This window comes from Convolutriloba macropyga, chromosome 1, assembly GCF_964194025.1.
Source record: "Convolutriloba macropyga chromosome 1, txConMacr16.3, whole genome shotgun sequence".
NCBI classification, from domain to species: Eukaryota; Metazoa; Xenacoelomorpha; order Acoela; family Convolutidae; genus Convolutriloba; species Convolutriloba macropyga.
In genome coordinates this window covers 56,021,512-56,165,690 of record NC_134468.1, presented here as the reverse complement: position 1 = coordinate 56,165,690, position 144,179 = coordinate 56,021,512, and the positions used below count along the sequence as shown (strand labels likewise).

Sequence of the window (144,179 nt, the reverse complement as noted above, 5' to 3'; positions counted from 1 at the left end):
TTATTAGACAATATTTAAAATTATACTTAGATCAAAACCAAAACCAAAACGAAGGCCAAAACCAAAACCAAGACCAAGATCAAGCTAAAAGTATGATCATAGTGTGTAAAGATGATAGAGATTGGATAGATCTTGGGACTGGTGAGTTTCACATTGGGTTTAATACATGCTATATAAATATGATAACATCAAAAAATAAGTCTAAATTCAAAGATAGTGTAATTGTTCTTGATGATATGGGTGATAAGTTAAATAAGGATATAGCTTATTATTTCACAGAAGGAAGACATTATAATATTCAAATGATTGTAATGTGTCATAAGTCAGCTCAAATAATTAATACAGCAAGAATGAGTTGTGATCTTATTTATTTAACAACTTATAATGGAGCTGATCTATTTAAAAATTCTAATGAAATATATAAATGTAAACATAACTTCAATAAAGTAATCAGTGAATTAAATAGTAACTATTGTAATTGTACAGATGGAATGTGACATGAACTTCGTTATGGTATAATTAAATATAATAGGAAAGAGAATACCTTTATTATTATTGATATGATTAGAACTATGATATATGACTCGAGAGTTGGTTTCCTTGATTCAACAGCTCTTAGTTTAAAAGATAAAAAAGAAAGTGAAGATAAAAATAATTTTATAGCATATATGAAACCACTCACGATAAATGCTACAGATAGAAATACTATTAATTAGGATAATTATCAGTTCTATTTTAATAAATTTCTTACATTAAAAGGTATTAAAATACAGAATGATGTTTTAACACAAGAAATGGTTAACGCTGATGGTTTTAGGTTAGCATCAACTATTTTAAGATTTTTAGGTACATGTTTTATGATATATAATTATATGAGTTCTGATAAAACAGTAAAAACTGCTGGACATGTGGCAACGAGTGCAAGTAATATATTGAATAGAGCAAGTACATTGGTTAACTTTGTGTGCGGAGAAGAAGAGCAAAGAAAACAGTTCATCAAAAAGCTACCAAGAGAATATATAAAAAAACAGACTGGCATTTTAAATAAAGAGGGACGAAGGGATTTAAACACACTATATGGAAATAATGAAGAATTTAGAGATGAACTTAAAATTTTTGTTAGAGATAAAACGGAATTAGACCTTGAAGTGATTTTAGATAGAAGATATAAAACTAATACACTCAATACGACGGGGAAGAAATATTAAACAGAGTGTGTCGTGTCTAAAGATAATACTAAAGATTTAATTGAGATATTGGCTAAATATGTTGAGTATAAGTGAAATTTGGCCAATTATAAATGGTTATAAAATGTTTAGAGCGTAGTCATAAATGTGGACTCCCTTTTAATTTAGCTTTTCATTAATCAATCTATCATGAAGATAAAATTAGTAAATGTGCATGTGGTGATAAAACATTAAGGGTTTTCGTATGAAAACTGATTGTTCTTTTAAAGATGAATCTGGATATAACTCTAGCTCTAGTATTAACTCTAACTCTAACTCTAACTCTAACTCTAGCTCTAGCTCTAACTCTAACTCTAGCTCTAACTCCAGCATTAACTCTATCTCTAACTCTGGCTCTAACTCTAATTTTAACTCTAGCTCTAACTCTAACTCAACTCTAGCTCTAACTATAACTCTAGCATTAGCTCTATCTCTAACTCTAGCATTAACTATAACTCCAACTCTAGCATTAACTCTAACTCTAACTCTAACTTTAGCACTAAAGTCTTAACTAGAAGTTGTAATAAATGTAATTCTGTAAAGCCACTAACTGATTTTGATGAGAGTAAGTATATTTGTAGAAATTGTACTTCAGCTAAAGTTAATTGTCTATATTGTTCTTCCGTTGTGAGATATGATGGGATAAGAGCTCATCTAAAGAAACAACATCCAGATGTGGACTTAACTAGAGGATTTAGTAGAAATTTAAATCCGCGAAGCGGCTGCACCGATGAGAGAAGATCTTTTACCCAAACTGGGGAAAGTTGTTCGTGTAAATATTATAATTTTGTATCTTTTCTTATTAATAATGGAATAAATATAGAAAAAGTAAAAGAGAATAAAAATTTATTGAAGAGTATAGATAATTTAAATAAAAAAATACAGAAAAATAAAAAAAAACTTTATTAAAAAATTTAGATAATTTTAAAATTCGTTTAAAAAAGAGGGAAATCACTCTTTAAGCGCGATAAATAGTGATTTTGTACTGGGGTATCACTCCGATAGGGGCGATTTCGCTCTTAAAGAGTGATTCGCTCTTAAAAGAGGGATTTCGCTCTTATTTTGAAATTTGCTTTATTTTTTTAAATAAATTATTAAACTTTGCTATTACTTTGGGTTTTAGCTTAATTAACAAAGATCTTAATATTATATAGATATTATCAAAATTTAAAATTTATAAAAGAGGTAAGCTGATTTTTTATTAAAGTTACTCTGCAAAACACTGATCACTGTGTTTCCACCGATCTCAGTGTTTTTGACTGTGATCTTTTTGTTAAAGTTATCCACGAAGTGGTTACACAGATCCACGAAGTGGTTACACCAATTTTCGCAATTTAGTTTTACGTGCTTGTTACACGGTCTCACTAGTTATACTGAAAAACACTGATCACCGTGTTTCCACCGATCTCAGTGTTTTTGACTGTATACCCATCACATTGTGTCGCATATACAGTCTCACAGCAGGGATCATCCTTTTTAAGAACTGTGAATTTGGTTTTTTTTATCTCACTTAGTTGTATAGCAATTAATCAAATCGGGGGACGTTCACTGGAGTCAGTGAGGAAGGAACCTTAAACCTTCCGTTTGCTAAAGCAACTTAACTAGACTCGATGATTTAACGCAAGTTGGTTTTACGTGCTCGTTACACGGTCTCACTAGTTTTATACTAGTATCTGGGGACTTCCACTGGATTCAGTGGGGATAGAACCCAAACTATCCGTCTGATAACGGTTAATTACCAGCTTAACTCGACACTAGTGGTTTGCACTAAGTGAGACAAGAAATGATAGATTTTGAGTGAATGTAAAGGTAATATGTAGTAGTGGAAAAAAACAGGGATAGCAACAAGCAGTAAAATTTGGCCCGATTCGACATGCGCGATTAGCGTTAGGAGAAAGGTTCAAATTTTACTGCTGGTTGGTATCCCTGTTTTATCCACTACTTTTCCACTTTATTTTCAAAATGCCATTTTTTACAGAATATGTTAGATTTACCGAATATGGAGCGCAAACTTTTAAACATCCCTTTAAAACTGAACTTTAAGCTGCTTCAAAACGTTGTAAGTGAACATTCTCATTGGCAAGCGTTTCTCTTGGAAAAAAGCCTGAGCTGCCTTAGCTTTTGACACAAACTAGCACAAAAACAAAAGCAAACATAAACAATTGCAAGCTACTATGTGAAAAGCTTGATTGTCATACTATAAAATTGCTTTCACTGCATTTTTACCAAACCAACAAAACTCTGGGTCAGAAAAAATATTAGAAACTTGAAAAATAAACAAACTATTAGTAACAAAATTTTAACAGGTTGGAAAAACAGGGAAGTAACAATAAATTGTTAAAAGCTTTGGTGTCAAGGCTTTCAAAACACGTAAACATTTAAATTCCCAATTAGCTGAGAATACTTAGTATGGAAGCCAATACAAACGTACTTTAAGAGTTCATAAAGAGTGTTAGAACAGGAAAATGTTAAGTAAAATAGAAAAACTAAATTTTAAAACTAATTACTTCATTTATGGCTCTAATATTGATATTGCGAACTTTGTATGAAACCATATTAGAAAATATTAGCAAGAAAAGAAGGACAGCTTGGCAAAATTATGGGTCGAAAACTCCAAAAATATTAAGGGTAGAAAACTCACCAACACACCAAATAGATCAACAATATTTCAAAAGATAGCAAAATTTAGTAATGACTGTGTAAGACTCCTGGTTGATTAGGACATCAAAATAATTGGTTTTCAAAAAACAGAAAGATAAAAATAAAGCGAATTGAGAAAAATTGACAGAATGTTCAAACTGCAACGGGGAAAAAATCTAAAGTAAAAATGTAGTGAAAAAAATATTAAACTGATGCATATCTAGAAAATTTTTGGTGTTAACCAATATGAGCAATGTTAAGGCTCCAGAGGGATAACCTCTAGTTTGGGAATCTGAGAGTTTTCGAAAAAATTTACTACAAAGATTTAAATGTAAACAGAAATTAAAGAGAAAAACCTAACTTCTCAAAATCGAGCAAAATTGTTTCCTCATTTGTGATAGAATATCTTGAAAACTAAAAAAAATTCAATAAACACATTTATGAGATCTTTTTCTCCAGTTACAACGAGAAACAGTGCTCAAACAAAAACAAACAGAACTTTCCAAGAAATTGAAAAATAGAAAACTTAATACTAAAGTTTTGCGGAAATTTGGGTGCGATCTTCATTAAATCGCAAGGCTCCCTCTGCAAATTTATCAAAATGACAAAATAAAAAACCTATATAAATTTTGGCTAGACCCATCAAATTCAAACAGAAATAAAAAAAGGGTACAAATTTCAAAAGCTTTAAAAAAGAGGGGAATGTATTACTAATTTGTTCAAAAAGCTTGATGTCAAGGCATTCAATTCAAGCCTGTTCGGCCAAAAAGCTGAAGAAAGCAAATGAACTGAGATAGGGAAACTTTTACAGACTGCTCAAACTCAGACAGTGATAATAGTTTTTTGGGGAAAAAAAGAAATAAAACAACTTATAATTGTTACCAATTTCTGGTTGTTTTGTTTAATTTTAATGTTTTGTTTAAACAAAAGATTTCGTTTAATTGTCTTTCAACTAATTTTTCTTAGACAGAAGCAATAATACAAAAGTAAACTTGCAGGCTAAGTGAGATATTCTTGTGCTGTTTTTAATCCCAGTAGACAAAAACACAAACGCGTCAAAGAGACAAAACAAGTATTTTTTTAAATGCCGATTTACAATTTTTTTTGCTGAAGTCTCCATGAAAGCGTCTCACAGGAAACTTGCTGCCTAAGAGGTGCATTTTTAAAATTGAGACTTCTTTGTCAATGTAATTAGCAGAAAACCACGCTAAGTTGGTCCTACATAACCGTCCTCTAGGAGACCATAGGGTCCTCTACAAAACTCTTGAGAATTAAAATTTTCGAAACGCTGGAATAAATTTAAGAGTGGCTTCATTAAAATCAGAGTTTCGAAAGTTTTTATACGGTACCACTCATTTTTCTAGCATGCGTATAAAATTTTCCGATTTGGCCGATAGAAGAAAAGCAAGTCTTGCATAAACATTTGGCCTTTTCTGAAGAAATGCTGGAACAATAGTGTTTAAGAAAACAAAAATTGTAAAACGCTCCAAATAATTTATTCTATATTGGAGCACAGAAAAGAACTTAGAAAATATCTCAGAGCTTAGAAACTTAACTTTTGTCGATAAACTCAGAAAGAAAAGAAACTTACCAGATTTATAACGACAATTGCAGCTCACAATTTAGAAAATGAATGTAAATCAGTTTAGTTCTGTATGTTTGTCAAATATTGATATTTATCTACTAATATTGAATAGGAAATGCAACTTTGTGAACCATCTCAAGTGAAGTAAATTTTGCATATAATAATGAAATGACGTCCACTCGTAGCCCACTCATACGCCCCAAAATCTCCTAAAATTAATTCTTATTCTCTCAAATATCTTTTGAGCTTTAACAGCTTCAATCTCTAACGTGCCAAAACTCTTCCCGCCTCATCGGGGTTGTTGCGCTACAGTGTTCGTAATACTGCTAACAAGTTATGGGCCCAGCCATCAGACCGTTGATACGCTAATAGGGTTTTGGTTGAGATTGTAGTGTCAGTGTTGACAGTTTTAGCTCTTCTAGATTGACGAGAGTTTTAAGATAAAAGATTTGAGATTTCCCTCGTAAACAAAAGCTAAATTAGAAATTATGAAAGAAAAGTTGTAGTTTAAACTTCATAATGGAACCATCAAACAATAGTTTGAAGTGGATGACGTTTAGTGGGTTGGATGAGGATTACCCAACATGGAGCACCCGTTTCTCTGCCTTCGCACAAACCGAGGGCCTCTTCGAAATGCTCACTGACACAGTTGAGCTACCTGACAGGCCTCCACCACTGAGGGAAGATGCCAATGATGCGCAAACGCGAGAACAAAAGGCACAGACTCAAGCTAGAGCTACAGCTGTACAGGAAGATGAGAGCCGCAAAAATCAGATTTTGTGCTACCTCGCAATGACGCTAGATGCCAGCAGCCTCATGCTCATCCGACATGACTGTGTGAACAGCAAGGGTCTCGGAGATGGCCAGAAAGCGTGGCAACTTCTCCAGCAACGCTTCAGAAGCGACGAGACAACCACAGTCATCAGTCTGATGAGGCAGTTGGCCAGACTACAACTTCAAGAAGACAAAGCCATCCACCAGTACTTCATCAGAGCGCAAGAACTGGTCACCGATTGCATCATGCTGGCGAGGAGTTTTCTGAGACGCTGTTTAATGCAATGGTATTGAACGGACTTCCACAACGATACGAGCATTTTGTGGTGGAGGAGAGCTTCAATCCTGCAGAGAACTTTGTGGAATTGAGGAAGCGTCTCACCAACTTTGAGGAGAGCCGCAGACAGAGAGATGATGTGGAGGAGGATCAGCACGTTGCCATGTCAGCAAAGAATGCTTCTCATCAAATTGGTATAAACTCTTCATTCAAATCACATCCTAGGAAGACTTTTTCTAAGCCTAGTAATTCCAAATTCCCTAGATTGTGTATTGTATGTAACAAACCTGGACATTTAGCAGCTAGTTGTTACAAAGGGACAACGCTGTATGTAGTAGATGCAAGGCTAAAGGCCACCTATCAAGTGCATATAAACATCAACAAAAAGTCCTCATAAAGGCTTAGCATCTAGTTTAAGCGCTGACAGCTCATTTGAAGTTTCAAAAACTGATTTAGTAGTAGATTCAGGCAGTACTGATCACATGATGATTGATAGAACTTGGTTTAAAAATTACCAAAAACTAGAAACCACAGTTAACAATCCAGATGGAGGGAAAACAAAAGTTGAAGGAATAGGAGATGTAGATGTGGAAGCACAAGACACTAAAGGTGTGCTACATAAGTTGACTTTTGAAAAAGTTCTGCATGTACCAGAGTACAAAAAAAACTTAATTTCAGTTTCAAGTTTGGTTCAAAAGCAACACGAATTATTTCACACAAAAGCTAAGTCAATTCTAAAACTCAGAAGCAAAGAAAGCTTCAGACTGATAAGAAGAGGCAAATTGTTCTTCTTACCATACAGAAAAGAAAATAAGCACCACTTTTCAAACTTAAGTCTTTGGCACAAAAGACTTGGACATTTGAACTTTAGAGATGTAGCAAATACAACAGACAAAGCTTCCCAAGCTTCAGATTTTAGTAAAACTTGTACTTTGGGAAAAGTTTCGAAGAAGCCTGTTCCAAAAATGAGCGATAACAAAGCAACTCAAAAACTAGAAGGAGTTTACTCTGACGTTATTGGACCAGTTAGTCCATCACGTATAGGTGGCAACAGATATGCAATTAGTTTCATAGACGAATTCAGTGGCTAGTAAAATTTATGAAATACAAAACGCAGGCATTGCAAATTTTCAAAGAGTATGTTGCACAATATGGTCGACCAAAAATTTTGAGAACTGATAATGGAACCGAATACAAAAACAAAGACTTTAAAAAATTTTGCATAAGCAAAGAAATAGCTCGTGAATATACAGTACCTGAAACACCCGAGAAAAATGGGGTTGCAGAACGTTTTAATAGAACCGTAGTAGAGGCTGCAAGATGCCTTCTAATAGATTCAAAATTGCCAAAAAACTTTTGGTTCGAGCAGTAGAAACAGCATGTTATGCTAGAAATTTAGTTGTCAAAGCCAAATTACAACATCAGCCTTTGAAAAACTTTTTGACAGAAAACCGAGAAGCGAACATCTAAATGTATTTGGTTGTGTAGCCTATTCAAAAAATCGTGATGCCAGTAAGAAATCAAAGTTTGAACCAAAAGCAACAAAGTGCCTGTTCATTGGTTACTCTGATAACACAACAGCTTATTTGTTGCAAAACTTGAAAACTAGGCCAATTTTCACTTCTAGAAACGTTAGGTTCAATGAAAACAATCTACCAGGTTTTCATAATGAAACCGAAGATATAGAAGAAAGCTTTCTATATCTAGACTTAGACGAAGTAAGAGAAGAACTTCAGGGTACAAGCACCTCAAGTGAGTTAAGTTCAGAGGTTGAATTAACTGAAACAGAGAGCGTTCAAGAAAGTGAAACCAATACAGAAACTGAAGTTGATCATGAAATTAAAGAAGAAAAACTCAGTCCTAGCGTCAAACCAAAATCCAAAATTAATGTACAGTTTAATCCAAATGTCGCAGTGAAAAACAGAGAAAGAACGCCTTCAAAAATTCCAGTACCTGTCAAAAATTTGCAACAGAAAAAAGTAAAACCACCCACAAGACTGCAAATGATAGGTAAGCTAGGTCCAATAGCAATTCCTTCAGTAGACCAAAAGACCTTCCAATTTTGCTCAAAGTACGATGAAATGAAAAGATTGAGAAAAGAAGTAGCACAAGATAGAGAACTTATGCGAAGTAATAGGTCTAGAGCGCCTCCGGAACGTTTTGGTAAAAGCTAATCTCATGCTGTGCAAAGCACATTAACAAAAAGTTTCATCGAGCATGAAAACTTTGAAAACGCTATTGATTCTGAACAAAAAGACAAATGGCTTGAAGCAATGAAAACAGAGATCAAAAGTTTAAATGAAACACAAACTTGGGACTTATTTCCAAAAGAAAAAGGACAAAATATTATTCCTGGCCGATGGGTGTACAAAATTAAACATGATTCAAATGGAAATATCGATAAGTTTGAAGCTCGTTATGTAGCAAAATGTTTTAAACAAATTGAGGGAATTGAATATTCGGACACCTTTGCTCCCACAAGCAGACCTGAAACCTTTAAAATTGTACTAGCTTTATCAGCTATCGAAAACTTCTTTTTAAAACAAATGGATGTAAAAGCAGGTTATTTGCATCATAAAATAGAGGAAGAAGTCTATCTAGAGCAACCAAAAGGTTTTGAAAAGATAGACAGCAATGGCAACAAGTTAGTTTGTAAGCGTAAAAAATCAATATATGGACTGAAGCAAGCAGCCAAAAATTGGTATCAGGAGCTTTCAAATCTTCCTAATTCAGCAAGGTTTTGAAAGAAGTAAACACGATTACTGTCTTTTTCTAAAAAAACAAAGAAGATGACAAACTTTATGTTCTACTTTGGGTTGATGACTTAGTCATAGCAGGAAACAGTCAAACCGAGATCAACAAATTTAAAAGTTCACTAGAATCAAAGTTTAAAGTGGACGACAGAGGAGATCTTGAATGGTTTCTCGGAATGAGAATTCTGAAAACAGAAAAAGCAATAACTTTAGATCAAGAAAAGTACACTCAAAACATTTTAGAACAGTTCAATATGCAAGACTGCTAACCAAGCAAAACGCCAGCAGAAAATAACCTAAAACTTGAAGTAGCTCAGGAAGATTTACATGTAAGAGTAGATTCACATGAGTTTAGAAGTCTAGTAGGTTCATTACTTTACCTAGCTAAGCAAACTAGACCAGATATCACGTGGATCACAAATGTCTTATCACGCTTCATGAATGACCCAACTGTTGAGCATTTCGATGCTGGCAAACGTGTGTTGAGATACCTACAACATACTAAATCTCTAAGACTCTATTTCCCATCAACCTGCCACAGCACTCTAGTTGGCGAAACAGATGCTGACTGGAGTGGAGACCTGAATGATAGACGATTGACAACAGGATACTATTTCATGCTGGGAGACAGTGGGGGATCTGTCAGTTGGCAGGTCAAGAAGCAACCGACAGAGTTACTCTCATCTTGTGAAGCAGAATACCAGGGTTTAGCTGCCGCGGTGCACGAAGCCATCTTCTTGAGTGGTCTTAGAGAACTGGGGTACGAACTGTGTGAGCCCACAATCATAGGAGAGGACAACCAGAGTTGCATAAAGCTTGCAACTAACCCGGTGATTCACAAATGATCAAAGCACATCGACACGAAATATCATTTCGTCCGAGAACGAGTTGATGACAACTCAATCAAATTGATCTACACGCCAACAGATGAAATGACAGCAGATCTTCTGACAAAATCTTTGCCACAGCAGAAAGTAGAACAACATCGAGAACAACTATTGGGCAAGTCCAGATTCTTACCTAGCGGCAACAATCTGAGTGGGGGTATTGGAGCACAGAAAAGAACTTAGAAAATATTTTAGAGCTTAGAAACTTAACTTATGTTGATAAACTCAGAAAGAAAACAAACTTACCAGATTTATAACGACAATTGCAGCTCACAATTTAGAAAATGAATGTAAATCAGTTTAGTTCTGTATGTTTGTCAAATATTGATATTTATCTACTAATATTGAATAGGAAATGCAACTTTGTGAACCATCTCAAGTGAAGTAATTTTTGCATGTAATAATGAAATGACGCCCACTCATAGCCGACTCACTTGCCCCAAAATCGCCTGATTTTTGATACATTAACCTTTTAACAAATGTACACTGTAAATGTTATGTTTATCTTTTAGACTATATATACGACTGATTTTTGCTAAAATCTTCACAATTTTCTTCTATTTTGAATCTCCTAATATTAATTCTTATTCTCTCAAATATCTTTTGAGCTTTAACAGCTTCAATATCTAACGTGCCAAAACTCGTCCCGCCTCATCGGGGTTGTTGCGCTACAGTGTTCGTAATCCTGCTTACATTCTACGTTTGAAGGGCTGCATAATGGAAGAAGTGACAAATCTGTATTTGAATATAACGATCCGCGTATTGACGAGCCAATAAATTATTTCCCTCAATTGGGGATCTGGACATAAATTAATTCTCCTCGTGATTATTTCAAATTATTCAACTAGTGTTTTTGTTGGCAAAATTGAGCCAGGAATTACCTGCTTTAAGAACGTGGTTAAATTTTAGTTATACTAACTATAAGAATCAGTATTGTCCCCGAATCAATATGCCATGTCCAGGGTCGTTATCGAAACATCGCAATTAATTTTAGCTTCTTATTAAAAACTGAAACCGCTTGAGGTGAGCGCACTTTGATAGGGTAAAAAATTAATTATAATTAAAAAATTAAAATTGATTCAACCAGGGACGGCGATTTCAGTTCTTGGTGCATATAGTTATGTGGGAAAATACACTTATTGTAACGAAAAAAAGAGGCAGGATAAGAAACATGATTAAACCTGAGTAAAAAAATTAAACTTTTAAGATTAGGTTATTTATACAACAACATCGGAAGATTAACTTCTTTCTTTCTATAAGATTCCAGGAAGATCCTGCTATGTTTTTGACCATAGGGAACGTGCGGTTTCTTTTAACTGCGCTACTTTCCATGATAAACTTACTTGCACAAAATTGGATGAATGATCTGCCCCATCATCTGCTCAATGAAGATTGACATCATCACCATCAAGTAGATCACATCAGCTGTTGCCAAGTGCAATAGAAGGTGGCTGACTATGTGTCTCTTTATTTTGATCCATTGTCGTTTCATAATCACCAGTCCCGTGATGTTGGCTACAAATCCGACCAAAAATAAAACTGGCAAGAATACTTTGAGAAATGTCATTCTGATCACTGAGGAATGAATGGTGGCTTAAATGATTACGTCATAAAACTTGTGAACGGTTACAAAATATGAAATATGTAAAGGATACAAATATCAAAAATGAACAATGATAGGACAAAATGAAGTAATGACAAAATAATGAAGTATATGACAACTTTTTTCAAGGAAATGCTTGTTTTTTTTAATAATGAGAAGAAATGGGGATTTTGATATGGATTTCTGAAAACCCACAAAGATGATAACGTTAAAGACAAAGTTGTTCAGTGCATTTACAACAAAATAGGAAACTGTAGGTATTGTAATCTTCTCGGGTACTTCCCGGCTACTTCCATGCGGAGCGATGAATACAGGACTACGCATTAATTGTAGGCACAATTAAACGTGGAGTGGTTATTCAGACAACAGCAGATACGGTTTTACATGTAAATTTAACGGTAAATTAGGTAAAGAAAGCGCTTGTGGGCTTTTTTCCTCTTTTTTGTCAATTAGTGTCAAATAAATGGTTTAATGAGACCAACCTTCTGCAATCACCTCTTCAATCAAGATAGCTCACCTTATCATTATTTCCTTTGCAATTTGTGTGTACTGTCTTTCTTATAATTCAATTGGAATACTTTCATATGAGTCGTTGGACTCCTGTGATGTCCAAGATGGTATTACATATGTTCATTTGGTGTCCCGCTTTTAACACCAATTTTTAAAAAAAATTTTACCCCTCCATCATTTCACTCCTCCACCATTTAACACCTCGATTATTTCACCCCGACTTTAATTATTTATATTATTGGCTTATTAACATAGTAAAAATAATAACGTAGCTATGCCTCAGCGACCCGTGGGACTTGATATGAAACTATCATAACCGAACATTTATTCATTTATCTGCTTAATTATGCGAAAACTTGCTTTCAATTTCGATTGCTAATTTCCGGGATGAAATGATAGAGGGATCAAATGATGTGGGGTTTAGTTATGCGAGAATTTATTCTCTCAAATAACTGTTTGTAACAATATAATACCATATCTGAGTTCAAATTATTACTTTTTATCAGCTATAGATGAAAGAGTCAAAATACCTAATGTCCAAAAACCCAAGGTTATAATGCCCCAATAATTCCCTTCGACCTTTCCTTTCAAAAATCCGACTATTAATAAGCACTTGATAATACCAACATCTTTTATCCCACTTATGGGATTATTTTTTTAATCTAGTTTCGGCTGTGACAATTTCATATTAGTTCCAATGGGCCGTTGAGGCATGGTCATGGCCCCCAAGGCAACGCAAAATGAACTTGTCTTAAAATTGAAACTTGTTTCGAAAACTTGGTAAATTACATTTTGAACTTTTGCACCTAGGCATTGAGCTGAATAGTCTTTATGAGAGTTATTCAATGCTCGTAAAACCTTGGAAAAATTATGGATTTCGATTTCAGCTTTGGATACCTTCTCCTAACATCAGCTTAAATTATTGCTTGGCATCATCAAAAGGCTGAGAAAATCAAAGACATGAAAGCCAACTGATGTTTTCAACGTGCTTTAAAACGGCATATTTGAAGACAGATGATGTTTACTATGTCAAATATTTTGCTTGAGCATACTCGACACATGAAATGATTGTAGCCCAACTTAAATTGAGTAATGAGAAGTGCGAATTCGACCATATTTGACCATTAAAAGACTATGAAAAAATTCACTTATAGATTAATGTAATTTTTATGTAGTTATAAATGTAATAGCAATAAATGCAAACTAATATTAACTTCTGGCCTGTGAGTTACCAGTAGCCTTAACGTTTTAAAACTGACTAAACATTAATATTTAATGAAAAGGAATTCAGGTTTGCTCAAATTAAGTAGATTATCTACTATTTATTCAAATAAATAATAAATATGTTTCTATGTAACCGCAGCAGAGCAGCATTAGGCTTTCACTCTGCAGTGTATTAACAGTAGCCTGTTCTCAGCTGTCCTTTTTCAACTATTCCCCACAACTAAGACTGTTCATTTGTTGAGCACGAATGCTCTTTTTTGGTGACTATGGCCACTTTTTTGCGTCTGAGACTTTCACTTTCATCTTTATGGATTAACACAAAGTGGGTTGTTTTCAAAACAAACACCAGGGAAATTAAAAAAACAAACCATATTTTGATTATATGAAGTATCCAAAGAAAATTTCAAAGACAATTTTGGAAAATTTTTAGTTGTCTACATTTTTTTAATTGTTCCCCATCCCCTGAAATATAAAATGCTTTTTAAATCATTTTCTCTGATTAAATTCAAAATTTGTATATTGAATTTTCATCGTTTGATACATATAGCAAACCTCAGTAAACAGAGCCCAAAAATTATCGGATTGATTGTGCTTGCGTCAAAACTTTTCTATGTGATTGATTTTGTGAACAAAAAAATGTGTTGTATTCTTTTTTTGACAAGTAGTTCGCATCGAGCCTACTTGGCGAGGGTTTTAGATTTATTAATTTTTTAAATCATTTAATTTAAATTCAGGGCACCCTAATTTTTGGCCCTGTTTAACAACGTACAGTCTTTTACGAAAGCAAAGTTCACTCTAAAAAAATAAGCTGTCGATGCACGCCCCCATTTACTTTCTCTCTTTTCATTTCTCTAAGCCCTTTGATTTTCTGTGAAAAAATTCCAACGTGTGCAATTGTGATTTTTTGATCTTACTTTTTTTGATTAGATTGATCTCCCCGCTCATGAGATGATGCAAAACAAACAAAAAAGATGTAGCCGGAAAGTCTTAGGTTTATCTTGAACTGCTACAAATTAATTATTTTTTCAGACTAATTGGTTAGTCTGATTGATCCTGAAAAACTTTTGCCACTAATTTTACCATTATAGCCGTTTTTGACTTTTAATAACTACTAAACGTGAACGAATAAGCATGAAGTTATTATATTATTTATTCTTCAATTATAGTTTTCAAAGATTTCATGAAACTTGTTTTCGTTGCTGAAGTTCATGCTTCTAGGCAATGAGTTTCGAGTACTCAAAATGTGAATATGCTTTTCAGATGATAATAAAGATTAGATGACGTTGGGTTCGGAGGCACCACTGTGTAACCAAGTAGTGATCAAATTTTTTTTGTTATAATAATTGTTAGGAAACTTTTGTGCTCAAATAAGATTTAAGGATACCGAAATTCAACAAATCATATACTCAAAGATTGGCAGAACCCGCACCAACTGCTTTGGTTTCTCTCCACTAGTTTTTCAAACTAGTAGATGTATTTATGTTGTCTTGTCAAAGAATTAGTAAGCAAGATAGAAGATTTTGTTACTTATGTGGATCCTTTTATGGTGGAAATTAATCTGTTTCAGAAATAAAAAATGCTCCACAAAATTGTCTAAAAATTTATTATGATCGTTAATAGTATTTCTTAGACAGAGCCCGAACACAAAGATCATTTCTAATTTGGACAAACAGGGTTTAAAGAGTGTTCGCATATTGAACAGTAAAAAATGCTTATAAAATACTAAAGCAATATTTTTCATGAAAGTTGGGATAGAAAAGACGCCATTTTGTTGACACTTGCTCATACGCAGGCCAGTGTCCGAATTTACTTCTGATCAGTCCATCGTCTATGCATGGTGCGCTCAATTTAAATAGTCGGCAAAACACTTCTAGTGGACTTTAGACTAGACAATGGTCTGGCATTATCTGATCAGAGGATCCTCCAATCTGAAAGAGCCTGATGAGAGGTGCACACTAGTTTGATCAAAAAATTTTTCCAGGGCAATTGGTTCTGAACAGAAACGATTTCGAATGTACTTTTTTCGAAATCAGAGACTTGTTGGCTCTGCCAAGAAGCGGCAATAAAGCAGCGTTCCGATCATAGACTCTTCTAAAGTCTGCTGGTGCCGATCTGTTGAGTCAGATAAGTGAACCAGAGGCATACTAAACCAATTGTTTTTTCAACCCATGGGTTTTCTTTTCATTGGCAATATTCTTAGAAATGGTTTCTATTTGGTTGAATATTTTGCTGAAAACAACATTTTTTAATGAAATGAGTGTATTATAGCTATAGTGGTATTAAAGATTTGTTCATAATTAAAACCAATTTCTGATCAGCTAATTTCGAGCGCATTAAAGTCTAATCAGAGGCAATTTTGACCGCACTTGAGTCTGATCAGAGGAAATTTTGAGCGCACACTGCCCTGATCAGTTGTGACTTTCAAGTGCAAGATAGAAATGCTTCGCCGAACCACATTAGGAGAACAATTAGCAGAAACATTTTAAAACGGCCATAAAAAATTTTTTCAATGAGTTTTTAAACCTAATTTTAAAGTTGTGTAACTTAGTAAAGGCTTAGAGGACTTCAGAATTAATGAGAGACTCAATATATATGGCTTGATGTGATTTCGATTATTTTTGACACTTGACACTAATTCAGGCTATTCATCGTACACTATGTAAATTTTTATGTTCTCATTGAGTCTACTATGGTTTGTGGGCCTGAATGTAATAATCTGTGAACCGTGAATTATCTTAATGTCAATAAAGTTTCGCAAATATCAAATTACTGTTGGGTTGAAGACCAGTTTGTATAACTATAGTAACGCTGCAGCGATCTGTTCGAGCTCATTTTGGAAATTTTATTGACAAGTCCATTATAAAATCATTGACAATCCTTTTATGTCTACCAGCTTTTTGAAGTGATTATTTGCAAAGAACTGAAGTTTACGTCATTTTATTTGCAAAATGTAATATAAAACAAGGTAGGTAATAACGGATACCTCGACTATTAACCATACACTAACTGCTATAAATTGTTTCGGTCTTACTTAGTTCAACATGTGGTAGATCAGGTACTAGACAATCAAATTGAAAAATAAGTAATGATTTAGAAACCTTTGTAAAGAACCACGGTGGAGTATAAAATGAGGGAAATGTTTAAAATGTATAATTTAGAAGCTTCATCTTTGTGACGATAGAGATACCGCTGGTCTGATTCGAGAAACCAAAAGTAGTTTTTATCAACTAACAATCAATAGCTTGAAAGGACGAGTTGAATTGCCAATTCTAGGCAGAGGAAAAAAGCGCTATTCAACTTCTAATTCAATAAACAATAGGGAAAGATATATCAAAGTAAAATAAATGGAGCATGTCATTTGGTGGGGTAAAATGGAGAATGGAACCTGCTTCGACAGCTCAAGTGCTCTCCACGCATGTAAAGCATTATTCACATCATAAAATTGACACTAATTTTGTCTGTCCCTCAGCTTTTGTCTGAATCCCGTAGTTCTGCAGGAATTTTAATTCACCTTTAATGCCGAATGGAAAAAATAATAGAAATTATAGACCACGAATTCAGCTGAACTAGGAATTAGCATATTTGAGATAATTTGTAAGATAACCAAATCATTCATAATCGAAGGGGTATCTTGGAAGATGTCTCCAGTCGATTTAATATCTTCCATAATTTCCCTCAAAATCTTGCAACTTTTTCTGGCGGAAAGTGAATTTTACAGTTAGAAAGTTGCAGCCTTTCTAAAGAATTTCGTGCATTGAAACTGTTCTTATGACGTTCTCTCGGAAAAATGAAGATAGCAATTTTATGAAAATGTTCAAATTGATAATTGCACATGTTCAAACACCATGATCCGACCCCTCTCGATACGTTGCAACATTCTCAGCAATGTTCTGTTCTAAAACGGAGTCTATAAAATAAGGATTGTAATTTTACTGAGTTCATAAAATAAAGAGATGTGAATTTGATCTTGCATAATCTTCAGACAAAAGATGGAAACCCTAATTTCAATTCAATGATAAACAGTTTCTTTTAAGGGTAGTAAGAATGACATTAATAGTATGGAAGGCCATTTTGAAGTGGGCAAACCTTTCATTGATGGGGTTCTAAGAAAATGGTGGATTTATTCTAACATAGAGCATATCTAGGAGCTGTTTAAAAGCACCGCTGGCATAATCTTTCATGAAATAATCTTCAGACGACGTTCAAAGAATGCCAATCCAGTCAAAGCTTGTCTATATGGATATCTGTTTGCTAACTCAGCTATTTTCAGCATTGAAATCAGACGACAATGAAATGACTGCCGATCACCCAAAAGACAGAAGATTGACGTGAAAGCAAAGCACGGACTCTGGGACGTAAAAGTAGAAAATCAAAATGGAAGATGTTTTATGGGGTATTTACTTGAGTACAAAAGCACAGTTGATTGTAAATGAACACTCCGTTGTGTAAAAGTAATTTAAGTTGCCTTTTGAGTTTAAGGTTCAATGGTAGTCCTGAGGTCTGGCTTTTAATTATTTCTACTGAAAAGGGTTAGACCATGGAGAAAACCTAACAAGGTTAGACCTCACAGGAGAAAAGAGAACTCCATATATATTTGCGTATAACAGCTGCAGCGAGTTTTACAAAGCGTCTTGAGTGCAAAAGCTTTTGTTCACGACCCTAGTTTCAAAAAAATCGTCCGTTTCATTGTAAGAAAACCGCCGGTATGTTTGTTTTCAGTTAAAGAAAAACGACGAAAGCCTTTATGTTTTTTTGGTTTTGAAAGCCATATATTCGGGTTTGGATGATAAGGAATCTTTGGTATGTTCGGTCTTAGACCCAAGGAATCGTCGGTTTATCGGGAAAAATGAAACGAAATTAACTGGCATGTCAAAATTCTTATATTTTGCAGCAGCACAAAACAAGGTGAAAAAACAGGGCTCGGTAATGTGCGTTTGAGCCTCTCCTCTCTAAACTTCAATCAATTTCCCCCAAACAGCACAAAGGGCAATGTTTTGAAATTCCTAATCGAAACTTCATTTTCTATTGAAAATAAATTTGTTTTTTTTTTCATTTCCCAATGAGAAGAATTAATCAAAAAGACTCCCAAGGAAACTCTTTACATGAGCTACAAAAATGTATCGGAAAAGTAATAGAGAAAACTAAATGTTCAGTAATGGAGTGGCTTATCCCTAAGATCCCGGATTACACAAAGGGCAATAAACTGTTTCGGTCTTACTCCGTAGAAATTTTGAGAGATCAATTACCCAGTGAATTAAGCTGAAAATAAAATTTTGATTCAGGAACCGTTGTAAAAAATCACAGTGGAGTATAAAGTGGGGGACGTTTACAATGTGCAATTTAGACGCGTGATCTTTGTAACGATAGAGATATTGCTGGTCTGATTGGAGGAATCAAAAGCAGTTTTTATCAACTGACAATCCATAGCTTGAAAGGACGAGTTGAATTGCGAGAGGAAAAAAGCGCTATTCAACTTCTAATTCAATTAACAATAGGGAAAGAAATATCAAAGTAAAATAAATGGTGCATGTAATTTGGTGAGCTAAAATGGAGATTGCAACCTGCTTCGAATACTCAAGTGCTCGCCACACATGTAAAGCACTATGCACATTATAAAATTGACAGTAATTTCGTCCGTCACTCAGCTTTTGTCTGAATCCCGTAATTCTGCAGGAATTTTAATACCCCTTTAATGCAAAAAATAGAAATTTCAGCTGATCTTGAAATCAAACGACAATGAAATGACTGCGGACTCAAAAGCCATGATATCCGACAATCTTAACTTTTGTGGTGGACTTTTGTAATGGATCCAGAACTTAAGGTTCAATAGTTTTCCTAAGAGTTCTGGTTTTACTTTTCTGAAAAGGGTGCGACCAATGGGAACACCTACCAACGTTAGACCATCTAGGAGAAACGAGGACTCTGTTTAAAAAATTTAAAAGCTGCAATGAGTTTTAAAACTCATTGCGTTTTGAGAACAAGAAATTTAGTTCACGGCCTTAGTTCAAAAATCGTCCGTTTTAAAGAAAGAAAACCGCCGGTATGTTTGTTTTTAGTTAGACAAAAACGAAGAAGGCCTTTACGTTTTTCCTCGGCATCGCCGTATATTCAGTGTAGAAGGTAAGAAATCATTGGTATAATTGGTTTTAAACGTAAGGAATCTTCGGTTTGTTCAGTACACAATGTCTTATGACTGCAAAAGGGAAACAGCACAAAACAAGGAGGCTAGGTAATGTCTGTTTAAGCTTCTCTTCTCCAAACTTCGCTCAAATTTTCCCTATACACTGCAGAGGGCACTAACTGCTAAGGGGAACTTCATTTTTAATGAAAATAAACTTTTTTTTTAAAAAAAAATCCCGATGAGAAGAATCAAGCCTTCCTCAGGAATCTGTTTACATGAGCTCCTAAATCTGCTTTAAAAATAGTTATAGAATAATAAGCAGAAACGCAAGAGAAACAAAAGAAACAGCCGACGAAAATACTTTCAGTTTACTATAGTATTAAAACATTAAAATCAAATCTTACAGCGCACAAATTTGTTGAACTGACTGATTGTTGCGTCAACTGCCAGTGTAACTGTTTAATTGAGCATGTTTTTTCTTAATTTTTTTGTAAAAATGGGCCACTAAACTCCGGTAAACAGCAATTCAACTTTAATCTCTGTCCATAATTGGGCAGTATTTTATTTAAAAGGAACCATTCAATAAAAATTCTTGGGTTTTCGGCCTAATCGATTAGACAATAGCTTTGGAAAAAGGCATCAGTTCTCTAAGTCTGCAAGATAAAAATATTTTAGCAAATTCCGTTACCTATTTGATAATTTTTTAACGTCGTCAAAAATTGGTCAGAAAGTCTGAATATATTCAAAGTTTTGCAAAGTTTTGCATAGTTCTGTCATTGAATCCAGACTACATATGTTATTCTCGATTTTGATCTCGGAATTATAGGAGTTGATAATTCAGTGGAAAAATTGTGAGTAGAAGTAGTGAATGTTAATCTGCGAAAAAATGGCAATTACAGAATAGTGAAAACTAATATGAAAAAAGCGCTGCTTTCTTTTGCTTAAAGTGGCATCATAGTTAAAAGTGAATTTTTCCCGTGCTAATTTACATTTATTGCTTGTTCTTACGATCAATTCCATCTCATATACACTATGGTATCAAAAAACTACGTTCAGCACAAATTGGGCTCTATAGGCGTTGTTCTTGCCCAAAACGTTTCTTGCCCAAAACTTTCTAACGCGTAGAAAAAGGCCCGAAAATTTGAAGATTTAAACTAGTTTTCTTTCTCATTTTCCCAGTTTAAGCAGAAAAGAAGGTTAAGCTTCTTTTTTTCTACTTTCCTCCATGCTGTGGCAAATTGTAGTGAACAATATTCATGTTCAAAACACAATTTAAAACTGAGATCTATCTCGCGGCATACATACAACCGTCTCAAAAAAATAACAGGCTGACGGCATCTTGAACAATTGAATTGTACAAGTTCTTCGACGAAATGGAACAATACTTTTTGACAAAAAAGCACAAGAGTATTGAGTTCACTTAAACAGTCATATATATTGGGTTTCAATTACGAAGAAAAATTGAATTGTCAAGACCTCATAATTCAACAAGATAAAACTCCTAAGCACAAATTGGGAAGCAATGGCGATGGTAATCGAACGGCCAGCCAACAGACTATATATTTAAAAAAATTTAAGACGTAATGAATTGTTAAAGAGAAATGATTTGAACTCAAACTGTAGTATTGTTTCATATACTCGGCGTTTTTGAAAAATTCTCGAGTTGTACGTAGCTTTTTGGTACCAAAGTGTACAAAAGCGCAACAAATGTGATTTGTCATGGTAAATTATCTGTCTTAGAAGACATTTTATTGGTTTTTGTCGTTTCTTGTTACTTTTTTTATTAATCGACGCTCAGTCATCAGAACATTATAAAATCTGAGCTTCGATTTAAAATGACAGGCTTTTTTATAGTGGACAGAGGTGGGTCAATTTTTCGTAAGCAGCAACATGTTAAGTCCCACGGGAAGTCTGTTCAACATGTTCATAAAATTATTGAGGATACGATGCTAAATCTTGCTTAAAATTATCGAGGCATGAGCAAGTTGAACAAGTTGCACGTGGAACTGAACACACTGCTGCTCATTTAAAAATGACCGATTTCAATCTGGATTTTCTTGGAAACCAAGCTTGGCGGTTCATCTGAATTTCGATCTAATAAACTTTTGATAGTTTTGCTTGGATTGATATGAAATTATATGGAAACGCCTAAAATGATTTTAACTATAATTGGCATCAAAAATAGGCAGTATACTTTGTATGATCGCTTTTTCTTCGTTAATTTTTGTCAATGAAGGTGTTTATCCGAAAGAGATCAAATCTTAAATTCGATCGAATGGTTTTTAATATGTATTTTTTTCTTCGCGAAATTATTTAAAGGTGAATTTTTTCTAATGCATTTGGTAATAGATTCAGTTTTTGTCTGTTTTATACTATTTTGTTGTGTCTTAAAGTAACAATTCTGCTAAAAGCTTTTAATATTGGATCATTTATATAAACCAAGTTTCTAACATGCACTTAAAATTTTTAGCTCTTTTTCTGTGCTAAATTAGATATTGTTATTTAGTTTCTGGAAGATTTTGAACAGAGAAAATAAACAGTTTATTGAATAGCTGACCTGAAAACAGAGTAACAAACTGAGTAAGTTTTTCTATCTGAAGTTTTTTGTTAGATCTAAAGATCTTTCCAAAAACTCAGCATATTATAGTGTAACAATTTTAAGTGACTGTGGTTATACGAGGCAGTTATATTTTTTTGCTAAAATCTGTATCATATAGCTGTTAATTTTGCTTTGCAGTTTAAGTTCTTTTAATAGCGATACCTGCCAATTATCGGAAATCCCAGCGTCGTAGGGAGACGCACTAATTTATTTAATCGTAATAATTATCGTTATCGTAGTAATTGTTTTTCTTGCCAAGGATGTTTTTATTGGACATGCTATGTACAGATCTTGGTAATTTCTTTTCAAGATGTATTTTAAGATTCGGTTAAGTTGGTAATAATTGAATTGCTGTACCTTTTACCGCAGAATTCACAAGATTCTCTGCTTTCAGAGCGCTCCTAAATAGTTTGCAGAAATTAGAATTGTTAAAAGAGTCAAATGTTCAAACAATGTTTTAAAGTATTCCCTTAATCATCTTTTTGAAATAAATCTAAACATACAAACGCTTTGTGCTTCAAAATAAAAGAAATTAAAAAAAAAACAATAGTTCTTGAAAGATTTGAATATAAGAACTAGTTCTCGTGGTCACTAATGAAAAATAGATCAGGATATTTTTCTCTCTAACAAAATGAACAGAGACAATTGAGCTAAAACATGTACCGAAGAGAGGGCTGTTCAAATATTTTCGGTAATATTTAACTTAGAGTGATGCACACTGTATGTGTTTTGTTATAGAACAAATATAATGGCTTCGAAAAGGAAAAATGAAAATGGAAGACTAGCAAACCCAAATTTAAATAAATCGAATTACACGCTTCAGAATATTGATGTCTCCAAGAAGCAATTTAGATAAATCCGTATAAACTTTCTCTCGTATCAAAGTGGGTTTTACGTTACTCTTTGAAGCGCACTTTAAGTTATGAGACCAATCATAATTACTAACCAGAGAACAAAGGAATACTGAACATAAAAATTTACATGAAATTTTTCTCTTGTGCCAGTAAGCATGAGTAGGTACGCAATGTTTCAATTCCTTTTATGGAAAATAAACTCTGAGGGTAGAAGGTGACGCTCTGGCAGGTGGAAAAAGTGCTACAAGTCACCCAGTCAATCTTCTATTGTCCTACCCGGGTCGAGGTGTCACCGCTAAAAATCGCTAAAAGATGTAAGATTTGCGGTGAATTTGAGTGAAAGTGTAAGATTTGCGTTCAATGGTGAGAGGTTCGAACCCCGGTACGGCAGTTTAGTTTCTGTAAGAAATCCGGTGAATGCGGTGAAAAAAATTTTTTCACCGCTAAGAACCGCAAAAATTCACCGCATTCAACGCTAAAAGATGCGGGCGCTTTGCGGTGAAAAAAGTTTCTTTCACCGCTATTCACCACCAATTTACATTATTTTTATTTATATGCCCGATTAAAATTTCTCAGGAAGCGTAAATTGTAAACTTTTCCGTGGTTTTGTGCACTGCTTTACAACTAATTTTGATTTAAAATAAAAAAGTTACGGAAATTAGCTGATTTTTCTCTGATTGTAAATATCGACCAATGTATAAAAGGGAAAGGAAAACCCTGAATCACTAGCGAGAAGCAGGTCAGGTTTTCAAAGGTTTTTTTGGCTAAACAGGAAACAAAAAGAACTTTAAAATTTTTGTTACGGTAGAATTGTTGCTTTGTCAGGAAGATTCCTAATCAAATTTGATATAAGCAACAATGTTGAAAACAAATTCCCAATGATCACAACTTAAGTTTTTCGGAATCGACAGAGAAGCGGATTGGCAGCACAAAACTTTTGCACCCATAAATTCTCTTAGGTTAGGCTAGTTTGAGCCAGCAGCGTGGTTTTTGCAATACAATATGAATTTTTTTGAGAAAATCCTTATGAGATAATCTTACTTTGCAGTGTTGAATCAATGGTTTCGGACTCGATTGCGCAAAGTATCGCTCAAGAATATTATTGATTATTTCTTCAATTATTTTACGCAGCAAACAAACACAGAAGCATGGATAGCAAGCCAATAGATATAAGTTTGCAAAGCAAAACCATCTTGGTACCTGTACGCACACGCACGCATGCAGACACGCACGTACTCAAACAAACAAACAAACAAACAAACATAAATACAGCCACACAAAATTAATATGTCTTCTCCAGGAGCAGAGAAAACTTGAAAAACTCAGAAACCAATTCACAGGCCAATTTCCTTATGTAGAAGGCAATCCTCATTTTTTTACTTTTCTCAGAATTCAATGATAAATTTAAAAAAAAAACAAATGACAGAAACCAGCTAAACCTGTGACAATTACATCTAATGTGACAGTGAGTAGAGGCTATCAAAACTGGTGCGTGCAAGGAGCGCCATTTCGTTCTAAGCAGATCAAAATACAAGGTTCAAACTGGCCGAAAGTAGTATAACAAGTTGGTCTTTGCTTGGACCGATTGCGTGGCATCTTAAAAAGATGCTCTACTTCATTCTCACAGATCAAAGGCAAAACTTTCGATTGTTTGTTCTTCCCATATTTATGTAAGTGGATCCAAAACTTGAACGACATCAAGTTTGTCTTTGAAGAGATTCTAGAGCATCATGAGTTCCGAAGCGGACAATCTAAATGTTTTTAATTTCTAAGGAAACTGCGTTAGAAAATGGTAAAAACTACAACAAAAAGAAAATAACATGAATTTTGGTCTAGTGTGGTCTGATAACGCTCGTGGCTTGTTAAGAAAGACAGAGGCGTGCCCGAATCTAAAGGCAGTTTAGAAAATTGGAACAATTAAATCTTGTGTTTGAATCAAAACTATTTCATTCCTCAGAGAGGGAGAAGCCGGAACTCGCGTCTGCAATTTGAACAAGCCTAGTTATTGAGGACATTTATCGTGCATGATATTGCAAGAATATTGCAAGATTCATGCAACGCTTTGCATTATCCTGCAAGATTCTTGGAAGATTCTTGCAAGATCTTGCAAAATAACCGTCCGAAATGCAAGAGTCTTGTAAGAAACCTTATTGAAGGTGAAGTTGATATAAAACTTTCTATTTAGGACCGAGAGAAAAACTGTTTCAAGGCAAACAAATTTTCGACCCCGATATTGTTCTTTCAGCAGTGTATAAACTTCAGTAGGAGCGCTGTTCTGCTACAGGATAGAATTGGAGTGGTTTGGAAGGTTGACAAAAGTGGCCATTTATGGTTTTCGTCAGGTACAAATTTAATCAATGGTACTTGCTACCTAATAAAAACTCAAAATCAAGGAAGTCATAGAAAAGTCTCTTTCAAGTAATAAAAAATCGAATAAAACATTTTATGTCACAAGCAGGAAGATACTCGAGGTCATCAATGACCTTTTTGGTGCTTACTGACTATTCATACTTTTTATGTACAGAATCAACCATCGAAACCATCATTAAACAAATTTTATGGAAATGAGTTTTCCAAATACGATATTGAAAGCTGAAATGATATGAAAGTTTGTGTTTTGAACGGACATCTCCATTCAAAGAACTGAACTCATAATTGAATATGATCTTTGGGTTAATCGGTCTTTAAAATTGCATTTTTTAAAACAATTTTTGACATCTATCTTACAAGATAGTGGGGGTTCCTGCAAGATAGGCTTCCGGATCTTGCATCTCGCGAGATAAGCGTCATTTGCCAGAATGTTGAAGGATCTTGCAATACAAGCCTCATTTGCAAGAATTTTAAATAGGAGTCTTTTTTATCACCAAAAGTCGAAGAAAATAAATTTAGAATGTTGCGTTGTTTTGCTAGCGTTTGTCCATTTAATTGCGTAAAAACATCCTATATCGAATCAAATAGAGGAGATTCTTATAACTAAAGTGTCTCTTCTAACTCTGTCTTTATTTGGTGGGTTCGTCCCAGACATTAGAAAAAGTTTTGGGAATTTCGTAACGACAACTTTAATGTGACATTTTTGTGTATATTATTTACACCCACAACGCTAGATTTTTGTTCTTAGTTTTTCAATAATCTCTGAATAGCGTGACAAATAATAGGTCCAAACGAATACCAGTTTGTTACATAACTTTCGACTTGTTTGCACCTTTATTTCGAGAAAATTAAAAAAGGTCTCGTCACGAATTCGTTTAGCTAGCCTATTCTCATTTTCACATTAGATTTAGTTACCACAGATATCAGTGGTTATTGTTTTTTTTATTGATTATAGAGTTTTTGAGAAAATGATATACTTTTTCCCGTTCCAGTAGTTTCTAAGATTTTGCGCGCGCGTTTGTTTGTTTGTCCGTGTGTGTGAGTGAGTGAGTGTGTATGCATGCGTGAGTGCGTATGCGTGTGTGGTACCGCTTTGCAAAAGCGGACATTGATATGCATGTGCACGTGCATTAGTCCATGCTTACTGGCATCTGTGCAATTATATCTATTGGTTGATCTGTTCTGCATTCTTTGTGTTTGTTTTGCTACATTAAGTGCTCGAACATTAAAGTCAGGAAAAAACTTGTGCTATACTTTGCGCAATCGAGTCCAAGTCCATGGACTCAACGAAAGAAAATAGCTTTTTCTCAATTTTTGCAATAGAGTTCTAAAATCACACAACTGGCTCAAAAGTTAGAAACTTTGGATGCAATAAATGACTCTGTCAATTCCTTTTTAAGTGAATTCCAAATTTCCGTTTACAATTGGATCTGTTTTTCTCTCATGATTTGATGAGCGTCCGTTCTTTTATTCTGAGATTCATTGGTCATTTTTTTATTTTTAGGAAAATCAGTAATCCCTAAAAAATTCACAATCTCAATCGAAATTTTAGATGGCTGTGCACAAACATTCGAAGCGAAAACTATCGATAGAATACAGTACCTCAGAAAAAATTTGGCGTCCATTTAAATTCAAAGCTTGGATTTGATGACACAAAAGAGGTCATCTCAGAGAAAAAATAAATGTTGTCCACTGAAATCACACATCAGTTGTTAAAACCACCCTGATGACTCAATGTAGCTTGTGATAAATGATTGGTGGAACAAGTTAATACCTAAAATTTTTTTTCTGTGGAACCATAAAAATGAGAAAAGTTATCATGACTTTTTGTTCGACAAAGTTGTAATTTCGGGTTGTGCACCCTTAGTTTTTTCAAAAAAAGTTGATTTAAGTCAAGAATCTTTAAAGTAGCGCAGAACAACCTGAGGGTAACATGTAAATTAAAGTATCTTTTCGGCAATATTTACCTAAGTTTTATTTAATGTGTTTACGCGAAGGTCCTTTTTAATGCTTAGTCACAGTATGGCAATCCATGAGTAATTGAGCATGTAGTTCCCAGATTTGTATAGCTTTTCAATCATTTTCGCCTGGTACCAACCTAATCAGTAAAAAACGTTATTTTGACTATTTTTTGCAGGAGTTCTTTCTCTCAGTTGATTGTTAACAGTTGGTTCTTTGGAACTTGCTACCTAATAAAAACTTAAAATCTCATTTAACGAACAAATTATCGAATTTTATATCACAAGCTGGAGGATACTCGAGGTCCTCAATGACCTTTTTAGTGCTTAGTGAATGTTCACACTTGGTATATACAGAATCAACCCTTGAAACCATCATTAAACAAATTTATGGATTCTTTTATTATATGGAATTATATGAAAGTTTCATTCTTTTAAAATCGCAAGATAAGCGGCATTTGCAAGAATGTTGCAAGATCTTGCAAAATAAGCGTCATTTGCAAGAATTTTGCAAGATCTTGCAGGATAAGCGTCGGAGTTCGTCACGGGAAAAAAATTAGAAATTAAAATAGGAGTCTTTTCATCAGCAAAAGTCGAATTGAAATGATTTAGGATGTGGCGCTGTTTACTAGCGCTTGTCCATTTAATTGTGTACAAACATGCCATTTCGAATCAAATGGAGGAGATTTTTATAACTAAAGTTGTCACACACTCTGTCTTTATTTTGTGTATTCGTCCCCAACATTAGGACAGATTTTGGGAAATTCGTAACGACAACTTTAATGTGACATTTTTGTGTATATTGTTTACACCCACAACGCTAGATTTTTGTTCTTAGTTTTTCAATAATTTTTTACTAGCGTGGCAAATATTCGGTCCAAACGAATACCACTTTGTTACATAGTTTTCGACTTGTTTGCACCTGTTATTTTGATTTGCTTAAAAAATGCTCTCCTCTGACGCAGTAGTTTAGCTAGCCTCTACTTATTGTCACATCAGATGTAATTGCCACAGATATCAGTGCTTTTTGTTTTTGGTTGATTACTGAGTTTTTTGAGAAAATGATAAAATATTTCACGTCCCGGAAGTTTATAAGATTGTGTGCGCACGCGCGTGTGTGTGTGTGTTTGTGCGTGTGTGTGTGTGTGTGTGTGACTGCGTATACGTGACTGGATGTGGTACTGCTTTGCAAAATATTTGGACTTAAATGTGCATGTGCATGAGCATGAGTGCGTGCTTACTGGCATGTGCGCGATTATATCTATTGGTTGACCTGTTCTACAGTCTTCCGTGTTTGATTTGTTACGTCAAGTGCTCGGAGATAAAAATCAAGAAAAAAATTTTGCTACACCGTGCGCAATCGAGTCCAAATTCACGGACTCAACGAAGCAAAATATCTTTTCTCAAGGAGTTTTCTCGCTATAAAGTTCCAAAATCAGGCCGTTGGCTCAGACTTAGAAAATTTGTATGCATCAAACTACTCTGTCAATTCCGTTTTAATTTCATTCCAAAATTTTGCTCAAAATTTGATCTGTTTCTCTCTAATGATTTGATGAGCGTCCGTTTTTTATTCTGAGATTCATTTGTCAATTGTTTTATATTTAGAAAAATCAGTTATCTCAGAAAATTTGATAATCTCAATCAAAACTTTTTTATGTGACAGTGCACAAACATTGGAAGGGAAAACCCTCAATAGAATGCTGTACCTCAGAAACAAATGGGGGTCATATTATTTTCTAGAGCTTGAGTTCAATGACAAAAAGAAGTTATCTCAAAGAAAAAAATAAATGTTGTCCAGTGAAATCACGCAACAGTTGTTAAAACCACGCTGATGACTCAAACTATCTTGACTTGTGATAAATTATTGATAGAACAAGTAACTACCCAAACTCATTTTTCCGTGGAATCTTAAAAATGAGAAAGGTTATCATGAAGTTTCGTACGACAAAGTTTGAATTTCGAGTTGTGCACCCTTAGCTTTTTCAGAAAAAGCTGATTTAAGTCAACAAACTTTAAAGTAGCGCAAAACAACCTGAGGGTTACATGTAAATTAAAGTATCTTTTCGGCTGCTATATTTACCTAATTTTTATTTAATGTGTTTACGCGAAGGTGCTTTTTAATGCTTAGTCACAGTATGGAAATCCACGAGTAACTGAGTGTTTAGTAACCCAGACTTGTATGGCTTCTCAAAGAGCTTTCTGGTAATAGAGTTCCAAAGTCACGCCGCGGGTGCAAACAAGATTGAATGGCATTTTCGGATGCATTATATTACTCTGCCAATTCCCTTTTAATTGGATTCCGAAATTTCGTTTAAAAACGGATCTGTTTCTCTCTAATGGTTTGAAAAGCGTCCGTTCTTTTATTCTAATATTCGATGGTCATTTTTTTGCATTTAGAAAATTCAGTAATCTCAGAAATTTCAAAAATCTCAATCTAAACTTTTTGTATGACAGAGCACAAACATTCGAAGGGAGTATCCTCCACTGACCACTGTACTGCAGAGAAAATTGTGTATCCAATTATTTTCAAATGATTGGATTCATCAAGCAAAAGAGCTCATCTCAGAGAAAAAAAATAGTCAATGAAATCCCACGAGAGTTGTGAAAACTACGCTGATGACTCAAGCTAGCCTGACTTCTGATAACTTATTGGTGGAACAAATTACTACCCAAAATGTCCTTTCCGTGGATTCTTGAAAACGAGAAACAATATCCAGAACGTTATCAAGAAAAACGAAAAACTTGGGCATATACAGCCGAAAAGATACATTAATTGACCTGTAATTCTCAAGTCGTTTTGCGTTACCTTTAAGAATCTTGACTTTAATCAGAGTTATCTGAAAAAGCTAAGGGTGCACTACCTGAACTTTCAACTTCGTACGACAAAGTTTACAGTTCATACGACAAAGTTTAAAGTTCGGTTAGTGCACCCTTAGCATTTTCAGATAGTTCTGATGAAGCTCAAGGTTGTCTAAGGTAACGCAAAATGACCTGAAGGTTACAGGTTATCTAAAGTATCTTTTCGGCTATATTTACCCAAATTTTATTTAATGTGTTTAACCGAAGGTGTTTTTTAATGCTTAGTCACACTATGGCAATCCACGAATAACTGAGTGTTTAGTGACTCAGACTTGTATAGCTAAAACCTAAAGACTTTGCTTTGCACCCCCCTGCAAATGTAATTGGTCCTCGATACAGCGTCAGTATAATAATAATAGATTAGTTCTCGAGTTTATTCCTTTGCTTGCCTTTTTAAAATTACAAACAGCAAAACAAAACCCGAAAGGACATCAAAAGATTAGTAGACCTGTCAAGTGACGCTTTTTACTTCTTCTCAATTTCTAGTTATTTGATAATTCAAACCCTCTTAAATTACATTTTATACTGCTTAAACCCGTTTTTAATAAACCTTTAGAAAATATCTATAAGAAGATCACTTTTACAAAAAATTGCATCTCGGTGAGCATTCAAGTGAAAGCATTAGCCCTAGAACGTTTTTCCTTGCCAAAAAAGTTTTAAAAAAATTTGTTATCTATAATAAATGAGTTTCTAAAACAAGGTGAGAGGTCTGTTAAATCCGGTGCATTAAATGAGCCGAGTTTTTTGAACAATACTTCCATCCATTTTAGTTAAAACATTATTTATACGTCTTATTCTATGTATGAGTGACTTGTTTCTTTGCTTCGTTCGCAAAAATTGTCTTTTGACAAGACGAGTTCTTTTTTTTACTTGGATATTCTTCTCAATTAATTCAGAAAAAGAGTTTTTTAATAATTTGCTTGGATGTTATTGACGCAGAACTCTGGACAGTAATTTTATTGGTTCATATATTTGAAACTCTTTCACATAAAAAAATTTATGTTTACATCGCAGTTTGTCAATGCTTTGCAATCTCGTAGCTGAAAATAAGAAAAAAAATTCTGCTTTGCCGCCACTCTAATTTTTAAATCAGATCAATCGCTTTTATTGGCCAATCCATACAATAAAACTCCGAACTGTAATGCTGGTTGAACGTAAATTTTGTATAATTGGACTAGTTTGTGTCTTTTGAAATAGTTTTTATACTGATAGATGGCCGCTGTTAACGAAATAATCCGATTATCTATTTTCTCAATGTGTGATATGAACCTCAGTTTACTATACATGTATACACCCAAATATTTAATGTTATCAGTTAATTCGATGTTTTAACCATGAATTTTTATTTCAAGTGTCTCATTAGTACCACCAAAAATTATAGCCGTGCATTTATCTTCATTTATTGCTTACTTATTTGATTCCATCGAAACTGACAATTTTTCTATTGTGTCATTAATTCCATCATCCACTTTTTTGTAAATATGAGTATCGTCAGCAAACATAGTTACATTACAGTTTGCACAAAAATCAGTCAAATCGTTTATATATATCGAAAACAGAAGTGGCTTTAAAACAGAACCCTGCGGTACACCGCAAAAATGCTTTCAAAGGATTATGGCTGCTTGCTAACTGAAACACATTGTTGCCTGTTGGTCAAATGTGAATTAAGAATGTCATAAACGTTTCCCCTCAAACCACACGCAAAACATTTTTGGAGCAAATTTTAATGACTCACAGCACAATAAAAACACATAGTAATTTTCTTTCGAGCACAATGAAATTCTTATTGTTTTAACAACCTGCGACACAGCATCAAATGTTTTTCTTTGCCCGATATTCAAACTGCGCCTCGTTTAATACTGAGTGCTTGGACAATAAAATCAGCAAATTTTTGTAGACATTTCTCAACAACTTTTGAAATAACTGGGCGCAGTGATATTGGTCTATAATTACCGAATTCATTTTTGTTGCCAGTTTTGTACAGTGGTATAACATTGGCCATTTTTAGAGTTTTAGGGAAACGGCCCTCATCAAAGCAACCATTATTGATTTTTACCAATATTTCACACACGCTTGGATTATTGAACTTAATCAGTTGATTTGAAAAAGTTTCCAGATCATAGGAATTTGTTTCGGGCTTTTGCTTGATAATGTCGAAAACTTCTTTGGCTGAGACGTTAGTTAAGAACATGGAGTTTGCCAACCTTCTGACCCTGCTGATTTCTGACGGCAAATTACGACTTTCCGATACTTTCTTTCCTATATCAACAAAAAACTTATTGATTTCATCAGCATTCAGTTCATCAATGTTCTTTTTCTTTTTGCGCCCTTAATATCGTCTAATATTAAAATTAAACTTTTATTTTTGTTTGCTTTTTCTTCAATTTTTTGGTCATAAAATTCTGTTTTCGCTTCTAATGTTAGGTTTTTTAAACGGTTACGCAGTTTATTATATTTTTCTCTATTTTCAGCAGACTATTCGTTCTTCAATTTTTGGTAGGCTTCAAGCTTTCAAAAACTGAGATTTTTAATCTGGTTATCCAACCAAGGCTTTTAAAATAATTTGGATTTTTCGTTAGTGTGCTTTTTGAACTCATGCAATGGAACATGACGATCCAAATTCTCGTTTATCACCACCGTTAGATCCATAAAACTGAAATCTAAATCGGATGACAAACATAGCTTATTTCCCGTTCCCAGTTTTTTGCAATACTGTAATTTAAATCTAGCCTGATTTCCTTATTTTGAAACTTTTTCAAGGGCCTAATTAAAATTTTTCCGATCAATTCTTGTTTCCTTGCTGCTTAATCCTACTTCATTGTGCCCAGAGATCATTGTATCCTTCACATTTACGGAGGCTTCAAAATTCGCGAAAAAAATATCAATGCATGTTGCCGTACAAGAAGTGACTCTTGTCGGTTCTGATCTTTTCGTTATTTGCAGTACTGTACAAGAAAAAATCCAAAACCTTATCCTGTTTGTTTGTATGATCAATGACTTTTATTTGAGATCACCACAAAAAACTTGCAGACTCATCTATACAATAATTCGGAGTTTAATAATCAACAGTTAGCACTTTTTCATTTTGATATACTAGCAAAGCCACTGTTAAAAATTGTACGTGTTCATTGCTTGTTATTGCTTTGATTTGAAATTTGATATCATTCCTGATAAAAAATCCTACACCTCTACCTCTTTTCCTCTTTTTTTTCCCTGTCACTCTTCAACAACTGGCCATATCCATTCAATTGGTAAGCATTTTGGAAAATATACTGATTGCACCAGGTTTCTGTTAATGAAATTACATCAAATTTTGACTTTTCTTGGTTTATAAAATGATCTAGCTCACTAAAATTTCTAAGAATTCATTTTAAATTTTGAATCAAGATTCTAAAAGTCATATATGTCCAAGAAGTATTCTGACCAAATTGCAGCCATAAACCCATTTTTTTCTCCGTTTTTTCTGTCTGTTTTTGATTCGGTTTTTCTTGCTGCCGCGAAATCGGAGTGCAGAACAGAAAACCTCAAGCATTTATTGCGTCAAGTGTTTTGTTGCTGAAAAAAAGATAAACAAGTTTAGAGGATTATAGGAGGACTTACAAGAGACTGAAGCCGTATGGAAACGAACATGTGAATTATGGTATTATTTGAGGATTAAAAGAGGACTTACAAGAGACTGAAGCCGTATGGTAACGAACATGTGAATTATGATATGACTGTGTAACGAACATGTGTAACGAACTGTTTAATGTCATATTGTCCCGTACAAAATCTTCATCAAATGGTAGTTGATCACACATGTTTTACTTTCCTTCTCTCTTTGAATTTTTTGTTCATAATCAACATCAATTTGCAATACCATATTTTGGTTATCTTCCTATAATTCAATCGTTCTCTCTAGCCTCCGTCGAGACGCTATTTGTCTACCTGGCAAACGTGTAGCCTTTGCACCCACTGTGTTCCCTGGTGTTGCCTGGACAACAAGCACATATCAGAATCACAATTGCGGAATGTATTTTTGATGTCTAACATGGTCACCGCTGGAAAATCTCGCTCTATGCTCAACGTCCGCTCTTCAAATGCAATACTCACAATCTCGAAAACCACATGGCGCGGTCAGCAACCCAAAGTACGAGAACTATTGGGAATAAAACCGTTTTGGGACAAACCCACACTGGAACTTCCTTGTGAACGACGGAGAATCAGCAGCATAGTATTAAGAAATCTTTCGATTGAGATTTTTTAAAGATATACAAAACAGATTTGAAAAATTGAACGGCACAAATATAATGAGGTTGTAGAATCACAATTGAGCACACTAACCTGGAAACAACTGAAAGGTGAACTTTTCTGAAAAATTTATGGAGACCTCAGGGAATAGTCTCTTAATTGCGATCTGGGATGTCATGAATATTCATCATTTTGCGATGCTTTCATTGCCAGTATGTTAGATAGAGGTATACAACGAGATCGATTTAAGTACTGAAATACGCCTAAACTAGCGTTAGAGCTCCCAATAAATATTGTGGCGGGTATGCATTAAAGAGTGCCTGATAGAAAAAAAACCAACTAATTGTCTCCAATTGGACACCGGATCACGGAATCTTTTGCCCAAACAAACAAACAGTGCAATAAATGTATTGTCAAAAACCATTTCGCAAAATGTAGGAAATGAGAGGGAATTAAATTGGGACGAATTTGGTGAACAGCTGCAGAATTTGGTGAACAAGTAAACCAAAGTTGAATATCAGACGATAGATCACATTATTTGAAATTCAAAATATGACGACTAAAATTATGGCGAGACAATAATAATTGTGTTGCTTTAGATTAACAAAAATCAAGTGCAAGAACTGTCGATCTATTTAATCTGATCAATCGTTCTGAAAAAGTCGATTCCAAACTATTGCCGGATTCAGGCATCGTTTGTAACCTTATAAATTAAGGCATTTAACTTATGGGGAACATTAATTGAAGAATTGCCTGCATTAACTAGAAATAGAACTCAAGGTTGAAGACCGAATTTCAGTCGGAAGAGATCACTTCACAAAATTAGCTTTATCTGTTATTCAATCAGGTCCTCTAATGAAAAAAAACATAGCAGGACAAGTCCTGACGTACAATTCAAAGAATTTTCATTGATAAATAAACAACTAGACCTAGAATGGTCTATGAGTGAATTGGGAAAACCATTTCTAAAAAATAAGATAAAAAATCTAAAACAAAAGAGAAAATCAATGTCAAAATGCCGCATGTGATGAAAAAACCGTAGCGAGAAAAAGAAATATGATACAGAAAAATAGGCGTAGAATGAACTGTAGATTGATTGGGAAAACCGTTTAGAAAAAAATCCGTTCCCAAAAAGGAAAAAAACAGTAAAAATCAAAAGTGAAATTGCCGCATGTGAACAAAAAACATCCAGCGAGAAGGCAATCTTTTGTTCAAACACCGTTTTATCTCTCTCCTTTAAATTTAGAGCAAAAAATTACGCCGCAAAACCACTTAATTTTTTGCTCTACTACCTGCTTTGGCGTGACCAAAATCACTACTCGAAGTTGACTTCAAAAATTATGAAAACGTGTGAACAGATCCTCAAAAAAGGACAGCACCCCAATACAACTCAAATTCTTTGAATTGTAAAGAAACAGACGTCCAGTAAAAGAGCACGTCTTCAGTGATTTTTGAGCATTTATTTCTCAAATTGGTATATCTCAGAGCACATTTAGTCAATTTAACATTTCATTAAAACAAACTCCTTCTTATCAAATAGGACAAAGAGTCCTAATAAACTTTCAAAAATTTTCGAAGTAAGAACTTAAAAAACTGACTAGCGACGCATTCTGAAATTAGATTTAAGTTATGACAATTTTGATAAATTTTGTGTTGCTTTAGTATCACAAACTTCAAGTTTCAGAACTGTCGAACAATTAAATCTGATCATTCGTATTAAAAATGTCGACTCCAAAGTATTGGGGGATGCGGGCATCTTTTTCACCCCCATGATTTAATGTATTTAAGTTACTAGAACTTTAACTGAAAAATTGCATGCAATAACTGAAAATGAGAACATAATAGTGGTCAGGGTGGTGACCGACATTCGTTCGGAAGAGATTACTTTACAAAATTGGTTCTATCCGTTATTCAATCAAGTCCTCTAATGAGAAATATGGCCATTGACAGCCCAAACAGACCATAAATTGCTATTAACCAGACGGAAGGCGCGACCAAATTTTTTTCAGACAATTGAATTGGGTCGCTCTTGAGCCCTCTGTCGGCGACCAAAGTTGGTCTGGCAAATACCTGTCTTGGGTCACTGACCTCATCCTGGGGATATTTTCCTCACTGCACTAACAGACGAGAGGCTCGGAGAACAAGACACCGCAAAAAGTCCCATTCAGGCGCTATTACTGAGGTACTTGCACTTCAAGCAATGACCCCGCGAACACAAAAAGTATAAACTCTGCGTGAAAGAAACAGTGCTCCTCAAGCAGTTGGCATTCATTTTTTTGGACTGGATTTGTGACTTGATAGCATCATTGAAGAGTGCACGAGAAGAAGGCGACGGAATTACGCCAAAATATTCCAATCAGGGTTAAAAAAGACTTCATGAAGAAATGCTTTACTTATTTTTAAGAGAAAAGCTGGAAAATTTCAACAAATATCAGTGCAACATTTTTTGGGTGCTGAAATTGCTAAAAGAAAAGGTTTCATGTGAAATCATTTTTAGTTCTTTTGGCGTTTCAATGTGTGCATGTTACTATACTCAGTCAAGAAGACTTACCAGTTACCTTTAACGCTGTTTAACGCTTTAGGGCAGTAATGAAACAAACTTATACTGAATATAAATGAATTGAATTGAAATAATTTTTCTGATATTACGTGCAAACCATAAAAGAAATATGAATGAAAAGCAGACGAAGGGACTGTGACAGAGAACCCCGGATAGCTAACTAAATGTTTTCACATCTAGTTTTGCGAAAATGAAAATGGATTTTTAACTGAAAATGAAAACAATATCAAATAGAATTTATTTTGTTGGGTTCCTTCTAGTTCGCTGTATGAGGCTTAACTGCGCTGTTAGTTTTTGTGCTTAAATATTAAATCAAATACCATTTAGCCTCTTGCCTTACCACAAGAGGAAACAGGTCGAAAGTTGGAGTTAAACGACAATGTTAAATGACTAAGTTACAACACAATTTGGTAATTTTGGATGAGTGAAACGTGTGAGATTTTCAAAAAGACGCAACTCAACAATGTGAAGCTTACCATCAAACGTAAGACATTTTAATTTATACCTTTTTTATTCTCTGACGCCATTTCAAGTAATAATCTGAAAACTCTTTTTTTGTTTGTTTCTATACACTCATAAAACAGAGGCCATTAAATTGATGAGCACACTCTTTTAATTCAAAAACTTTTTTCACGGTTTCGTGATCAATTACGACTATGAAGAAAAATAATTGACTGTAATTGGTAATTGACTTGGGAAAGAAAGCCACGCTTTCAGAATTTATTTTTCTGGGATTGCCGGGAATATTTAATTACTGTCTGTTATCAGAAATCCTCGGGGATCATGTAATTGCGAAGAAAGAAGTGAATGGGTTTTAAATTTTAGTTGCACTCACCGTAAATTGGTTTTCGAAACAGACGGTTTGTTACTTAAAATTTATTGAGATTGCTGACATACATAGAAGAGAGTCAGTTTTGATGTCTTTTTGCTGACGTAGAGAATTGTAAACGTCATAGATGAGCCCTCCCTATTGATGGGTCGATTCAATTCTTACAAGAATCTTGCAAGATTGTAATTAAAGCAAAAAAATAAATTAGGTTACCATTGTTGTAGAAACCGCCTTTGAAGCAAATATTCACCCGGGTCGAGGTTTTTGAGTAAATTTTTGTAAGAAATGCGGTGAATGCAGTGAAGTTTTGTAGGAAATGCGGTGATTGCGGTGAATGCGCTGAAAATAAATTTTTCACCGCATAATTCACCGCATTTCTTACCAAAATTCACCGCCTTTGCTTTCTAACGTTTTCTCAATCTGATTTAAAATCACATGAAATAACAAAGGAGAAAGTGACAGTCGGCAAAGTGGAATAAGCAGTTGAAGTCATGCAGGAGGTCAGAGGTTCGAACCCGTGTAGGGACGACTCTATTTTGTAAGAATACTGATAACGCGGTGAAAATAAATAATTCACCGCGATTCACCGCAAAAAGATGTAAGAAATACGCGGTGAAATTTTTTTTTCAACGCTTGTCACCGTATTTCTTACGAATATTCACCGCCAAACCTCGACCCGGGTATTTGTTGCACAAGTTACGAAACAAAATCCATGGAAAAATTTTTTGTTCGGATTCAAACTCTTGCAATAATCTTGCAAGAATCTAGCAGGTTTTTAAATTTTTTAACTTTTTTCGAAGCTAAAACTAACTGAAAATCAAATGAAATAATAAATAGTTTTCACAAGAATTTCGATCGGCAGAACTGATTTTAATGGACTTTTTTTCCAAAATACCATTTGTATGTGAAATCTTGCAAGTATCTTGCAAGGTTTTGAATTCAAATATGATTTTCCGACAAAAAGTAGAAACATCTCGAGACATCCAGATCCTTCTTTTTTTTTAAACTTCAATTTACCTAATTAACGACAAAAACAACCACTTTCATCTCTCATTTTTAAAAATCAATCGAATTGTGTATAGGGATCTCAACAGTCGGATTTTTTTATTACCGATATTATCGGTAATTGAGGAACATTTGCAGTCGTAAAATTTATTCCGATCAATGTTAGGTCTAATTGTCCTGCTAGCTAATTCTCTTATAGCACTTTTATGTAAGTCTGCCACTGCCGGTCCCCATTAAAAAAGGATGAGGGTGACACAACCAGAACGTACTGGAAAATCTCAAAAGTAGGTTTTTTAACTAGACTGAAGAAAATTTTCAACAATGTCAGCTATATAAGTTTTATCCTTCATTTTTCAGCGCGACCAGTGGCCCCCTGTAGCCAGGTAATGGAATTAAAAAACTTGAATGTTTCTTGCAAATGAATTAAAAAGCTTGCAAGAATCTTGCAAGTAAATTGAAAAACTTGCAAGAATCATGCAAGATGGAAGCTGTATGCATTCTCTTGCAGGAACTTGCGAGAAAACTTGCAAGATTCATACAAGTTGTTCCATTTATTGGTCAAAAGGGCTGGTTCAACTCCGACTGTTATCCTACAAGTTCTGGAAAGATTTTTGTTATAATTAGGGTTATCTTTAGAGATCATGGGAGAATTTCTACTTTGCAAGAAGATGTATATTAAGTTGTATATTAACGGAGTTATCTTGTGAGGGACATACACAAAAGTTGTTTGTTATTTGATTATGAACACTCTTGCAAGACTCGTGCAAAAATTTGGCAAGATTGCAGAGATTAAGGGATTATAAGCTTTAAGGGTTTTGGCCGAAGCGTTAGAAAGAGGATTGTGACCATCAAATCACGGAGGATTGGTAAAAGGTGCGTTTGATCATATTATTTTAACGCCAACTATTTTTTTTAAAAATTAGAGGACGTGAAAAACGTTAAACTGGATGCTTGTCGTAATAGATTTAATATCTGTTCATTCTTTGTTCAAACCCCACTTAGCTGACGAGGGGGACGATATGTTCCATCAAAATTTGTTAACATAAATTAAAATATCACGATAACACAAGGTGCCCTGAACAACTAAATTTTTAGAAAAAAACTACGCAATATTGCTGAAACTTTTAGTTTGAAAATTTTGCAAACAATTTGGTCGAATTCCTGATAGATTCATTTGCCTTTCGTTTCATAAAATCTAGCTCAAAACCAGAGTTATTTCAAGCTTAAACTGCTAATACTACCCGTGCCACTCGAAACCTCTGCGTTGAAAACATGCTCAGGTAAAATTCCCAACATACAGCGAGGAACAACTGAATTTCTAATGTCTATGATAACGATTTGGAAATGTAGTTTGGATGATTTTGTTAACTTGTATAGATTCAACGCAATTTTGTCAAATTTGTTCTTTTTTAGTTTTTTCTTATGAAAAATTGTGTGACACAACTATGTTAAGATTTTGAACAGTTACTTGTTTTGTTTTTAGCGGTGAAGTGAAAAAGAGGCTACTAATTGTCCCATCGTTCTTCCCCACAATAAAAGGACAGAAACTGTAGCGCTGTTTGATCAGTTCTCAATTTTTTCGAATTTTTTATGGCAGTGTAAACTGAAACTTGAGTACTAGATTTTATCAAACTTGGCAAAAAACGGAAGCGACAAAGTGAGTAGTTATAAGGCGGAAATTTTTCTGAAAACTCCTTCAAGTGAAAAAGTTGTTTTTGAAAAAAAAAACAAATTCGGTTCTAATTGACAGATATTTTTTCTCTCTCACAATTTGTGTTCCTTTACCATTATTCCTTGTCCCAATTGTTGCGATTGACAATTAAAGTGAAATGTGTGTTCTAATGGTGCATAGACGTTATTGTTTAAATCAGCGGATGGATGGCCAATAATAACTTTTATGAATTTGACAAATTATGTTGCTCATTTAATTTTCGGTGAATTTTTCAAATTTTAACCGGATTTTTGCTCGACTAGTTGTTTTTTTACTCAGTTTCAAAAAGTTTAACGCCCCATGATGTTCAGCTCCTCAAGGATCAGTAAAAACCCATATTGTGTCTTCTGTGAAGGATTTTATTGCTCTGACACTCTGTTTTTAAATTTTATGAAATGCATTGCTGAAGAGTGACTTAGGCCTTCCTAGTAGGAAAAATTTGAACTATATGACGTATGAATACGATAGATAAAATTTGATATGACTGCGACATCTTTTGTTTTCGAAAAAGTTAACGGATTTTTGAATGTTACCCCTATTGTCTTTTGGTCGTCTTCTAATTGTTTCATTCACGACTAATCACTGCTGCACTCTAGCAAAATATATGCGAATTTGTTTAATAGTTTGATGGTTCATACATTTGTTTTTAATTTTGACATGATTTTTTTTAATCATTTTTGCCCCTTATTCTTGTTTTTTTTTTGTTCCAGGCTGGGTTCTGCATACAATACAATCGAAAGGGTTCTGCATACAAAACAAATGAAACCCGATCAACGTTCCAATGTGTTTTTCATTTCATCTCAGTTTTAAGTTTGCAGCTAATGTTAATTACTGAGGATCTTTCACGTCAGACATTGTTCACAGAATTTTTGTTCCGACCCCACTTATGGGGGAGGGAACTATATACTCAAATAGTTTTTTTTGTTCAGTCAATTTTGGCCGATCAATATATTCATCGTAGAGAAATGTGAGTGGTATCATTAAAAAGCTCGTCCAGCCTAGAATTTGAAATTAAATTTTTTTTGAATGTTGTTTTTTTTCGAGGAGTTATCGAGGATTGAAGTTTTGTGTGAACACGTCATATTTGGTATGATTTCGTTCAATTTTAGTGTAATTTTTCTTTAAATTATGATGTTTTCTCTAAAACTTTTTCATTCAAAATCACATTTCACGCCACAAAAAGATCAATTTCGTATTCCTAATACACAAAAGGTGACAAAAAGACTAGTTCTGGTCTCATAGGAAAGGTTACTATAAAAAAATTCGAAATCTGTTTGAGAGCTTTTTTTTAAAAAACTTTCTTTGTTTTTAGATCACCTAGAGACTGATCACTTTTCATATCGATGTTTTTAATAATGATAAAACTGATGCACAGTTAAAAGGCGCCTAATGGACAAAAACACGTTTTCAAGGAATCGCACATGTTTTTTATGGCTTCGACTTTGAGCTTTTGTAATTTTTAATGAAATTTTGATCTTCCTTTTGAGGTTTTACTGAATTTTGGGAGCCCAATGGCATAGAATAGTTGACTAAAAGTGCGATGGGTTTCGTAATGAGCATTAATGAAGCTATTCAGTGCTTTGATTGGACATTGGACAGCTAAGGACTCTTAAGACTATATATATAATTTTTCGAATTTTTTTTCAAACATTAACCGGTCAAAAACCTATTTTTGTAAAATTTAAGTGAGTCTCAGTACTGACCGGATCCCCATCCTTTCTACTGCAACCAAAACTAATCTGTTTAGCGATTTTATCTTCTAACTATTGATTTTATGACTTCGATGCCACAAGATTTCAAAAACATTTTTATAACTTTTGGAGATTTTCGTATTTTTGAGTTCTTTTGAAATTTTATCACCTTATTCTAATTTGAATAGCTCCCATTGGTTTAGGAAAGACGTTAAATGGAGCATAGATATGGTTTTCAGAGAAAAGCTTATGGCTTAAATGGCTTCGACACTTTCTTCTAGCACTTTTCTACTGATTTTTCGGATTTTGCCTGTATTTGTTGTTGTTTTCATAGTCAAAAGACTTATTGTGATATCCTTTTGATCACCCATGCATGACAAACATCTTTGTTCTTCTATCGAGTCACGACTAAACGTATTTGTTGACTTTGATGCCACGGGTTTTCATAATTTTTTTCTAATTCTTGGATATTGTTTCGTAATTTTGTTTCCTTTGAAATCTCTTTACAAAATTATAATACTGATAGTTTCCATTGATTTAGAGACGGCATTTGATGGATCAAAGATAAAGTTTTCAGAGAAATTCCCATACTTTAATTGGCTTCGACACATTCTTCTCGCAATTTTCATGTGAATGTTTGGTTTTTGCCTATACTTATTGTTGTTTTCTTAGTCAACGACTTATTGTAATGTTTTATCGTATCGATGACTTTTCAACAACGAAAAATTTTTTCGTTCCATTGAGGCATAACTCTTATGCTCCCATCGAGCGCTTTTATTGCCTTTCGCTGAAAGCAATTGTGTTTAATGGCGTTGATACTACCGGTTTTCTCAGAATTTTCGTGGTTTTAATGTAACTGTTCATATGAATTGATATTTTGAAGCCATAATGAAAAGAAGAATCTCACGTTGTTGAAAAATTAATAGATGATACAAAATTCAATACACAAAATTTTTTAATGGCTTCGAAACTTTTCACTCAATTTTTTTTTGAATTAGCGGTTTTTGCCAACTTTTAAAAATTTTTAGGTAAGCGTAAAAGGTTGACCGTTTTCAAAAATCTGTAATTGAGTATTTAAGGATTGATATTAACCGAGGCATTCATTTTATAGCGAATAGTCTCAAAGTTTATGATATTATACATATACAATAATTCTTTCAAGTTTTTCAGTTTTTGTTGTTTTTTTTCGTCAACTTGTAGTTTATTATCATCATTGAGAGGTCTAATTCAATCTTTTTGTATTCAAAAAATTCAAATCTCCAGTGATATCATTTCGTAACTGACGTTTTTTTTGTGGACAATATGCGTTCAAATAAAATTTTTAGTGGTGTACTTGTGTTTGTTTTTCTCTTCTTTTAGCACTTTCACGTAATAACAGATTACAATATTTTCAATTGTGGCTCAAATGAATTTATTTATTCTTTCAGTATCGTTTTAGTTGCAGCGGTATGAATGAAAATGGAAGGAAGAATACATAGTATTCAGATAATAGCTAATGATTTTAATGGCTTCAATTAATTTCTTGAGTTTTTCTGCTTCTGTAGTCTATTCCTATGGCTTAATCTAACCAACAACAGGTGCTATTGGTCTCATGAATGTTTAGTGATTTTATGAAGAATTATTTCGATAAAAGCTAATGATTCTTAATACTTTAGAAATTTGGTCTTTCTTATCTAGTGTCTTTAAGGAAAATTGCAATCTGCTGTTTAGTATTGTTACGTGTTTTATTAAATTTCACCACCAATAAATTACAGAAATTTTTATTTGCAACAAATTCGACAAATTTTCTTGTTTCCCTCCTTTTCGTTGCTTTTTTTTTATCAATTTTGTAAAACTGAGTTGGTGAACGTTATTGTTGGGTTATGGGTTTTCGCAGGCGGAATAAAAAGCGTTTTTAACAAAGTAGAGAAATTTATTTCTCAAAATGAGAGAATAACGAGAATGATATTTTACAGTAGAATTTAGAGATTTACAGGAGAGATCTGGATAATAGATCAAGATGGTGATTTGATTTTGGGGTTGAAAAAAGGCTCAACAATCAGCTGTATATATACCCATTATCAGTGCGAGAAAATCAAAATACAAAATTAATCTTAGCACCATGATATACAGTGGGTGTCGCAAGGGTTACCCCATATGGTTTGCTTCTGCAAATTTCCCAGAAATCAGTCGCAGGGGGTACCATAGATGGTTTGGACTTACTTTTTTTTAAAAATTCGTTCACATTTCCGGTGGTATCATAATCATTCAATACATGCTGGGAAGATTTTACATCAATGTCTCAATGTGCTTGCTCCTCTTGTGCATGACTGGGATTTGGCACAATTTAGAACAACTCTGGTTGTCCTCTCCAAATGCTATTGGATGTTTCTGCTGGATGCAGAAATCCTCTAGAAGCTGTTTCAGATACAATGCTTCTTGAACTGCTGCTGCCATGCTCTGATATTCTGCTTCTGATGAAGAAAGAGCAACGGCTTTTTGACACCCAGCCGAGTGCTGCGCCACGTCTGTTGAGCTTGAAGTAGTAACCCGTCGTTGATTTTCTGTCGTTCAAGTCACCAGACCAGTCTGCATCACTTTCCCCCACTAAATCATAACAAGTTTCTTTTTTGTAAGTAAGTTTTAAACCTTTTCAACCTTAAAGATATCACAGAAGTCTTTTTCCGCACATCCAGTGTTGATTGGTACGTGCATTCATGTGTCTGGGCAGAATGTTGACTGTGAACCTAATGTCTGGCCTCGTCTGTTTGGCCAGACACGGAAGTTATCCAACCAAGCTTCTGTAGATCCTCTTTGTCTCCGTTCTCTGCTGTCTGAAGTTTCAAATTCAAATCAGCTGGAGTTATTGAGGGTTTGCATTGATCCATTTGAAACCGCTCAGGCATTGTTTCTATGTAGCGATCTTGGTCGACTGTGACTTTGCCTGCTTCTCGTCTGATTCTTAGAGCCAGAAACCAGTGTAATCTCCCTCTGTCTTCCAAGTGAAATGTTGCCTTGAGTGTCTTTTTGACATCGGAGATCACTGTCATGCTTCTTGATGCCACTATGATGTCGTCAACCCAGACCAAGATGAAAGTGTGACCCTCTGTCTCTGCTCTTGCGAACAAGCAATGGTCATTCCTGCTTCTGGTGAACCCCTGTCTCCGAAGGAAGTTTGCCAGTTCCTTAAACCAATTGTTAACTGCCTGTTTCAAACCATAAATTGATTTATTTAGTCGACATACTAACTTCTCCCGATCTGATCCGCGTTTTACAAACTCCTGTGACTGTTCCAGATACACTTCTTCCTCGATTGGTGAGTGCAGGAAAGCAGTCTTGACATCAAATTGGTGCATCACATGGCCCTGCTTCGCTGATAGCTGAAATAGAATCCTGAATGTCTCTGGCTTGCAGGTAGGCGCAAAAGTCTCAACGTAGTCCAGTCCTTCTTCTTGTTTGAAGCCATTCGCTACATAGCGCGCTTTGTATTTGTCCACTTGACCACTGGGTCCCAATTTCACTTTGTGTACCCATTTGCCCGGTATGACGTCCCTGTCTGTGGGTGGTCTCACTAGGTTCCAAGTCTTGTTGTCTTGGAGTGCCTTGACCTCGTCCTTCATTGCCCGGTGCCACTGGTCCCAATCGTCACCTTGCTTGGCTTTGTAGACTGTTTTGAGTTCCAAATAGTCACCCTCGGTCACAGCAGGATGGGTCCTCACTTCTCCAGAAAATTGCGGAACATTCCTTGCTCGTGTCCTTCGTCTGGGCTCTGCCATGTCCGCTTGCTCCAGTGCCTCTTCAAAGAAGCCAGCTGTCTGTGAGATGTCCTCCGCTTCACTGTCTTCCAGTGACTCCGAGTCTCCCTTTTGTAGCAGTAGATTATTCATCCAGCGCTGCTTCCTCAACATCTGAGGCATTTCGTTTCAGTGTCGTTACTTGAGTGTTCGCGCTCTCTGCGTAATGCCTCTCCTCCTTTATTGCAGTAGATGCGCCCGGCTCCTTTCTGTTGCCTTTTTTTCTGATGACCATCATCTGGGTGCCAGATCCCCAGTTGCTGTGACCCCTCATCTAGAAGGTCGGGCGTCTCTGTGCTGTCAGGGATTGAGCCGACTTCGGACTCCTTGACAATTACATTTCGAACTGCCACAACGTTGCGTGTGTTGGGTACGTACACCTCTTACGTACACCATCCGTTGTCTCCTCAGTGTAACCCACCAACTTTCCTTCCAGTGCCTGGGTTCAAGTTTGCTGACATCTCTGTCCCGCTTCCTCATGAAGACTGTGCAACCAGAAATAGATAGCTTACTAATTGAAAGCTTAGGTTTTATACCTCACATCAGCCCTGCTGGGCATTTTTCTTCTCGTCTCACAACCAAGTTCCTGATCCTTGCTGAATGGAGAATTGTTGCTCCCAACATCATCTTGGCAGGACCCGAGTCAATGAGCAAGCATCTTGCCATCTTCAGCAATGTCCTGTTGCACCTCTCAGGTATCCCATTATGTTGTGGCGTCTCTGGTATGGTCTTCTCCTGTATAATGCCTGCATCTAAACAGTACATCTTGAACTGCTCTGAGAGAAACTCCTTCGCATTTTCTTGTCTCAGCTTCTTGGGCGTCCCCACACTGAGAGCAAACTTCTTCATGCTGGCCAGTGCTTCACTCTTTGCCTTAAGGAAGTCCACAAACACAAACTTCGTGTACTGGTCTGCAAACACAATGCAGAACCGGAACCCTGACAGTGACTCTACTCTGAAAGGTCCTATCTTGTCTGTGAACACCCTCTCTTCTGCTTGGGTCTCTGCTACTCTTGGTACTGGAGTCTTTGTGATCTTGGCCAATGCGCACACATTACATACATCATCGAGTTCCCCTACTGTCTATCGTGAATTACTGACCACATCCGCTTGATTCAAATGACCCAATAGTCTCTGCCACTTCCTTGCACTGTCAAGTTTCACGCTGTTGGAACTCATCTTGAATTCTAGAACGCTGCAGGGTAAGTAAAACAAATTATTTTCTTGTGTTAGTTTCCCTTCTACCCGAGTTCCCTTCTGGAGTTTCATGCAGCTATTTGCTTTCTCGAAAGTGAAGTTATGTCTCCACTCCGTGCATCTTGAGACTGATAAGAGGTTTGAAGAATAGTCCGGCACACACAAAATATTCCTGAGCTCGCATTGGAGTTCCCCTTTATTTGAGAGTATGCTGATCCTCACAAAACCTCTGCCCACCACTCTGGAAGCCTATCCGTTGGGATTCTGACCACTGATTGAATGGGCACAAAGTCCAGGAACGCATCTATGTTCGTCACTATGTGATCTGTACAACTATTCTCCACCAGCACGCCTGCTTTTTTCCACTGGGTAAGAGCTGCCCAGTATTCCTCGTCTGGTGAAGCCAACGTTGGACCCATTGCCACTGACTCATGTTTGCCTCCATATTTTTGTCTCTTGCATGCCCTGTCTAGGTGACCTTTCTCACCGCACTTGCTGAGTTGTGCTGTCTCTTTCCTCCTGCAGTCCGGGGATCCCACACAAAGCAGTTTCCTTTCTTGGGTCTCTTCTTGAAGTCACTCTTCACTGCAAGTGCCACTGAACCGCTTGGTCTCTTCTGCCTCTGTTTTGTGCTCTCATGGATGTTCTGCAGCCTTTTTCTCAAATCTGTGAAGTTCGTTGCCGGTTTAAAGCTTTCCTGTATTATAAAACTTTCTTACCTCATTGGCAGACTAATGAGGACCAAGGCGTTGAAGAGGGTCTCTGAGACTAATTCCCCTGCTTCTTGTAGCCTTGTGAGCAACTCCTGTCCTCTGATGAAGAAGCTATCCAAATCCTCAGCATCCTCGAGCAGCAGTCGAGCAAGCTGTGCCGCCAAAATCACCACTGTTGGCGTCTCCTCACTCTGAAATCTCTCTTGCAAAAGCTTCCAAGCCTTTGCTCCATCTGCGATGCCGTCATCTCCCACACAGTCATGTCTCATCACCATGAGGATTGTTGCATCTAGAGTCAGTGCCAGATGGCACCACACATTGTTTCGTTTCTCCTTGATGTCTGCAACTTCCTTCTCATATGCATACTTCAGCACCTTGTGGTTCTTCTTTTTATCATTGCTTGCCCCATTGGCTAGTGGTGCGAGCTCATTTGGTTGCTCCTCTGTCCCAAGTAGTGATTTGTAGAATCTCTTCGTCTGCATCAATGCCACAAATCATGTGCTCCAGATTGGAAATTCCTGTGCCTTTGGTGTGTAGGTCAGCAGCTTCACTGTCTGTTGATCCATCGTAGTTTGAGCTGGCAAAACAGTTGTGAAAAAAAAAATGTACTAAGCAGAAAAGGATTATGAGTGTCAACAACAAATTAGTTTTGTTTTAGAAATTAGTTTTACGACTTAGACAATTGCTCGGCCCATAACCTGTTGGGTTATGGGTTTTTGCATGCGGAATAAAAAGCGTTTTTAACTAAGTAGAAAAATTTAATTCTCAAAATGAGAGAATAACAAGAATGATAAGTTACAGTAGAATTTAGAGATTTAAAGGAGAGATCTGATTATTAGTTTAAGATGGTGATTTGATATTGGGGATGAAAAGAGGCTCAACAATCAGCTGTATATATATACCCATTATCAGTGCGAGAAAGTGAAAATACAAAACTGATCTTAGCACCATGATATACAGTGGGGGTCGCAAGGGTTACCCAATATGGTTTGCTTCTGCAAATTTCCCAGAAATCAGTCGCAGGGGGTACCATAGATGGTATGCACTTCCTTTTTTCTAAGAATTGTTCTCATTTCATGCTGGGAAGATTTTACATCAAATAATCTCACTCTAATATTAGTTATCTAGATTCACCAATTTGAACCGAATATTGATTTTAAGCACCAATTCTTGACGATTCATTTATATAAATTCTCGGATCAAAATCAATTTGCTTTTTTCATTCTAATCTGGTAAGTTAATTTTTTTTCTAATTCTCACTAAGTTTAAGAGTATAGTTTGATCGATATTCTAACAGTTATCAAAAGACTCACAGTGCAGACGACTATATAACGTTTTTTGATTGGTTCTCATTCTTTTAACACTTCTTCCTTGAAGGGAAAAATAGTTACTTTCATTTTTTCTCCTGGTTGGTTACTCTGGCGTATATAAAGTCATATACTTTTTTTAACTATCAGAAACGGTTGTTACCTGAAAAAATTGATGGTCTTGTCTTGAGTTCATCAATTTTATCGCTATTTTTAATTGATTTATTCCTGATTCATTGACTTCATCGATGTAAGTTGTGTCTGGTCGGTAGGTCATTTGTTACTACGTTCTTTATGATTTTAATAGGTCAACTGCCTGCCAAGAGCCAAATGCTTAATTGTTTTGCACACTTTTTTTTATCTCAATGAACAATACAAAGTCTTTTTGAAATCGAACCAAGATTGGGCAAGCTAGAACCTGAAAAGATAATGTTACTCGCTTGACAGTAGTTTTCGATTTGATTCAATAGGATATAATCTGTAATCACTGTCTGACCGTTTGTTTCGCGGCAAAATTAAAGTTTAATTGATAAAGTGGTTTCATTTTACGTGATATATTAGCTTAATTTCATTGTTCTCAACCAATTGTTTTGCTCAGTTTAAATTCTGTCAATTGAAGAGCAATTGAAAAAATTAATGTCACAGCTATACACATCTGTTCGTATGTTAGAATTTATTATTTTTACTTGTTTAGTTACTCTGATGATTTTTCTCTATTTGGTATATTTGGTTTTCTTGTTATAATTTTTTTCTGAATTATGGATTTCGCTTTGGGGTGAGAGAGTGAGGCATCTTTTAAAGCGATGTCAGATAATTGATCCAAAAGTCAAAATGTGAAAATTAGTAGATTACATAAAGCTAGAGGTTACTGATCAAAGAATTGTTCACCAGTTTTTTCCCTTTAGAGGAGCCAATTCAAATCATATTTATGATAAAAGTTTAGTTTTTTATCATAAAAAAGCATTTAAGATCCAACAATAATACCCCAAATGTTTGACGTCAAGAAAATCGAGAATCTTTACAATACAGCATAACGAGAAAATCAAAATTCCCAAGTACATTTTGTAAGGGCTTTTTATTTTCGTATTGCAAAAAATATGCCTGTCAATTTTTACACGTGAAGGTTAAAACAGGAAGCTTGTTTATTTGCGTTCGCAAATGATGTTCCGACCCGAGCTCATCTACATTTTTGACTTAATTGTCAACCAAATGAAGAAATAACAAAAATAGATGTTTGGGTTTAAAACAATCGTTACATAACCTATCTACTAATTGAATTACATAATGCCATGCCATATTACCGCGCCAATGAGATCTGGTCTTAAAGAGACTACAAGACAAAAAAACAACCAAAAAAGTTAGCAAAACAAAAACTTCACGGCAAAAACTGAATATCTAAATTTAAAAGCGCATAGTAACAACCTCGAAATGCAGTCAGATAAAACCTTAACTACTCAAATTTAATTTCTCCTAACTATACGGCGGGCGGAAGGTTTTCTTAATGAGGTTATGTTACAAGTCAACAAAGAGAACGATCAATGAGGTGAAATTAATCAACATTAACTAAACCAAGAAATTTCAAAAGTCTTAAAAATCATTAGCTTTAACTAAATAGTCCCTGATAAATTACTAAAAACACTACAAAACCAAAAAGCCTTGTCTTTGGGTAGATTAAGCCTTAGAAACGAACTGAAGAAAAACCTAAAAAATTAGAAACGATTTGCGAAAACACAAACTACTACTACCATTAAAGTCTTTAGCTATTATCTAAATATTAATATTTTTTAATTCAATTCATATTTCTACTAATTCAGCTGCAGGAATTATACTGAGAGATGAAATAAATTTATTTGAGCCACATTTGTAAACCATTGAAATCTGCTACAACGCGATTGTTCTGAAAGAAAAAAAGAAGCGCAAAAAGTGACCACTCAAAAAAGGTTTATAAAAAACCCATATTGTCTAACAAACACAGCATCGGTGAAAAATAATATCAGTAGATATGTTATTTTTTGGATTACAATGTTGACCCCTCATTGATGAAAATAATTTACAATTCGACGAAAAGAACAGCAAAAACTGAAAAGTTTGAAAAAATATTAGAAAATAAATATTACAAACTTTAAGACTAAAGGGTACAAACTGACCGTCTGATACGGGTAACATAAATAATTCAATCCTCAAGTACAAGCCAAAGAGACTTGTCAGCAATATCCGACTAACCAAAGAACAAAAACAGGCAAAAACAGCAATTTCAAGAAAAAATTGAGCGACAAAATTTCGAAGGCAGAGAAAAATGAACTTTTCACTAAAAACTTTCCTATGTTCAATTAATTTTTTAACAGCAATGGGATTCATCTTTTTTATCAATATAGTTTCAATTAACCAAATATGAACAAATAAATTAGAACCACAAAATTTTTGAGAAAACTTGTAGTATCAACGCCATTAATTTCATTAGCTTTCAACGGAATCCACTAAATACACTAAATTATTCCTCCATGGGCAACAAGTTTGTTGGCCATTCATATTTGGTCAATAAAACTTAAAAATCATTAGCTTTAACTAAATAGTCCCTGATAAATTACTAAAAAACAATACAAAACCAAAAGGCCTTGTCTTCGGGTAGTTTAAGCCTTAGAAACGAACTAAAGAAAAACCTAAAAAATTAGAAACGATTTACGAAAACACAAACTATTGCTACCATTAAAGTCATTAGCTATTATCTGAATATTAAGTCTTTTAATTCAATTCTTATTTCTACTATTTCAGTTTCAGGAATTATACTGAGAGGTTAAATAAATTTATTTGGGCCACATTTGTAAACCATTGAAATCTGCTACAACGCGATTGTTCTGAAAGAAAAAAAAGAAGCGCAAAAATTGACCACTCAAAAATGGTTTATAAAAACCAATATTGTCTAACAAACACAGCATCGGTGACAAATAATATCAGTAGATATGTTACTTTTTGGAATACAAGAAATTGGATGTGACCTCTCATTGATTAAAATATGTTACAATTTGACCAAAAGAACAGCAAAAACTGAAAAGTTTGAAAAATATTAGAAAACGTATATCATAAACATTATGACTAAAGGCTATAAACTGACCAGCTGATACGGGTAAAATCATTAATTCAATCCTCAAGTACAAGCCAAAGAGACTTTTCAGCAATTTCCGGCTACCTAAAGAACAAAAACAGGCAAAAACAGCAATTTCAGGAAAAAAATTGAGCGAGAAAAGTTTCGAAGGCATAGAAAAATGAACTTTTCACTGAAAACTTTCCTATGTTCAAATAATTTTTAACAGCAATGGGATTCATCTTTTTTTTATTAATATAATTTTAATTATTCAAATATGAACAAATACATTAGAACCACAAAGTTTTTGAAAAAAGTTGTAGTTTCAACGCTATTTATTTCATTAGCTTTCAACGGAATTCACTAAATACACTAAATTATGCCACCATGGGACAACAGGTTTGTTGGCGATTCATACTTGGTCAATAAGACCTTACAACAAATTATTGAAGACGAAAACAACAACAAAGCCAGGTAGCAACCAAAAATTCAGTAGAAAAGTGCCAGAGGAAAGTGTCGAAGCAATATAAATCATAAGTTCTCTGAAAACCTTATTTACGATCCGTTGAACGTCTTCTCTAAACCAATGGGAACTATCAGTACTAGGATAGTGTGATAAGACTTCAAAAAGATCCAAAAATAAGAAAAAGTACCCGGAAATTTAAAAAAAAATATGAAAACTAGTGTTATTGAAGTTTTAAAACTGATAAGTAGAGGATAGAACCGCTGAACATATTATCGTTGGATGGATTAGAAAAAAAGATCCTGTAAGTACTAAGACCGACTAACAGTTCACGAAAATAGTTTAGGAGCGGTTAATGTTCAAAAAAAAGTTCGAAAAACTTTTAAAGTCTTAATAGCCATTAAACTCAAAAGCTTTTAGCGGAGATCAATAGCTACCCTCAAAAATAACACGATGGCAGAAAAAAATGTTTCTCAAGCATAAAAAATCAACAAGAGATCACAATACGTCTGAAGAATATGAAAACAACAACAAAAACTTAAATTCAGTAGAAACCGAAAACCAAAATTCAGTAGAAAAGTGCGAGAAGAAAAATTCGAAGCCATTTAAACCATTAGCTTTTCTCTGAAAAATTTATCTTTGATCCTCTGAACGTCTTCTTGAAGCCAATAGGAGCTGTCAATTTTAGGACAATGTGATAAAATTTCAAAAGTAACCAATAATACGGAAATATCCAAAAAAATTTTTTTAAACTTTATGAAATCTTGTGTCATTGAGGTCATATTACTAAAAGTTAGAAGATAAAAATTGCCAGCTTGATCGATTTTGGTTACAGTAGAACGGATGAGGGTGCTGTCATCACAGAGACTGACTTTCAGTTCACGATAATAAGTTTTTGATTGGTTAATGCTCGAAAAAAATTTCGAAAAATTAATTTAAAGTCTTAACAGCCATTAGCTGTCCACTCAAAGCACTAGATATGCTCACTTAAATCTGATTATGGAACATATTGCACTGTTAGTCAATGAGTCCATGCCATAAGGCTCCAAAAATTACAAAAATCTCGAAAAGAAATTCAAAATTTCATTTAAAATTACGAAAACTCAGAGTCGAATAATAAAAAAACATGATCAATTCCTTGAAAACGATATTTTTTGTTGATTGGGCTTCATTTGATTGTAAAAAATTTTCTTCATCAACGGCACCTCGATATGAAAAGTGACTTGTCTCTAGGTGACTTATAAAAGAAAAAAAAGTAGAAAGATTTTACAAAAAAAGAGCTCTCAAATAGATTTCGAATTTTCTTTTTGATTTTGAATTTCCCTAGACCAGAAATAGTCTTTTTATCGCCTTTAGTCTATTAGGAAAAAAAATTGATTCATTTTTTGGCAGGAAATTTGAATTTGAAATACTATTTTTATAGAAAATATCTTAATTTGAAGAAAAGTCACATTAAAAGTGAACAAATATCCCGTGTTCACACAAAACTTCAATCCTCGATAACTCCTCGAAAAAAACCGAATATCAAAAAACTCTTGTTAATTTTGAATTCCAGCTTTTTAATGATACCACTTAACACTCACATTTGTCTGCGATGAATATATCGATCGGCCAAAATTGACTGAACAAAAAAAACCCATTTGAGTATATAGTTCCTCCCCCCCCCCCCGACAAGTGGGGTCGGAACAATAAATAACATAGAGACAAAAATTGAATTGCGAGAACATTTTGGGAATATTTTTTACTCTAGTTTCAACTATATTAACTAAGTAATTTTTCGATTGGCAATTGCTTCAGCTAGTATTTTAGCATGAATTGAAAGAAACCGTCATGTAGCTTCAATTAGACCAGCTTAGTTTTGTTTTGAAATTAATCTTCTTTTGAGAGTTTTTGCATTCTAAAAAGTGTCTCATTTTTAACTGGAACTGATTTTCATATACACTCAAGGGACTGCCAAAAACATTCCTGAAGTATATGCGTTTCATATTGGACAAGCGCTCCTCGTTTTCTGTACACAGATATTTGGATGCATGAGTAAGTTTACATTTTTAAAAAATAAACTTTAAAAATGCTATTTCTGGCTTTGAGCTCAATTAAAGACAGCTCATGCCTTTTGTGTTATTCAAAGCCGGTCCTATAATAGTTCACTAACAACATTTTTAGAGTTTTCCTGTAGATTTTGGTTTATAAATTTTCCGCTTCAGGGAGCAGTCACTCCTTATTATTTTGCTGAAAATGATTTAACAATATTGTCTTTTGTCCCCTTTGGCTCAGATAAAGAATGAGTAATTGATTGTCATAGGGAGGCGATCTTGCTAAAAATTGCAGAATTCTTACAAAATCTGGCAGTACTGCAGCATCTCGCAAGATATTGATTTTCTCGTTTTTTTTCCAGAAACGAGTCAATAAATTTTGAACAAAAAGTTTAACATAGTTGGGTGGGAATAAAAAAATAAACAAATTGCACAATCATGCATAACAAATTTTTTGAAAACAAATAAACAATCAAAAGGACTATAATAATAAATTTTTAATTCTTTACTGCAATTTAAACACGTTTTAGATTACTGTAAGTTTCAATTAAAAGAGATATATTCACGTTGATGAGCTACAAAGTGATTCAGTTCATTTTTTACGCGTCTTAACAAAACAAAATCAGCTAATTTTTTCTCCTTTTTGCGTAAATTGTCAAAAAATCGAGTTCTCATCATATGTTGATCGTTTTCTTCTTTGCTGGATTCCGATTTCTTTTCTTCAAAGAATTTGATTAAATTTCATGAACCAGAGGAAATTGTTCTCGTACTTCACCTATTCACCCGTTTTAATTTTTTTTCTGATAAACGCTGAGAATATATTTGTTACTATTAACTGGTCCTCAATCTGTCGTTGATTGATCCAGGCCAAAGTCTGGAACATCTCCGTAACAGAATGAACATTTGAAGGGAGGGCGTTAGAACAAAAAGACAAAGATCTTGCTAGAAAAACAAAAGTATTCAACTAGTTTTACACGAAAAGATTTACTTAATACTTGTAGAATTGTTCGATTTGGAGAAAAAACGGCACGAGCTCACGAGAGAGTTTGGAAAACTATTTTCTTCAGAATCAAAAGTGCGTTGGTGACTACCGTTGGTATACTGGTCAAACTGATAAATAAAATTTTATTAGTTACATATTTTCTGCCGAATTGATGATTGGATTAGAACTGAAAATTACGCAACCTAAATATAGAAAAAACATCACTGCAATAAGAAACCCAAAAGATTGCTATGCAATCCTTTACCAGTAAGGCTTTCACTCACTTCTGTCAATATTGCACGTTGATGAGCAGTCCAGTCTGGCCGAGAAAGGATACTAGGGCGAGTGTATGTACTCGCTGATAGCTGCTATTTGCTAACTAATTGTACCCGGAGTTAACCCGAAGTAAAATTCAGCACTGAATCAGTAAATTCTCATTATGATTTTGTCTATTTCAAGAATTCTGGACATGGCATTTTATAGCCTGATAATATTAAATTTCAGAAACTGTTTCTGATTTTTTTTCTTCTTAGACTGAAAAATAGACTGGGGTTTGATCTGCACAGAATAAACTTTTTATGAGTTATGCACTGTTTTTTTTTCTGGTCAGATATACAATTGGAAAACAATGTTTCAGTACTGATATGCTATGAGACCAAGGCCCGGGTACGTACAAAAACTTATTGTATAAAAATAAATTGCTAGACATATATTTAATAGCAGAATTAAAATTGAAGAAGCACAAATGATAAAAGTATTCTAAATAATCTAATGCCACATTGAAGGGGGGACTCAGCATTCATTAAACATTAAATTGAACTTCTAGTACAACCTCATTTATATCTGGATAGTGCAATTTCCTCTATTTCAAGCGAATTTGCCTAAACTTGAACGATCTTGAACTATGACTTCAATTCTTCCCCAATAATTCCCTCAAATCTCTCCGCGTTTCTTTTTTCAGTCATTGGTTCTTCGATGATTGGTCGACTCAACTTGATTTAACCAGGATGAGTCTTTAGAGGGGAATAGTCGAAAGCAATAACACTTCAAATCAAGTGTTCAAAGAATACAAAAAATGTATTTTTTAACAGAATTATTTGTTCACAAAATGCGAACGACATTTAAACACACACTAACAGAAATAATAGGTAAAAAAACTGCAGCAACTAAACTGTTTCAAAATATATTTGGCAAAGTTCAGAACTACATCAATTAGTTAGTTCCTTCTAGCAATTAAAAGCACATTGAATTGATATTTTCAAATAAACAACAACAATGATCATCATTTCGGCTGGAGCATAATATGGATATTTATACATAGCTTCTGCAGAAGAAAATTATCTCATCATATTTCACAACATCCAGAAATCGGAAAGAGGTATTTAAGTTGTTCATATTTAGCTCGAATGAGTTCTAGAGGACCTTTAAATGGATTCCAGGTAGATATATTCCAGCAATATTTGGAATTTATTCTGCCCATTAAAATTCCTTCTTCAGACTATTGTTTTGCAGGTGAATTCCTATTTAAATTGAGAAATATGGATGAAAATGGCCATAATCCAATCAGAGTTGCAAAACAGTGAGTGGATCAAAACACCCATTTTTCCAAAATATCCAAAGCTCACCGATTATTTTTACCCTAGTTAAAAGGATCAAAAAGACTATTTGGTATAGTCATAAGGGCATGCCCGCCCTCATCGTCCAATGGGACTTCATATGCATTTAATTACAACTGCACATTAGATCAAACTAATCGGTACGTGTGACGCAACAGGACCCCCGCCGTTGGATTATGATCGCATTTTTAATTGATGTTTGTATTCCCATTTGTATTAATAAATAGTTTTAGATATCTCTTCTATACATTTTCTAAAGCTACCTAAACGCAGCTTTAATTAATCAGTTTAACAACACGCTTTGATTTGTTCAAACGTTTCAGAGAAACATGAAAAATTTTGTCTACACGTGGTTTAGGCCGAACAGATCACATATCAGAACTGGCGTAATAACTAAATATTTGAAAGTAAATAACTATTACTAAAAGAAAAACAAATAGATTGAAATATGATAATTTGGCATAAATTGGATGATCTAATATTGGACAGAGTGTGTCATACTTCTTGTGTGCTGATTTTGTCTCTGCAAGAACTTAGCTCGAATGTTGTAGTAGTGTTAGCTGGAACGTATGGAGCCTTCAAACTGATGCTAGCTGCCTGCACATCGCCAATGCCATTCTGATGGTGGTTATTGAGCTGGATATTGATAGCGTTGTTGTTGGAAGAGAGGTCTTTGATGAGCATGAACTTCTTTGTGAACCCACTGTAGAGTATCGGGTTTAGACAACTGTTCAGGTAGGTCAGTACCTGCGAGAATAACCAATGCAGAAATATTCACGGAACATCAATCGCGAATGTGTGTCGCAGGAAATATTTCAGGGCAATTTAAAAGATACAGAAACCTTCCAAAAGTTCGCCATATCTAGTAAGGAAGAAAATAATGGAATATTTGGTTAGAAAAAAAGTCACATGACAGAAAAACAGTTGAACTGAAATGTTTATTGGTTATATAATAAGCAAGGAGGCTCGATAATGTGCGTTCGCACATCAAATTCCGACCCCGCTCAACCACATTTTTGGCATAAATGTCTACCAAATAAGAACAGATAGAAAACCCCAAAAATTCAAATAATTTTCCAAAAAATGGGCGTGAACAAAAATCGCCTCCAATGCAAATAACTCAGTGGAGCAAAAATGCCGCATTATATTGATGAGATCAGCCAATATTAGGAAAACGAGTCAAGACGAACAACAAAAGCAATCAACAAAAACAACAAACATTAATCAAATCCAAATTTTTATGTCCATTATTAAAAAAAAACTTACAGAAGCTCAAAATAGCGTCGGATAAAATTGAAACTTAACAAAATTACTGGTACATTTCTAGAAAAGATATGGTATCACTCTATAAAAACGCTCGGTAACCTTTAGACAAAAAAAACAAAAACAGCAAAGATTAAAAAATTGCTTTATTTCTAAAAACTATTAATTTCAACGTAAGGAAAACCTTTAAATGGCAAGTGGAAACATCCCATATGCTTATGATGACATAGGCATCTATAGCAGTGCCCCCCAAAAAGAGTTCAATCGAGCCCTCCGCAAACACCAAAATGTGGTATAGCGGGGTCTCATTAGTGAGAATAGGTAACAAGTAGAACAAAAAAAGAAAAAGGGCAAAATTAATTATTACTTGTTTTTTTTTCGAAAACAATTATTTTCAAATTCATGAAAACCATCAGCTAGAGAATGGACTAATAAAATAGGTTCATCTATTTGACCATGAGAAGCCCTTGATCCGTTTATTTTTTCAGATTATGTTTTATGTCTAGAAAAAGAACCTTAAATATAGACAAAAATCAAAAATTAGTTTACTTTTTGTGCGAAGCCAGTAAATCCCTGTCGAAGCCAGTAAATTCAAAACGAATTCTCTATAAAAGAATAGATTTCGTTCACTTGCACCTACCCTTGACAAGAATGATGTCATATTAGACCTGTAGTTAACGAGACAAGGTATCACAGAGACGAAAGGAACAAAAAACAGCAAAGACAAAAAATTGGCTTTTGTTTTTTAAAAACTTTAATTTCAAAGGAGAACCATTCGATGGCAATGGAAAAGATCCATTATATTTATGATTACATGCGCCTCTATAGGAGTGCCTTAAGATTTGTCATCAATATGTTTTTGTTTACAGAAAGAACAACAGAAAGAGACAACAAAAAATTCAATTGAAACTTGCGAGAAAACGCTGTCGCAGCCGTAAAGTCATTTTTGGCGCCTAAAAATATATTCAATTGAGCCTTCCTCAATCGCCAAGAAAGTTTTATAGGCCTTCTAATTAATGAGAAGAGGTTAAACGCAAACCAAAAAGAAGGAAAAGGGCAAAGTTTATTAAAGCTTTTTCTTTCGAAAACCTTTTATTTTCAAAGTTATGAAAGCCACTAGCTACCAAATGAAAAAATAAAATAGGTTCATCTATTCGTCCAAAGGAAGCGCTTGAGACCTGTAGGGAGCCAAAATATGTCTTACGTCTACAAAAGAACGTTAAATATAGAGAGAAAAGAAAAACTACTTTACATTTTGTGCGAAAAACCCGTGTCCAAAACAGTAAATTCATAATGAATTCTTTAAAAAATATATTAGATTTTGTGACTTGCACCTTCCCTCGACAACAAATATGTTATATGTGACCGGTAATTAACGAGACTAGCAAAGAAATAGAGAAAAAGAGCGACGTTAAACAATGTTAAAAAGAATTTTTTTTCTTTTTCAAAACAATTGTTTTCGAAGTCATGAAAGCCATAAGCTATCTACTTAAATCAGAATACAAGTTCCTTCATTCCTTCCTAAGACGCCAATGAGTACGTTCATTATCCAGATAATTTCAAACGACTACGAAGACAAAGTAAAAACGACAGTTAAAGGAAATTGTAAAAAAAAACAAATAAATTCTTCGAGAAAGGGATGTCGAAGCCGTTGAAACCATAATCTATGCCTTTCAAGACTTTTATATGCTCAATTGTGCCTTATTTTGAGCGCCAATAATTTAAAAAAACTTAAATTTAATTCAACAGAGGAAGAGGAGGAAGAAGAATCATTCTTTCTTTGCTGACACTAAGCCAGAAGCTAACCAAATTAAGAGAAAAATAGTGGCAAATTTCAAAAAGCCACTGTTTAATTAAAATAAAACATATTTTAAAGTCAAAACAACCAACATTTTTTTAGTACAGAAAAAAGATACAATAAATTGGAGCTGTTTATGACGCCATTTCGACCTATGAACAGTGAGCTGTTGTGTGAATTGTTCTGATCTTTAATTATTATAAAAAACTCGATTTTTTTGTAGAAAAAAAGACCGACTGATTACAATCCGAATTATTTTTTCGATCGTAACAGTCCAAGATTGGACCAAAAGCAGCCCCGCTATTGCTGTTCATCCCTTTAGAACACTCAATTGTTTCGAATTCTTTAGATATGTGTAATTTGTTAGTTAAAAGATTAAAAATAGATGCTGCGTTTTTGATAATCATGGAGTAAAGTCTGCGAAAAACGGCAAAATTTTGATTCTAGACTACTCTCAATTGAATTTGAAGTAAGACTTGCTCCCTTTGTTGTTTACAAAGATTGTGTTAGTTAGTTTTGCGGTGTGTTCTTCCGGCAAATTTAATCAGAATGGAATAAAAAGCTTATTTCGGACAATTTTATATGAAAAAGGCTGAATTATGAAATACGTAGCCAAAACTTTAGCCAGAAAAATAAAATCAAAATAGTCAACAATGCTTTTTTGTCTCTAAAATCAAATAAACAGTACTATTGTTAACAATTGTCACAATTTTTAGCAAAATTAACGAAATTTTAAGCAAAATTCCGGAAAATGTGAATAAAAACAACGGAAATTCGTCTATTATTCACAAAAGTTCAAAGCTCGGTAACTCCCTATAAAATACGAAATTCAAAAAAAAGTTTTTAATTTCATACTCTAGGCTGGAGGGGCTTTTCAATGATACCACTCACAACTCTGTATGATGAATATATCGATTGGTCAATATTGACAGAACAAAAAAATCCATTTGAGTATATAGTTCCTCCCCCTCAAGAGCGTCGGAACAAGTAATCATTGTTGACCAAATTGTTGAAAATGAACAACATAGGCGTAGCAATAGCTGTCAGAAACATTCAAAAAATGATTGAAACGTAGTTTTTAAACTCGTAAAATCGTAAAATTGGGAAAACTTTTATTAGCGAAGAAATCATGCGCATAAAATGTTAAAACAAAAACAACGCTGAAAATTAACGTAAGGCAAATTTTTTTTTCATTTGAAATAAAAAACGAGTTGACAATTTTGCAGCCTTATACTCAAACAAAAGCAAAAGGACTCAGCGTCTTACTGTGAACTTATATTTGAATTGAAGTATTTGAAATAAAAAATGACTGAAACCTCGTTTTCCTTGGCTCAAGGTGACGAAATTCTTATCTAGGCGTTCTTTAGTGACATTTTTGTTCGGCTCACACCATGTAAAACTGATAGGATGATTTCATTTATGTTACTGTTTGGATTTGCGTGCCTTAGAGTTATTGTGGGAACGCGCGAAGCACACAATACCGTTGGTGTCAATCTGCTTTAAATAGACACCAACCCCTAAAATTGTTTATGTTGAGTTCTATATGTTTTCACGCACCTTTAATCAGACTTTTTTGTGCTTTTTAGTTCTTCCTAACTTTTGTGTTCATAGCCGCTTGGAAACATTTTAATTTTCAACTGTTGATCGCGATGTGTGGATTAACAAATCTTTTTTTACTAGTTAATCATTCATGTCTAACTCTTGCCAAACTTCAGTCAATGCTCTTTTCTTTCTTGTCTATCACAGACGTTCGCAAAATAGTTGCTAACACAGTCCACCACAAAGAAACGTTCTGTATCGCCGCGCGGCATCATTGCTCAGGTGTAAAATCAAATAGCGTGTCCGTTGTTGGGTTTTACCAAATTTCAAACTAACGTGTACCAGAATAAATTTTGAATTTTGAAAGTCCATCTCTGAAGTTTTTTTTAAAAAACTTAAATGTCAATTCCCGTCACCGGTACTCATCGCACGTATTTAGTTGAGGTTTTTAATTTTTGACGTTGATTGATTCAAATGTAATTTTTCATTTTTCAACCCTTCGACATGCATCGAGTATGTCCCATTCAATATTATGCGCTGCACCACAACACTCAACAAGTGTTGTCATTCTGCAGAATCTTTTTTTGATGTTTTCAAATCTTACTGTTAACTTGTCGGCTGGTTTGGGTAACGTAGAGGAAACTGCATGCATTATATTAAACATTAAATGTCAAATGCAGTTTCAACATGATTTCAGGGGGCCTGATGATTTTAGTATGGCAAAAATTTATTCGTTTCTTTCTTGCTTTTTCAGCAACTCGCAGATTAGTGACTAACGAAGTCTAAAAATACGAGTTCTGATTTCGCCCAAAATCTTTTTCTCAACAAAAATTCTAAAAGCTTGCTTGCGCACCCTGAAGTCATCTAGTATAACAACAGATAGGATTGCGGGTAACAATTCTTTTTCAGAAACTCATCAACTTACTACACCAACCGCTGTAAGACCAGTCAATTGACAATTAAACAGCAGCAACGGAAACAGAATTCTAAGAAATACTCAGCGAAATTGTGGAGCGACCCAACAGCACACCTCAAAAATTGTGCAGAATTAGCATTTCAAAGTTAGTGCAACCCAAATTATAAGTAGTATCTGCATCATAATTTTTACAGATACGAAATTCAATGACATTTGCTTTGCAAAACCGTTGATTCTGAAAGATCTCTAACAATTGCCATAAATACGGAGACAGGACAAAAAATCAAATCAGAATAAATGGTGCCTCGCAAAACACGGTTGGTGCAGTATTAAAAAAGATTGGGATTTGGACCCCGAACTAACAACGCTTCAACGGCGAAAACATTGACAGGCAAAGACAAGTAACACAAATTGAAAAAATTAACAGACAAGTATCACCAAGACAATTTGAAATTGTAATGATTTAAAATAGATGTCATACAAAACCAGAAAAATTAAAAAATTTTGAACTAGTTCAAACGCTCACCGCACTCATTAACTCAATTGACTGCCACAAATGGTCTCCAGAGAATGCCATTTTTGTAGTGGTGGCAAACGGTTTCCGACCAAAAACTAGGGGCAATTTCTTTGAAGCATTTAGAATTTGCGTCGCACAACAGCAACCAAAGGTGGACATAATAATTTTTATATTTTCACCAAGTCCATTAAATCAGCAAAATGTCGCTGAGTTTCGTGAACTAATAAGTCGATTTTTTGAGTTAAAAAGTCTTACTTTCGAATTAAATTTCAAATAAAGAACCAGAAAGAAAGAAGCACAAAGGTTCCAGTCAAAAAACAAGATGAAATAAATTGACCGTAACAAAGGGATATTAAAAATTTCAATCAATTTTTCATTAAAACTGGATCTCGACGAAAGTACTCACGTTCAATAAAATTTAGTGAAGAAATCTAGCATTTGTTTCCAAAAACAGGAACAAATCTTTTCCTCAAAAACAGTTACCAGATATCAAATATGGACAGTCTGATGCGTGCAAAAAATCCCAGAGTTTGAGCTCAATAGCGGCGCAAGAGTACGCTTAATTTAGAAACATCGTTTTGAGGTAAATGTATAGTCAACTAGATCTCCATCCAGAAACCTCACGGCGTTGTATTTTTTTTTTACCATACTAAGCAGTGATACTATAAGCACTTCTAAATCTAAAAAAAAGAGTTCAAGGATGAATAAATAGGCCTGCCGAAATCCAGAAAGCTTCTAATAACACGCAAAATGGCCGCAAAATTATTCATTCTTTTTTGAACATACTGGCTTGATAGCAAAGTCATCCTTGATATTCAAATGAATCTCGTGAGTAAAAGCTTAGAAGTTTTGGCCGATGAAAAGCTAAGAATTATTTTGTCAAATATCATTTTGGAGAGGAATAAATTGAAGGTGGGGTTATATTTTTACACAAATTTGACATTGACCTTTGGAATTAATAACTAATTTTGTCCGCAAAAAGTAAAACACTGCAGAAAATAAGGTGTTTCTTGGGTTCAGGATACCATTAGGATACCTTTAGAGCAAATTCAATCTGAATTTTGCAAAATTGTTTCAGGCTCTAACATTTCTAAAAATTCCGCTAAAGGCCTCTGGACAAAATAACACAAAGTACGATATAAAGAAACAAGAAACTTATTGTATAAACCATCCAACGCCTTGTACTTTCCATCCCTCTTGATCTCACAGCGCGCCTATACCTCGTTGAGATGCATCGCATTTTATGCACGTCTCTAACGCTGGATTAGTAGGATTTTATTAAATTCTAAATTCAGTAGATAGCAGTTATCTTTTGAGCTATAGTTGAGTTTACAGAGTTAATAGGGTTGGAATGGTTATTTGGGTATTTTAAATACGACCTGTTTTAACAGAATATTGCAGTTATAATTGACCAAAGGGCCTTGTTGTGTCTCCTGAAGGAACATAGATTCATTCAACAACATAGATTCATTCAACAATGAATCATTCAACAGCAGGCCAACACAAAAGATTGATAGCATTGAACTATAAAATTGGACATAGAACAATTGTTTGGTACCCGCTTGGGATTAGTAGGTTACATTTCTCGCGAAGCACAACAATCTCCAGAGAAAAAGTTGTTTTTAGCGGGAAAACCGAATAGTGGAAACACTGAACTGGAAGCATCATTTTCTTGCAAAATGGAAAACTATCCCGCTCAGATATTTAAGGTGCAAAAACACACAAAAATTCAGAAACCGTAAAAAATAAAAAGGTGGAAAAGAGTAAAGCGGATCCTTGCACTCTTTTAACAGTCAAAACAGTAATCGAAAAAGAGTAATCGAAAAAGAGTAATCGAAAACCACTAAACTAGCGCAAAGACTTATAAATTAAATTGTAACGCTTATGCGCGCCAAAAAACTACACCAGCAAAAGTACGATTCAGCGACGAAGGTCACAGGGATGCTGGATCCTCCCCCAAAAAACTTCAGATATATCACCTACTGATGTCCAAAACGACACCGTATCAACCCAAACACCTCTGCAAAACTCTATGCAGGGGCGTTTCATGTAAGTAGTAATAGTTAAGCAGATCAGGGGGGTAAAAGGATGTACCTATGTACACTTTTGAAAATTTACATAATTAAAGTTGAATATGGTAGGGGGTCAATGACCTTACTGATTTGTTGTTAAGGCACTATCTTGCTAATCCCCTTCGTGTGAACAGCGTGGGTATCATGATGTGAGGTTTACTTTTGAAAATTTACATTATTAAAGTTGAATATGGTAGGGGGTCAATGTCCTTACTGATTCGATGTTAAGGCACTATTTTGCTAATTTTGCCATAAATACGGAGACAGGACAAAAAATCAAATCAGAATAAATGGTGCCTCGCAAAACACGGTTGGTGCAGTATTAAAATAGATTGGGATTTGGACCCCGAACTAACAACGCTTCAACGGCGAAAACATTGACAGGCAAAGACAAGTAACACAAATTGAAAAAATTAACAGACAAGTATCACCAAGACAATTTGAAATTGTAATGATTTAAAATAGATGTCATACAAAACCAGAAAAATTAAAAAATTTTGAACTAGTTCAAATGCTCACCGCACTCATTAACTCAATTGACTGCCACAAATGGTCTCCAGAGAATGCCATTTTTGTAGTGGTGGCAAACGGTTTCCGACCAATAACTAGGGGCAATTTCTTTGAAGCATTTAGAATTTGCGTCGCACAACAGCAACCAAAGGTGGACGTAATAAACTTTATATTTTCACCAAGTCCATTAAATTAGCAAAATATCGCTGAGTTTCGTGAACTAATAAGTCGATTTTTTGAGTTAAAAAGTCTTACTTTCGAATTAAATTTCAAATAAAGAACCAGAAAGAAAGAAGCACAAAGGTTCCAGTCAAAAAACAAGATGAAATAAATTGACCGTAACAAAGGGATATTAAAAATTTCAATCAATTTCTCATTAAAACTGGATCTCGACGAAAGTACTCACGTTCAATAAAATTTAGTGAAGAAATCTAGCATTTGTTTCCAAAAACAGGAACAAATCTTTTCCTCAAAAACAGTTACCAGATATCAAATATGGACAGTCTGATGCGTGCAAAAAATCCCAGAGTTTGAGCTCAATAGCGGCGCAAGAGTACGCTTAATTTAGAAACATCGTTTTGAGGTAAATGTATAGTCAACTAGATCTCCATCCAGAAACCTCACGGCGTTGTATTTTTTTTTACCATACTAAGCAGTGATACTATAAGCACTTCTAAATCTAAAAAAAGAGTTCAAGGATGAATAAATAGGCCTGCCGAAATCCAGAAAGCTTCTAATAACACGCAAAATGGCCGCAAAATTATACATTCTTTTTTGAACATACTGGCTTGATAGCAAAGTCATCCTTGATATTCAAATGAATCTCGTGAGTAAAAGCTTAGAAGTTTTGGCCGATGAAAAGCTAAGAATTATTTTGTCAAATATCATTTTGGAGAGGAATAAATTGAAGGTGGGGTTATATTTTTACACAAATTTGACATTGACCTTTGGAATTAATAACTAATTTTGTTCGCAAAAAGTAAAACACTGCAGAAAATAAGGTGTTTCTTGGGTTCAGGATACCATTAGGATACCTTTAGAGCAAATTCAATCTGAATTTTGCAAAATTGTTTCAGGCTCTAACATTTCTAAAAATTCCGCTAAAGGCCTCTGGACAAAATAACACAAAGTACGATATAAAGAAACAAGAAACTTATTGTATAAACCATCCAACGCCTTGTACTTTCCATCCCTCTTGATCTCACAGCGCGCCTATACCTCGTTGAGATGCATCGCATTTTATGCACGTCTCTAACGCTGGATTAGTAGGATTTTTTTAAATTCTAAATTCAGTAGATAGCAGTTATCTTTTGAGCTATAGTTGAGTTTACAGAGTTAATAGGGTTGGAATGGTTATTTGGGTATTTTAAATACGACCTGTTTTAACAGAATATTGCAGTTATAATTGACCAAAGGGCCTTGTTGTGTCTCCTGAAGGAACATAGATTCATTCAACAACATAGATTCATTCAACAATGAATCATTCAACAGCAGGCCAACACAAAAGATTGATAGCATTGAACTATAAAATTGGATATAGAACAATTGTTTGGTACCCGCTTGGGATTAGTAGGTTACATTTCTCGCGAAGAACAACAATCTCCAGAGAAAAAGTTGTTTTTAGCGGGAAAACCGAATAGTGGAAACACTGAACTGGAAGCATCATTTTCTTGCAAAATGGAAAACTATCCCGCTCAGATATTTAAGGTGCAAAAACACACAAAAATTCAGAAACCGTAAAAAATAAAAAGGTGGAAAAGAGTAAAGCGGATCCTTGCACTCTTTTAACAGTCAAAACAGTAATCGAAAAAGAGTAATCGAAAAAGAGTAATCGAAAACCACTAAACTAGCGCAAAGACTTATAAATTAAATTGTAACGCTTATGCGCGCCAAAAAACTACACCAGCAAAAGTACGATTCAGCGACGAAGGTCACAGGGATGCTGGATCCTCCCCCAAAAAACTTCAGATATATCACCTACTGATGTCAAAAACGACACCGTATCAACCCAAACACCTCTGCAAAACTCTATGCAGGGGCATTTCATGTAAGTAGTAATAGTTAAGCAGATCAGGGGGGTAAAAGGATGTACCTATGTACACTTTTGAAAATTTACATAATTAAAGTTGAATATGGTAGGGGGTCAATGACCTTACTGATTTGTTGTTAAGGCACTATCTTGCTAATCCCCTTCGTGTGAACAGCGTGGGTATCATGATGTGAGGTTTACTTTTGAAAATTTACATTATTAAAGTTGAATATGGTAGGGGGTCAATGTCCTTACTGATTCGATGTTAAGGTACTATTTTGCTAATCCCCTCCGTGTGAACAGCTTGGGTGTCACGCTGTGAGGTACATCTTTGGAATTTGGTGGATTATGGGCTATACCTAATGTTAATACATAGGTACATCCTTTTACCCCCCCCCCCCTGATCTGCTTAACTTACTACTCATGTAGCCTTTTCTAAATTATTCACTAAAATCTTCTCCATAGCTTGACAAACAAGCACTCGGAGATTAATCAACTGTGGGAATGCATTTTGACGAGGAAAGAAGCACACTGCAGACAGATCAGTTGCTACATGGATAGCTACTGTTGTAATTTGAACGTCAATTTCAGATTTGGCTGTATAGATGACAGAGTTGCCATCCCAACTGCCAACAGGGAGGCGTACATTAACCAATTCATGGCATCCAGCACGGTAGTTGGGGATGATCTTTATGGCAATCTAGTACTTATGACTATATACGAACCGCATTATTCCTGAATAATTGGGCTCCCTGCGTATAAAGCGTAAAATTTTCAAATATCCATTACACTATCCACAGGGTGTACACATTAAAAAATTTACAATGAACATATTGAAGAAATTCAAATTAAACTTCATTTGGACACAAGCCTTGAAGTTCTTTTATGTTGAATTCTTTATGTTTTTACGCAACTTTAATTAGACTTACTCATACTTTTCACATCATCTTCCTAATTCTCGTGTTCATTAATAAACCGTAGTTTGCTTGTTAATCATTCAGGTCTGATTCTTGTTAAATTTCAATGAATATTTTAATCTATTCTTTCTTGTCTATTCCAGTAGCTCACAGATAGAACAACAAGTTCTTTTTTCGCCCCGCGAATTCAATAAATAAAGAAGTGTAATTTCAAATAGCATGTTTCACACCGCGAAATACTATGAAACCCAAAGTACGCAATTCGTGTACGACACTTAAATAACTTTTTGTTCGAATTTTGGCTTTCTTGCCTATCGGTTTGCTTGGCAGCCACCTTGTTTACAATCTTTTTCAATTATAAACAGGCTCGCAAAATTATTTGAGTTCCGTTCTTGGGAAATTGCGCGTTTGTTCTGCCGCGTTACAATATTTTCAACAGAAACAATAATAACATCGTTCTTTTTATTTTTACCATGAAAAATCTCAAGTATGTTTTTGTATTTTGCTTATCATAGCAAAGCGTATCAATTGTAAAACTACTTCAAGTACTTTGTGTCCAATTTTTTCGGATCTGATTATGTCGCGCTCACCAAATTGACTGTTTTAAAAATGTGCTCAAATCACTACTGACTACTATTGGCTCGATTATCGCCTTATAGGTCGTTTCGAAGTTTTTTAAATTACCAAATAGAACGATGCCTTCAAATATACAAAAACATTCTTCGTTTTGCAGGAAAACTGATATCAGACTTGTTTCCAGTGATAAATTTGTTATTGGACCAAAACTTTGTTCGAATTTTTCAGTTCGAATACACATATACTGATGTTGAGACTTTTTGTTCTGTCTGAAAAATTGATAACTCAATATACATTAGATTAACATTCTCTTCGGTTTCCCTCAGCCGATTTCAATGTTAAACATAGCTGGCAGATTGCCAGAAAATAGCCGCAATAGATTCGTAGATCGGCAGTCTAAAAAAACAGTAAAAAAGACAGACCAAAGAAATTCGTCTTTTCATTGAAGGCTGACCTGTTATATTTTGATTAAAATTCTGTATAAATTATTGCTGCCTCTATTAGCTGATCTCAAATAAGCTTCATTTAGAGCAACACACACCCATTTAGAGCGACACACACCCAGTGTGGCCAAGAATTTAATCACGCGCATGAACAAAAAACTCCCTCCACTAAGAGTGAAAAATGACGTCACACATACAATTCTGTTGAAATTGCATGAGCTAATGAACAAAAAGTGGCTGTGACGTCATATGGTTGTAACAAAAATCATGATGACGAAATAAAAAACATAGCCGGAAGAATTCCGGAAGCGACTCGAAGCGTCAGAACTTCACCAACAGAACCGTAATTGCAACGGAAGCCACTACCTTTTGTATTAAGCCATAAACTCACTACCTATCCACGTTTGCTCTAAAAATTGGTGAAACTTAAAACACGGTCAACAAGAGAAACAAAATGCAGCAAAATTTTATATTATTGAAAACGTTTGGATCCAAAAGAATTAAGGTGGTCAAAAACCTGATAGTCTGAAAAAGCTGACAAGGTTATCTATAGCCCTCAAATAACTCATGGTTCTAATCTAAAAAGATCGCGAAAGCAAACGGCAGATAAAAATCTTAGAAATTAAGTTTAATCTTTTCAAAAAAGAAAGCTCAAAATTAAGAAATAGAAAGCACCTATAATTACACCTCTAAGCACTGCAATTAAGACAAAAAACAACAAACACCTGTTCCTTCTTGTACATAAGCTAAACAACATGATTTCATACTAAATCAAAAAGAAAATTGATCATAGAAAAGACATAAGCAGCAGAATGTTCAAAGGCCAAAAATCGTTTTAATTTATACCAAGGCCAGAAGAAAGCAGTAGTAATTAGTCAATTGTGGAAATTTTGGAAAAAGCTTGCTATAAAACTCTCAGAACTACCTTATGTTGAATGAAATCAATTGCAAACCAAACAAATGACTATCAAAAACCTGATAGTCTGAAAAAGCTGACAAGGTTATCTATAGCCCTCAAATAACTCATGGTTCTAATCTAAAAAGATCGCGAAAGCAAACGGCAGATAAAAATCTTAGAAATTAAGTTTAATCTTTTCAAAAAAAGAAAGCTCAAAATTAAGAAATAGAAAGCACCTATAATTACACCTCTAAGCACTGCAATTAAGACAAAAAACAACAAACACCTGTTCCTTCTTGTACATAAGCTAAACAACATGATTTCATACTAAATCAAAAAGAAAATTGATCATAGAAAAGACATAAGCAGCAGAATGTTCAAAGGCCAAAAATCGTTTTAATTTATACCAAGGCCAGAAGAAAGCAGTAGTAATTAGTCAATTGTGGAAATTTTGGAAAAAGCTTGCTATAAAACTCTCAGAACTACCTTATGTTGAATGAAATCAATTGCAAACCAAACAAATGACTATCAAAAACCTGATAGTCTGAAAAAGCTGACAAGGTTATCTATAGCCCTCAAATAACTCATGGTTCTAATCTGAAAAAGATCGCGAAAGCAAACGGCAGATAAAAATCTTAGAAATTAAGTTTAATCTTTTCAAAAAAGAAAGCTCAAAATTAAGAAATAGAAAGCACCTATAATTACACCTCTAAGCACTGCAATTAAGACAAAAAACAACAAACACCTGTTCCTTCTTGTACATAAGCTAAACAACATGATTTCATACTAAATCAAAAAGAAAATTGATCATAGAAAAGACATAAGCAGCAGAATGTTCAAAGGCAAAAATCGTTTTAATTTATACCAAGGCCAGAAGAAAGCAGTAGTAATTAGTCAATTGTGGAAATTTTGGAAAAAGCTTGCTATAAAACTCTCAGAACTACCTTATGTTGAATGAAATTAATTGCAAACCAAAGAAATGACAAAAATCTAAAAAAAAGCTGAAATCATTCATTTTTTTACAACTGAAAAAATCAATATCCTGAAAACAAAAGTAAGTCCCAGGACAAACCTAGAATGATACTAACTAGAGTGTAAATATAGGCACAATGTAAGGAACACCGTAACAAAAAGACATTATTGATTTTTGAAAGTTAAAAATCAATTTAAAAAATTGAAGAAAAACGAATACATTTTATTGTTCAGCATTCAAGACATAGAAAGATAACTAGTCATCCAATACAATGATCTATCCTCCTGAAGAGAACAAAAAATAGGAAAAAGCAGAATTCATAAAAACAAAACATTGAAACATTTTGCAAAAATTTGTCAAAGAACTTTTAAGTTAAGACTGCATTTATGAAAAAGTTTTAACTGTTTTTTTCAAAACTTAACGCCAAAAAATGATCGATTTTTTTGAAACGAAATTAAAGTCCCTCATGTTGCACAAAAAAACTATTTCTAGCAATTACAACCAAAATACAAACGAAAAACTGACGAAAATCGGAAAAAAAACTATCAAAATTGGATTAGCATATGTACAATTTTATGAAACAAATTTACATCGAGGTAAAAAAGGGCGTTGAGTATAGAAATTATCAAAGAGAAGTTGCCATATTTATTGATTTTTGACGAAAAGACGGTTAAAAGATCCAAAAATGAAGAAATTAATATTAAAAATCCAAAAAAATAACTAAGAAATCAAGAAGTATGTGCCAATTTTCAAATTGAAACGCATTTTCAGGCTCTGCAAAACACTGTGTTATCAATTTCCGAGGTTGAAATATCAATATAGTATCGAATAAAATTTATTTCTACCAGAAACCAAATTAAACGCAAAAATTTGGGCCACTTAGAAGAAAAAACGGCTGAAAACGGTCATCTATATCTGCAATTCAGTCAAAAACTACTTTTCAAAGTCAAAAAGTCATTCACTAAACGCAGCGCATGATCAAAAAACTTCTCTCGCTTATCGAAAATCTGTTCACCAAGACAGCTTTTCTCACTTTCGCTTTTAGGTCAAAATGCCGCGTGAACGAATCTTTTTCCTGTAAAAAAAACATATCCGGAAGAATTGCGGAAGCGACTCGAAGCATCAAATTTTCACCAGCTAAACCTTAATTGCAGCGGAAGCCATTTCTTTTTGTATTAAAATTTTAACTCATTACCTCCCCAGGTCTGATCTATAAATTGGTGAAACTTAAACAACTGTCACCAAGAGAAACAAGATGCAGCAAAACTTTATATTATTGAAAACGTTTGGTAACGTCGAAAAAAGTCCGAAAAAATCAAAATGGTCAAATGACATACTTCTTGCTTGTTGTACATATGCTAGACAAGATGATTTCATTCTAATTGCAAAATTAAATTGATCATAGAAGACATAAGCAGCAGAATATTTAAAGGCAAAAAATCGTTTGAATTAATAACAAGGCCGGAAGAAAATTGCAGTAAATAGTAAAAAGTGGAAAATTTGGAAAAGGATTGCTCGTAAACTCTCAGTACTGCCTTATGTTGAATGAAAACAATTGCAAAACAAAGAAATTACGAAAACCTAAGAAAAAGCTGAAATGATTCAATTTTTTAACAACCGAAAAAATCAATATACCGAAAAAATTGTAGGTGCCAGGAAAGAGCTAGAATGATACTAACTAGAATGTGAAGAATATGGACAAAATGTAAAGAACTGCAAACACTGTAATTAAAAGACATTCCTGATTTTAAAGTAGAAAATAAAATTTATAAAATCAAGATAAACAAATACATTTCATTGTTCATTATTCGAGACACAGAAAAGATAACGAGTCATCCGAAACAAAGATCTATTCTCTTGAAGAGAACTAAAAATAGGAAAAAGCAGAATTCAAACATACAAAACAATGAAACATTTTGCAAAAAAAGAGGTCAGAAAACTTTTAATACTGCATTTACGAAAAAGTTTTAAGTGTTTTTCAAAAACCTAACGCCAAAAAAGATTGAAATTGTATTGAAACGAAATTAAAGTCCCTCATGTTGCACAAAAAAACTATTTCTAGTGATTAAAACCAAAACACAAACAAAAACGGACAAAAATCGGGAAAAAAACTACCGAAATCGGATTAGCATATGTACAATTTTATAAAAACAAAGTTACTTCGAGGTAGAAAGAGGCGTTGAGTATATGAGTTGTCAAAAGGAAGTTGCCATATTAACTGATTTTTGACAAAAAGACGGTTAAAAGATCCAAAAATGAAGAAATTAATAGAAAAAAAGCCAAAAACTAACAAAAAAATTAAGAAATTTGTTCCAAATTTGAATTTGAAACGCATTTTCGGCCTCTGCAAAACACTGTGGCATCAATTTTTGAGGTTGACATTTCAATATAGCATCGAATAAAATTTATTTCTACAAAAAACCAAATAACAGGCAAAAAAACTGGGCCACTTAGACGAAAAAACGGCTAAAAACGGTTATCTATATATGAGCCATTCAGTCGAAAACTACTTTTTAAAGTCAAAAAGTCATTCACTAAACGCGGCGCATGATCAAAAACTTCTCTCGCTCGGAAAAAATTAGTTCAAACGGCAATTTTACTCATTTTCGCTTTTAGGTCAAAACAACGTCTGAACGAATAGTATTTCCGGTAAAAAAAACCTTTTGAAAACCAATACTCCTCTTCGAGTCGTAAAAACCGAGAGAAAACCAATACTCCTCTTCGAGTCGTAAATAAAACCAAGAGAAGGCCAATAATAGCCCCAGCTATCGCTGTGCGGTTATTAATAAATAACGAGTTAAAGGTTATCACTGCAGTGTTATTTATACATCCAATTTTGACCAAAAGAGTGTAATTGGATCATTTTAGTCTTTTTGCATCCTGAAAAACGGTCTAGAGATACAAATTGTAAACGCAGGAAAAGTTGGTCGCCAGAGCTGTGGATACAATAATCCGGTGTCTTTGTTGCATGAGTTTAAAAGCTATGATCATTTTTCCAGATACAGCCAGCAGTGATATCAAGATTTCAATAATCTGTGTTGATCATAGCACAGCATCAATTTTTAAAACTCATTCGTTCGATACTTGAAGATAACTTACTTTTCCGTTCAGGTTAACTTTGAAAATCGAAGATTCTGTAGGAAAAAATACTCCTACCAACCTATATCATTGAGTTCAAAGTGCAATATATTTTTTTTCCAAAACCTTTATCCACTTAGATATTTGGGAAAATTTTACGAGAGCTTCATGCAAACCTAATATAAAATGAATTTATAGGTATTTGCAGAAAAGATTAACTTATTCAATTCCAAAATTTTAATGTTCAAGATCATTACAGCAGAATAATGCTGAAGCGGTTAATACATTCTGATTAGATTCTTCTTCAGATTAGTGAATGAGAGTTCATACCTGGAATACGAGGCTGAGGTATATGAGAGTGTCTCTGTGAGTGTGGAATATGTGGAATTCGTTGATCATCTGTGAGGTGTAGAATGGACCATATGAGACTATGAATCCCACCACTATCATTCCCAGTACTGCACTCAGTCTCTGCTGGTTGATATGACACAGGGTGCTACGAGGATTTCTAGCAAATACACAAACGATTAAAGAAATCATTTCACAGAGTTTGACATCAAATAATAACTGCCCGAATTGTTCTTGAACAGGATTCCGTAGCCTACATGACTCCTCAAAAGTACACTTAAATAGTCTGTCAAATATGACAAAACGCATTGATTGAAATACGCGGTGCCATGCTAATTTATAAGATTTAAGTTTGCGGATAGAGAATAGATACGCAATATGCTCAAGATAAATGCGCAACATTCCCAAGAGCCATCTTCAATTATGGTATACCTTATATAACATATAATTTTTAGGTATAACATATATATCCTTATTGTTCCGACCATACATTAGAGGCGGAGGAACTATATTCTTAACTGAGTTTATTCATCAGTCAACTCTGGTCGATAGATATAATCATCGTACAGGGTTGTGAGTGGTATCATTAGAAAGCTTGTCAGGCGTAGAATTTCAAATTAAAAAGAGTTTTTTTGAAAATTTGCTGTTTCCGAGGAGTTACAGAAGTTCATAGTTTTGTGAACGTTAGCAAAATTTCCGTAGTTTTCTTCACATTTTTCGTAATGTTTGCTTAAGTTTTGATCAATTTCGCTAAAATGTTGAAAAAACTGTGAACGATTATCTCATTGGTTTGACGTTTAAAGACACAAAAGGGAGTTGTTGAATTGTTTCAACCAACTATTTTGGATAAATGTTTATCAAAGTTCACAAAAAATCAGCATTTTTAAAATTAAAAATGGCATCAAATATGCCTAATTATCCCACTTTGTCCAGTTTGACCGGCGGTGAAGGCATAAACACTGCTGACACAATTTTATATACTCAGATTGGTTCTATTTGTACCTCCAGATCCCGAAAAAGTGTTTCGGAACTGACAATTTGATGACCTGTTGCTAAATCGAATTTTATCAAAAAACGCAGTACTTGTTATTAAAAAATGTTAAAACTTTTAACCAAAGTACCATTGGCTTTTGCAGTGTTATTGAAGTGTTTCATTTGACTTTTCGGCTAAAATTTGGCTGATTTTTTGTTAAACAACCTTGTGTTGTAATCAACCTTTTTCATATAAAAAAATGTATAAAAAATGCTTCTCAAACCTAGTGTGCCCAAATATGCCGGAAGTACAGTCCTAAAGACCCCAATCAAAAACTTTCCAATCTCTAATGAGACCTATTTTAATACCACTTACTAAGAAAGTGTTCTAGAACTCAGATTTTACACTAATATTAATATCAGAGCAAAATTAGGTCTTATTGTCGATTTTTACATTCAGATTTTATTCAGAGTGCATTAGGATGCTGTCTTTTTCAAAACGTTTTCTCATTTTTTTAATGCCAATAACAGACAAGTAAGATTCCACAACATTGTTCCCATTAACAATAGTTCGAACTTCCATTCAAATAAGAGTGAAAAGTCATCATTTTCAAGATTCAACGTGCTTGTTTTTACGGCTTTGACAAAGTATTTGCATAACTATTTAGACAAACTATTTGCACATCCATTTATACAAGCAAATACTAGTATTTGCATAACTAGTATTTGCATAACCATTTAGAATGACCTACATGTGTCATTCTATTTGTAATTTACGCTATTAAGCAAAATTGCAACAGGCCTCTTAAAGAACCAGAGTTGAACCTATTCATAGTTTCAGATGATAACTAATGGCTCTTTTGACTTGATCTTTTTTTAAAAGATATCTGTGACCTTTTTTTGAAACTTTTTCAATATTTTAAACTTGTTTCTGTGAACTCGAAGCTTACTCTCAATAAAAAATGTCATATCTCAATGTTCTACAAAGACTAAAATCTCTTTAGTGTTTCCGTGCTCTAACTGAAACTTTTAGGCCTTTAGTACTACAATATTCAATTTTCAAGTGACAAAATTTGCGATTTTTGTATATTTGTTCAAATTATAGCTTTTTTAATGGTGTGTTGTCTCTTTTTGGTTGTTTTTGTCACCTAGTATCTTTTAAAAGATGCCCAATTGATGTCCAATTGAGACGCAAGCGATTATATATGGTCTTCTTAGTTGTTTGGTGATATCTTTCACGGCTGGGCTTCAACACAGTGCTTTCGTAAATTTTTACGTACTTTTGCGTTTTGTCTGTTTTTTCATTTGTGATATGTGACAATGACTTAGTCCACTAATGATTGGTCCAATTCACTCTCTAGGAAGCTACGCATAGATCTATCTAATGGTTTTGTTTGAGTGCTTGACACTTGTGGCTGTTGTGATTTCTTAAATTATTTATTTCAAAATAGGCCGTGGTTTTTTGAAGTTTGCCTCTTTTTCTTCTTTTTGTTAACTTGTTAACTTGTCTCATGCGTTTTAATTTTTTGTCATGCTCATTTCCCTCTGTTAAAAAACAGATATTCTGTTTTAGCCGTAACTAATGTTTGTTTTTGTTGTTGTTATTGTTGTTGTTTTTGTTGACGTTACTCTATTTTGTTGTTAGACGTTTCTCCTAGTTGCATTAATGGTTTCAATCGGTCCTATAGTGTGACATTGCATCAAACAGAAATCTTGTTTTATTGTAAGTTTATAAATTCCGACATTTTATAGATAGTGGATGCACTAAAGGATATGAAAATTTATGCATATGAAGAGTTTTTTCTGACAATAAGCGATTTGTGGTTCTTCTGGTCATTTGCCATCCTTTTCCGACCCGACAACTATTATGTGCCCGATGAAGAAATACGAATTGAAGTGAAAATAGACCGAAAAAATTTGCTTTGTAGCGTCTCCCACCAATCAGTTCTGAGCATCTCTATAACTATTTTCAAAAAGCGCCAAAAAGGGTTTTCTCCGCTTTTATTTACACAATGTAGCGGCGTTCAAAGGAACTGAAATTTTTTGATGTGAAGATAATTGGCACAAATTAATTGCAAAAACCTTCTAATTTAAAGAGAGCTTTCATCGTAGATCTTTCAAGCACCCTTATAGATTCTTTTTAGAACTTATAATTTCAATTGGCTTAACAATCTATGTCATGATTTTTAATAATGACCGCATTTTCATTGTGAAACTGTTCTTGATGTTGGTGTTATCTGGAGCTTTCTTCAGTTGCTTTTCTAAAATGGCTAGATGAAAGTAAGAGGGAAAAAGCATTAAGATTGCATAACAAATAACTCTAACCATCAGACCTGCAGTTTTCAGTTTTAGTCTATGAACTTGTAATTAAAAAAATCCAATTTCAGATGAGAGGGTCGAAATTAATTTAACCATTAATCCCTACTATTCACTACCATTAATCAGATTTCACCACCATTCATTCATTCCAACCATTGAGATTAATTACAAATTTTGGTTTAATTAAAAATTTTGAATGAAATACATTTTTTTGCCCAATAGTTGCAAGTTTTTTGCCCAATACTTTCTCTTGACAAATATTGGTGCCTTGTGATTAGAGCTCTTCAATTATCTGTTTTTCTGTAGACATGGCTGAGAATATTTATAGGGTCGAAACGTTTCAAAATTTTTACTTATTAATTTAGTAATCTTTGAAATATATCTCATATTTTTTGGCACAGTCGAATTTTTAGATGCCAAAGTTCTGCGTGCAGTGCGATACCTAATCAGTGTTTCTAAAAGGCTGGTTAGAATTTTTTTTATCTTTTCTTGTTGCTGTTTATCCATTTTGTTTTCACGAACAATTTGATTTTTTAAATAAAATAAACAATTTTAAAAGCTGGGAGTACGATTAGCGATATGCTTTGTAATGATTCTTCTACAAGAACAGCAAATCCTCAATCATAAAGTGAAATATTTATTTCTCATCACACTAAATGGTCCTAAATGGTCTTTAAGTTTGAAGGAAACAGTGAATACAATGTCCTTCGTTTTCGAAAATTTGTGGACGCCGATTAGTGCGCCTTGTTGTTAAAAACATGCTAGAGAAACTGCTATGAGGCGTGATTTTGTGTGATACATTAATCTAATCAGAGCATAACAATCCAGCCCCAATGCCTCCAAAATGTATCTTCCGAAAAATGCATTGTTATAAATAGTACGATGGGGACTTAGATGGGGCCAAGACTTGCATTTAGACGTGCACATCGTGACTAAGACTTGCATTTAGACAGCTAAGTGTAAAAATTGACATGATCATAGCTCTGAATCAGTACTGATATAACACTTGCAATTAGATGTGCCGAATACTGATATTGATTTGCCATTAGGTCCGGGATGGCGTGCAATGATTCTTTGCGCATGTAATCTAGACTATGGTTATACCTGGTAACATGAAAAGCTAGTATTGCTTGATTGCAGCTCTTCTGTGAATATTGGCTGGACATAGTAATTTCGCGCTGAAAGATTTCTTCTACACTGGACGAACTTTAGTTGGACTTTAAATGTAGCACTGATCATTCGTTAGATTGACCAAAAATGATATTCAAAATGGGATTAAAGCATAGCGTAAATTATGAGTTCAGAAATAGTTTTTTATGAGCCTTAGCGTATGAGACTTATTAACTAAATGAAATGAAAAGAAAGGGGTGCACAAAAAGCAGCATCTAGGACCTCAAGCTGGGAAGCCCTTGGACCTGGAATGATTGTTTCACTAACTTAATCTGTTGCAAGAAGTTGTAGAATACGCCGATGTAGAAGAACGTCATGAATGAGACAGGGATGAGACACTCTGTGATGGCGAGAGAGGAGAAGTAGACTGTCTTCCAGGTGGGATCCCGCCAGGTGCTGCCACAGTGCAGGATCGTCGAATTCCCCACCACCACCTCCCCACTACTCTCGTCCAGGAACGGCACCGGCTCCTCTATCGCATTGGTGAAGATGGCAATGGGTGCGGATATGACAGTGCCAGTGAGCCACACCACACACAGCCACATAGTAGTCTTGGAATCGTATGCAGAGTTGTACTCGTAGGGTCTGTTCATGGCCTGGAACCTCTCGTGACTCATCATCACTATGATCCATGCACTCACGTGTTGAGACAGCACATCCAGGAAGAATTTGGGCCTAATAATAGGACATCCGGTCACAACCGCAATAATAGAGATTTTATTTCTCTAATTTTTGATTTAATGGACGATTGCCGCTATGACAAATTTTGTCATCGAAAAGGTGAGTTTATGTAGATAAAAAACAAGTTCAAAAAATAACCTACAATTTGAAATTTCCTCTCCCTAGATTAAAGCAGTCTACTACAGAAGAATGCATTGTGGAAACAATCTGCATTGAGTTAGTTATTTCATAGATGTTTTCACATCAAAATAGAGAGCATTTTCTCAATAAGTGGCGCCAATGTTTGAGAGCGGAAAATTTCAAAAATTTAGCTTTTGTGGAAACCAGTGACCAATCATAACCATTTCCCAAATCATAACCATTTCCCACGTGAAATTCAATGCCAATTTTCACAATTTTGAGGATGGACAAAAACTTTATGTAAAGAAATTTAATAGTAAATTTTTGAGACCATAATCAAAGACTAAATCGTTCTTGTAAACACAAATATGAGTAATTGCAAAAGTGCTTATTCTCTTCCTATTCCACAATTAGTATGGAGAAGGCATTTCTGAAATTATTCACCAACTAGGCTTTTTGTTTAACTAACTCTATTTCAGTCAGTAAACACCGAATGTAGAAATGAATTACACATCGTGGAAACTAGTTTCGAATTTATCCAAACTAAATGAAGAAAAATTGAACTAACTCGCTTACTGTAACTATTTTCCACACATGCTTATAATCCTAATCTTGAAACACATCGCGAAAAACAGTAAAAAAATTGAACTTGCGAAATCCGAAATTGGCCACATAATGCTTCCAAACAGCTTCCTGCTATGTCTACTGTGTGACGAATAAGCATATGAAGGTTGAAATATTTGTTAGCATTCCTATTAAATCAGAATTTGAATAATTTTTAAATCTTAGTTTATTCTAGAGGCGTTGCGGGAAACTAACTAAACTTTCGATCACAATCGTTCCCGGGCCGAGGAATCAACGTAAACAATTCCTAGATTATGTAAGATTAACTGTGAACGAGTTGACTTTATGTCAGAACTCCGTTTTTCAACATTGATTTTGCATAACTTTGTGTTTACATGCGTAGATTTTACGTAATTTAACGTTTCTAAGCGTAGTTATTACATAATTTTTTTTGCTTTTAAATTAGATTCTACATAAATTCTGCGTTTCTAAGATTGGATCTTACATGATTCGGGCGTTTCTAAGCATAGATCTTACATGAGTTTTACTTCTATGTATAGATCGTACATAAATTTCATGCGTTAGTTCTTAGCGTTGACCTTAACATAGTTTTAGAATTTAGAGTTTAGCGATTTAGAATTGTTCTTACATAAATTCAACGCTTAAATCTGTGCTTTAATCTTCCGTAAATTAGCCTCGAAAATAATTTCTTGATAATAGTTTTAGTCAATTTTTGGGAATTATGGTCAATAGTTGAGCTCCATTATTTTTTAAATGTTGAGCTTTCTTGCCCAAATTGCCAGACCTTTAAAGTTTTAATTTCGTGAAATATCATAATTTGTGAAATATTTTGTGAATTATCGCAAAGAAAAATTTTTTTTCTGAGGTTTTTAGATTACTTTTAGAGCAAAAGTAAGTTTTCTTGCAGGATCATTTCAAGTTCATGATTGTTTCTTTGGTTCGTAGTTTTTCGAGGTTGGCGGGAATGGAGAAGAATTTTCAGGAATGTTTTGTTCTTGCATATAAGGCTTGATTCTGAATTTTGTGGTCTTGCTAAGCTAGTAAAAAATGGACGTTTTGGTTCTTATTTGGCAGCTGCCTTTGGGGTCTAGTTGTTCCAACCAAACTTGGTTTTGACAATTTTTTGTGTACATATTGTCCGATCCCGTAGCAAAATTTGATCTAGTTCGCTTCAGAAACCAGGTTTCATCTAGCTATTTTGCTGTTTTCAATCACTATTAACCGGAGAACATTTTCTGACAGATTAGGCACAAATGCGAAAAAGATGCTCAACATACTGCCACCATGAGAGCCAATTGATTTAAACTGAGCCATCAAAAGTGAGCCTGTTCACGTGGTTGCTTAAACAATACTTATTATGTATAAACCCTAATTTTGATTGTTACTTTATAAATATTCCTCCAAAAAGTGAACACTATTTATCAAAATAGCACGACCATGAAGGCACTTTTTTCAAAATAAATAGGACACTAATTTCACAATTATTTTAAGAGTGGCTAGGTAAAATAATAGTTTTGCAACATTGTTGCAAAGTGTTATGATGCAGTCAGTTTTGTAAAAGGAAGCGGCCAAAGAGATAATCTTGATCACAATCTGTGAAGTTCATTTCATCTCATATTGAAAACGTTTGCAATATTTTTTTGACTTTCAGCACTGGTAATTGTTTCTTGAAACAGACGGGGACAAATGTGCGGAACAGAACGAAAACTATAGATTACGAAAACGATGCAACTAAAACTTTGTACGCCTTAATTTGCAGTCAATTAAAATATATAGAGTACTCAAAAAGAATTGCATATTTTTTTTCCTGCAGCTAACTTCGAGAAAAAATTTGCTCAGACAAAAACATTTGAAAATTAATTAGCAAGCTGCAATTGTTCTCTCAATTGTCTAGAACGAACTGTTAATAAAAAACATTAAAAAATGTTCTTCTGCTAAGCTAAGGGAAGCGATCTTGACTTTCAAATTTCTTCCAATAAAACGTACGTCCACAAACATCAACTAATGCCGCATTTTGCATCATCAAAAACCAAATCTCTAAGGAGTGTTATTAGGATTTTGTTTTTTTGTGACAAGTTTTTTCAAACAAGTTTCTAGCATTGGCGTCAGATTTCTGACACTTTTTCAACCAATTTACTGCAAAATACTGTCTGTTTTCGTAGTTTTTGCTACAAAACTGGGTCACATTCTCCAATTGAAATCATGCTGGGACTTTTTGATGACCACTCCAGTAAATACCGTTTCTTTTCTGAAGAAAAGTTTGATTGATGCCCAGGAGCATTGTTTTGTTGCGAAATAAGGTGTTGAAAATTCAACTCTTTCTCATAGTTTTTCAAAGCATGAAGTATGCTAGAAACTTCAGCATGAGTTGTCTTCTATCTAACAAACAATTGTTTCCTTCCGCATGATTGCATTGTACCCCAACACATAAGCGATAACTTTTCCGAATTCTAGTGCCTTCTCTTGTTTTAAATTTATGATAAATTTGTTCGAAATATTTCTGGTGATGCCTTTAATCTGGTATTGTTTCGGTAAAGTTTGTATACACATGGTGTACAAGATCATAAATTTAATTTTGCTCTCTATGTTTGTACTAAGAAACAAATCTAGTTTAAAGTTCAAAATTTCTTGTTTTCTTACGCCTTAGCACAATTTTTCTCTCAAATGTCTAGAACGAACTGTTAATAAAAAAGCAACAAAAAAATTGTTCTTCTGCTCAGCTAAGGGAAGCGATCTTGACTTTCAATTTTCTTCCAATAAAACGTACATCCGCAAACCTCAACTAATGCCACATTTTGTATCATCTAAAACCAAATCTTTAAGAAGTGTTATTAGGTTTTAGTTTTTTGTGACATCTCTGAGACGGTTTCGCATAGTTTCCATACAAGTTTCTAGCAATTGCGTCAGATTTCTGACGTTTTTTCAACCTGTTTTTGCAAAATACTGTCTGTTTTCACAGTTTTTGCTTCAAAATTGCGTCACATTCTCCAATTGAATTCAAACTGGGATTTTTTGATGACCAATCTAGTAAATACTGTTTATTTTTTAAAGAAAATTATGATTGATGCTCAACACCATTGTTTTGTTGCGAAATAAGGTGTTGAAAATTCAAATCGTTCTCATAATTTGTCAAAGCGTGAAGTATCTTAGAAACTTCAGCATGCGTTGTCTTCTATCTGACAAACAATTATTTCGATCCGCATGATTGCATTGTACCCCAAAATATAAGCGATAGCTTCCCCAATTTCTTGTGCTTTCTCTTTTATAAAATAATAAATTTATTCGAAAACTTTCTGGTGAAGCCCTTAACTTGGTTTTGTTTCGGTATATTTTGTATTCACATGGTGTACAACATCATAATTTTAAGATTGTTCGTTATGTCTGTACTAAGAATGAAATCTAGTTTAAAATTCAAAAATTATCGTTTTCTTACGCCATAGCACAAACTAGAAATTGCGCAAACAAAAAAATTTATGCTAAATGTAGCTTTTTAGTACTGCACTGTATTTGAGATTGTCACTAAACTGAAGCATCCAAAGTGAGCCTGTTCAGGTGGTTGCTCAAACAATACTTATTATGTAAAAAACCCTAATTTTGATTGTTACTTTATAAATATTCCTCCAAAAAGTGAACACTATTTATCAAAGTAGCACGACCATGCAAGCATTTTTTTTCGAAATGAATAGGACAGAGATTTTCTATTTTCTGATTTTAACCAAAAGTATAATTTAGATAAATTTGAGTATGGAGGTTCATCTCTATTTTTTAACAGAGAACAATACATCTCCAGTTAAGCAAAATATAGTGATGCGCTTCTAAATTTAACTGTTTTATACAGAATAGCTAAAAAGACAGAAAAAATGCTAATGTGATTGTGTCTTTGAAACCAGTGCAGTGACCAGTTCTATCAGTCTTTTTTGTCAATTAGAGAGACTAATTCGACTATGCGTCGAACTTTTATCTCTGGAACGGGTAGCAACTGTAAACTACCTATTAATTGCAACTGGATAATATTTTGCCCGCGAAAACTATGTAAGGTAATATTCTGTGGAGACGATAAAAAATATATTATACCAAGAGACATCATGTCTTTTTTGCAAAAGCCGACCATATAATTTTGTCCGGAGACTGTTTCCGGACAATCTTTGGTCAAATAAATTGACAGCTTTTCGTTTCCTTCTTTAAATTCCGTTGAACATAATCAGATCAAAGAGAATCAGTTTTTTAAAATTGGTTTTGAAGAGTGGCTAGGTGAAATAATGGTTTTGCAACATTGTCGCAAATTGTTATGATGCAGTCAGTTTTGTAAAAGGAAGAGGCCAAGGAGAAAATCTTGATCAAAATCTGTGAAGTTCATTTCATCTCATATTAAAAAATTTTGCAATATTTTTTTGACTTTCAGCACTGGTAATTGTTTCTTGAAACAGACGGGGACAAATGTGCGGAACCGAACAAAAACTATAGATTACGAAAACGATGCAACTAAAATTTTGTACGCCTTAATTTGCTGTCAACTAAAATATATAAAGTATTCAAAAAGAATTGAATATTTTTTCCTGCAGCTAACTTTGAGAAAATTTTTGCTAAGTCAAAAATTATTCAATTTTAATTGACAAGCTGCAATTGTTCTCTCAAATGTCTAGAAAGAACTGTTAATTAAAAAAAAATATAAAAAACTGTTCTTCTGCTGAGCTAAGGGAAGCGATCTTGACTTTCTTCCAATAAAACGTACGTCTACAAACATCAACCAATGCCACATTTTGCATAATCAAAAACCAAATCTCTACGAAGGGTTATTAGGATTTTGATTTTTGTGACATCTCTGAGACGGTTTTGCATAGTTTTCATACAAGTTTCTAGCATTTGCTTCAGATTTCCGACGCTTTTTCAACCAATTTACTGCAAAATACTGTTTGTTTTCGTAGTTGTTACTTCAAAATTTGGCCACATTCTCCAATTAAATTATGCTGGGACTTTTTGATGACAACTCCAGTAAATACCGTTTCTTTTCTGAAGAAAAGTTTGATTGATGCCCAGGTCCATTGTTTTGTTGCGAAATAAGGTGTTGAAAATTCAACTCTTTCTCATATTTTTTCAAAGCATGAAGTATGCTAGAAACTTCAGCATGAGTTGTCTTCTATCTAAGAAACAATTGTTTCCGTCCGCATGATTGCGTTGTACCCCAAAACATAAGCGGTAACTTTTCCGAATTCTAGTGCCTTCTCTTGTTTTAAAATTATGATAAATTTGTTCGAAATTTTTCTGGTGATGCCTTTAACCTGGTATTGTTTCGGTAAAGTTTGTATACACATGGTGTACAAGATCATAATTTTAAGTTTACTCTCTATGTTTGTTACCAGGTATTGTTTCGGTAAAGTTTGTATGCACATATTGTACAAGATCATAATTTTAAGGTTGTTCTTTATGTTTGTACTAAGAATGAAATCTAGTTTAAAATTCAAAAATTCTCGTTTTCTTACGCCTTAGCACAAACCAAAAACTGAGCAAACAAAAACACTTATGCTATATGTAGCTTCTTAGTACTGCACTGAATTTGAGATTGATATAATATGCAATGGGCATTGGTTTTTACTGTTTCTGCAAGAAATATTTTTATATATAATTTTATATTATTAAACTGAGACAAATTAAAAAAGATAAAACCTGCCAAAAGTTCCCCTGTAACCATCATCTTTTAACGATCAACTTCTGTAACCGGGAGTTTTTATATCCGACAATATAATTTTCATCTCTATTTCACCTATCAATGGCACAGAGTTGTAGGAACATTAAAAATTGCTGAAAAATGAGTGATAGAAATGGGCAATATTGTTATGAAAACAATACAAAATTAAACAACCAAACAAAGCTCTTACTTGCATAGCCAAGGATGAAGGATTTGTTCTAAGATCTGTTCTAAAAACATGATGAACATGACAGAGAGGTAAATGAGGTCAGCGATGGTCAAATTCCACAGAAAGTGGGTCACTTTGTGCTGCCTGATCTTGTCCCACTCTCCCCCCATCAGGGCAAGACCCCCCACGTTGAATGTGAACCCCCCGATGAATAACAATGGCAAAATTATTCGCAGCGCCAACATTGCGAGAGAATAACGTTCTTGCAAATTTATTGGGTTTTTTAAATAATTTTAGTGCAATTTGAATTAAATTAAAAACTGCACAGTCAGAATTGAGGATTAAATGATAGCAGCGTTTATAAAATTCCAACTAGGTGGCAAAATGGATTCAGTGCATTCCCTTAATAGGAAATAAGATAAACACTTGACACAAAACAAGAAGGACCAATCGTACCTATTGATTGACAATTAAAGGAATTCTTTGACTGTTGTAAAACAGCAAACTTTCCATACCTTTATTTTGCATTAATTTTTTCATCTCCTACAGTGCTTGTGGATAAATCGCGCATCCAAATCACTTGAAGCAGGGGGAAAACTGGCGATGCGCAAACAAAAGAGCGTGAAAAAAGAATCCGTGTTTTCCTAATTTAATCAAATTTGCATATCCTCCTCGCCAGTTGAAAATGGGACCCTGCAATGAAAGCAGAAAGCACGGAAATAACAGGGGAAATGTAAGGAGGCATTGCGTCTGATGAAAGAAAGTTGAATTTAACAATCGTAGGAACAAGAAATTGACGGACGTTTTGGCATCTTTAAGGTAAATTTGCGGTTAAAATTGATTTAATTTGTAATTGTGGAAACACCAGCCAAAATTAAAACTAACGACCTCTGTTTGTAATTCATTTTTCCCAATACAGAATGTTAAATAACTTTTTCTTACAACTGTCCGGAAATAAATAGGAACGGAATTTTACACTGGCCAGTATTTAAGTTAAAAAGTGACATGATCTGGCCAGGTAAAAATTTCCATGATCAGAAAATGAAAATAGGATTGAAATATCATGATCAGTACTGATTTATTATGATATCTTAGTACTCCTGGATTGTGGCTAAGATACGAATAAATCTTTTGCCAGAAAATGATCTAACAAATAATCGGTGATTTTAATACCGTTTGTTGAGTCTGAATTTGAATTAAAGCGTGCATAATTTCTATGATCAATTAGTAATACGACGGAACACTGCACAGTCTCAGCAATGTGACAGAAATAAGGGGGCGGCTTTCGGGGACCATCAGTTGTAGGCCCAACTGAATTAACATTCTTTTACGTATCCCAGCATTTTTTTGTACTTTTGATTTGCTCGCAACCCATTACCCAGTTGTGAGGAAACCATTAGTCTAATTACGTCACTGACTGGGAAGAACAAATGAAGTATGTAAATGAAGTCAAGTGAACAAACTACCCTTTTTCTGACGAAACTTCTAAGTCATTGATTTTTGCAGCAGTTCTTCAAAGTCTTTTTTAATCTTATCGGTTGTAATCAAGTTAGCGGTCAGCAAAGGCCAAATTTAATCTTTTTCGTCGTCTAACAACGATCATCTTGCGACCACCAGAAATTAATTTGGTTTTGTGAAGCTGGTGTGATAAAATTGAGAATCAGCTAATCCGGACGGCTGATGAATGCAATAACGACAGACTTGCACTTCATGCAAAAGGACAAGAAAGAAAATCAAACGACACAGGCTTTATAGATTTTGGGCTTGAAAAATGAGCGCGGAACTCTGATGCATTATTATTCGTTTTTTTTTTCAAATTTTCTGTTTTGAATGGTATCATTGCAATTGTTTTTCAAAACAATAATAATAATAACCTCTATTCAATTCTCAAATTAACAAGGCGGCTCGGTAATGTGCGTACGCACATAAGGTTCCGACCCCGCTCATCCACATTCTTGAGTTAATTGGCTACCAAATGATGAAAAGTTAGAAAACCTTCAACAACATACTTATCATTAATTAAACAAACAATGGAATACAATGATGCCACCCTAGAGGGCCGATGAACGTTGTTGTTAATAGGACAACTAGGACAACAATAAATATCAAACAACAATCATTACTTACCACCAAAAATCGGTGGCTATAATAAATAAAATCATAACAAAACCAAACTCGCATCAGATTAAACCTAAACAATACAATTTGACCTATACTTCATAAGAAAAGATAGAGCAATTGCCCTTAATACGACTGTTTAACTGGTCGATCAAAAAGAGCAATGAGGTGCGATGTTCAAAAATACTTTTCCATTTTTGAAAACAATTATTTCACCATTATTGAGGTTATTAAATGTCAACTGAAATTACTAAAATGTTCGTTTATACCATTATTGAGGTTATTAAATGTCAACTGAAATTACTAAAATGTTCGTTTATATCTCTATATATCTAAGACATATCATTATCCGATGTTTAATTGCGCAAAACTACAAAGCCAATGGAACCTACGATCAATGTTATAAATTAGAAGGAAAACAAAAATCCTATAAAATATACAAATATAAAAAAATCTCAATTATTTTGTGAAATCTCGTAGTAACAGTAGCAATAAAGACAAGAAACAAGCGTTTGAAGCTATAACCTTCATGGATATCAAAATACTGTTCACTGGAAACGTGTTGTGACCTGTGTTTACAGAGACTGAGCTACAAATCAACCGAAAAACGTTTTAAAAAAATGATGAAGCTCGAAAACCCAAATATATTTTTGAAAACAAATATTATCAAAACTTATAACAGACTTAAAGTTTCAACAGACAGCCTTGAATTAGATTTTGATACTCCGGATGCCAAATTGGCCTGTAAATAATGAGACTAATTCACGACCCTACAAAATAACAAATATATAAAGAAACCAAAACTTCAAACAATTTTACGAGATCACACTATTTGAGGCACTATGAGATCATACTGGCAAGACCCGTAAGTTGTCACTTTCGTTTCATTTTAACATCAATGAGCTCTCCTTGCAAAAGAATTACGAGAAGATGAGAACAAAAAGAAAGCCAAAAATTTTACAGTTTAGAAACCTCGATATTTTTTGTATGAAATCAAGGGCCAAAGCCATATGTCACAACGTATAACCGAGCTCAAAAAAATGTATGAATCAACAAAAGTAATTATTGCAGTTTTTAATCAGTGAGATTGAGTTACATGTTTACGAAAATGAAAGCAAAAAGTATACAGTTCAAAAAAAAGATTTTCCTAAATCATTTTTAATGTCATTAAAACAAACAGCTATAAACTGAAATCTTTAAATAGGTTAAGTTTTATGTCCTGGGGAAACAACTGAGACCAATCGTTATCAGCTTCATGGCGTACAACAAGAAAAAAGACAAACATAGTCAAAAACAAAAAAAAATCATTGAAATTTTGCGATATAACTGTGTCTCAGACCAAAAGCACAAACTATATAACTAAAACAATTACTATATATATATATATATATATATATATATATACATATATATATATATATATATATATATATATATATATATATATATATATATATATATATATATATATACGCTTTGTTCCCAACCTTTTGAGTTTTCTATAATTTTCCTCAGTTGGACTTGCCAATCTTAAGATAATTTGACAGAGCAACAAAATGAACTCAAAAAATATGCATTTATGCTCAAAAATAAAAAAAAATGAAAACGCGTTGTATAAAAAAATAGACCAATAATTGAACATAAAACCATTACGAACATTAATTTATGACCAACAGGAAATCATTTTCTGCTTTTTTACACTTAGTCTGCAACCGAAGATAAGAAAATTGAGATAAAAAATAGTGGCAAAGTTCAAAAATTAACCGATATTTTCTTAAAACAATTAAATTCAAAGTTAAAACAGACATTAGATAACGATTGAATGATTTGTCTAGATTCAATTCTAACTCATAAAAATAACTGAATCCTTGAATGGAGACATTAAGCTGTTGGACTACAAAAATATAGCAAATGAAAACAAAATTCAAGAAAAAAATTAAAAATTTGTTAACGAAAACAATTGGTCAGAACCACTAAAACTATGAGCTTATTCTGCAACCGTAATATAATTTCGTTGCTCCTTGTTTTTTTAAAATAGCACCTGTCATTCATTAAGCCCTGATCTGAATTCCTTGTAATTAAAAAAAAGATTACATAAATCCTCTTCATAGCGGAATCATTTTGAAAAAAATTCGCGCCCCATTAAAATCTAGAAAAACTTTTCTTGTTAGGATCCAGGAAGAGATAAATATCAGCTTAGTTGTTACTGTGCAATCTAACAAAATACTCATTTGTTCAAATGGTTGCAGAACAGATCAATTTTTCAACAACATTTTCGAGATTGTCAAAAAAAAAATTGCATTTTGTGTAATTATCGAGTTTTAATTTGCAAAAAACTGGCGAAATAATAATTCCAGAAGACTCTCAAAGCCAACGCTTATAGAACTAGCTTTTTTGTTAACTTCAAAAGAATACGGCAGCAGTTTTAAGGTATCTTCTTCTAGCAAATCTAAATGATTGGGCTAAAAAAGCAAATTTGTTCACGAAGAAAAGTCAAATTTTGACAAATTTAGCAAAAATTCTAGGCAAAAAATTCGGATCGAAGAATTCAGCAACCCTTCTCTATGTTTAGGAATAAAATCAATAAGACTACAGTAAAAAATTTGAACAAAAAATTTAGCAAAATTGACGAAAATTAGGTCAAAATTACTGAAAATTGGAATTAAAACACATGAATTATTCACTAAACTTTAAACCTCGATAACTCCCTATAAAAAACAAAAATTGAAAAAATCTTTTTAATTCCATATTCTACGCTGGACGGGGTTTTTTAATGATACCACTCACAACTCTCTACGATGATTATATCGATCGGCCAAATTTGACTGAACAAAAAAAACCCATTTGAGTATATAGTTCCTCCCCCACTAAAGTGGGTCGGAAAAATTACGTTTACCGAAGACAACAGGATGGTTCCTGTCGAGCTGCGATTTGATTGACCGATTTTTTCATTTTCCTTAACATGATTTTCGGGTCAAATTAATTGAAACTCAGTAGGTCAGCTTTCATTTTTAAAATTTTATTTTTTTGTTTAGTTGAAATAATTTTTTACTACCACTTAAGAGTACTACTTTCTATTTGCATCATTTTCTGCTGAAAGCAGCTCTCAATTTAAAACCAGATATCAAATAAAATTCATACTAAAAGTCGCATCTTCAGTCGATACTTGACTATTTTTAATTATTCCTGCGAAAAAAAACAAACTACCAGGAACATTTAGTTTAGAACAATTCTTATCTTGTATCAGTCAGACAGAAAAACGATTATCTTGTAAGATTCTGGCAGAACTAATGGTTATCCCGGGTCGCCTTTTCTTAGTAGTCATACAGGGATCATATACGATGTCATGCAAATCATAACGTATTTCCTAGTACAATCTTGTATGACTACTGTGAAATCATGCATGATCCTTGTATAATTACCAGGAAATCATATATGATCCTAGTATGAGTACCAAGAATCATATATCTATTTTTCATATATCTTTTTCCATTTTTGTTTTTTAATTTTGTTTGGTTAGGCACCATCTTTTTAATTTCCCGGCATCACTTTGTGATCCGCCAAAAGACCCTAACCTACAATATCTTTTGCAAAGTTGTGCACTAAATAAAAGAATAAGTCTAAATACAAAACTAAAGATATGATACTCTCCCAAGCCAGTTAAAACCTATAAATGCTCATTTATAAGAAACATAGAAAAAAATTTAGCATATAACCTCAAAATCGTTTTTTGAATATGTCCGAATTGCAAAATTATTTTTTTAGTGCATACAAAGAATCAAATGTGGATTGCAAATGCAATATAATCATTTGACATGTCCTCTGACTACTTTATACGGGTGTTTGTGGAACCAGTCAACGTTTTATATGTCATGTATGACCTTGTATGATTCCCAAGACATTTTTTTCAACCTCGTTAGAAAATAAAATGAAATTTAAACGGTTTTTAGGCTTTGAAATTTTTTGTATGATCTCTGAATGATTAGTAGGAAATCATATATGATCCTTGTATGACTACCAAGATTTCATGCAAATCATATATGACCTAGTATGATTACTAAGAATCATATATGACCTAATATGATTACTAAGAATTTTGTATGATGAGCAACCCGGGATCTTGCAAGATTCTGGAAGAAAAAAGGTTATCCTGCAAGTTTCTGTCAGAATGAATGGTTGGATGCAGAATGCAAGATTCTGGCATGACCCAATCCATTAATTGATAAGTTCACACCATGTTTCCTCTACTCTGATTGGCCAGCCTTAAAATTTCTCTTTTGTTTGTTTCTCTTTTGTGGTTTTACATGCAGCTTAAAAATGGGCAGATGTCTTGGCTACACGAATTTTGTTTTTTTTTCTTTTAAGAGTGCTCTTCATTCATAATTTCAACTCAGTTTTCAAAAGTGATAGAAATTAGTACTTATTTCTAAAACAAATTTGATCACAAAAGTATGTGATAAAACAGCTGAATGAAAAATTTGTGTTGCAGCCCCAGTGATTGTGGAATTTTTATCGTGTAAGATCTGATAAGATGCTGACTAAGAAGCAGATCTTACACGATAAAAATTCCTCTTATCAGAACCCACACGATAAAACTCTGCTAAGAGGAATTTTTATTGTGTAAGATCTGATAAGACATCTTATAAGATAAACATTCCTCTTACCAGAATTTTTATCGTGCAAGATCTGATAAGACGAAATTTTTATCTTGTAAAATCTTTTAAGACATGTTTTAATGATTTCATTATAACCGTATAAGGTAGTCAAGTTCCTATGAAAGTATAAAAAAAATCGGTCAACTAACCAATTGTGAAACAAAAAAATGAGTTTTGATTATTTTTTGGCGGCAGTTTCATTGTCAGTTTTAACTGGGTACTTTGACTAACTTTAGCAGTCCAAGATAGTTTCGGTCTTTGAAAAAAAAATTTCAGCCTAGTTTGATAATGAGCGCTTCAGAGAAAGCCCTTGCCACTGGAATAACCTTTTTTACAATATCTTATAAGTCTTAAAAGACAGTATAAGATACTTTTCTCTTTGTTGCTCTGACGCTTAAGTGCTCCATGCTGTAGCTTTTCGGCTACTGCTTGAAAGCAACTCTGAATTGTCTTCAATTTGAAGAGCATGCCATACTTCAAGAACTTTTAGAGGCATAGCTTTCAAAAGGTTTATCGTGTAAGATCTGATAAGAGGAAATTTTTATCGTGTAAGATCTGATAAGACGGAATTTTTATCGTGTAAGATCTGATAGGACGGAATTTTTATCCTGTAAGAACTTATTAGAGGAATTTTTATCGTGTAAGAACTTATAAGAGGAATTTTTATCGTATAAGATCTGATAAACGTCTTATCAGATCTGATAAGAAGATGCATCCCCTTACAGGCTATTAGCAAGATGGTTTTGTCAGAAATTTGTCAGATCTTACACGATCAAAATTCCAGAATCACTGGGGAGCTGTCAGAAAATTCATCGCATTCAACTTAATCACCTCCTAATATGTATGATTTTCTTGTATGAATTCCCCGTGTAACCTCGTCATGCCCAGTGGACTTGGAATAAGATATGACTGAATAAAAATCAATTCTGAAACAGCATTGTTGAATGTTGTTGGAACAGAAAAAGAAAATAAACAGTAAACAAATTAAGAAAATAGACAAAAGTTGGCAAAAAATTTAAAAATTTTGAGAGTTTAATTGTATCTAGCCAATCAGCAAGATCTTCAACTGATTGGAAAGCTTAGAAAAATTGAAATGGTTTGTTGTTTCCCACGTTAAAGAGCAATTTTTCATGGCGAGAATAAATTATCGATGAACTTATTGGGGAAATTAGCATAATTGGAACTATTGTTGAGCATTCCACAAAGAAAGAGGAAAATAAGGAAAAATAGGGATAGTATTTCAAGCAATAAATTGTTAATGGTAAATAAACCTTTCCTGCCGTTATTCAGAATGCTACGAGAAGGCGACTTTTAAAGGATAAAGTCAGGAAATTGCTTTGTTTATTATCTAATCTCAATAATTTAAAGGTTTTTCAGGATAAAACGACTTCTGACTCTGTTTCCGTTCTCATCTCTTAATCGCCTTTGTTAAAAAAAACCGTTTTTGTATTCATTGTTTATCGCAAGGAATGAGTTTGAATAGATATTATTCTTTGTGCTTTATTCCAAAAAGGAACAAAATTTCTGGTAAAAATGCATTTTTTCCTACTTCTACAGCACTCGATCACTCAAATTCACCGTTCTGAGAGCCTCTTTTAATTATTGCTTGGCGATTTCTCAATATAATACTTTTTTATTCCACAAAATTTCAATCTAGAGGACTTGCTCTTTAAGATATGTTATGTTATATGCGCTGCTATAGTTCTAATCGATGATAGCGTCACTGTGTTTCAACTCGGTTATCATGACCTTTTCTGTTCACTTGGCCAGCCGTCATTATTTTTTTTAATTTAAGAAAAATCCATTTTTCCTATAATAATTACAAGAACAAAGAGAGAACCGAAAAACAGTTTAAAAGAGATAACAGGAAAATTGTCAGATAAGTTTTAAAATAAACAATTAATTAAGTGTTAGTTTCTAGTGATGTTGATATCATAATATGAATTAACAGTACAAGAAATTTAAAACAAGGTCAATGAAATTTATAATCCTGCCCCTAGCGTAGAACTGAAAACAAATCAAACGCTCGTTTACAATATAATTTTCTATTATTCGTTCCAATACAATACGAAGTTAAAAAAAATCCTTTTATCCTAATATTAATGCTTTATTGACAAACTTTTGTACCTAAGGCTGTTCGACCCTCCTGGTCATGGTCATTAAGATAGAGCTCGAGCTACTCCTCAGAAAAGCTTTCCTGAATTTGCTGGTTTCAAATTACTAATTCTGGACCTGTTTTGCTCAGTTTTAACAATTAATGAAGGTTGAGCAGATTAAACATTCATTGCCTGCTTCCTGATAACACATTAATAATCATTTTATCCGTTATCTGTGAGCTGTCTCTTATAAGTCTTCTGCAAAGCAATGCAGTTCCATATCAAAAACAAAATCATTAACCAAACCAAATACTGAAACTGAAGTTTAACACCGATAAAGGGTCTCTATAATTTTGAAAATTTTTTTTGTAATAATTATGCATTGGTCTCTTTCATCATACTTAAGGCTTTTTTGAGTAATATCACGCATGATGTTTGTTGCAATCACTGGTCAGAAAAAAAATCGTTTTCCGTTTTTTAATCAAACAAAACGGCTAGTGCGAGACTCTGCGTAGCGCAGAATGCTCAAACATACGTATCAATTTTGTCAAAATTTATCTCCTTGTTTTGGGAGGCATAATGATTCTTAGAAATATGATTTCAATAAATACAATTTTGCAATGCTCAAATTAAAGCAATATTTTTCGAGCAACGTTGATTACTTGAAACTAAAATTACTTGATTACTAAAATTTGAAAAGTGAGGAAAAATAAGATCCATCTTTTTGATATGATTTCAACAGATATTAAACGAATGCATGGTCAACAACATTGCAATTTGAGCAACTCCTTGCAGCAAATTTGAATCCTCACGAGAGCTATCACGCGAAAAAAATCATCTTAAACAAACACAGGCAATAAATTGCAAAAAAGTGCAGCAATTAGTTTTCCACGCTAGAAATAGCAATTAAATAAAGATTTTTTCTCTCTTAATTGTTAACTTAATAAAAATATGCACAACTGATGAAATATTTGCCAATTAGTTAGATTGAGGGTTCAGTTAAAAATTTTCCACAATTTAAATGTAGGCCAGAAAAAAGAAAGCTTTAAAAATTAGGGTTAATGGTTATGTCTGGAATTGTCCCTTTAGTTTGAACTCTCTTGGAGGCTTTTATCCATTTAGATGTCCTTTTTTCAGAAAACATTCAGTGTTGGATAAAATTTTCTGAACAAAAAACAGCTTCTTTTTCTAAATTTTTTCGCGATAAATTTATCAGAATTTGCATAGATAAGTATTTTTTGAAATTGAATCCTAAATTGACAACTGAACTTTTTCGTTCTCTTTTCAAATTCAATGAAGCTGGTGGATATTTAAATCCTTTACGTGAGTCACTTTTGAGTTAACTGGAGAAAAGACATTTTTAACTTCAATCAAGCAAAATTTGACGGTTGCAGTTGTTGACAAAAGTAGAATTCCTTTTTGCTTTGTTTTCAGCTGGCATTTTTTCTGTTCTCATAATACAAAGACCCCTTTTTTGATAAATTCAACTGATCAAAGCCAAAAAATATTTTTAAGTTAACTAGTGGAGTTGCTTTTGGATAATATGTTGCAGCAAACTAGAAAAACCGACATTTTCCTCGTTTCTTTATTTTTTCGATTTGAAGCAAAAATATACTTGTGATATCTTCACATTTTTCTCATATATTAAATTGACTGCAATTAGAGATCAAACAGACGCCAATTGATCTTAAATTCTAATCTAGAGTTAAATTTTTGAATTCACTTGAAGCATTAGGAGAGTGACGCATTAGTTAACAGAGTGAAACTGAAAAAAAGTTCAACCTCTTAACAAAGTAGGTTTTCGTTTTTAATCTCAATCACCCTTTATTCGGTTACTTCTATGAAACAATAGAGATGGTTCTGATTTCAGCGTAGGTGCGCTTAAATGTTTACAAAACTAAGCTGTTTTCTTAAAAAAAACTTTCTATCTTTTCCTTAAAAAAATGAAAATGCTTTCTTGGGTTCGCCGTTGAAGCAAGTGGTCTGCAAAGGAGAGAAAGTGGTCTGCAAAGTGGTCTGCAAACTTGAAGAAAAAACTAGTGTCTTTTAGACGCCAGAGATAAACAAAGATTCTTGACCCTGTAATACCCGAACAATTATTTATTTCTCAATTTCATTGATGCAGTAAAATTTATATGATGCTCTTAATTTAGTTCATTATCTTAATCTTAATCTTATGATCTTGTTTCAACTGTCTGGTTAGTTTCCCTCTTCGTGATCAGACATGTCTGATCACGCATTCACGTTGTGCTCGAGTGGTTTTAGTTTATTAATTTCATAGCTCTGATCTTCTGCAATTCAATTCAGTTTGCAAAACCTTCTCTTAATTTCCCGCTCTGCAAGTAAGCGAAACAAAAGTGAAAGTAGATCTCGCGCCGCGAATAGTCAAATAATATTCCCTTTGCAATCTCGCACCGCAAATCATCACAGCAAAATAATAAAGTACGACATGGCGCAGTCAGCAACGAAAAGAACACCCCTTGGAATCGACCCTTTCTGGGACAAACCAACACCGGATCCTCCACTCCGCTGGGAGAAGTGGAGGGTACAATACAAACCGGCACTCTTAGCCAAAGAAAACATCATTTTGGACACGCTTCTCGGCCCAAAACCTGATACGGTAGAACTACCTCTAGAGCCAATCTACGAATAGACAATTGTGGGTGCACCTGCACAATCAGAGAGGGAGAGGAACGCGCGCAACGCGCAACAAAAAATGAACTGGCAAAACAAATGCCAACGACTTATTGAGGTAGGCATCATGTGTGGCGAAAAACCCTGGTCATTGGCAGACCGGAAAACAGTCTCCCTTCTTTACTTGAGCATCGGAATAGAGGGACGTCGTATCCTTAACTGTAAGAACCCGCATGTCATGATAGACACTCTTGCTACTATCGATTTTTGGAAAATCGTGGAGGAAGCATTCATTCGCCCACGCAACATAACATTTGACAGACATGTCTTCGTGATCACAAAACAGCTTAGAGGAGAAACTGTGGAGCATTTCTTTGGTAAATTAAAAGAACTGGCGGAAAACTGTGATTTTGAAAACAAAGAGGAGACTCTAATTCGAGATGTATTCATAACAAATCTGATTGATCCCGAAATCCAAAAAGAACTACTAAAACAAACGGTAGAACTGCGACAGGCGTTGGAACTCGCAATCAATATGGAACTCGGGATGCGAAATCAACATCAATTACAACAGCACAATAAAGTTGTTGTTCCGGCGAATGTCAATGCTATTCAATTCAACAACAACTCACGAAGACCGTATTGGCAGAACAATAATAATGTTCTCAAACAAAATAATAGATCAACAATGTATTGTTCGAATTGTGGCGGAATCTGGCTCCCAAATCATATCGAAAAGTGCATTTCAAAAGGAAAGACATGCAACACCTGCGGGTTATTAAACCATTTCGCAAAGGTCTGCCGTAAACAGCAAAAGAACATCAACGTAAAGCCCCAAGGTCCCAAGAAAAAGATGGTTCGGGTGGTAGAAGAAGAGCCACACCCAGAGGACTCGGTAAATTTCGTTCAACCGGCAAAACTCTATGAATCAGACTACAGCAGCGGTGAAGAGGACAACACAGTCGCAATGATTGAAGCCGCAGTGGAGAAAGTTGAACCCCTCAATATGCCTCTCAAGATTGGAAATGTCAATACAACTCTACTCGTGGACTCAGGGAGTGCATGCAGTATACTTCACCATTCACTCGCGTCGCAAGTGGTACAAAGCAGCCCCCGCGCTTTCTGGATTCACGAATCGTCACCACCACAACTACGAAACTTCTCTAACGAACCAATACAGGTACTGGGAAAGATTCAAGCCCCTGTAACGAGCAAAGGATGGGTATGCGACACAGCAGCTTTCACAGTAGTGGCCGACGGTTTAAAGTCCTTAATAGGTCGTGATTTGTTCAACCAACTTGGACTTGCCGTAACTCAGTCTACACTTATTAAAGGTAACAGTGTCAACAACATCGCATCCCCTGAATTTAAAGAACAGATAGCCAAAAAATTTCCTGGTTTGGTATCACGCATTGGACGATCAAAAAGTCATGTAGCAAAATCTAAATTTCACAAAAATTTCCAACCTAGACAACAGAAAGGTAGACGAATTCCTATCAATCTTCAAGATAAAGTTAATACAGAACTTAGAAAACTATTAGCTGAAAAACACATTATAAAACTGTCAAGCTGTCCTGATAATTATTTCATCTCACCTATTGTGGTTACAGTTAAAAAGACCAAACGATAAAGCTTGCACTGGATTCAAAAGTTTTAAATAAAGCTATTCATAAGAACAAATATCAAATGCCAAACATTGATACGTTAATTGAATCAATATCTCAGCAAATAAGTGCTCCCGCTTCGCAGAACATAACGTACTTTTCTACGATTGATTTGAAATACGCTTATAGTCATTTAAATCTGGACATCAACACAGCTAATCATTGTAATTTTAATATTATTAGTGGAGATATGACTGGCACTTACAGATTTCTAACAGGACTTTACGGACTTACAGATATGCCAGCTGAATTTCAAAAAGCTATGGATTATACCCTAATCGGTTTAGAAAATACATATTGCTTTTTGGATGATGTTTTAATTGTTAGCAAAGGGTCTCTGATTGATCACAAAAATTATGTCATGAAATGTCTCCAACGTTTAGACGACAAAAATCTTAGGATAAATCTTCCTAAATGCCACTTTGGTAATTTAGAAATTGATTGGCTTGGGTATCATATATCACAAGAAGGTATTTCGCCCCTCGAGTCTAAGACCGCAGCAATCCTGGCTCTCGAAGCTCCGAAAACTGTAAGGAAACTCCGTTCATTTTTGGGATCCGTTCATTATATTGGGAAATTTATCCCTAATCTAGCCCAAATAAGTCATCCTCTTCGCCCGCTACTGCGGAAGTCTTCAAAATTCGTCTGGACAACTGAACAAGAAAATTGTTTTCAAGAAATTAAGACTCGCATAGCGAATGCAACTGCAAATAGTCATTACAACCCGCAACTCGAAACACGCGTGAAATGCGACGCATCCCGCTCAGGTCTCGGTGCGGCCCTCGAACAATTAACTGTAGATGGGTGGAAACCAATCGCATTTGCGTCTCGATTTTTAAATTCCTGTGAAGAGCGTTATAGTGTAAATGAACTTGAACTTTTGGGTGTAGTCTGGTCAACAGAATATTTTAAAAATTATCTGTATGGAAAACAATTTAAAGTAATTACCGATCACAGATCACTTCTCTCAATCATGAAAGAACATAGATCTAATAAATCATACAATAGTAGATTGACCCGCTGGGTCGATCGCCTTCTTCCTTTTCAGTTTGATATTGAACACCTTCCTGGTGCAAAAATGGGTTTGGTCGATTATATTTCTCGCAATCCATCACAAAAAGCTAAAAAGATCTCTACATACGATGAAGAATTTGTTGTTGCCAAATTGAATCTGATCTCGAAATCAAATAACGCATTAGAATTAAACACTGAACACCCTGCATCACATTTACACCAGTTATTAACAAATTACACTCTCGACCCGCAAAACACATCTAAAATTGAAATACTTGATCCCGCATTACAAACTACACCTAAAATTGGGACCACTAATAATTCAGTAAATTCAATTAACACCCGCGCTACGCGGGTACGCAAACATGTATTTGGCAATTCACTCGCTCCGCGAAATCATGCTTCAAATAGTATTTGTCAATTAAACAATTTAAAGTATGCAACACCCGCGTCACAAAATCCACTTTGCACCTCTCTCGCTCTGCAAAATACCAGAAACAACGACCAATTAATCCAAATTAGGAATAAAGTGACATACGCGCAGCGCGAGCATCCATTCACTCAATTACAAATCCCGCCAGTCAAATCACATTCCACAAATATTTCTAAAAGTCATCACCCAGAATTAAAATCAGTGCTTTTTGCCTCTTGTCATTCTAGAAATCAGTTGCATCCTTCTAAACTAAATAATTCTAATCAATCATCATCCGTATTCAAATATATCAATACAATAGATAGTAGAATGCCTTCGAAAAAGAAAATGACCCGAGACCGATTCAATGATGCATCCCGCGCTGCGGATCAACCCTCAACTAGCGACAACACTACGCGCCCCGCAAGTACGCGATCGAATTTGCCAACCAGCTCTCGCGCGGCGAATCAACCCATACAAAATCTCAGTACACCGCATGCAACAAGTACGGCACCAAACACAACTCCCCCATCCCCAACTCATTCTTCTAATGCTAGTACCCCATTGACGCCGAGCCCGCACGTACCCACTTTCGATTATATCGTCTCCAAAATTTTTAATAAGTCTCTGATTGCCTCTCTAACTAGTAAGGACGCTGTTCTTAAAGAGGTCAGAGATTGTATCTTGACTAACAACGAAAGCAGATTAAAGGCAATAAACCCCTACATACACTCGTACTGGAGGGATCTGCACGTGCGCTCCGGGTGCGTGTGCATTGATGAACGAGTGGCTATCCCTAACGTGCTCCGCGAAGCGCTGATCGACGATATCCATTCAAGTCACCCAGGTACCTGGGGCATGATTTGTATGGCTACACACTCCTGGTGGCCCTACATGCACAGGGAATTAATAGTTAAATCCACTGAGTGCAAACCATGCACAGCAATCGGTAAGAATCTTAAATCAATTATTCCTACTAAACAATTCACTCCTCATATACCATGTGTTGAACCTAATCAAGAAATTCAAATCGATTTTGGGGGACCAAATTTTGATGAAAAGGGCAATGAGGTGTACTTTTTGGCAGCAATTGATCGTTTTTCTAAATATCCAACTGCATATAATTAGGACAAAGCTAATGGCCCAAATGTTTTGAAATTTTTGGACATGTATATTGAAACTCATGGAATTCCAAGATCTATTCGTCTGGACCAAGCAAAATGTTTAATTGGACATCAAGTAAAGACCTTTTGTAATAAGAACAACATCGAGATTATTGAAGCGCCGGTAAATGATCATCGCGCTATTGGGTTAGTGGAACGATTATTTCAAACAATTAAGAATAGACTTGCATGTATCAAAGAAGAGAAATTATCTACACACGCCTTTCATGTAAAGCATGCATTAAAGATAATCATTCACCAATTGCGTATATGTAAACAAAGAACAACAAAGACCTCGCCCTTCGAAGCACACTTTGGAAGAAAGCCTAATACCCCGCTAAGCGTGATTGCAACTAAACCTAATTTGCTGAACCTGTCATACAAAAGTATTATAAATCATTATTTAGACGAGGACACAGTGATGCCCGAAGAGATCCTGCCTGACGATAAGTGGACCAATGGATATCGTAGCGATATCGAAGTAGAACTTGGCATGACCCGAGCTACAGCTGAAGCACGATCCAGGGAGCAGGCCAGTACAGATGGGGAACCACGATTCCTCAAGACCACGGCGATCCACCCCATTCCCCTGAAAGAGCGTGCGGCCGAACTGAATCTTGCGAGAAAGGTCCATGGCAAGAGACGCTCGAAAAAGAACCTGGAGGGTTTATACGAGGTCCATGCCCCTGGGTCGCAAATTCTCAAAATGAGCCCCACCACGTCGACCATAAAAGAACCGGGCAAGCAAGTAGTGACAGTTCGCAATAGCGATATTGCGAAATTTGGCACAAAGTTGGAGAGGCAAACTCCACTGAAAGTTTATGCGGATAGACGCGGACCCCGTTCTGGAGAAAAAGTTGTGGAAGAGCTGATTCACAGCCACATCAAAGAGTTCACCCGAAAGCAAAAGAGTGACAAGAAAATGAAGCACAGGAAGAGAGAACCGGGCAGCGGGGTTTCATCGCAAACATCGAATATCTCACGCGCGATGCGGGGACGCATTCCAAAGTTACCAAACTTCTCTGCGATACGCAATCAACAACCTCCACTCTCGACTAGCGAACCAACCACAACTACATCTACTCACGCGGCCACAACATCATCTTCTACGCGTACTTCAGACCGTCCTCGTCGAAGCCCATCATATTATGGCTTCGAGACTTCTCCACCAGCTTCTGATATCTTGCCTCCACCGAAACGACCCCGCCGAGCGGGCGATGTGGAAAATTTTGCACCACCTGACACCATTGTCGAATCGGGACAGCAAATTGTGGACAATCAGCCCGAGAAACAAAATGTGTCACCCCGTATCGGTTCTGTCTCGCCTCCCGCTACCCGAAACACGCCTCTGCTATATGTGGACACCCCAACGCTGGTTCGGACGATGACAGCTCTCGAAGCAGAGAAACAAGATTCTGACAATGAAGATTGGAATTTGTAATGCTCGAAAACTGCATAAAGAAAAACATAATATATTGTATTAATCATCGTATTTTTAGCTATGATAACCAGTAAATATATTGATATTATCTATTTAACCGGGGACCTTTTATTAATTTATAAATATTGTTATTAAATAAATTTTGAAAATTGTATTCTACAATTTTCTCTTGCTGCAAAGGGTATGCGATACCCGAACAATTATTTATTTCTCAATTTCATTGATGCAGTAAAATTTATATGATGCTCTTAATTTAGTTCATTATCTTAATCTTAATCTTATGATCTTGTTTCAACTGTCTGGTTAGTTTCCCGCTTCGTGATCAGACATGTCTTATCACGCATTCACGTTGTGCTCGAGTGGTTTTAGTTTATTAATTTCATAGATCTGATCTTCTGCAATTCAATTCAGTTTGCAAAACCTTCTCTTAATTTCCCGCTCTGCAAGTAAGCGAAACAAAAGTGAAAGTAGATCTCGCGCCGCGAATAGTCAAATAATATTCCCTTTGCAATCTCGCACCGCAAATCATCACAGCAAAATAATAAATTACGACAGACCCCAAGAAGATAAACGAATCATTTGAACTATTTTCCACATTTTTTTCTTAAAAAAAGTCTTTTGTATTCGTCTTTTTTACTAGGAGTACCACAGTTGTTAGTTTGCAAACTTTTTCTGTCAAAGAAAATCCAAAAATACTGGCTTTGGACAAAACTTCATTTACTAAGACCATTTACAATTTCAAACAAAGGAAAATAAAAGCCTTTTAATGCTTTTACTTTTTGAAAAAATATTTTGGCATCTGTTGAACTGTTAGATTCCAGTGTTAGATTTTTTGGCCGACTCAAAATCATTTGATTGTGTGTTCACAAGATTTATAGTATTTTTTCTAAAATTGATGCATTTGTCTGTCCATTATAGTTCAGGAATTTTGATTAATATCAAGACTGATGTCTGTTGCAATAGCTGGTAAGAAAAATACCATTTTTTGTTTTTGTATTCAATTTTTGTTTTTGAATACTGCTAATCTATGCGTTGTACAGATTGTTCCAACATCCACCTCATGTTGGTCAACAGTTTCTCATTGTTCTACGAGGAAAAGTTGTTTGGAATATCAATTTTCGTTTGCTCCAAGTGAGGCAACATTTCAAGATCAAAATTGATTACATTTTTTTAATATTTCAAAACTGAAGAAAACTGAAGAAAAACTTGAAAACTGATGAAAAATTAGAAATTTTGATATGATTAACAGATATTTTGATATATTTTGATATGGTCAACACTCTGGCAATATTAGGCATCTCGTCGCAATTTTTCTACCAATTATATTCCTAATCTGTTTCACAGTTATAATCTTTTAAACTCGTTTACAAAATTATTATCCTCCGAAAAAAATTGGTCGTAGAACAAACAAGTAAATAAAAAAACGCTGGACTAGAGAGCCGATGAAACTTGCCATTTATGAGAGTTCTGAACAAGATATACATAATAATCAGATAAAGAAATCAGATAATATACAAACAATAATTACGACCAGAACTCAATGTCTATATATTTAAAAAGCACTAAAACAAAAGAAAACGGATTGTTACGTTTCTACTTTTAGAAACAAACAAAATAAAACTGATACAATCAATAAGGTTCATTAAAAAAATTAACTTATACCTCACAGGAAACAACTGAGACCTCGTCATTATCCATGATATGTCAGAAGACTACAAAACGAACAACAAAAACCAAACATTCAATTAAGTTTAACAAGAAAGTGGTGCCACGACAGTTAAAACCGCAAGATATTCTTCGAAAACAATAAATATCTTCAATTGCACATTTTCCGACCACATTTTACCGGACCATTCCATTAGTTTAATAATGTTGCAAGCAAACAAAATAACTTAGAAATGGGTAATTATCCACAGTAACACTTTTGTCGAAAAAAGCATTATAAAATTTGGAGCTCATTTCACTACAAAAAGCGAGCTGTGATATAGAGACCGAGCAACAAAAATGACAAATAAGATAAACCTGATAAAGCTCCAGAAACCACTGAATTTTTTGATACAAACATTTTCGAAACTCAAACAATAGACAAGTTTCCATTTTTTCAAAAAGGCAGAAAAACAAATTATTTTGCAACTGTTCAGAAATCCAGCATCATATCACAACAAAAGATCAACTGATGCGGACAGAACGCAAAATTTTACAAACAGGTTATTGAAACCACAGTGTTGAATCCATTAAATTGACTCAAATTAAAAACCATTCAAGTTGTTTCATAATAAAAAATTTTTAAATTGTGTTTGGTTCTCTTTTTATTTTAATTGGGTAATTATGTATGGGTTCTCTGTGAAAAAAACTAAAAAAGAGCCACAAACTTTGACTAGTATTTAAAACTCAAGAAAATTCTAATGAAAACACGTTCCTAAGCTCCAAAGAGGTCCATTAAAACATAGCCAACAGCAAAACTAAATTTAGGGCAGTAGTAAGTGCCCTGTAAATAATGAGACTGAGGCACCTGTTCATGACCATAAGAAAATTATTGGTAGGTACAAAAATGTGTTCTTTTAAAAAAGGTAATTAAAAGTCTTTAATATCGTTAACTCAGACCGGAAATCAATAAAAAATGGTTCATTTAAACATCCATGGAAGCAATCAAGGATTTTGATTGTCAGGGACAATCCGTACAGCAAAAAGAACAACAGTTAAAGGCCAAATGAAAAATTTGAAAATTTTGCGAGAGAACGGTTGCGCAGCCGTTAAAATTATAAGCTATTCACTGAAATATTTATATATGATCTTTTGTTAATTCTTTCAAAACCAGTTGGAGCTATTTCGAAAAGAGAACAAATAACAACCTCCAATTGAGGCAAGTATGCAAAAATCACGAAATGTTATTGAAAATTCGTTGTTGGAAAGCCATGAAACCATAAGTAAAAACTAAAGCCACAAAAAAACTAAAACAAAAACTGAGTGAATAAAAAACCCATTTGAGTATATAGTTCCCCCCCTACAAGTGGGTCGAAGAATAATTGCAAATGTGTAGAGGTTGAACGCTAACTCTTTATCTGTGAAGTAATTGAGCTAAATCTTTTCTCGGAACTTTCCATATTTCGCAAAAGACTTTTCATATTTTGCAACTAATTGTTTAGAACAAGAGCTGACTAGTCTTTGGGAAGTCACAATTAAGAAAATTTAGACAAATTTTCTAGAATAATAAAATAATAGTTACGATACTCTTAAATAGGTTCATAGAAGTGTGTTCGGTGTAATCAATTGTGTAACTCTAAGCAATAAAATAGAACAATTTTTTTTCCTCCTCGTTATTATGAAAGTAAACCTGTGTACGCGGATCAAAGATATAATGCTTTGCTTTTAATTTAAGCAATTTTTGAACACGGAAATGTATATTTGCTTTTCATCGATTACTAGAAGATTTGGCGATGTAAATTTAACAAATATGGTTTTTAAAACACGGAAGTAAAAAGATTTGAAATTTTTACAAGAAGGGCATTTTGATGGAAAGTTTTAGGCGCAATAGTGCTCTACGGAGATCCAGCGACGATCACTGCAGATCATGACACTGGATGGGGTTTATATCTAATCCCAAGGGAGACCTCTCAGGGGTTAATAAGAGACCTTAAAACTAATTAAATGAGGTAGAAATTAAAAAGCACTAAAGCAAAAGAAAACGGATTGTTACGTTTCTACTTTTAGAAACAAACAAAATAAAACTAATACAATCAATAAGGTTCATTAAAAAAATTAACTTATACCTCACAGGAAACAACTGAGACCTCGTCATTATCCATGATATGTCAGAAGACTACAAAACGAACAACAAAAACCAAACATTCAATTAAGTTTAACAAGAAAGTGGTGCCACGACAGTTAAAACCGCAAGATATTCTTCGAAAACAATAAATATCTTCAATTGCACATTTTCCGACCACATTTTACCGGACCATTCCATTAGTTTAATAATGTTGCAAGCAAACAAAATAACTTAGAAATGGGTAATTATCCACAGTAACACTTTTGTCGAAAAAAGCATTATAAAATTTGGAGCTCATTTCACTACAAAAAGCGAGCTGTGATATAGAGACCGAGCAACAAAAATGACAAATAAGATAAACCTGATAAAGCTCAAGAAACCACTGAATTTTTTGATACAAACATTTTCGAAACTCAAACAATAGACAAGTTTCCATTTTTTCAAAAAGGCAGAAAAACAAATTAACTTGCAACTGTTCAGAAATCCAGCATCGTATCACAACAAAAGATCAACTGATGCGGACAGAACGCAAAATTTTACAAACAGGTTATTGAAACCACAGTGTTGAATCCATTAAATTGACTCAAATTGAAAACCATTCAAGTTGTTTCATAATAAAAAATTTTTAAATTGTGTTTTGTTCTCTTTTTATTTTAATTGGGTTATTATGTATGGGTTCTCTGTGAAAAAAACTAAAAAAGAGCCACAAACTTTGACTAGTATTTAAAACTCAAGAAAATTCTAATGAAAACACGTTCCTAAGCTCCAAAGAGGTCCATTAAAACATAGCCAACAGCAAAACTAAGTTTAGGGCAGTAGCAAGTGCCCTGTAAATAATGAGACTGAGGCACCTGTTCATGACCATAAGAAAATTATTGGTAGGTACAAAAATGTGTTCTTTTAAAAAAGGTAATTAAAAGACTTTAATATCGTTAACTCAGACCGGAAATCAATAAAAAATGGTTCATTTAAACATCCATGGAAGCAATCAAGGATTTTGATTGTCAGGGACAATCCGTACAGCAAAAAGAACAACAGTTAGAGGCCAAATGAAAAATTTGAAAATTTTGCGAGAGAACGGTTGCGCAGCCGTTAAAATTATAAGCTATTCACTGAAATATTTATATATGATCTTTTGTTAATTCTTTCAAAACCAGGTGGAGCTATTTCGAAAAGAGAACAAATAACAACCTCCAATTGAGGCAAGTATGCAAAAATCACGAAATGTTATTGAAAATTCTTTGTTGGAAAGCCATGAAACCATTAGTAAAAACAAAAGCCACAAAAAAACTAAAACAAAAACTGAGTGAATAAAAAACCCATTTGAGTATATAGTTCCCCCCCCCCCCCCTTACAAGTGGGTCGAAGAATAATTGCAAATGTGTAGAGGTTGAACGCTAACTCTTTATCTGTGAAGTAATTGAGCTAAATCTTTTCTCGGAACTTTCCATATTTCGCAAAAGACTTTTCATATTTTGCAACTAATTGTTTAGAACAAGAGCTGACTAGTCTTTGGGAAGTCACAATTAAGAAAATTTAGACAAATTTTCTAGAATAATAAAATAATAGTTACGATACTCTTAAATAGGTTCATAGAAGTGTGTTCGGTGTAATCAATTGTGTAACTCTAAGCAATAAAATAGAACAATTTTTTTTCCTCCTCGTTATTATGAAAGTAAACCTGTGTACGCGGATCAAAGATATAATGCTTTGCTTTTAATTTAAGCAATTTTTGAACACGGAAATTTATATTTGCTTTTCATCGATTACTAGAAGATTTGGCGATGTAAATTTAACAAATATGGTTTTTAAAACACGGAAGTAAAAAGATTTGAAATTTTTACAAGAAGGGCATTTTGATGGAAAGTTTTAGGCGCAATAGTGCTCTACGGAGATCCAGCGACGATCACTGCAGATCATGACACTGGATGGGGTTTATACCTAATCCCAAGGGAGACCTCTCAGGGGTTAATAAGAGACCTTAAAACTAATTAAATGAGGTAGAAATTTATTAGCTTTAAATCAAGACGTGTAAGTGAGCCATGATAATTTTGTATGACCCATTGATGGGATTTCATGTAATATGGAATTTCTCTGATCTCTCGATGAAATTATGGATTTGCACTGATCTATCGATGAAAGCCAATGGACCTCAACCCGTGGAACATAATCAACATTGGAATATAATAATCGCATGATGGTACTTCTAACTTGGCTGAACATTAAAGACCAAAATATTCCCTCCTCAATCTCCTTCTCTGCAAACAATCTACGTTTGACACTTTTTTAATGCAGTCATGCAACGCAGTGTGATTCGAACAGCTTTTTATGACTAGAAAATTAATTTCAGTCACCGCTATTTTGTGGTAGTGTTGTTCACACTAAAAATAGCGAAAAATGTTGCTGTGAATTGCGTGAAAGGATTGTTGAAACATTCAAATCAAATACTGCAAACTCGTTCCCTTAGTTGCAATGTGATGTCGAAGATGGTACCGGATCATCTGAATGGTCAAAGTGGACAGAATGGTCATCAAAACGAAGCTTTGAAAATTTGTTATAACAAAATCAAAGGTAGCCCGATACAACTTGCGACAATTAAAAAACTTGGAAAAAATTCGAAAATCTAAAAAATTTGAGGGAGCTTGAAACACTCATGTATATATTGAAAAGACGGCTTGCGGGATCATATTTGTGGCATAGAAAGTTGCCAAAGTTGTGCTCAATACATCTGAAATGTGTTTAATATCAGACAAACGCTAGTTTTTGTGCATTTTTATAAGAGGTTCCAAGGAAAACATTGCTGGGTTGCGAAACAGCAACAGTCATTCTGAGTTTCAAAATTATCTTAATCTGTATGATATTGACTCATCAATGCTTAATCGAATCATCCATTCATTCCTCGGCAATTTTCACTCTTGACAGAATACATAAATAAACAATTACCGGGATGATTGAAACTGGCTTTCAAGAAGAAAATCCCCGTTGAAACACAAGAAGACCAGAATGAATCCTTATTGGGGTGCCCTACAATCTCAAGTAACTGAAATGAAAACAGCACCAATTCTCAGTTATAAAATATCTAAGCATAAGAGAAGAACTTTTTTGGATGATAAAAAATCAAAGTTCTATTTTCAACTAGATTTGGATAGGATATTAAACAGAAAGACAAATGTTATCATAAATTATTTGTTTTAAATACCGTTGATTTTTTTTTCAAAAACTTATCCCCTTGTCTGTAGTTTGCTACTTTAACAAGACGTTCCACGAAAATCTAAAAAAAATGGGTTGCAAAACAGAATTTGTTTTTGACGCATAGAAGCTTTACTGACTTTGTATTTTTTCCGTGTAAAAATGTTTCTTTGAAGAACAGTCCTAAAAATTGAACGGTTGTTTGAAGTTCTATCAACGCCATAACAGCACCATAAAAGAGACGTAGCATAAGAATAGACCAGTGGTGAAGTTGTGAAAACAAAAGAATTGTTGACATAAGTGAATCGACTTAACAAAAACAGAACAATGGTGGGCCGCGATTAGATCAGGCGGCTTAGTTGAGAGATTTTGGTTTGATAAACAACAGTATCTATCATTTGTGTGAACATGGTCAAAAAATAAAATTGAGAACCATCTTTCATAGTGAAAACTCTGGTTAAATTCTGGTTTCTTTCAGTAATTTTTTACATTTCTTGTTTACGCATTTGATGTTATTTGATTATTTGAATCAGTTCATTTCTTCCACTTGATTTTCCAACAGCCGAGATAACATTGTGGGGACACCAGAGCCCTCCAATAGAAGTCTTAGAGCCCTCAAACCACTTTTCGGTTTGTCAGAGAATTGGGCGCTAGTCCGCCCCCAGCTATTCAAACTAAGCAAAGTACAAAACTCTACATTAGCAAATGCTTACCGCTAAACGATACTTTATTTTATGCTTCTGTTCTGGAGAGATTCAAGCATGATTAAATCTTGTCTCGATTAAATCTTGATTTTGAAGGTCATTTGGACTGTCCTGAGATTCATTAGATTCTCTGTACTGTTTAAAACAGTATGAAATAGCTCTGCAGGCAAATATCGATCAAAGAGGATTTAAAAGAGGCAGAAGGTGGCCAATTTTGAGAAGGTAGTCAACATTATTTTTTTTGTAAATGTGTTCTATTAACAACAACGTTTATAGGAGTTACGCTTCAATACAAAAGCATTATTGTCAATGCTCACTACACACTTTCTTCTGTGGCCTATTAATTGCCCGAAAACCAAATACTTTTCTTAAAAACTTGCAATTTAAGCCCAAATGTTCATTTACCTCATTTTTTTCTATCTGCTCAAAAAGATTAGCCGCTGAAGTTCAAGATTTTGACGAGTAGCAAAGTTTAATCTTGATCTACGGTTGTAAAAATGGCGAATATAAACAAAAAGGAGCAAAGTTATCAGGAATGTATAAAAAGACCGGGAAATCGGCCCAAAATGAGCCAATATTTTCAAAAACTAAGTTCCTAAGTTCTAAAAATTTCTTTTGGTTGTGGAGTTCAAGAGAAAGCATACGGCTTATGACCATACGGCTTTTGTTAGTGCGGGATGTCTTCACAAAACACTTAAAAATGAGGGAACAATAAGATCTTTGTGCGGTCATATCAAGGTAAATTAGGAAACTAAACACTTGCAAAAATGAGTATCATGTATCAAATTCTATTTTACTGGAAATATGTCCTCTGCTAAAAACGTCTTTCGGCAACCACAATAATGGAATAATGAAGATATTTTAATGGGAACTCCAAAAACTAATACGAAAGATGTATTGACAAGGGAGCAATTTAACCGTGAACAAACGTCAATTTTAGCACTTAACTGAGTGGTCTGTAGGTTTCTGTGTCTATGCTCCAAATAATAAGTTTAATTACGATAAAAACGGTAACAGACGTAAGTCAATTATTTTTCCACTTGAAACAGCAGACGCACTCTTTGGAGCCAAAAGCAGTAAAATCGATCAAACACTTTTGCTACTTTTAAATAACACCCCATACAGTTCCATTGTAAACATAATAGGAAAAACCTATCACTATAACACGCCACGTAGTCAGCGAAGCAGTAAATGAAGTTATTGTCGCGAGAAAAGTTAATGTGTTTTGACGACCTAAAAGATAAAAACCAAATGAGATTACTTGGACCACAAAACTTGTCTAAAAACTTTCGCTATATGACTGAATTTGAGATCTCGAAAATATATGTTAATTGTGAAAATCAGGTTGAATTGAATGCGATACATCAGGTCTTATTCCCCCTATGGACGGGCGAGAACACTTTAATATAGTGCTCCCCTCTTCCTATGGGGTGAGTTTTGTTGAGAGAATGTGAAAGGGCACCTCCGAATGAAAGCATTGATGATGGCCCACAAAAACAGATGATGGATAGCAACTGTAATAGCTTATCAAACGGGATTGGTTGAACAACTGAAAACAACTAAAGGGTTCCAAAAATTGAAAGAAAAATACATCACTCACGACAAACTTGGGTACTTTATTTATAAACTTTATAAACTTTCACAGATTGACGTAGTGGACAAAAAATAGTTGCTTCAAACAAAAAATTAAGGCAATAAATAACGAGCAGACAATAAGCAACAACAAAAATTTAGTTGTGTTTATAAACTCAGTAAAGAACTGTAGTTCGAGAATTCAATTCATCTATAATGATAAAGCAACGTATAAGTATAGCGTGTAAGCATTAAGACGTACAAAGCCACAAGTGGAATTTAGACGGCAAGATTTTTTATTGTTCATTTAACAGGTTTTTTCGTCTGATGTCATTGACGTCAAAATCAGTTCGTATTCAATCGACAATTGTCTAGATAACCTAAAAGTATAAAGCCGAAAACCAGCTTAATCGATACATATAGTGGTTATATTTACTTAAAATTAGGTTAAATGATCTTTTTCGGAACTTTCTACGTATATTAGAACGTATTTAAATCTAATTTTAAAGTTTAGAAATACTCGATTCTGATTGGATGAAATTCGTTCATTTACTGCGTAACATCCTCCGGCCCGGAAGAAGATGTTGGGGAAACTGGTACAAGTTTTACAAGCGGGCGAACGAGTGAACCGGTCGACGTACGTAAAACGGCAGAGCGCGCGACGCTATCGGAGCTGTAACGAAGTTCCACAATCCGAGCGATAGGGTAGTAAGCCCTAGGGTCGGTGTCCTCAACTATCCAAACCAAGTCACCGGTCTTAAGGTGTTGCTCGGCAGGCGTCTGCCACTTAGAGCGTCGGTTCAGCGTCGGTACGTACTCTTTGATCCAACGGGACCAGATCGCATTAGCGTACGACTGCGCACGGGCGTAACGTTTACGATGGTCGAACTCATTGTTGCCGACAACAGACGGAATACCGGCAGAGTGTTCTCCGGAAAGAAAGTGGTTGGGCGTTAAAGCGTTCAAATCGCACGGATCGGCGCTTACGGGTGTTAAAGGACGCGAATTGAGAGCATTCTCCACGAGACAAAAGGTAGTATGCAGTACCTCATCCGTGATGCGACGCGTGCCAAGTATACAACACGCGCTTGAAGCTGCGTATCAACCTCTCCCAGATACCCCCTTGATGTGGTGCGCTGGGTGGATTGAACCTCCACTTTATACCTTTGTGAGCGAGCTCAGCTGCAATGTTGACAACGTTCCATTTTTCAATACTTTCTCGGAGTTCTTTCTCCGCTCCAATACAGTTAGTGCCATTGTCCTACGGGACACAAACCGCTCAACTCCCATAACGCAAGAACTGGTGTCCATGGATGTAACTATCTCGACATGGACAGCGCGAGTAGTGAGACAGGTGAAGAGGAAGCCCCACCTTTTCTCAGTGGTACGGCGGACAGTAACATAGAATGGCCCAAAGTAGTCAACGCCAGTGTTCGTGAAGGGAGGAGACCGGTAAGCAAGTCTCTCCTTAGGTAAGTCAGACATGATTGGTTGCATAGTTACAGCTTGGAATTCTCGGCATCTCAGGCAGTGTGCTTTGATGGAACGCAAGGATGATCTTAGTTTCAGTATTGTATAGTGTTCCTGCAAAATTGATCTTAGGTATTCAACGCCTTGATGACAATGCTTTACGTGCGTGTGTTCAAGGAACAGTTTTACAAACGGATGACGTGCATCTAAGATGATTGGGTACTTTACATTAAACCCAACTTCAATTAAGCGCCTGATGCGGCACGAGGAACGTATTAGCTCATTTGGACTAATAAACGGTGAATGTGGAGCAATTCGGCTACTCCGTTTAACGAATTTTTTGTCGCGAAGATCTTTTTTTTTCGGCTTCAAAAGACTCTCCTTGCACCAAGTACTGTAGATGACGCTCGGCTTCGTCAAGCTCAGTAGGGTCAGTAATGCCACCATCGGGGTTACGGTAGCCGGCATGTTTCGGCAAAAGCCGGAGAACTTATGCGGCAATGCGCAAGTACTTTTGATAAGAACTAAACTTATCAAATGGGAATAACGACGGAACGGGAGTTATCTGTTTTTTAACAGATGTAGCGAGAGAAACAGCGTCTTCTATGATGACTTCTTGGTTGACGCCAAGTTTGATATTAGTAATGACGTCTTTGTTCGGTACGAAAAGGAAATTTGAGTTAAATAAGAAATGTGGACCATTGACCCAACTGCTTAGTTGCAAAACCTCAGCGGGCATTCCACGCGTGCCAGCGTCAGCTGGATTATCCTTAGTTGCGACGTGGTTCCATTGGTCAACGCTGGTATACTCCAAAATTTCGCAAACACGGTTTGCAACAAAGATTGGCTGCTTTTCATTTGAGTTAATCCATTGGAGAATGGTTGTTCTGTCTGTCCACATGAATACTTGGTTAACAGATACAGAAAGAGCTTGCATAATCTCCCTTTTCAATCAAGCGGCAAGTAGAGCTGCTTGCAACTCCAGTTTTGGGACAGTCATTACTTTCAGTGGCGCCACGCGCGCTTTCCCCCAAACAAACGGAAGCTCTGTTTTTACCTTGCCCGTAGGAGTTGTTACTCGGGCTCGAAGAAATGCGACGGCACAAAAAATATCCTGGGCAATTCTACATTATCAAAGGGTCCAGTAAAATAACTTCGAGCAATTTTGATGTTTTCAAGCTTTGGTAAGTCCGCACTCTAAGCCAAAAATCTTTGAACCATGTCTTGTGGGAGCTCGTCGTCCCATTGTTGTCCTGTGACACGCCAGATGTCTTTTACGAGCAGTCGCGCACCGACGGTAAACGGTGCGACAAGACCAATGGGGTCAAAGACTTTCGAGACAAGACTTAGGACCAAGCGTTGCGTGAGGGAATTGGTGATAGCGCAGCTTGTACCCCGACTCACAATTAAAGTGTCTAAGTGTGATCCCACTTTAGCCCTAGCACATGCGATGAATCCTCCTGACATGAAACAATAACCTTGGGCTCAGTAGATTGAGAGGAACCATCAATTCGGTCAGCCAGATTTGGTACATTGCTTACGAACTTTGTAAGTTTGAACCCACCGAGATAGAGAAGATGTACCAATTCCTTCGATCTATTGATGGCTCTCTCTGGAGACTCCACTGAGTCAAGATAATCGTCCATGTAGAAGTTTTCAAGGACGGCTTTTGCAGTTTCGGGGTAAAACTTGGCATTGTCTCTCGCAGTGCGGTGTAATGCATAGTTGGCGCATGTGGGCGAGTCTTTAGCCCCAAATATATGGCGCGTATATTGATACACTACAACGTCAGTTGTGGGGTCCTCCGGCCACAGAAAGCGAAATGATGGTTGATCTGATGGTAATACACCAACCTGTAGAAACATTCCCTCGATGTCGGCAGAGACGGCATATGGATGTTGTCGGAAGCGAAGAAGTACGTAAATAAGATTTTGGAGCAGATCAGGGCCAGTGAGCAAAGATTTATTCAGTGAGGCGCCATGAAATTTTGCTGCTCCATTGAGCACCCTACGCACCTTACCCGGTTTGTTCGGGTTTCAAACCGGATGGTGGGTAGGTACCACTCTTTATCGGACCGGTTCTCAACCTTGTGAGCGTCCGGAACCTCAATTACATACCCCTTATTTAGGTCTTCCTGAATGGTGCTAGTATACTTCTCTCTAAGGTCTTCATCCTTGGCCAATCGTTTTGCGAGAGATTTTAGTTGCACAAGGGAGGAGAAGTAATTATTTGGGAGCTTGGTGTTATCTGCTGCCTATAGCATTCCGACATCGTATCTCAGGCCATTGTGTATGGTGACACTCTCAAGAATTTCGTGAGCCCTTGCGACTGCTGCAGATCTTGATTCGACCTGCTTGTTTGCTCCGAATGATTCAATTTCGTACCATGACTTTACCTGACTTGCTAACTCATTGTCCTGTTCGATACTCACTTTAAAGCACGTTGAGGTTAAACACGAACTTGATGGTAACGGGCCGCTTAAGACCCAACCTATGGGTAAACGTACAGCAACGGGTGAACGCTTCTCATCGGCAGAGAAGTATTCTAACGGGCGGATGGCGTGATAGACATCTTGTCCGAGTATCATCTCAATGTCTTTATAGAAATATGTCACGGGATCAAGGACTGCTAAGTGTGGGTAAGTCTCTTGCAGGGCCTGTACATTAATTGTATCTGAGCCGACGTTCAGATTCTCCTTAACGAAAGGGTTGATGGTAAATGGTTCGAAATCTTGATGTTCTCTTGGTTTAACAGTAACTTCAAAAATCCTAGTGTCAACTATTTCTTCGGTATTAATACCCTTGACTGTTAGCTTTAGTGCTTTACCGTACAAACCGAGTCTATCTGCGAGACTACCGGCCACCCAAGAGTTACTGCAGGCGGTATCACACAAAACTAAAGCCTTGGTATCTAAACCGGACGAATTGACCAACTGCAATTCCGTTACCTGAAGGAGCCCCTTTACATCAGTAACAGATGACATTGTTGTGGTCCTATTAGACGGCTGTCGACTAGTAGTTGCTTTACTTTGACCTGTGTTGCCAGAAGACTGGATAGTATTGGGATTTGTTGACTGTTTTGTTGGGAAAACCTTATCTGCTCCATGCAATAGTGTGTTATGCGAACTATTGCACCCCTCTGCTCGGCACTTTCTAGCTTGAGGACACTGGCGGAATGTGTGCTTATCACGTAAGCACGAAACGCAAAGTTTATTATCCGCCACCAACTTAGCTCTCTGGGTTGGAGTCTTTTCCTTGAAAACTCGACACTCCCATAGCCGGTGGTTACCTTCGCATACAATGCATCGACAGAAAGTGTTTCTGGAAGCAGATGGCATTTGCTTCTTTGTTTCCCTTTGTTGCGAATTTGATACAAACACTTTTGAAGCTGTTTTGGTCTTGGTTACTGAAGTGCTGTTATCTTCAGGCCTTGCCTTGTTTGCGCTTTGTTTCATAAGATCGTGGGCCTCAGCCTTTTCTTTAAGCCAGTCGTTAAAGTCAAGGAGGGTAGGCTTAACCCAGTGCTTCTTAACCGTAAAGAGCGACCATGACTCTTTCATGTTTGGTGGTAACTTTTGTACTGCTTGGTTAAGTAGGGAAGCGCTCTTCAAGTCAGCATCATATGATAGTGACTTGAAAACCCAAACGAGGCTGGATATTGCTGCAGAATAGTTTATGATGTTATCACTATTGTGCATTTTAAGAGGCTGAAAGTTGCTTAGTTTATCCAAGTGTGCACTTACGACTGCCTGTGGCTGGCCAAATTTACGTTCTAAAGTCCTTAGTGCATCCTTGTACATTAAACCACAGTAAGCAAACTCTGCGATAGCAATCTTTGCTTTATCGGTGACCAGTGTTTTAAGGTACGTCAATTTAACGTCATCAGTGAGCGACTGCGAGTCAATCGCGCTTTTGAATTGACCATACCACTCATGCCACTTTAATGGGTCGCCATTAAACTCAGCAAGTTTCCACTCAGGCAAAGGGTCGTTTTTCTTACTTGTTTTCGCATCAGCCAGTTCCCTAATCAATGACGCATTGTCTGGTATCGGATGAGCAGGTGCAGACACCTGCGGACCACTCCAACTCAACGGAGTGGGCCCAACATAAGGGTATGTTGGCTAAAAAACCAGAGTGGCCAGACCAGGTACAATATTACTTGTAGTTGCAATCGGGTTTTCCTGATGTGTGCCAGATGGTGATTGCATATCAATCAAAAGGGGTGAATTCGAATATATTTGTTGTGGAAAATTAATAACTGATGGTGCGATGTGTGGAGCAACATTATTTACAGTAGTAATGTCTTGGTTGACTAATGACGGTTTGTGCTGCGAAAAACGCCAATGACTCATATTTGGCACAAAACTTTGGCCGAGAGGGATATTGGGCATATTTGGGAAAGGAGGAGCAACAGAACGTACAACTTTGTGTACTCGGTTATTACTATTCTGAAAATTGTTGTTGACGAGAGGCTGGTTAATCAAAGGGGCGTGTGGGATGGGAGCAGAGAGGTTAGGTGCGAAGACTGGGTTCGGAATGGGAAGGTCATTAGGATGAGCGGGTTCGGTGTTGTGCTGTTGAGTGTTTGGACTTGGTGGGGCGCTTGGGTGCAAGGGAACGTTTATTGCGGGGGCTGGATGATTTGTTGTCGGAAAAGGAGGAAGAGTGGCGTTTGGTGCTCGGGGGACACAATCAATTTGTTGTCGGGAGCATATTCGCTGGGCCAAATTATTCTTCGGCAGACTTGATGTTTCAGGTCCCCTGGATTGTGCGTGTGGAGAAAACTCGGATGCATTATTTTGATTTTCTTGTGGTGCGAACGTCTGTGGTGGAATGGGTTTTTGAATGGGCGGTGAAGAAGCCCCTGGGGGGTTTACAGAAGGTGGCTGACTATCCGCGGTTCCTTGGTTGGTTATGGTTGGAAGCGCCAAGCCTTGCTAGCCTGTTTGATCCATTTGCGCCCTTAGGTGCGCCTGGTACAACGCCTGTGTGTTAGCAGCAGCCAAAAATTTTTCAGGTGGAGTATAATAAGGATCGAGTTGCTGTAAGGTCTCATTGCTTAAAATAGAATTGCCTCGACAATTTTTTTGAATAGAATGCCTTGAAATTTCAGTGTTCTGATCTTCCACTGTTTTGCCGTTGTTGTGGCTAGGACATTCTGGAGGGTCAATCATAACATCTGGTTCACTAGTTTTCTCGTTGTTAAAACTTAAGGCAAGTGAGGTGTTGATCCAATCCTGGACAGCCTTTTCACTTCTCATTGAGCTCTTAGCACTTGCGGTGGTTTCAGATTGGCTACCTTTAGAAACGGCGTCCAACAATTCAAATTCTTGCAGAGTTGCCTCAGCCAACCGTTTTCTGTTGTTTTCCTCCAGTTCATCCAATTCCATTTGTTTTTTCTGTTTAGCAAGGCGAATGGCTGCCTCATTCTGTTTTTCAATTTCTTCGCGCTTCATTTTAGCAATTACGTAATCATGTTTACGCTGACTAGATGTTGTTGACGAGGTCATAAATGAGGGAAGTCTAGAACGAATGGAAGCCCTCGGTTCCTGAAACTCACTCACTTTATCATCAGCAGAGTTGATGTAGTTTCGTGCTGAAGTGAGGATCTTGTCGTTCTTGCTTGTCATTGCCTCTAAGTAAGACTCTAGTGAAGGAACAAGTTTTTCCAGCAAATGCAATCAGGTCCTCATTTTTGTCTACAACGGTCATAAATGCTTCGTTGCACTTTGTTACTAGGCGCTCAACTTTCACTCGCCTACTTTGACTATTTATACAATGAAGGATATCTTCATGTATAGCATGCAATTCAGCCTCACGCTTTGACCTGGCAGCGTACAACTTTTTGACTTTTTGATCAAGACTATTAGACATCACGATGTTATTATTTCCAAATACCAGCAAAAAAAACTACCACTGCACACGGTTATCTATTATAAGCACACTCCAAACAAATCAAACCCACGCAAAACAAACCCAACGCAAAAGACACCAAACACAGCACACTGTAGACAGTCTGTAAACGGAACCGCCCAAAGAGCAGAAAATGTCATCGAGCACACAGTGCCCGACAAAAACAGAAGTGGAACGCTGAACACTATGCGCTCAACACAGAGGGAGACAAAGGACACACGGGAAGTCGAGCGAGGAACGCGCGACGAAACGGAAACAAGACGGACGGGAAAACGGGCGAGCAACGCGCGACGCAACGGGAACGGAAGAGACAAGAAGTCGAGCGAACAGTGCGCGGCGGAACGGAAACGGGACGTGCGGGAAAGCTGGTGAAAAACGCGCAACGCAACGAAACGGGACGGTGGGAAAAAACGCGCGGGAAATGAGGTTGGAAAGAACTATGTTAGCAGACCACAGCAAAAACTCATCCAAACAAACTAGCCGTAACTCCAGAACAAACTTAGGTCACACCCTAGGAAGAAGGAGAGAAGTTACTGCAAGACAAAATAATATAGTTCATTATGGGGCTATAACGACAAATTTAACGACAAACTAATTTACGGCAATGCAGTAGTACACTAAAAGGATGAAAAGGTCGAGAAATTTACTAGCCGTCACTCCAGAATAAACTTAAGTCACATCCTATCAAAACCCAAACCAAAACAAACAATCAGCATACTAACGGTATTAAACAAACTACAGCAAAACTGAATGAACTACAGTAGTGTATTTGTAGACTAAGACAGTTGGAAAAGTCAAGAAACAATCCAGCCGTAACTCAAGAATAAACTTAAGTCACACCCTAGAAGGTAACAAGACCAAACCAACTTGCAATCATACAGGTACACACAAACATAAAGCAGCAAAGTCAATATATTACAACAGGAAGGCTAGTAAATTAGTAAAGTTGAAAAGTCAAAGGACAATCCAGCCGTAACTCGAGAATAAACTTAAGTCACACCCTAGAAAGCTATAAGACCTAAACAACAAACCAGCATACTAGCATACTCAACATACTACAGCAAAAACAACAAGATACTTCATCACATATGACATACTACATCGAAATTCGGGAAAGTAGCGGATGACAACGTAAAGCGAAGTTTTGGGAGAGCGACGTTATTGAAAAACGGAACACGGAGATTTGAAAATTAAAGGACGAAAAGGACGCGGACGAAAAATGGTACATGAACGAGCGATGAGGAAAATTATGGGAAGTCGATAATTTTCTGTAGGCCGGAGGTTGTGAAAATTTTCACAATTTTTTCCTTGTATTGGGTTTCACTCAATTAACGAACCTTCTGAACCTTCTTGTTGGAAAATTTGATTTATTGACAAAATTGTCAAAATTTAATGCTTTTGTCCCGTTTTTTTTTTCAAATTTTGGTCAATTTTTTTGCAAATTCTTGTTTACGGAACGGTAATCCAGTAAACTGGACGGTTTTAAACTCAAAAATACGGTTTATCAATATTCGGTATTGATTTGCTAAAGTTTTTAGAATTGACTAAAAATTGACCAAAAATTTTCAAAATTGAACAATTTAGCTTTAATTTCTCTCAATTTTCTCTATATCAGAGGTTATTTTTGGATATACTAACCGACTATATCATTTTTCTCGAAGATTTGGTAAATCTACCAAAAATTTCCAATATTAATGTTTTTTGTGTCAAATTTTTTTTTGTGGGGCCTCTTACCTATTTTTTTCCACACTGAATAGTTAAACTATACTACCCTATGCGATATTCAAAAAAATAGTTAACGGGTTGGGTTTCTTGCCGTCTACATTGAAATAGATATATCGAGATAGGACATATAGAAACAAATTAGAGGTTCTGTCTTACAGTCTTCAGTTTCCTCATAGATGATGGAAGAATTGCGAATTTTCTCGATCACGTTTTGCGTCCTTGTAACCCCGCCATGGACTTCCTTCTCTCTATCCTGGACTTTGATGGGTCCCTTTCCTGGGCGGAGCAGCTGAAATTATCGGTCAGAACTATCTGAGACGGGTAGAGCATCAGCGAGAATATGAGCCATTTCTGCTGCTACAAGTCGGGGAATCATCATCACAAGTGTCCTCGTTTGGGAACACTCATCTGCATCTTCGCACGATCTGTCGTTCAAAGCCTAGTATCGAACTGTAAAACAACTGCACTCACTCATAGGATCCTTGATTGTTGCTGTATTCGTCCCGACACGCATAAACTCCGCGTTAATTCCGCTTAGATCACGGTACCATATAAACTCAGTAAAGGACTGTAGTTCGAGAATTCAATTCATCTATAATGATAAAGCAACGTATAAGTATAGCGTGTAAGCATTAAGACGTACAAAGCCACAAGTGGAATTTAGACGGCAAGATTTTTTATTGTTCATTTAACAGGTTTTTCCGTCTGATGTCATTGACGTCAAAATCAGTTCGTATTCAATCGACAATTGTCTAGATAATCTAAAAATATTAAGCCGAAAACCAGCTTAATCGATACATATAGTGGTTATATTTACATAAAATTAGGTCAAATGAACTTTTTCGGATTTTTCTACGTATATTAGAACGTATTTGAATCTAATTTTAAAGTTTAGAAATACTCGATTCTGATTGGATGAAATTCGTTCATTTACTGCGTAACAGTGTTGGTACGGTTTATAAATCGATATTATCGATAGAGATAGGTAAAGTAGGTACAAACTTGAAAGGTACTTGTCGTATGTCTTTTCAGAAAAAAATTCTTGTACCAATTTTCTTTAATTCTGCTTTAAAATGAGTTTAGATCGTTGGTACTGAGCTTAAATAAAGAATAACCGATTAAAAAACAGAATTAGAATAGCAAAATTCAATGCTACATTCAACCACAATTATATTGATTTGTTCCTGCTTGTCGACATATATCTTGACTATTACTAGTACGAATAATATATAGTAAGTGAAACCCAAACTCAGATTAAAACTCGAACTACCTCACTGTCATCAGATCAGTACTGCGACGTACGTACAACGTGAGAAAATCATTTTCAGATTGCATCAGATTCTATACGATTGCTTGGTTTGCGAATCGACCTGTCGTTGACTACAAATAATTGATAAAATTTCTTCATGTTTGACAAACTTCAAGTAACATCAATTTTACCCCTGATCAAAGATTCAATTTTAGACAGGAAAAAAAAACGTGACCAGGAGTAGAAATAGAGCTCGAAAAACTACCAAAAATCAGATGGAACTTTTTGATTTGGTCAAATTAAACTGATATACCGTGCGTGTTGACCCACAATTCTTGAGCAGTAAATACTTGTTACTTATGTATTGTTTCTGAATATCATCTTAGTGCACGAACATTTTAACTGGTCCTTAACTTGTTCAAAAGAGAATTAACTTTGATATTCGTTCCTTTTTTGTCTGAGGAACAAAGCAACTGAGCTCCTCAATATGACAAAATTTTTGCAAAGTTAAGACTCAGGCTCCAGACTTGAAACTCTACTTATTAATTATTGAAAAGTAATTGTAAAGTTTTTTGGTAGAAATTAACGATTAGATATAAAATGGAGAAAGGTTGTCCCACCAACACAGTATATCAAAGTTTTTCGTTTGTACAGCAAACAATAGGTCTGCCAATTTTCCATATCACCCTCATTTGGTTTCCCGATAGCATTTGGGATTTAGGACACTTTAACGAAAAACCTTCATTTGTGTAACTAATTATTTTTTTTGAAAATTTCATAAAAATTCAATTGAACAATTTGTTAATTGGCAGAATGAACGATTAGTTATTTCAACTAATTGCGTTTGGACTAATGCAATGGTTATCTCAACTTCCTTTCATAATACAGTTCTCAAAATTTAATTGTAAAAACGTAGTATCAGGAGACATTTGAAACTGATGAAACGAATGGGCGGTTTATTGAATTTTTGCATCGTTTTCCTATACAAAACAATCAAAAAGAAGTAGAAAACTTAATTTTTACTAAAGTTAAATCTTTTTAATGATAAAAACAAACATTGTGTATTTTCAGGGACATTGTGGATTTTTTGGATGTCGGCACCTCGAACAACAATTTATACCAAAAATCATTTCTGCAAGCGGGCTGTTGCTTCACCTTGTATTACTTTTCACGACTTCCAAGATCTTTGATAAAATGATCGATTTTTTTTTGGAGCCATCTACCTTAAGTTATATGACATGGTTCCTATTGAACTTGCAATTATTTCGAAAATTTGATATTAAAAAGGTAATGTATTGGAAAGATCATGAACAACTTTTCTCCCATCAAGAACGTCTTTCAACGCAATACTTTCATTTTCATTGCTTTCAGCATACTGGAAATCAGAAAACTTTCAATAAATAATTTTGATCTAAAGGTGTTCTTAAAGACAAAATAGTTGAGTTTTCTCGAAGACTAGCCAAAGAATCTTCAGCGGAACATTTCATTTTTTGCTTTTTTTAAACTCAATTCTTTGTATATATATATATAAATATATATATATATATATATATATATATATATATATATATATATATATATATATATATATATATATATATATATATGTAAATGTGTGCGTGTGTTTGTGTGTGTGTGTTTGTGCGTGTATGTTATAATAATAAAATATAAACATAAGTAATTGCGTATTTAGGTATATATAAAGCCAAACTAACCCAAGCTAATCCAAATCAACGACTAATGCAAACTTAATAAGCCATGTTATCCTTTTTCAGTGATTTGTCTATTACATAAAGTCAGTGATATGAAGTCTGTTGTAGAATCTGAAATTGTAGAGTTCGAATTTCAACCACATCTAAATTGTTTTCAGTGTATTTATTTGAAAACAAAAACGATCACATTTGAGCATATAAGAAATTTATCAAAACCTATCTAATTAGATCCTTTTGTCTCAGATGATAGAACAATTTATAACCAAAACGGAGAAAAAGATTGCATTGGACAAAATAATTTTTTTGTGTACTTGTATATTCTCTAATCAGAAATTCGTGCTTAAAAAATCACCTATAAAGAAATTTCGTGCGCTGTCCGCCTATGATTATAGTGAATTCGTAATTAATTATGATTACTCGGGTGGAGATATTTTCTGAAATGCGCAGAAGAAATTATTAAAAATGCCCCTGAATTATTAAAGCTTCAGCTTCACAAAAGTCCGGATTTTTGTTGCAAAATTAGCTGAAAAAAAGTGCTGAAACTTTTGTAATAAATGTGCTTACATTGCATTGAAATTATGTGAAGATGCGCCGAAATATTATAGTATCAGAAGAGCCTTCTCCAAATTCGGTGAAGATGCGCCGAAATATTATAGTCTGAGAAGAGCCTTCTCCAAATTTCAGAAAATTTCTTAAATAACATATTGTGCTGAAATGGCGCTGATATACTTTCGTGCTCAAATTCGCTAGCGCCAGAATCTGCCTTTGATCAAACCCTTTGGACCGAAACAACCCGTGATCGGAAAAAACTCACACCCTTTTCGAGACCTTGGTGTAATATAATATCCAATATATTTTGATCTTTTCATTTGCAGGTATGTGCTCGGATATGGTCTGATCAGAGGTGGCTTCGGTCTGGGACAAAGCTGGAGGTGATTTATTACGATCTTGTCGGTCCAATTTTTCTTGACATGTCTTTATATTTAATGTCAATAAGAAGTTGCTGAGAGGGGTTATTTCTCGAAACGCATGTAGAGTTCGAGAAAGTTCTTACCTATCTTTACGTTGTCTTGTCAAGAATGCTATAAAGATCTTATGAAGTTGTTTTAATTTCAACCCCAGGTGAGATCAGATAGTTGTTTTGCAAGATTGAATGGTCTTTTTGCAAAATGTCTATCTTGCAACATCTTGCGAGCCCATCGCTATCTTGCAAGATAGATCTGGCATGATAACCATTGGAAGTTGACTGGTGATCTCTGTGGGCCAGTAGTTGGAATTGTAAATAGTTCTAGAAGATGGTAAACTTACTTGCAGAGTGCTGGGTGGATGATATGGTTCATGAGCTGTTCTATGAAGATGAGGAGCATCACCACCAGATAGATCAAATCAGCTGCTGCCAGGTGCAGTAAGGCGTGACTTATTATATGCTTCTTGATTGTCAACCACTGTCGTTTTATCAACACTAGTCCCACAATATTTGCCACAAATCCCATCAGAAATACAATCGGAAGAAAAAATTTCAGAAAGAACATTCTTACAAGGAAATAATTCTGATAAGAGTAATGGAAATATTTCTTTGTGAAAGATAATATGCAAAGAATTATTGAGATTATGCTAGAAATAATGGTATAACTTTTTAACAGGTAAAATTATTCCCAGAATGTTAAATCAAAGTAAATCAAAAGCAAAATTTGGTAATAGGGATAATTAGACTTCAATAAAATCAGGTTCCACTATCGATTATCTGCGAACCTATTGGGTATTTTTAGTAGGAAGAAAGAAAGACAATATATTCAAAGCGCCGTTTCTACACCAATAATTCCGTTGATGTATCAGTAAATTGTGGGTATCTAAACATTTTTTTTAAAACAATTCAAAACCTAAACAATTCAAAGAAATACTTTGAATTATTACGCATAATGAATTGGGTCATGATGAAAAAAGTGGGATGCTGCTGTTAATTTTCTTTTTATTTTTCGAAAACTGTCTTAAAAATAAAATAATGATATCTCCAACGTCCCATTAGCGCGCGAAAACGTAATCTTTTCCCCGTTAATGAAGCTTTGAAGCATAAAGGGGGCTTGCAAAAGATTTTTGCTGTCAACCAAAATGTTTTCCTACGTGAGGGTAAAGTTCTTTTAAAACCCACTTTCCTGTCTATTAATATTTTATCATCAAATAAATTATCAGTTATGCAAGAGAAAGACTCGATGAAAGTGTCCTCCGAGCTTATCTTAGTTTCAAACAGTTTTCAGTACAAATTACTTGCAAAACTTTCCCAATCAACGGATTGCTCAAGAAAAACATATCGAAGCAGGAAAGATGCTTGCTTATATTCTATGTATCAATTGTGAGGGAATTAGGTGAACTAAGAAAAGGCGGTAAAGAAACGAAGATAAGGGGAATATGATATTAAGCAGAAGCTTGACGAGACAGAAGAATTTTTGTGTACATTAGGCTAATTTTGTGGAAAACAGGCGAACAACATTTAAAACAGTCAAAAGGGCACATATATATCCACTTGACAATGTAAAGTGCTCAGGTTTCACTAAAAATTGTCCCCTCATGTATATGAGATCAAACTCTTCATGTTCAGTTTACACTTTTTCAAAACTTCTCACACTTAGAGAGTGCGTGGCTCGAAGTTCTGTCAAAAATCAAGAAAGGAATACCTGTAAAATAACGTATTCAATACTTCCATTTAAACGCTTTTAGAGCTCTCAGGCAAAAAGTCGAAGAAGTGCCCAAACAGTTTAAACTAAATAGATAGACATGCATAGAAATTTTAAAAACGAGAAATATTCGATTATATTTAGTAATGCATTTTTTAGTGAAAAGAAATTTTTAGGGAACTATCTGGTGTTTTATATTGTCAACTAGGATAATCAAGTGCACCTCTTAAGTGATCTAAATTATGTTCGCCTAAATGCCACAAAATCCAATTTGAAAGTGTTCGTCTAATGTGAGTAAAAGTTGCTTTCACCTAATCGAGATTTGGCCTGACATTTCATCCACAAAATCTACATACCTGTAATTACCTAAAGTCCTATCAAGCGGATCTTCGTCCCGATTTTGTTCTAAGCTATGATTGTGGCTTGGGAAAACCGCAAACAAGGCAACCTGAACTAATTAGGCGATATTACGGCATGCAATTATTATACAGAAAAAAAATCTCCCATACTTTCCTTTTTTGTCACATGAAGAGTCACACTTTTGAAGCGCCAACAAACATTATATATCATAACACAGAACAAACTTTTAAAATAGGTGGTGCTGGCAATATATAAAATGGTTTTTATTGAAAGGAAACAATGCAGAAGTAAATCCTTTTAAGTCAAATTAGTTCTTGTAATGTCCCCTATAAATAAATTATCAGATCTGATTGCCAATAGCAAATACTGAGGGGCTGCAAGGAGTTAAAAAAAATCTAAAAAGGTTTCTTGCGGTAGCGTATCCTTCTTTGTTCGGTAACACAGCTGAATAATCTGGGAGTTAATAGTTTTTTTTTGAAAATTTGGTATTGCAAAAAACTTTCTGCTCAGAATACGTGCGACACTTTTGCCAATTGAAAGTCATGTTAATTAACAAAATTTCTTATAAATAGTTTTCTTTTGCATCGCTTGATATATAGATTAATTTTTTAAACCCCGATTCAGTTAAGCCCGCATTACTTAACCCATAAAATTTAACCCCTTTGTCACGTTGCTCCTCTATTTTTTACCCTATCAGTCGACCTTACAAGCATGCTTTTCTTTTTTTCACAAGTAAAGGGATCCATTTATCTCATGTTTGGTTGTGATGTTTTCATATCAAGTACCACGGGCCGTTGAGGCATGGGAATGGCAGGCAAGGCATGGCCAATTGAATATTATATCAAAGATAGCAGTACCAATTATATAGTGGGTTGAAGTTGGGATGGAAAGATAAAGGCGTGAAATAATTGAATTGAATTGATAGTGGATTAGACAAAAGGGATACCAAAAAAAACGGTGCAGGCGTAAATAACAAAGTTAAATCCAAAAAGGTATAATTGACCAATTTTTTTTTATCTCACGTAAACTCTCCAAATTGGAGCAAACTTTTCCGTTTTTTAATATCTTGATAACGAACGCTATTATGCCGTGCTGACCTGGTGGAGAACTCCTCACAAAAACATAATCAAATACTAAAAAGTTTTTGTGCAAAACATTTGTGTTAAAAAATGAGCTCATAGAATTCATAGTTTTTCCAGATTTTTGCATGGCTGTTATTTCCGTCATTTCCAATCAGCCGATTGATTTTGTTTTTCAGAGCGTTCGGATTATGAACTCTAAAATTTTAAATTTTCTTTATATTGACATTTATCAATGTTCTTAACAAAAAATTTTATCCCTATTAAGTTTTACCAAAAGCGTCAATTTGCCTAGCAGGCTCGTTAATCGCGATTTTTATTTGTTGAAAAACATATCACACAAAGATATGATCTGTTGTTACTAACAGGTGGATGAGACAAAACAAATACTTTTAGTTTTATTGCCCACTGTCAAATTCAGCGTTATTGGGAACCCTAAATTGTAATAGTAATGATTGAACTTAAGTTTGAACAGAATGCTATAAAAAACAAGACGGCTCAAGCGAAACTGTGCGTAGCACAGAATGTTCCAAATTACGTCCAAAGTTTGTCAAAAGCTTCTTCCCTGAGACGGAAAGTTTTTGACTATCAATTCTTCGCAACTCAGTCTGAAGCATTTTTCTCGTAGTAATCTTGAGTACGACTTTTGTATTCTAAAAACTCCTCCCAATGTTACAATTTCAAAAGAAAAACCAATTGTGTTTTCGTTCATTTTATAATATAACAAAGGTTTTTACAGGAACGTCAAGTTTAAAAATCACCGGTTGAGATTTTTTAGTTAACGAGAAAAAACAAATCGAAGCAAACAGTCAATCGGTGTGTCAAGTTTGGTCTTTTTGGCAAGTAGTTGTCTTCAACTTTTTTACTTCATGTGTTTTATTTTCAGCTTTGATTTTTTTTACCTGTTTAAGCAAACCAAACGAGGAATTTCCTTTCTTTTCATTATTTGCGCTAAAATCCGAACAAAAATTATGAATGGAAAAATGACGTTTTTTTTATATGAATTATCTAAGACTGGTTTGTCCAGGCGTAGTAAAATCCAAAATCCAGTCAAGTTTAGATCAACCGGAGAAAGTTTATAATTTAAAGACACATCAGTTGTATAGAAGTGAAAAACGAACAGCATTGAAAACCTTACTTTTGAAAAAATTAAAACTTTTTTAAATTTTTCTCCAAAATTTTCGTGATATATTACAAGGTTATCCAAGGCGAGTGCTTCAACTAACAGTCAACTAACAAACTCACCTAAAAAACTCAGTTCAACTAAAAAACTCACAGAAGACATATTTTTGTTGATCATATAGCGGTAATAAGGAGCAAAACCTTTTCTACTTCAGTGAATTATATTTGTCTTTTAAAAATTGTTGTTTGAGTTCATAACATTGGAACACTCTTCCACTTTTTTTATTGAATCAGATATGAATCCAAATAAAATGCTTATCAATATGAGTCCATCTTAACAACGCAATTAATCTTTGAAATTAAGTCTATAGCGCATTAAAAGATAAAGGAAAAAATTTTTCTCTTCACTGAGGGTATTATGTTTCTCTGGTTCTGTTTTTGAATGGCCCTCAACAAAAATTGCAAGTTGTAATGCCAAAATAATCATTTCCAAATTTAGAAATTTGGTTACAAGGTAGATTGTGAATTTTAGGATAAAGTTATGATTTTCTACTGCCGAGAACAAAATATCAATTGAGACGAACGTAGCAATGTTGGAAAATGATCTTTTCCTTTTTTTCAATTTTTTAATATGCTACAATGCTACCAAAGGTGATCAAATCAACTAGCATTCAAGTTGAGCCCTCAATCACATTGAAGACCTTCTTTTGGAAATCTTGTAGCGGTAATAAAAAGCGAAACGTGAAAAAAAAACGTTTATCAGCATGAGAAGAACTCAACAGCGCAAGGATCTAGTTGAATATAAGCCCATGAATTATTTGACTAATTGACAAACATAAATTTCTAAATCGCCAAAAAAGTGGTATCTTTTTGGTTCTGTGTTTTGAATGACCGATAAAAAAATTAATTTTCAAATTTTAATGTAAGGTTTCCAAAAAAGAGGTACGGTTACATGGCATAGTCTAATTTTAAGCAGAAAATTACAACAATTATTCAATTTCGTTTTGTTCATTAAAAATTTAAGATTTGTGTTTTTTCTCTGGAGGACAGCAAAAATATATACAAATAAATATTCCAGATTTTCATTAAACTGAAAAAAAAACAGTCAGTTTTCAACCAGTTGACAGTTTTATTTAGGGCAGTTAAAGTACCAGGAATAATCAACAAGAAAAGAATAAAAAACAGCTATGCGTTTTGAAAAAAGTACGAGTTTTTTGTTGTTTTCGACTGTCTTATATTTGGCCAATTTTGTAAATTTTCTATCAAATCGATTCTCAAAAGAACTTTGCAATTTGGATTTATTTCAGGTTGCCTCACAAATTGAAAAAGCGTTTACCTTTTTTAAGTTGCTTTAATCATTCTCTTAAATCGAAAAAACTAAAAAGGAAAAATACTGCTTTTTTTGAAAAAACTTTTCCTCAAAATAGAGCCCTAAAGTTTGTCCAATAAGCCAGAAAACTTCAAAAAAATGGATGAAGTATTTTATTTTCGTACTGTTTTCTATAGTTTTTGTGTACATCAGGTGTACATCAGGTGTACATAAGATAGTTGTTAAATTGGGTTCATTTTCGGTTAAGTAATACTACTGTGAACAATTAATAAATACTATCTTTTATAGAATGTTATTGTAAGATTTCAAAAAAACCTTTCTTTTATTAAGTTTTAGCCGTTTTTTTTCTGCAAAAAACTCATTTTTTCGTCTTTTGATTATTTGTTTTTTTTTAAAACCATAAGAGAGATTTGTTTTGGTTCAAAACTATTTTTTTGGTTCAAAACTAAATTATCAAAACATTTTTTGGTTCAAAACTAAATTATCAAAATAACTTAATCTCACTCTCTACACCCCAAAATTTTTCTTCAATTTAAATTTCATGTTTTTTAAAATGAAAATCAATTCAAAAGTACCCTCAGGGCTACGAAAGGACGTTTTTCATTTTTTTTGCTCGGATGCGAAAGCAAAAATTGAAAATTTCACTGAAGAGAAAAAGCCGCCCTCGCATATATATTCCCCCATTTTGAAAAAATATTGGAACAATAAGAATTCTTACCCCAAAATATGACGATGATTTAATTGATATGAGAACAAAATCTTAAGACAACGTCAATTTTTTTAAACAATGGGTTGCGTGAATCGTACTGAGAATAGGATGCAGTATTTATGAAACAGATGGTTCTAATGGAAATATTTTCAGTGGTACTTCATATATAATAGGAAAAGCGCTTTATCAATTACTCTAGCAATAATACTTCATAGAACATAAATTGGCAGTTACGACGTGGAAAGAATAAGTACAGTAAAAAGGAATTTATAGAGAAAAAAACAGCGCTCAAAGGGGAGTTAAAACTTTATAAACAAGTTAACGAGGTGCATTTTCAAAGTAATGTAAATTGTTTTTCCCACGCACTTAGGAATTTAGATCATCACCTAAAATGAGTAGGAATTCGAAATTTACCTCTCATTTAATTTAGTACTAGTTTAGTTCGAAATTATTTCAAACTCCAAGTATAAACTCTCTTAAAAAAGAGAGTTAATGAAAAATAAACAAAAAATAGCTTCCGGTGTCGAGGTACCTCCGCAAAAAATGCCAAAATTGTTGAATTGTGGTGAATGAGATAAATTTTTGTAAGATTTGCTGTGTTTAGTGGCGAAAGGCGGTAAATAATGTAAACTTTTTGACCAGTATTCAACGCGAATGGTACAATATTTTGAGGTGAAACTTCGACCCGAGGCTCCTCCAGCTCAAAGAGCATGAAGCAAGGGAAAAGACTTTGAAGAATTCATTTATCCAAAGTAACTCTTATTGGCCAAAATAAATTGTCAGAAAGAATGGTTCCCATTTTACACGATGTTATTTGTGCATGTCTTAAGGTGCGTTATAAGTGAGGTGCATTACGAGATTTGCTTTTGAAATGAGGATTTGAATGGAGCAACAAAGAACTGATGACAATTTCATCAAAAATTCCCTGAGGAACTACTTTCATATCAATTTAGAAAAAGACTGGAAAATATTAGTATCTGCTGTGCCAAATATAGCCCCAATTCCACCACTGTTTTTTGCAAATATATATTATATACATTACAATTTGTTGTATGTACCTTCTGATATGCACTGTGCGTTATTGCCAAATATAAAAACCAAAGTCCAGCATTCGCTGCCTATGAATTATTTGGTATTCAATAAACTTTTGTAAATTAAGGATACCAGCTGAAAAATTTGGCAGTTTAGAAGGAAAAGGCATCATAAACATTATCTAATTTTAAAACGCCGCACTGATTCCAATTCTACTGAAATCAATTGAAAATGAGAGAAGAATGAGCACTATATAGCTTATAAATGAGTCGAGTAAAGGGTTCAAAAATTAAGTGGACTTGGCAAATTGGCAGATGATGAGGAAACGATCAAACTGAAGTACAATTGAAAATGGATATTCAATATTGTCTCAAGAATTCTCTCAAGAGATCTCAAGAAAAGATTGAAAAATTCAGCAGCAAGAAATTTCTGAGCAGCAAGAAATTATTTGGAAACTCCTGTCATCTCTCACAAAAATCTGCTCATTTCAAACTCTAATTTTTTAAATGATTTTTTTGATAAAATTTTTTCTACGAACTCACGAAGAAAAATTATAAATTTGGGAGAGATATTCCGCTGAAGTTCCGCCATTTCTCGTTTCTGGCTATTTAGCCCTGAACTATACGGCAAACACGTACGGGCAACAGTGCCATTGGATATAAAATTAAACAAAATTTTCCCCAAAAGAATTGAAATACGTTAACCAGAATTATTGTACGATATATGTCGCGATAAAATGGATGCGATATGTTGGTGAAGGAGATCAATTATTCCTGTCATTTCCTGTGCTTCTTTTTCTCAACACTCATCGGGGTAACTCATGTGTAAATTTGAATAAAAGCAAATATCACCATTAAATGAGATCATTGTTCCGACCCCACATAGTGGGGGAATAAACTATATACTCAAATGGGTTTTTGTCTCATTTTTCTTCAGTCAATTTTGGCCTATCAATATATACATCGCAGAGAAACATGAGTGGTATCATTAGAGAGCTCATCAGGCGTAGAACTTGAAAATAAAAAGATTTTTCTTTCAATTTCTCTTTTTTACGACGAGTTGTCGGGGTGCAAAATTTTTGTAAACATTTGATATTTGGGTGTAATTTTTACACTTTTACCGTCATTTTGCTAAATTTTAGATTTTTCTGTGTTACAAAATCTTAATTCAAAATTATTTTCTACAATAAAACTAATTTGTGTTTCTCAAAAAAGAGTAGCAATAAAAAGGCTGGTTTTGGTCTCACCAGGAAGTTTACAATCTCAAAAATCTGACTTCTATTGGAAGCACATTTTCAAAATTCTTTTTGCAAAATTGTGTAAGATCTGCGTTTAGAAACGGTAATAGATTATGGTCAACGCCTCAAGCGTAGATTTGACAAAAGTTCAACGCGTTCACCGCCAGCGTTGCATATTTCTTCGTCTCTAAGCACAGATCTTACATAATTTGGCGATAAATTTTGCGTAGATCTTACAGAATCATGCACCGAATTAAGGGTTGATCAAACATAATTTAGCGTATCCAAGCAAAGATTTTACATAACTTTGCATTAACACTTTGGCCCGGGAATGACGAAAAACCACAAGTGAAACCACAAGTGGTATTGGATCAGGCAACAAAAGGTAGGATTATGCTAAACTGGATACATATTTTCAATCAACATCTGTTTATTTATTGAATTTTTTGAGCTATTATTTCGAGAAAATTTTTGTTAATTTTTTTCTCTAATTTGACAGCTTCATATCGAACCTATATAGTATAAGAATATGACGTCATGTATGAGACTTACACTTGAAGAGATGATCTGCATATGTATTTTCAGAGAATCGAGAATTAATCAGAAAAAAATGTAATCTTCTACTTTTTCACCTATAGTTCTTTTGGTCGACTGAAAGATCTCAGATTTTCTCAATTGTTTTGAATAAGTGTGAAGAAAAGGATTCTTTTTTGATAAAGAAAATCAAAATTATGCCCCTGACAAATTAAATAAATTAATTAACATACAAAATAGGTTAGTTAGCACTATCGGGAGATCAACTTTTTTTCATGTCAATTGCTGTTTTTTTTTAAATATTAATAAAATTTTTGTAATTTGAATAACAGTAATTTTTGTAATTTTTAGTAATTACAATTTTTGTAATTTGTAATTTTTCAGTGAGAACCTTTGAAACCTGTGTGGTTGCTGAGTTTCTGAGGAAAGACACAAGATCAACTGATTTTTCTCATTGTATACGCAGCATTTCTTCAATTGAATGATTTTTCTAAGAATTACTGCTAAAGCTGAACGTTAAATTTTTATTCTGTTTGAGGTTTCATAAGCTTATAGTCACAATTATTTATATTTCTGCTATAGAAAATGTTCATTGTCATTAATTTGCCTCTCGTAAGACAACTATTCCTTGATTTTGCTCTTGTGTCTTTTATATATAGTGACCTGGGTCTAGATTTTCGTGTGAATTATTATAAGAAATGCGGAAATGCGTTGATTGCGGTGAGTGCGATGAAAAAAATATTTTACCTTATTTCACCGCGTTTCTTAGAAAATTTCACCGCATCAACTTTTGCGGCAAGTTAAAGTAAGAAGTGCGGTGAATGCGATGAACGCTGTGAAAAAAAATACTTCACTGTTCTTGACAGTTGGCGCAGTGGAATAAGGAGTTGAAGACATGCAGGAGGTAAAAGGTTCGAACCCGTGTATGAATTGTCTGTTTTGTAAGAATACTGAGAACAAGGTAGAAATAAGTAATTCATCGCGATTCACCGTATTCACAGCAAAAAGATGAAAGAATTACGTGGTGAAAATTATTTTTTTTTCATTGCATTTCCTACGAAAATTCACCGCCAAACCTCGACTCGGGGACCACGTTTTATGTACTTTATAACTTCCCAAAAAAGGGGCTATAAAAGCATGTTCGACAGATAAGATGACAAAATCGTGGTTTCCAGAAAAATTATGTATTTTTTGTAACTAATATTTGCTTTAAATCTCGGCAGTTTGCGATCGGGGAGTTCAACAGTTTTGTAAGTTCTGTACTCAGTTGGCAGCTGCTTAAAATAAGATCTGATTGTGGTGAAAAAATTAGAATGGAATTGAACTCTCACAAACTTCTGTATGAGGAACAATGTTTCAAATTGCTAAAGGTATGCACAGAAGACTGTAATAAGAGTTAAGCAGAGACTAAATTGTAGCTCGCATGTTGCAATTTAAGCCACAACAATCCGAATTTAGATGGACTGTGTGGAAAAGATCTCGTAACTGGCAAATTCCGGATGAGTAAGAAAATATTGATGCGTAAGAATCATCCATGAATAGTTGATTCATCTTTACACTGTTCCTGTGGTAAAATTTTCACTTAGATAGTACCAGATTGTGTAGTAATTAGGTTCGATTCATAGCGACAGTTCACTGTGAGTATTTTTGGGGAATATCATTCACAACTTTTCCTTAGAATGGAGCAATGGAAAAAGGGTTTACGGGCTTATTTATTTCTATAGTTTAGGATGTTTGCATTAACGGAGCTGAAATGGGTTCATAGAAAAAGGTTCGTTATCCGTAAGAATTTTAAAAACAAATCCCTATCGCGCGTTATAATACAATCGCTACATGTTTGAGGAAAATAGATAGGGCTATTGAGGTGCGTGATGTGAACCAGGAGGGTGCTTAAAACAACAGAATTTGTTTAAACAGAGTGAGACCGAAACGCGAATACAATGAAAGCAGATTGAATCAGGCCATCTTGATAATTATATTAGGGGCAATTTTATTGTGCACAACCATTCAGAAATTAGGAAAGTGAAAAATATTGTAAACTTTTTGAGGAACAGGCCCCGTGGGAAATCTCATCCTATATAATTTGTTGGGAAAAGCATGGAGGATGATAAAGCCCAACGGATATGTCTCTGTGGGCGTGAACCCTGATTTTAACTTCCATTATTACAGTCAATACTGGGAAGGAAATTTGGGGAACACTTCAGCCATAGCGATCTATAATTCAACATGTACAATATGAGTTAGGATGCCACTAGTCGCGACCTCAACATATAAAAAGACAGTGGTAGGGCGATATTCGGTATGCAACCGTTTTTCTCCACTTTTTAATTAACATATCGACATGAGCTGGGACCAAAACTGCTTCATCAAGTAGAACGCGACAATAAATAGTAGGACGCGACAAATCCGGGAAGGTTTTCTCAGAGAGAAAAAAAGAGAAAACGTTTGTCTTGATCTAAAATTAACCGCCTCGAGTTTGTCCCGACTTTGTCCTAAAACCAAGTCAACATTCACTCTTGATTTGCATATACTGTAGCTGTAGCTGTACTACTTTCCAAAACACTTTTATGTTGTGAAAGAAAGTTAAACAAACATATCTGAAACTTTTCTCCAATTTTCATGACGCGAAGGAAGAACAATGAAGCTAATCCATTGAGTTGAAATTGTTCAAGAAACACGCAAAACTTTACCGAGGATCAGTTAACTTGGTCTCGTTGTCCACTATTAGAAATGATAGACTTATTGCGATTTTTGAAAAGACTCTACATCAGTTTTTTTTTGAATTCAAAAAGGATGTTTTCATTACAAAATCATCACTATAAAACACGCAAAATATTAGCATATAATTGCAACACGGAGGCTCGCGCGTGTGGGCTATAATAATCACAACCAAAAAGTTCCTTGGTAAGATGAGGAATAATCCTTGCCCTGGAGTCTATTTGAAAAATGAAAACTCTCTAGCAAAATTTAACGTCTCGATCTTTACTTAGTGCTTTCTGAAGTGCAAATCCTACAAGTTAAGCTTGTCTGAAATACAGAACAGTCAATCTAACTGTGAATTGAATAACTGATCTGTGAATGAACTAACATTGTTGTGTCCAGGCCTGTTTTTTCTTGATATATACATTTGATGGCATCCCGGGTCGAGGTTTTAGGGTGAATTTTTGTAAGAAATGCGGTGAATGCGGTGAATTTTCGTAAGAAATGCGGTGATTGCGGTGAATGCGGTGAAAAAAAATAATTCACCGCTTTTCACCGCATTTCTTACGAAAATTCACCACCAAATTCACCGCATTTCTTACGAAAATTCACCGCATAGACTATTATGGCAAATTGATGTAAGAAATGCGGTGAATGCGGTGAAAAAAAATAATTCACCGCTATTCGACCCCAGGTCTAGGTGTCAACGCTAAAAAGCGTTAAATTATGTGAAATTTTGTTGTGGGCTGAAGTATCCATATTGTTTTCAATAAAATCAGTTGGATGCAGATGAAACTGGAAAGTGTTGAAAGCAGACAAAAGTAGTGAGAATATCAAAAAATTTCATTTTTAAATCATTTTTTCTATATGATGGAGCAAATTATCGACCCCCAAACCTAAGTTTTTTTCAACTCTTGCTGTAATCTACTTTCAAATGATTATTGCAAATTTTCAAAAAAAATAGTTGGATGCAATTGAAACTGGAAAGTGATGAAGGCAGACTAAAGTAGTGAGAATATCAAAAAATTTCATTTTTAAACCATTTTTTCTATATGATTGAGCAAATTATCGACCCCCCCAACCTAGGTTTTCGAACTCTTGTAGTAATCTACCTTAAAAGTATACTTGCAATTTTTCAAAAAAATCATTTGCATGCAAGTGAAACTGGAAAGATTTGAAAGCAAACAAAAGTAGTGAAAATAACAAAAAAATATATTTTTAAACAATTTTTTTTTCTATATGATGGAGCAAATAATCGACCCCCCCACCTAAATTTTTGAACTCTTGCTGTAATTTCAATATATTTTTGCAATTTTTCAGAAAAATCAGTTGCATGCACGTGAAACTGGAAAGATTTGGAAGCAAACAAAAGTAGTGAAAATAACAAAAAAATATTTTTAAACCATTTTTTCTATATCATGGAGCAAATTATCGAACCCCAACATAAATTTTTGAACTTTTGCTGTAATCTACTTTCAAATGATTATTGCAAGTTTTCAAAAAAGTAGTTGGATGCAATTGAAACTGGAAACTGTTGAAGGCAGACAAAAGTAGTGAAAATATCAAAAAATTTTATTTTTAAACCATTTTTTCTATATGATTGAGCAAATTATCGACCCCCCAACCTAGGTTTTCGAACTCTTGTAGTAATCTACTTTAAAAGTATACTTGCAATTTTTCAAAAAAAATCAGTTGGATGCAGATAAAACTGGAAAATGTTGAGAGCAGACAACAGAAGTGAGAATATCAAAAAATTTTATTTTCAAACCATTTTTTCTGTATGATTGAGCAAATTATCGACCCTTCAACCTTGATTTTCGAAATCTTGTAATAACTTACTTTAAAAGTATACTTGCTATTTTCCAAAAAAATCACTTGGATACAAATAAAACTGGAAAGTGTTGAAAGAAGACAACAGTAGTGAGAATATCAAAAAATTTTATTTTCAAACCATTTTTTCTATATGATGGAGCAAAAAATCGAACCCCCAACCTAAATTATTGAACTCTCGCTGTAACCTACTTTCAAATTATACTTGCAATTTTTGTCAAAAGATCAGTTGAATGCAAGTGAAACTGGAATTTTCAAAGCACTGTCGAATTAGGCGGAGAAAATGACGATGTTTTAAAAAAACTTTCGTTTATATTTTTTTGAAAAAGACATGATAGAAGGTATATGATAGCTCATATTGTTGCTTAAGTAACATGTTTTTTTAGTTTATATGAAAATTCCAATATGCTGATTTTTATACAAAATTTTCAACTAACTGTCGAGTTAGGTGATCAATTTGTCGGACTTCATGAAAAACGTTTGTATATAACGTCTTGAAGAAAACGGGATAAAAAAGGTATGATAGTGCATTTTGCTGCACTAAAAACGTACTGTTTAAATACATGTAGAAATAAAGGCCAATATGATGATTTCTATACGAAATTTTTAAAGAACTGTCGAGTTAAGTGTGTTAAACTTCGGTTTTCATGAAAAACGTTTGTTTATAACTTTTTGAAGAAAACGGGAAAGAAAGTGTATGATAGCCCGTTTTGTTGCTCTGATAACCTACTTTTTCAATTCAAGTAGAAATAAATGCCAATTTGCTTATTTTTATACAAAACTTTCAATTTTTCAATCAACTGTCAAGTTAGGTGGTCAATTTGTCGGACTTCATAAAAAACGTTTGTTTATAACTTTTTGAAGAAAAAGAGATAGAAAAAGTATGACAGCTCGTTTTGTTGCTTTTATAGCTTTCTGTTAGAATTCATGTAGAAATAATTGCCAATGTTCTTATTTTTAAACAAAATTTTCAATCAACTGTCGAGTTAGGTGATCAAGTTGTCTGACTTCATGAAAAACGTTTGTATATAACGTCTTGAAGAAAACGGGATAAAAAAGGTATGATAGTGCATTTTGCTGCACTAAAAACGTACTGTTTAAATACATGTAGAAATAAAGTCCAAAATGATGGTTTCATTACGAAATTTTTAAAGAACTGACGAGTTATGTGCACAAAATTTCGGACTTTATGAAAAACGTTTGTTTATAACTTTTAGAAAAAAACAAGATAGAAAGTGTATGATAGCGCATTTTGTTGCTCTGATAACGTACTTTTTGAATACAGGTAGGAATAAATGCCAATATGCTTATTTTTATACAAAAATTTCAATCAACTGTCGAGTTAGGTGATCAATAAGTCGGACTTCATGAAAACCGTTTGCTTATAACTTTTTGAAGAAAACGAGATAGAAGATGTATGATAGCGCATTTTGTTGCACTAATGATGTACTCTTTGAATTCAGGTAGAGACAAATGCCAATAAGCTGATTTTAATACAAAATTTTCAAATAACTCTCGACTTAAAGGAAAAAAACTGTCGAACTTCATGAAAGTCATTTCCTTATAACTTTTTGAAAAAGACGATTTAGGAAGCGTATGATAGCTCATTTTAATGTGGTGATATTGTAATTTTTGAATTTTTATAAAAATATTATCACTTTTGTTAATTTACATCCAAATTTTCCAAAAAACTGTCGGTTTAGGGGTAAAAATTTGCCATTTTTGTCAAACTTCGACTAAATTCGACCAAGTAAAAGTACAAAACATACAAGTTTTTGGTATCAAAATAAACTAGAACTCACGCTTCCAACGGCAATATAACTATATTTTCAAAGCATTGCCAAACAAGAGAATGCGAGGGCAATGTAGAGCCCGAAATCAGGGTCGATTTTCGCAAAATTTTCGAATTTTCAAAGTTGTTTGGTTTAACAACTTTTCTCTTAGTAATCCATTTTTTACGTATCTTATATCATTTTCTTGCTCATTTTATCCTCTTTACGAATATATAAGTGTTGAAAACTTTCGGTTTTATTTCATTGCCTAATTCTTCGATTTTCCAAATTTCGCTGAAAATAAGCCAATTCCGGCCAAAATCTCAAAAATCGAGTTTTGATTCCTTTGATTTTTTAATTTTTTTTAACGCCAGTTTGATGCCCCAGTTCATGTTGATTCCAAAACATATTCCTTTTTTAAATTTGGTTCAGTAGTTTTCGAGATATAAGCCTTTTTCGGACGCATACCAGCCCCCGGGGCCCGTTCTATCTCCAACCCCTCCTTTCCATCTCGCAAGTGCACTCGCAAATCTTTTTTTTAAATATTTTCATATAGCTGGTACAATATTACAGCTATAGAGCTTCTCGGATATATTATTTTTATCGCTCTGATAATTTTACTTCATAGTTATAGCGGCTAACCTAGATGAGAAAGTGAAACTTTCGAATGGCAACGCCTGCTGTCACCTGACATGCTCATTCGTGTGCTGTCACGTCAAGTGACAGCAGGCAAACTGCCAGCGTGCCTGCTTGCTGTCCGCGAGGTAAGCATGTATAAATTTGAATGTGAAACCAAATAGAATGTTTCAAAAGTTCCCGCGAGAAGGAAATAGAGAAAGAATGTGTGCTGGATCCGAATTCAGTATACTATAGAAGTGATATCCATAGATCCCATATGTAGTAGCAGTAGTAGTAGTAGTAGTAGTAGTAGTAGTTGTAGTAGTAGAAGGAGAGTCGGAGAGTCTTTAGGGTTGGAGCGGAGACCCACGGGAGATACCATATGGTAACTACAGTGGAAATACAGTGGGGGGGGGGGGTATATATGAAAGAGTTATATCGTTGAAAAGCTCTAATCGAGGCGGTTTCGATAGGATATATGTCAGTACCCATACTAATAACTTTACTATTATACTATTGGTTGGTCCCTGGTGTTTTGTTAAAGAGTTTTGATATTTTTAAATGCAATTTCAGATAAGACTGTTGCCTTTTCTTTGTTGAAGGCTTATTATTGAAGAGCTTCAGAAGATCATCATATAGAACCCCGTGCCAGCTCGAGGCCCAGATGTTCGAGACCCTTATGGATAGAAGATAGAAGATAGAAGATAGAAGATAGCTTATGGATAGAATTTGTTGTTAGAAGATCAGTTTTTGGATGGTTGTTTTTTAGCCAAACCTGAGGGTATTGGCTTTCGTACATGATGTTTTAGAGTGCGAGTACGATGTTTGGATCTTTTCCGTTTGTGCCCCCCAGCTTAGTGGGTGCATACTGTTTGCACCCCCAAACGCACGTAGCATTTTACTAATTAATGGCTTGTACAGATAGTATCACTCGGGAGTATAACCAACCTATTTGGGGCCCAAACGGTAAAGATCCTGTTAATTTATACATGAAATATGTGTATTCTTGATGTTTATGATATTATGATATCATATATATTACTGTCTCTTCTAGCTGCGTCCAGTTTTTTTGGGGGAACATGCATGTATTGTTTTCCGCCGTCGGAACGCTTAGAGATCATTTGTTTTTCAAGCTTTGCAGGGACTTAAGTCACTAGACAGCCGAAAAACAAATGATCTCGAAACCCCTGGTATTAATAATCTATTAACAATAAGTCGCGTCGAGAAATTATTCAAATCGCATTATGCCTAGAGTATAAAACAGAAAGAAGTTTTGCTATAGCTTGTCTGGGAAAAAAGTTAGCGTTTCATACGGAAATTTGCGATTTTTTCGAATAAATAATTTCAAAAATAGGTCTTTTTCATCGGGTCAAGGAGTTGTCCAAATCGAACCAAACTCAGTATGGAGTATCCCATGGGTACCTAGAGTGTAAAACAAAAAGAATTTTTGGTATAGCTTGCCTAGAAAAAAAGTTCGTATTTCAATCGGAAATTTCGACTTTTTCGCTTATTCTATTTTCAAAAATATAGAAATTTCGTCGGATCAAGGAGTTGTCCAAATCGAACCAAACTCAGTATGGAGTATCCCATGGGTACTTAGATTGTAAAACAAAAAGAATTTTTGCTATAGCTTGTCTAGGAAAAAAGTTAGCTTTTCATACGGAAATTTGCGAT

The 144,179-nt window shown here is 34.7% G+C and overlaps 1 protein-coding gene across 3 annotated transcripts; it reads right to left on the bottom strand.

The window, feature by feature from the left end:
* Positions 1–57,624: 57,624 nt before the first annotated feature.
* On the bottom strand, positions 57,625–127,132 carry LOC142349864 (somatostatin receptor type 4-like). Of its 3 annotated transcripts, none has more exons than XM_075401687.1 (5): positions 94,659–94,812; positions 87,033–88,717; positions 80,038–80,445; positions 75,292–75,469; positions 57,625–58,179 (listed from the first exon to the last, which is right to left on the bottom strand). In XM_075401687.1, the coding sequence occupies exons 2-5, from the start codon at positions 87,254–87,256 to the stop codon at positions 57,928–57,930; spliced, it is 1,062 nt and encodes a 353-aa protein (XP_075257802.1). In that variant the 5' UTR covers positions 87,257–88,717; positions 94,659–94,812; the 3' UTR covers positions 57,625–57,927. The 3 variants fall into 3 exon arrangements, with proteins under 3 accessions (XP_075257802.1, XP_075257811.1, XP_075257819.1); XM_075401696.1 differs by having other exon boundaries at positions 87,033–88,157; XM_075401704.1 differs by lacking the exons at positions 87,033–88,717; positions 94,659–94,812 and adding an exon at positions 126,819–127,132.
* Positions 127,133–144,179: the final 17,047 nt, after the last annotated feature.

What these genes read in the sequence shown, in the direction of transcription:
- LOC142349864 (XM_075401704.1), bottom strand. Translation starts at nt 127,042, where the DNA reads ATGTTCTTTCTGAAATTTTTTCTTCCGATTGTATTTCTGATGGGATTT. An exon ending in AACTTCTTGCAACAGATTAA is followed by an intron (nt 75,470 to 80,037) that starts GTTAGTGAAACA and finishes TGTATTTGCTAG; the next exon opens with AAATCCTCGTAGCACCCTGT. An exon ending in ACCTCAGCCTCGTATTCCAG is followed by an intron (nt 58,180 to 75,291) that starts GTATGAACTCTC and finishes TTATTCTCGCAG; the next exon opens with GTACTGACCTACCTGAACAG.